This window comes from Notechis scutatus, chromosome 3, assembly GCF_049901735.1.
Source record: "Notechis scutatus isolate UNSWTSFEM ecotype Mainland chromosome 3, rNotScu1.2, whole genome shotgun sequence".
In the NCBI taxonomy this organism is placed as follows: domain Eukaryota; kingdom Metazoa; phylum Chordata; class Lepidosauria; order Squamata; family Elapidae; genus Notechis; species Notechis scutatus.
The window spans coordinates 44,595,662-44,733,426 of NC_142011.1; the positions used below are offsets into that span (position 1 = coordinate 44,595,662).

The 137,765-nt window shown below is 38.9% G+C and overlaps 1 protein-coding gene across 2 annotated transcripts; it reads right to left on the bottom strand.

Moving 5' to 3' along the window:
- Positions 1–23,746: 23,746 nt before the first annotated feature.
- On the bottom strand, positions 23,747–109,224 carry MAPKAPK2 (MAPK activated protein kinase 2). 2 transcript variants are annotated; one of them, XM_026676774.2, is made up of 10 exons: positions 108,564–109,224; positions 44,268–44,407; positions 36,980–37,044; positions 32,833–32,912; positions 31,262–31,388; positions 28,707–28,782; positions 27,254–27,378; positions 26,375–26,460; positions 26,194–26,274; positions 23,747–25,601 (listed from the first exon to the last, which is right to left on the bottom strand). In XM_026676774.2, exons 1-10 carry the CDS (start codon positions 108,846–108,848, stop codon positions 25,458–25,460), a joined length of 1,209 nt encoding a protein of 402 aa, XP_026532559.1. In that variant the 5' UTR covers positions 108,849–109,224; the 3' UTR covers positions 23,747–25,457. The 2 variants fall into 2 exon arrangements, with proteins under 2 accessions (XP_026532559.1, XP_087815749.1); XM_087959623.1 differs by having other exon boundaries at positions 32,833–32,960; positions 108,564–109,220.
- Between the last annotated feature and the right edge of the window lie 28,541 nt (positions 109,225–137,765).

Below are 137,765 nucleotides of genomic sequence, written 5' to 3' on the forward strand. Positions count from 1 at the left end.
GACAACTCATTCAGTGACCAGTCACTTTTATGATGGTGCTAAACAAGTGGTACTTATCACTGATCGCTGAAGTTTCAAGTGTCGCAGCATCCCCATGGCCCCTATGATTGCCATCTGGGTGTTCAATGAACAGCTTGCAATTATGTCACAGAGTCCTATGGTCATGTGATCTTCATTCATGACCTTCTTTGTTGGCTTCCAAGAAGTAAGTCAATGGGGAAGCTGGCAGAAGGTCTTACATGGTAACCACATGACATTGTGCTTAACATTGCAGGATTTGCTTAACCGGAAGTGTGTTCGCTACATGGCGATTTAATATGCTTTACAACCGCATTGCTTAACAATGGAAATTCTAGTCCAAATTTTTGTAATTAACCAAGAACTACCTGTACATAAACTACTTTGGATATAAACTGTGGTGTTACTTTTTCACAAATAGAAATGTTTGTTAATTTAAACTATAGTTCTCTGGATAATACTAAGGAATGTGAAACTGAGGAGATATCTTAAAATAGACCAAAAAGACTCTGTCAGCTCTTACCTCATATGAAAACACAGTTTTGCTGCTTCTTTGATTTTTGAGAGTGCATTGTTTCACTGCTATCATTGAGATCTGCTTTGCAAATTCTTCTATACCTATCCTTATTCGATGAATTTTAAATTCTACTTACAAATTTATTCTCTCAGGCATAAGATATAAGCCATGCATGAACTTAAAATTCATTATGTTAAAATTTAGGATCTCCAGCTAGCTCATGATAAAATTACACATGCAGGTTAGCAGACTTTAATGAATGGATGGTTGTAGAAAAGATTATTCCTCCAATATCAGAACAATAGCTCATCATATATTTTGTGTTTCTGAAGGACCTTGATTGCTGTAATTTGGTAATCAACAGCTTTCTAGCTCTTTTTTTAGGGAAAAAAATCAAAAATATATCCCACATCTTAATGATTCCTTGGTCTTAAATTAGTCGTGTAAACAGATCATTAAACAACGTCTTTTTCCCCCTAAAATAATTATCTATTACCCATGGCTAAAAGGAAATGTGCACATTTTCGCTTATATTCAAAACATTCTGAAGTGATGAATAGAGAGAAATTGCCACAGCTCCTGGCTCCTACTGATAGTACCCTTGATCTTCTATGGTGCAACTGAGAAGAATGAAATTATTTTTTAATATTTTTATTAATATAGATAAAAAAGTTCAAAATCCATATATACAGTGTGCTGTCTAGTTACATTTCTTTGAAGGAATATTCATCATAATAATAGTATTCTCTAATGGTAGTTTCATAATAACAGTGCTTTTCCCTCATAACATTAATACATATTAATGTAACATTAACATTTAGTAATGTTAATCAAAATTAATCACAATTAATAAGTTACAATAAACAACCCTGATAGTGAGATTAATCTTTCTCTTATAAACTTCAAGATTCTAGCTCCTGTTTCTCTTATTCAACCAACAATAGAACAGATCCCATACCTCAGAATATTCAGTGTCTTCCTTTTCTTTAATTCCATATGTTAGTTTATTCAATTCTGCACATTCTAAATTTTTTGTTATTATCTTTGAGATACATTTTTCTTGCTAAATAACCTGTGATCTCTGAAATGGTATATAAACAATGCACACTTTGTATATTATAACATTCGTATCTCAAGTAGATGAATCTTTGATTATTTTTGTCATTTTTAAAAATAAAATTGCATTTCTCTTATTTCTTTGCCTACTGTGGTATTTATCAGCTTCACTACGGGATGTTTCCAGGATAAAATAGAGAAATCAAGAAAGAATTTTTTTTAAATCAATGTTTTAAAAAATTATCGATTTGGGGGATTTAACATACAGGAAAGTTTCAATTTCTTAAAATGTCCTGATAGTAAGAACAATTTGATAGTAAAACCAATGATTAGAAAAATTACTAGATGTGACCCCATAGAAATTATATTTGTCTGGTATACTTTAGATTGGATTTCTACATTAAGCAAAGTATGGGACTACATCAATTGTTCTCAAGCTGACCCAATCATCCCTTTTCCCCAATCTCAAATAATGTCATTGCCCCCACAGAATTTTTAAATCAAAGACTTTGTTGTTTTACGCATTCCAGCAGCAGCCATGTTAAGAAACAGGAGGACAGGAGAGGAGAAAAGACATTATCATAGTACCAGAATGGCAGATAATTGTTGAGTTAATCAATTATAGAAAAGTGCATCTCTCTGTCTGAAAAAGACTAATCTTCTTTTACCATATTTCTAGTGATTTATGATTCATCTCAAAAGAAAACAAACTTCCCTAGAACATTTCACTATTAGGAAGTAGACAGTGCACAGAAATGTTGTGTTTGTTTTTTTGAAAGTTGGGTTATTCTTTCCTTAGTCAACCTCCTTTGTGTTTGAAAAAAACCTACTCATTGATACTGGGGAGCTTTACAATATCCCCGTCTTAAGAGAGATGGCATGATTAAAGTTAACAGGAAAATTGATTATATTGTACACCCTACAATTCATAAAAGAAAGAAAGTCAAAGACCACAATATAGTGTGAGCTTCGGAAGGGAGGATGTAACTGTGACCATGATGATCATAATCAAAATCCAAAATTGCATAACTCAAGGTTTGTGATTGTGAACCATGAATCATTTCATATAATTTGCCAGAGTTTGTGTTATTTATAGGATAAAATCCAGGCCCAAAAGCCACAGCTGAAGCAGACACATTTTTCTCTGAAAATATATGTAGCCTTTTCTGTTATGCTAAATAGACACAAATTTCTAAATTTCCCCAGAAGGAATAAAGACAGTAGTAAGTAATAAGAATCATTTGAGAAAAAGAACACTGCATAAGAATTCATAAACATTTTACATGACCTATTTTTTTCCAGAGTAAAATCATTTTATTTCAACACCATTCATATTTATCTGTGAGAAATTTGATTTTATAAAAGTATCCAAAAATCTTATATATAAAACCAAATTATTCATGGATCTCCTGATTCGGGTTTAGGAACAGACATGCACATTAGCTGTAAGATGGCATGGATTTTCTTTCATCCTGCTGAATTGACCACTGCAAAATATTTTTGTTATTATGAGTAGTAATCTAGCAATGTACTCCTTTTCCCTTCTAGGGAATCCAAAAGAAAAAAAATAGAAAAAATAATGAAAACAATCTTCAGTTTAAAAACTAGGTGATAATAAAACCATCATTAAAATAATATAATAAAATCAGTAAACATATATAGTTAGGTTAGCGGTCCTTAACCTTTCTCCACAGACCAGTGATGTCAGCAGAGATGAGGACAGTGGGGCCATGGAGAGATGGTTTCACACACGCAACCTAGATTGCACACATGCACAAATGAAGCATTGCACGCTTGCCTGCCACTTGTGTGGCCCAGTTTCCAATACACCATGGACCGGTACTAGTTCAGGGGTGTTGTTGTGAATCAATAAAAGTAACTTGGCCCAAATGCAAAGCAGGTTTTGAAAGCCTGCACACCTGATTGGTCCTTAAACAATGAACAAGGATTGGTCCATAACAAGCCCCTGATTGGCCAATATTAGGACACTTCTTATTGGGTTTTAGTTGAACTTGTTGCATATGTTATTGGTTAATAGGGTAGCAGCCAACCCTATAAAAGGGTTACTGCTGCCCATAGCCTTGCTCTGTTCTGTTCTATTTACTGTTATTAAAGAGTTGAAGTCACTGGTCAGATGTCTGGTCTCCATTACTCTCCAAACTTAACACTGGCGACGAAGGTGGGATCCGGAGACCGAAGAGCTGACTGATCTACAGAGCAACCAACAGAGCACGTGGTCGAACACGCACCATCAACGGCAACATGGCCAGCGGTGCCGTACCACCTGCTCCATTCGACCCAGAAACCAAAGACTGGGAGTCGTACATGGATAGGTTCCAGATGTTTCTGGAGACCAACAATTTGAAAGATGCAACAACCGGGAAAAAAAGAGCTATATTTCTAACCCACTGCGGGCCTACCGTGTTTAAAATGGCAAAATCACTTGCCAAGCCAGCCGAAGTAAAAGCGATGGACTGGGACGTCCTCAAGCCTTTACTACGGGCCCACTACGCGCCAACCGTGCCAACCTTAGTCAGAAGACATGAATATTACCAGAGGAACCAGCGGAAAGGCGAGAGCCTTGCCAACTACATCGCAGACCTCCGCAACCTTGGAGGCCTCTGCGGGTTCTCTGACTTAGAAGAAGCCCTCCGTGACCGCCTAGTTCTGGGCCTAGAAGACTGCGCGATCCAGAGTAAAATCATGGCTAAGGGGGACATCAGCCTCACCAATGCCCTTAAAGAAGCCACTGCAGCGGAGGTGACCAAAAAGTCGGCAGCCCGAATGCGTCGCACTAGCGCACCGCCTCGCCAACTCGCCAATGATACCTCGCCTCGCTCAGAGAGACACCCGGTATCGACTCACCACGAACACCTAGAATCCCCGTCAGAAAGCGATGAGGAAGAGGTCAACCGACTCCGAACGGAACGAGACCAGTCCACACAACGCTCACTTCGACCTTGTGCAGGATGTGGAGCGAATCACCCACGATCCAGCTGCAAATTCCTCGACGCACTCTGCCGCGTTTGCGGGAAAAGAGGTCACATCGCAAAGGTTTGCAGAAGCAAACAAAACGCCAAACCCCGACAGGCCGAATACCAGTCTTCAGGATTCTTCGGCACAACCCGAGACAAACTGAATCACCAATGGGGAAGCCACTCCTACAGAAACAAACCGTCCACCACTTCCACCAGGTGGGAAGAGACCTACCAAACAATTACCATAGGCCACGCTACATCCCTTGATGCTGGGAAGATCAGAGTGAAGGTCGCTATCGAAAACAAACCTTGTGTAATGGAGGTGGACTCAGGATCATCCCTCTCGATGGTGTCCTGGAAGACGCTCCAACAGCTCATTCCGACGATTCGCCGCCAAGACCTCAACCCTCAAAGGGTTATACTCAAAGACTACCAGGGTAACCGAATTCCCGTTGTTGGGTCCCGCCGATTCCAGGTCTCTTTCAAGGACCGCACCGTCACACTGCCACTGACTGTCGTGGACCGTGACCGGCCTAGTCTTTTAGGCCTGCAATGGTTCAGACCGCTCGGAATCACTGTAGCCGGAGTCCACCGTGCCGAGAGCAACGATTGGGAGGAAGCCCTAGTGCAAGAATTCCAAGACGTTTTCGTGGACGGACTAGGAAAGTACAAGGGGACCCCGATTTCATTTAACTTGAACCCTGAGGTAGCACCCATCCGCCTTAAGCCGCGTCGGGTACCGTTCGCCCTGAAACCTAAAATCGACGAACAACTCGATAAGCTAATAGCACAGGGCATGCTGGAACCCACCGACCACGCCCGGTGGGAAACCCCAATAGTGACGCCTATCAAGCCTGATGGGTCACTGAGAATTTGCGGAGACTACCGGGCCACCCTAAACCACGCACTTCAGCAAAGTGCATATCCAGTGCCGGTAGTGCAACACCTGCTCCATTCCCTGGGTGGCGGGAAAGTTTTCACTAAATTAGACCTAGCGCAGGCGTATCAACAATTGGCTGTAGATCCGACCACCGCGGAGGCGCAAACTATCGTCACGCATAGGGGCGCATTTAAATGCAACCGGCTCCAGTTCGGGGTAAGCGTTGCACCAGGAATTTTTCAGAGCTTAATGGAAAGGCTGTTACAAGGAATAAGAGGGGTCGTACCGTATTTCGACGATGTACTCATCGCCGCCCCTAAACGAGACATTCTAGAAAAATGACTCCGAGAGGTTTTACAAAGGTTCCAAAACGCAGGCCTCAAAGTTAAAAAAAATAAATGTCAGTTATGTACTGAAAAAGTGGAGTTTTTGGGATACCTCCTGGACAGCCAAGGAATCCATCCCACTGAAGACAAATTAAAGGCAATTAAGAAGGCCCCCACTCCAAGGAACAAGGCAGATCTACAGGCGTTCCTTGGACTTATCAATTTTTATAACGTCTTTTTACCCAATAAAGCAACGGTAGCTGAACCATTACATAGACTCTTAGACAAAAAAGCAATGTGGGTTTGGGGACAACGTGAACAATACGCTTTCCAACAAGTAAAGAAATTGCTAACTTCTGATTCTGTACTTATGCAGTACAACGAGACTCTCCCGCTAACTATTACTTGTGATGCCTCACCTTTTGGGGTTGGAGCAATCCTGGCCCACGTATTACCGAACGGAGCGGAAGCTCCCATCGCGTTTTTTTCGCGAACTTTAGCTAAAGCTGAAAGAAATTATAGTCAGCTGGACAAAGAAGCTTTAGCTATTGTGGCTGCAGTTAAAAGATTTCATGAATATGTGTATGGGCGTGCGTTTACAATAATTACTGATCATAAACCACTGCTGGGGATTATTGCGGGTAATAAACCAACCCCGTATATATTGTCCCCCAGAATGACCCACTGGTCTGAATTCTTGGCGGCGTACAACTACACTTTGCAACACCGCCCGGGGAAATCAATTCTCCGCGCTGATGCATTGAGCAGAACGCCGCTCCCAGAATCGGTTGAAGATCCAGCCCCAACCATCACAACGCTACAAATTGAGGCTCTACACGTACCACCACTGACAGCGAGAGACATTGCCCTCGAAACAAAACGTGATCCGGTTCTGCAACACATCCTACACTGGGTTGAACGTGGTTGGCCAATAGAACAATTATCACCTGAATGGGCGCCTTTCAAAGCCCGCCAAACCGAACTGTTTTCCCAAAAGGGCTGCATCTTGTGGGGCGATAGAGTCGTAATCCCGGGCAAACTGCAACAAACTGTTTTGGCGGTATTGCACGACGGACATCCGGGCATAGTGCGGATGAAAGCACTCGCACGGAGCTACGCCTGGTGGCCGGGAATCGACAAAAGAATCGAGGCCTGGGTCGCTACTTGTCAACGTTGCCAGGACGTCAGCAACGCCCCACCTAAAGCAAGCCCGACCGAATGGGAAACTCCGAGGGACCATGGTCCCGTATTCATATTGACCTTGCGGGGCCTACAAAAGGACACACTTTCCTTATTACTGTCGACGCCTATTCAAATTGGCTTGAGATCCATCGAATGAAAACAACTACAACGGACTCAGTTATCAACAAATTAAACAGGCTATTTGCCACACATGGTTTTCCGGACGTTTTGGTCTCGGATAACGGCCCACAGTTCACAGCATTACCATTTGAACAATATCTTGCTGATTGGGGCATCCGCCATGCGCTAACCTCGCCCGCGCACCCTGCGGCGAACGGACGAGCCGAGCGCATGGTACAGTTTGTAAAAAGACCCTCCACAAAATGGAATTCGGCAACATTGATGAAAAAATCAATAGAATTTTATTGTTGCAGCACATCACGCCCCACAGCGTTACCAACAAAACGCCCACCGAACTTCTCATGGGGCGGAAACTACGATCACACCTCGACCGGCTCCACCCCGCATACGCACCCGAAAAGCCTTTCAGCTCCAGCAGCAAATGCCGGGAATTTAAGGTAGGCGACTTAATCTTTGCCAAAAACTTCTCCGGCGACCCTTTATGGATACCCGCAACCGTCACCCACCTCACAGGGCCTAGATCTTACCGCCTGCTAACAGACGATGGAAGGGTGTGGAAACGCCACATAGACCAACTCCGTTCGAGATTACCACCCAGCACCCAGGGCTCCCCGGGTTCACCAACTGAGGGGGGAGGAAATATCGAGGAAATTGACTTTGATATGACAAATAGCAGGCCAACGGAAACCCTACGGCCCAGCGAAGTACCGGGAATTGAAGCGGTAGGGAGTTGACTGTCCCATGGGACCTTAACATGGGGGAAACCGAACTGCGAAACCCCGAAGAAACACTGATTGGCGGAGACAACCATAGAGGTAGCAGCACGGAATCACCGTGCAGCGAAATGGAACTTAATTGTGATCATCCAAACGCTCCACCGGAACCGGACTTTAGGCCAAACCCGGTGGAGCCACGGAAATCATCCAGACAGACCAAACGGCCTGTCTATCTTGAAGATTTTGTTACAGCTCCCCTCAAACGGAACCCAAGGGGGAGGGGTGTTGTGAATCAATAAAAGTAACTTGACCCAAATGCAAAGCAGGTTTTGAAAGCCTGCACACCTGATTGGTCCTTAAACAATGAACAAGGATTGGTCCATAACAAGCCCCTGATTGGCCAATATTAGGACACTTCTTATTGGGTTTTAGTTGAACTTGTTGCATATGTTATTGGTTAATAGGGTAGCAGCCAACCCTATAAAAGGGTTACTGCTGCCCATAGCCTTGCTCTGTTCTGTTCTATTTACTGTTATTAAAGAGTTGAAGTCACTGGTCAGATGTCTGGTCTCCATTACTCTCCAAACTTAACAGGTGTGTGTGTGTGTGTGTGTGTGTATACACAATATAATTATACACAATATAATTGACATGACTGCTCACTGTGAAGAGAGGAGGACTGTTGGTTTCCTACTAAGTGAGCGAAGCTAATTCAGATAATCTAGAATGCAGAAAAAAACGTACAAACATGTATGATCATGTAACCTGTTTCTAGCCCAGGGGTCTCCAAACTTGGCAACTTTAAGACTTGTGGACTTCAACTTCCAGAATTCCTCAGCCAGCTATGTTCTAGTATTGCAAATTTTTGCCAACAACAGACCCTTTGCTATGGAGTAATTTCGGAGGTTCTATCACCTTCAAGTCTTCAAGACATTTGTGGCTCCCCAAAAGTGTTAGCTGTCCTTCCTAAACTAGTTACTTCGCTGAAATGTTAATGTGGTAGTTAATGTAACAGACATTTGACAGTTGAAAAATTACATAAGGAATAGGCCCTTTTAAAAATTTATTTACTACTATCTGACTTAGCAATGTAATGACAAAGATGTGTGTTTGGACCATGTTCAATATTTTTAATGTAATTTTTGTTTTTGTTTGTGTTTGCTTAATAAAGAAAATGTTTAAAAATTTTTAAAAAAATTGCAGACTTAAAAAAAAACAATTAACTAATTATTATGGCTCCTTTGAATCAGTGTTGACTCTCTGGTGACAAGTCCTTGTAATTTTCTTGGCAAGATTTCAAAAATGGTTTTCCATTGTATCCTTTCAGGGGCTGAGAGAGGTTGACTGGCCCAAGGTCACCCAGCTGGCTTTGTCCCTAAAACGGGACTAGAGCTCACATTCTCCCAGTTTCCAGCCTGATGCCTTAACCATGATACCAGGCAGGATCCCTAATTATCATTAATTTTAATTAAATTATAAAAAATTAGAAACACTTTTAACTGTGCCTTTTTGCAGTTGTACAGCTCATTTCACTTCCCCAAACTGTGCACTCTTATTATATGCGGTTGTCTGGGAAATTGTTGAGATGTAGGGAGAGTTTATGCCTCATTCAACCATATTTCTACCCATTTGTTTGCATTTATTTGCATACTGCAAATATTATTAGGAATTGGCTATCAAATCTCTGCAGTAGCATTACAACTGCATGAAATAAAAATAATAGTACTTCCCTACACCCCCAAGATTTGTTAACAAGTATGTTAAATGAAAAGAAAGCTGGGTGGGTCAGCAGGCTGGCTGGTTTGGAGGTTGTTTGAGGGGATACTTCATTTGTTGGAACTTTGATTGAGTGACCTTTTGAAGAAAAACTATGGAGCAAGGTAACATTCCACTTCTAATTGTCAGAGTGGAACAGTCACAACACTTCACTTTGCTAATACAGTAACAGAATGTCCTGTACATGAACATGGACTTCTGTTAGTAAAATGTAATGGCTGATCAAAATAAGATTACCTTCTACATTTCTGCAAGGTGAAGCTACTCATTTGAATGACAAAGCACTTCCTTGAGATGGATTGCAAGCAGATTACCGAGCTATTCCACCAAGGCTTTGCTCTCATATGCTTTCAACAGCTATGGAAATGTAATTAAATATTTTACTGCTCACTTCAAGTCTCCAAAGTTGCCTATAAGATTCAGGAAGATATGTTTACGGAAGGGAGTACAAAAGGAATCTGGATGAAAAGCAGCAATGTATTTAGATTTATAATAAGCATTTTTAAAAAGTTCTATTCCTCTTTTTTAAGAAAAAGGGAAGGTCTGACTCTGATTTTAGCTGCTGAAAAAGTTTCCTGACAGTTTTGATAAAGCAGTTCTTCAATTTCTACGATATCCTAGAAATAGGATATCTTCCTCTTAATTTTCAAACCGGAAGTTCAATCAAAATTCAGTTGGAATAGACCTTGGAGGTCTTCTAGCCCAATTCCCTGCTCAAGCAGGTAGGGTCAAATTTTATTTCATTGAGGGCCGGATCAGGGTTGTGTTTGGCCTCGGGGGGGGAAGGTCAAGTGGGTGTGGCCAGGGTGGGCATGGCCAGCTCAATGTCTCTCGTGTCGGGGGTATATGTGGTATCCTGAGCGCTCTGCCACACATGGCCCTCCCAAGCTCCATTTTCACTGACAGAGGCACCACAGGCCAGTCCTTCACTGTTTCCAGAGTGGCCTTGCAGGCCAGATCTAAGCACCTCATGGGCCAGATCCAGGCACCCGGCCTTGAGTTTAACACCCCTGCCCTATACCATTTCAGTGGCTGTCCAGTCTCTTCTTAAAAACCTCCAATGATGAAGCACCTGCAACTTCGGAAGGCAAGGTGTTCCACTGGTTAACTGTTCTCACTATTAGGAAATTTCTCCTTCATTCCAGGTTACTTCTCTTCTTGATCACAGCATAGAGGAAGTTAATGGGTGCCGTGAAAACTATACTAGAAAAGCACATTGTGCTTTGACTTTAAACTTTCTTTTCTGCCTCTTTACAAAGCAGAACTCAGGAACAAAATGGTTTATATGAAACATAGAGTCATATGGCTTGAAGGGACCCCAGAGGTCTTCTCAAGGCAGGAGCCTTATATCATCCCAATCAAATTGTTGTCCAGTCTATTTTTGAAACCTCCAGTGATGGAGCACCCAGAAATCCAGGAGGCAAACTATTCCACTGATTAATTGCTCTTCCTGTCAGAAAATTTATCCTTACTTCTAGGTTGAATCTCAGTTTAACAAGCTTCCATCCATTACTTCTTGTCCTTCCCTCAAGTCACCTAAAGAATAAATCAATCCCCTCTTCTTTGTGATAAGCCTTCAAGTACTGGAAAACAGCTATCATGTCACCCTAATCCTTCTCTTCAACTGGTTAGATAGATCTAGCATCCTCAACTATTTGTCATATGATTTTGTTTCCAGGCCCTTTGTTGCTCTTCTCTACACACTTTCCAGGGTCTCAACATCCTTTTGGTGACAGAACTGGATAAACTATTCCAACGGTGGTCTCACATGCAGGATGAAAAGCAGTTCTATCACTTCTCATTTTCTTGATGCTATCCCTCTGTTGATACAGCTTTGTGCTGCACTGTTTTTTATTTTACACTACTGGCTCATGTGTGGTCCACTAAATCACATAGATCCCTTCCACAAGCATTATTACTCTTGAGCCATGTAACGTATATTCTATAACTATTCATTTGGTTTTTCCTGTGCAGGACCTTACTTTCCTCACAACTGAACTGTATATCAAGGTTCCAACTGACAAACCCAACCAAGCCAACAAACTGAGATGATCAGATCTCTAAGCATAACTTTACTGAGTACATCATTTTGGCATGTGTGAAGCAAAACCATCTCTAACTAGTTCCTGTAGTTTTCACCCAAATAATAAGTGAATTCTTTCCTCACCTCCTTCGACCAGGTCCCATTGTCTAATTAAGTGTTCTAATGTCACAATGGCAACTCCTTCAGGGCCTTGCCAAACATCTGTGAGATGACCTTGTTTCCCACAGGATAGTTTCTTATTGTTGTCTGGGCTGGCATTCCAAATGTCTCCCCTCCCCTACATAGTCTGTGGCAGGCTGAAAAATGAAAAGATGGCTGCAACAGCAGGGCACATTTTGAAGTTTGACACTGCATTTTGTTGAAGAGAGGCTGTGAGTTTGATCCTAGGCAGATCTCCTGCTCGAGCAGAGGGTTGGACTGGATGACCTCCAAGATCCCTTCCAACTCTGTTATTCTATGAATCTATGAATAAGACCCAATGTTCAATCTATCAGGATCCTGCTGGTCTTGAGCTTACCTTCCAGAGAATTGAATAGACTGGTGTCATTTGCAAATTTGATGAGTACCCCTTCTATCTCCTCATCCAGATCACTTATGAAGATGTTGACTAGTACTGGACCCATAACTGAACCTTGAGGTACCTCACTACATGCTTCCCTCAATGTACAGAATACAGAATAACAGATTTGGAGATCTTCTAGTCCAACCACCTGCTCAACCATTCTGGACAAATGGCTATCAAATCTCTTCTTGGACTACCCACTGAGTGTTGTTAGTCAGCTAATTGCAAATCCATCTGGTGATGATACTGCCTATCCCACAATGTTCTATCTTACCAAGAAATAATTTGTACTCTGCTTTGTCAAATGCCTAATTAAAGTCCAAGTATACTATGTCCACAGCATTTCACTGATCCACTAATTTAATTACTTCATCAAAAAAAAGGCAATAACATTTGCCTGGCATGATCTGTTTTTTGTTTTAGTTTTTTTTTTTGGCTTCTGGTAATTACATTGTTTGTTTCTAGATGTTCACAAATCATCAGCTTGATTATCTTTTCCAGGATATTTCCAAGTATTGATGCCAAGCTGATTGTCCTGTAATTTCCTGGATCCATTTTTTCCCCTTTTCATAGATTGAAACCATATCAGTTCCTTTCCAGTGCTGTTGACTGCTGATGCTTCACACAGTCTTCCATAATTTGGTGCCTTTCAGATTCACTGAATTATAGTTCCCATAATTACTAATTAACTTTACTATTCTGATTGCAAATTCTGTGGGTTGTTAAGTAGCTTAATTTCTGATTAGTTTGTGGATAAATCCTTTAGTGCTTTCAAGAACATTCCAGTAATCCACCTGGTCCCTTGTCTTTTGCTCCATCTTGCCAAGCTGAACCATTTTTTAAAGCACATAATCTTTTTGCATGTCATGCTCAGGGTATGTTACTATCTTCTTGATGAGGATCATCTCAAAGAAATATTTTTTTTAATTTGATGCAAGACAGCTTGACCGATCTATCTTGTAGTCCATGATATTCTCACTAACCATATCCAAATCTCTAATTTAAAAGTGCCTTTTTAATTCTCCCTCTTTCTTATTGAGTTTTCAATGCTATATATCAGAGGTGTCAAACCATGGGCCAGATGTATCACGCACTGGCCATCCTGGTTTAGTGGAGGGGAAAAAGTCATGATGTGTCACATGACAACAACAAGTTTGATACCCCTGCTGTATATTATCAATACAGTTACAGTACTGGAAATAACATTGCTTTAATGGTTCTGATCTATTGTCATGAAAATAATCTTATCCTTTATTATATTGTCACCCGCTTCCTCTTTAGAATTTACTGCTTAGCTTCATTGTATTTAACTTCTCCATCCTTGTGCTTGAGATATAACAAACCTTTTCTTCACCATAAACTTTATTAAGCATGAAAGTTGGCATTACCCTTATATTTTACTCAATCTACAAACTTATTGTCCTTGGAGCTTCTGAGCATTTCTATCATATCAAGGCAGCCAAGTTTACAATAGTTACAATCCAACAACTATGGAAGGATCTACACATAGCATATAAAGTAAATAAAATAAAATTAAAGTTTGATTTGTTCAGTTCATGAAACAGTTTTGATGTGAAATAATTTGTATTGAAATTGGAGTGTGGGATAATAAAAAGGTACATAACTCAGAATGTATTAACTAGATTTATCTAAATATGTTAGATAAATAGGACATGTGCAAACCACAACCTATTTTTATCTGTGTTCCAAGTTTCAAAACCCTACTGAAAATCTAATTTTTGCACACACACATACACACACACACACACAAAAGCTTCCAGTCAAGATTCAACCTTGCAAATTGGTTTGACCACACAATCTTGATATAGATTATCTTATCAGAAATCATGATGAGAAAGGATGCATTGGTTTATTACTGTGCATTTCTGTATTGTTGCTTTCTTACTCTCCTCCAAGCTCAGAGTCACTGTTTCAACTGAATATAATAACAAAATATAGCTAAAATGATGGACGTTTTTTATGATTGCAGTGCTAGTCATCAAGATTTGTAGTTATTGATGAATTTGGTAGAAGCAATCTTCAGTTGAATGATAAGTAGAAAGTAAAAAATATATTCAAAATACATGCCATGAGAGAAAGTGACTGTCCCAAAATCACCCAGCTATCTTTCATGTCTAAGACAAGACTACAACTCACAGTCTTTGATTCAAGCTTTAACGCTAGATCAAATTGACTCTTATTACATAAATATAAATCCATATCAAATATTTCTCTTTTTCAAGAGCATAAGTAGAATGCTCAGATGGGACCATGAACACAGCAGGAGAGTAAAGGATTGGCCAGTAATGACTGCCAGGGAAATCACCAGGGTCTCTGAGGGATCTACTTCCAGTGTATTATGCAGCACAGCCCCTCCTCATTCCATTTCCAGATTATTTATGGCAATAGTAAGGAGTTCTGTCACACACATTGGTCTATCCAGGTGCCCAGGATGTGCATATACAAATCACTCGTAGGACAAATAGCAAATGCAGTTGCTTATGTTCTTTCTTAGGACTAGAACAATTCTGAATTGTGTGCAGATCTTCCATAACTTTTCTAGGCAAATTATGTTTCCACTCTGGCCATGCATGCCAGCTGTTTTGATGCCAGCTGTTAAGATCAGAGGCCTGGCTAGATCCAGCATTCCTACAGGTGCTCAGGGACACCTAAAAGAAGGCGGAATTGAAAAATAATCAAGATGGCAGGTGATCTCTTTTAATATGCATTCCATATATAAAAGGTGGGGGAAAGATTTACTTATGCAGTCACCCCTGGTTACACTACTGTATATTTATGCCCTTGCTTTCTTTTGCTTGACCAATATTTGCCACCTCACCAACCAGTCACCAGTGGCTGAGCTTCCCCTTCCCTCTTGCTCCACAACCATGTCAAATTAATGAACAGTAAAGAGTGGAAAGCCCTAAATTGCAAAAGTCACCAGTCATAACTTATCTTAGGTGCTATCCAGAATGAATATTTTATTATATATTTTAATTTTTTTTAATCCCATGTTTATTATTTTATAATTATGTTGGCAGGCATACTTAATGCCCCTTCCACCTCCTATTTTCCCAGAACAATAATCCTGTGAGATGAGTTGGGCTGAGAGACAATGAGACTGGCCCAATGTCACCCAGACAGCTTGCATGCCTAAGGCAGGACTAGAACTGTCATTAAAGGTCAAAACAAAGTAGTCCAAAAGGAAGAAATCTGTATTTTGGTCCATAGAAACAGTTAAGTCATGTTCAAATGTTGTGGATACTAACACATCACAAGGCACTTTTTTTCCTGACAAAATAGTGGGTATATGGTTGGCAAACTAAACAAGTCTTAGGAGTTTGAGATAGAATTTTCCATTCCTCTTTGCAGCGAATATTCCAAATCTGTATGCACAAGCATTACAGAGACTGTAGGCAAAAGGGGTAAAAGTATAATCGATTTGCACATTGGTGGTAACATTGCAGGAAATCAACTTAAGTGATTGTATATGATAATTCTAATCTTTATTACCTACATTTACAAATACATACAGGTCTAGAGGAAGCTAGTCACTTGCTTTCAAGCTCATCAGATATGGCCACATAATTGATTTGTGGACATGAGTTAGATTTTTCAAAATTTTGCTTTAGGAATATTTCTTAATACTCACATGTTTGGTAATATTCACTAAATAATCAGTATTACAAATATCTGATTGAAGATGTTATATGAACATTAGACAAGTATTTGCTTTATCTTGAATTAGTTGACATTTATTGGTGTTTTCATTCTTGATTTTATCTATAATAAATAAATATGAAAATATTTTGTATTTAACTGCATGTATTTATTGACATATATATGTAATGATAGTGACTTTTTTTACTAAAAGGAAGCAAATAAAATGTCAAAGGTTCCCATTTTAATGTTTTTAAATTTAATTGGTTTTTTAATGTAATGTGATCCATCCCAAAATGTAATAGATTGGAAATGTATGCAAATTACTGAAATTTACAAATAACGTTCAAACCTTCCACTCCTCAAACTATTTCATCACTCACCAGATATCAACATTTTCAAATAAATCAATGTCCCACAATTTTTAAAAAGGTGGATATTAGTTTGCATAATAAATCAGTGAATTGTAACAAATCATAACAAGGTTCAAAGCTTTAAAATGCCAGCTAACCATAGAATCATAGGCAGGATTCCATAGGCCAAGGCAGGATTTCTTCTGCCATCCTAGACATTCTCCACTGATTAATTGTTCTCACTATCAGGAAATTCTTTCTTAGTTCAAGGTTGAATCTCCCTCTGACAAGCTTCCATCCATTGCTTCTTCTGCTCTCAGGTGCTATGGAGAATAAATCAATTCTTTCTTCCCATGACAGTCCTTAAAATATTGGAAGACAGCTATCATGTCATCGTTAAGCCTTTTTCTTTGTTGGGCTATGCCTATGCATATCTAGTTCATTAATGGGTGGGACTGTATCAAGGAGAGATCCTTAAGGTGAAATTTCCTGACAGAACAATTAATCAGTGGAATAGTTTGTCTCCAGAAGTTGTGGGTGCTCCATCTCTGGAAGTTTTTAAGCAGAGATTGGATAGCCATTTGTTCAGAATGATATAGAGCCTTCTGTTTGAGCAGTGGGGATGACTAGAAAACTTCCAAGGTCCTTTCCAATTCTATTATTCTGTTATTCCTTTAGCTGTTTATCATACAATTTAACCTCCAGATCATCCCAAAGGAAATCTCCATAGATTTTTACCCTCCAGATCCCTTATCATCTTCTTTGCATTCTTTTTTAAATTATTATTATGGTGACCAGAGCTGGATGCAGTATTCCAAATATGGCCTTGCTAGGGCACTACACCTCCCATGATCTTAATGCTGTTCTTCTATTGATGCAGCCTAGGACTTAATTGGCTTTTTTGGCAGCTGCAGCATAATGTTGACTTAAGCAGTGGTCTGCCAGTACACCTAGGCCCCTCTCTCAGAAATGACTATTGAGCCAGGTACTATCTATTCTGTACCTGTGCATTTGGTTTTTTCCTGTCTAAGTGCTGGACCTTACTTTTCTTACCCCTAAACTGCATCTTATTAGATCGAGCTCAATGCTCAGATCTGTCCTTCTGAATCTTGAGTCTGTCTTCCAAAGTCTGAGCAATTCCCCTCAGTTTGGTGTCAAATTTGATGAGTGTTCCTTCAATCCCCTCATTTAAATAATGTATGAAGATGCTGAAGGGCACTGGGCCCAGGACAAAACCTTGAGATACCATAGAATCATATCATAAAAACGAGTCCATTCATGTAGTGATTCAACTTACAACTACAAGTTATAACCAATATTCCAAGCTCAATTGTGGTCATACATTAAGGACTGCCTGCCTATTTTGGATGTTTCTCTTACAGAAAAGTGAGGAATTAATATTAAAATGAATAGATGTAGACCTAGGATCCTCAATATGGTATCCATCATTACATTCTTGGACATCTTCCTTCCAAATTTTCTGAGACTCTTGACTATTTACCTAAGAAGTGGTCATGCCACCACTGTAACCATACTGTGAAGAGGCCAGCCTATGCTCTTGAAGTTCTAAAGCATGGGTGTCAAACTCTTGGCGTCACGTTGCTTCACATGATGTTTCATGATGCCCTTCGCAGAGCTGGGGTGGGCAAGGCCTGTGCATGATGCATCTAACCTGCAGGCCACCAATTTGACATCCCTGTTCTAAAGTATCATTGTCCAAGCAGATTAGTAACACTTCTGAATTCTACCCAAGTATTTCAATTATATGTATTTCATTCCTGATCTGCTATTAGTCAGAGGTAATGCCATGACAATATAATATTTAATTTTACTTCTCGCTGGCAAAAGCCTCAAGATCACATGTTATCCTAGTTTGGAAATCAAAACATAATTTGACCTGAATGAGTCAGCACAATTACATAAATGAATATTATCTAACATCATATATAAACAACAATGGAGAAGTTCACATTTCTCCAGTTACTATTTCTATCTCCTAGTGAACTATATTGTTACAATAGCATGAAATGAAGAGGAAGAGGAGGAACCTTTAGTCACAGCCTCAAGCTGTTTGTATTAGGCTGCTAGGGTTATTTTAATGACAAAACTCCTGCACCTTAATCATTTCATAACAGGTACTAAGTCAGGAGACAATGTTATCCCAAGTGACATTTTTCATGATTGAAAAAAATGTGTAAATGTTGTACATTTTTATATATTATACAGCACTGAGATTAATTATATATCCATTGTGAAGTTACTTCTTTAAATTATAATCAACAGTCTATAATTAAAAGACAAATGTCTTTCTAAAGACATGGTCACTCTAAATACAACATTGGATTTTAAATATTGGGCAATGAGCAAAATATCTAAACTTAGTAAGAGTATAAATGTTGTTTTATAAAATTACAAATTACAAAAAATACAAATAGTGAGTAAGGCAATGGAAGATAGAAGTTTTGAAAAGATGGGAATTCCCTGATAACCTCCAATTTAGCCCAAGTTCCTCCCCTCTGATTTCAATAGTCCTGACCACTCTTGTATGCCTGGGTTTTTTTTGGAAAGCTAGCACAGAAGTCATCTAGTTATCTCACAATAGGTCTTATCTTGTAACTGTGACTCAGATAAGCAGATAATGAAAAGAAAGTGAGGGGGGGAAACAGAAGGGAGTGGGAAAACAGGAAGCTGTATAGGCTTGGGAAATAGAAAGTCGGTTCAGAGTGAAGGTAGGAGAAGAGGCAACAAGAGAAAAGGGGGAAGAGAAAGACCATGGTACACAACTGCAATTCATCTCCACAATTTGTTAATTTCAGTAGTGTTTTAGGTTTGGCTTCCAGCATTTTATTTACAAGATTTGAGATGCTTACAAATTCATTTATGGGCCAAAGAACAGAAGTAATTTGTTGAAATAAGCATATTATTTAATTTCATATTCCAGAGAAGGGCAACCACAACAGCGAGGTGATTGGAAATCATCAATTATGTTTAGCCTGCAAATAGAAGCAGGGGGAATGGGGAGGGGGAATAATGGCAAGTGTAACCATACAACTCAAGCCATCTATTGGGACACCTAAAGCATACTGCTGTTTTGTGGCAGCTATCCTCTGGAATGAAATTCACCCTGAAATACAGATGGCTTCCACCTTAATGACATTTCACATGACCTTAAAGACCTGACTCCTTTCTCAAATTCAGGCCTTGGGAAGTTGGAGTCCCTTACTGGTCTGTTATATATGTTTGGAATTTCTGGACAGATTTATCATCTTGTTTAATTGTTTTCAATTGTTAGTCTATGTGTGTAAGTGTGTGTGTGTGTGTGTGTGTGTGTTATAAGCACCTAATTTGGAGTCAGTGCCTATCCTTGAGAAGAACTCAATAGGTGAATAAAAATGCCAAATTCAGTCCAAATATCAGACTGACTGTGCAACAAACCATAAATAATAAGCATTTCCTTATAGCTGTCAAACAATGGAATATCTTACCCTATAAAATGGTGAGCAATTTGCATTCACGGAGGTCTTTAGGCTAGAAGCCAGGAAACTGTGAGTAAGTCATTTTAGTCATGAAAGCTGGCTGGGTGATATCAAGCTGAAGGGCTTAAATGTATTGATCCTGAACCAAATGCAAACTGAGTCATCAGAATATGTTGTTCCCCCAGTAAATTCTGTCGTTCCCCCATTTGTTTCCCTCAGTAAATTTTGTGGTTTTCATTAATTACTTTAAAACAAGCAGTCCCGACCCTACCAGTTCTATTTGTTCCCATACACACTCACATACACACATGTATGTGAACTGTATGTGTGTGTGTGTGTGTGTGTGCGCGCACGTGCTTTTACACATTCACACACCCCAACTTTCTCACAAAGCCTGATATTCACAAAGGACATTATTTAGACATAAAATTGAATAATCTCCCATTATGTTTCCAAAAACACCTACTTAAGAATTTTATTACACTGAATCTTTTACACTGAGCTCTCTTGCACTTATCACCTCCCACTGATTGACAAAAAAATCATTTCCACAATGAGGCCTTCAAAGAAACGGGTTCTATTTCACATGTGCTATATTGTCACTTCAGAGCAGCGTGTCAAAAAGAAAGGTGTGTTACTCTTTCCAATACAGGATGGCAAACCCAACTGCTCTGACTCATAATTCCCCTTCCAGGAAAAAACATTGTGGCATACAGCTGAAAAATCAAGGTAGGAGCAATATGGTTCTTGTAGACACGACTGAAATCATAAGTACATATTTAGTATCTTCCACCCTGATTGACTTGGTAATTTTTAGGAGTTTTTCTTTAAATTGTAATGGCAAGACAGAATTAAAAAAAATAAAAGCAGTGGATTGCTACAACATGATGAATATATGGTGGATCTGTTGGTAGGGAACACTCAACAATGGGCTAACTGAGGAGACAAGGATTTTGTCTTCTAGCAAATTTCTGTTATGTGATTTGATTAACACACTTTAATAACCATTTGAGAACAAGACAGCCTTTCTCCAATAGCAGTTATTTTGTATTCTCAATAAACTCTTAAATGTGCTCAGTATCCTAAAAAGTTTGCTCACTCTTGCAGTGAAAGAAGTGTATTCATTCTATTGTTTTGTCTATCTAGAAATCTTTCACAAAAATTACGCCCTGTTTCTTTATTATTAAACTCACATATTATTCCTTCAAGTCTTTAGTTTCATTCTCTCTGATCCCCAGATCCCCACTCACCCTCATATTCTGAGGAAAGATTTTGCAAAAGGATATGCCCCATGGAACTGTCATTTAATAAGAAACTTGCAAAATGTATTCAGAATTCCAATCATCCCCAAACAGTTACAAGATTCCCACTTGAAGGGTTTGAGGGGTGGAAACTAGCCATAGTAGTGTTTACATAAGATAAGATAGTAGTGTTTACACAGATTTTGCAAATGCAAACTAGTAGTAAATGAGATAAAGAAGACTAGAGCACTATTTCAATATACATTCATTCCTGTACTCTGCAGTCACTGAGACTCAATTATAGGGCTGAGTAATGCCTAAAGTAATTGCATTTCTTTTTTGTTTAGTTATGGATTTGTATATGTTAAAGTCTGCGTAATTGAATTCCATTCCAACCTGTGGTTATCATCCTTGAGCTCAGCAGTCTCTCTTGCTGTCCATAGGCTTCAATAGGTAAAAGTTGCCAAATAATAGGTAATTTTGGAGAAACTAGGCATAGAAAAATTGTAACTTTCGTTTGTTGTAAGAGTTTCAACAAAAAGGATATATGTGAAGGGAACTAAACATCTGTAAGAACTATAAAAGTGTTTTCTTTTGCTTTGTGTTACTACAGTATTAGGAGCTAGGCATCTTGTTTAAGAATCTTTCATTTCATTGAAAAAATACTCTCTATTACAGATTTTATTTTATTTTTTATTTTAGCTTCCCTTGGGCAGAGTTTGATTCTAAAGTAGAACATATGTACAGAATCCCTACAGCAATATTGCCTTTGTCTTCTGTATAGAAGAATGACATTTTTCCCAATATAATAAAAAATTGAAATGCCTCTTGATAGAAGAGTCCAATCATTCAAAAACAGTCTTACTGGAGAACAGAGAACTAAGCAGGAAAGAGCAAAGCCCACATACATGGCTGATACAAATTAAATCTCATCCAACTGAAAAAAAAAAAATCTCAAAAGCACTGCCAAATTGTTTTTTTAAAAAAATCTCAAAAATGCATTCATTTTAGATTTGTGTGAATGGATCTAGATTTTTAAAATGTTCCTTATATTACCATTGTTCCTAATAATGACTATGTGAAGTTTTGCACACTCGGCAAACTTCCAAAAGTTTACAAGCATCACTGTAGAGGAACAAATGTTTAAAAATGTTCCTATAGTTCTTTGGATCGCATTTTTCTACAAAGCAAGGAAACTACTAAAACATCTTGCATGGCTGAAATAATGAGTATTCTCTGGTTCTCTGAGGTATGCTGAGGTGTTTTTTTCACATCCTTTATTTAACCCAGGCTTCCTAAATGACAATTCATTTCAAATGACAAATTCTTAGTTTGAAACATTGACTCAACAGCAAAGTAGACATGTTGTGTTTCCACCATTGTAATCAGTCCAAGGATTGGTAATCATGTAACTTTAACATAATTTTGTACTCATACAAATCCAACAGTTCAGCTCACACGACTTAATCAAAATGAAAGTTGTCTGGCATCTTCCCATTGTGCTTGTTTCTCACCAATCAAAACCTATTAGCCAGAGACACTGGAAATAAAAATGCTTTGGGTGTGATTGCTTTGGGTGTGATATCTATCACACAGAAACTGCCCAGCCTAATTCAGAAATTAAAAGTTCATTTGAAAAGATCCAACATTCATTCGCTTTCTGAATAGTGATAACTGCAAATTTAAGCAACTGGCTCCATCTAGAGGAAACATTCTTTCAGAAATTAAGGAAACATCCCTCCAGAAATTAAAAAAGCTCATTTGAAAAGGTCCAACATTCATCTGCTTTCTGAGCAGTGATAGCTCTAAATTTAAACAAGTGGCTCCGTCTAGAGGAACTAGAGGAAACGTCTTTCCAGAAATTAAAAGAAACTCATTTGAAAAGGTCCAACATTATTAATTCACTTTCTGAACAGTGATAGCTCCAAATTTAAACAATTGGCTCTGTTTAGAGGAAACATTCAGCCAAAATGAAGAGCTCTTCCTACAGAGAATTGCATTTCCAATATTTTTTCATCATCACGGAGAAAAGATTTGTTGTCCAACTGAATATGCCAATCAAATGTTAAGATTTTGTTACCTCTGTCTCCACCACAATCTAGGATAATCAAGACACTGATTATGGAGATAGGCAAGTAGGAACAAAATTCCTAAATTTGTCTAGACCTAAAACAACTCCCCTCCTTCTTCTATTTGTGTGATCATTAGCCATGACATTTGTTGATAATAGAAGTTATAAGATAACATAACTGGAGGTTTAACATGGTGGAATTTCTATGAAAGACTATAATGGAGTTATGGAAAAGTTATGTTACAAATGACAGCTTTTAGCATCTCCAGTCAACATGGCCGGTGCTGTGGAATGTTGGAGGTTATAATTCAGCAATTTTTTAAAAAAATGTCATTTTGCTCATACATAGACAAGGTTCTGATTGGGTGCATACAGCCACTGTTCAAGCTTTCGTATATAGATCTGTGTATTACTCAGCAGATTGAGGGATTTTATTTTTTGCATCACCAAAGTCAACAATGTCTCTGTTGTTGAAGTAGTACTAAAGTCCTTTGCTATTTCACCCAATGAGAGCCAGATTCTTATCAAGAAGACTCAGAAAAGATGACAGGATTTTCTTCTAAACAAGCATGGCCAGAACTAGAGATATATAAGTGCTGTTCTGGAAACTTTTGTATGCGCAAAAACATGCACATATGTTGATTACAATTAAGCTTCTTTCCATGGATATATAATTCTCATAGCAGAAACTGTCCGGTCAGTCTGGTGAGCAAGGCAACAATTAACACACATAAATACAAAAGCAAACATTGATGTATTAGGTGTCTTTAATCCAAAATGAGGGAAAGCAGGAAAGCAGACCAAATCCTCTTGTTAGCAATAAGACACCAAAACAAACTGAACATTTTTTTTTTTTTACAAATTAAAGTTCCTTACAGTGTCTAAAATGTCACTAAAAACTAAAGTTTTCTTTTCAAATGGAAAGGAAAGCAAGTATGTGTGCTTAAAAAAATACCAATAAAACAAATATGATAAAAAGATATCCATTCATGGGAGGATATATGGGGGTGGGGGACAAAAGTTGACCATCAGGCAAATGAGGCAAATTTGTATATAAAGATTTTCTCCTCCATGAAATAATTGTAAGAATCAGAACAACTCTCAATTATTAAACAAATGTGCCCAAGAAAAAAAAAGATAATCCCAGCTGACGTTTGCAAACCTTGTAGATACATTCCATCTTATTCAAAATAAAATTGTGGCCCTTTGGTTTTCTAAACAGAACTCACACCATAATCATCACATATTTGTGCCACATTGCCAACTACTACCTAGAAAAGTTCAGGTATTCATCCAACAAAAAAGCTAATTTTTGTTGCATTTATCCTTTTACATCATTATGGCAGGGGCAGACTCCATCCTACGTGAATCTGAAGCTACCTAAAGCTTCCATGAGATGCTTATCTCATATGTAAGTAGTCAGTCCCAAGAGTTGTGGGTTCTTAGTAATTTTTTATTCCTGAAAAAAGGGGGCCACCATGAGCAGCTACAAAATGCAACAGTATGAGATCTTTTTAAATGGATTCCGTTTGACACTGAATGAGATGATGGTGGAAACTGGGCAACAAGACATATTTTGGTATACTGCTCCAGGATCAGCTAGTGAAAGAGATCAGTTAACCAGCAAACACCTTCTTTCTGTCATGCCACCTAAATACCCTGAGATCATAATTGACTTCTGAGTGCATCATGGATCCCACCATTATCCCTCAGAAATTCAAGTTAAACTGCAAAAAGTAGGGACTTCCTCCTTCTACTAAACATTCTACTAAAGCATTATATATGATCTGCTAAATCACAAGCAAAGGGGAAATAATCCTGTGCATACCAGTGAGTGACAGAAAGAGAGAAGGCTTCCAGTTTAAGATGGTATCTTACACTGGGACATTTGATTAATTAACTTTTAAGATTACAAACTGAGGTCTTTACAAGTTGCACAAACAACAGAACAGTTCTTGTTAAATGAAGACAAAAAAATCAACAATGCCTTTGTTTCAGATGGCATTTCAATGGCCCAGAAGTTCCTTTGAAACAAACCAAAAGCCTTATCTTTTAACAAAACAAAACAATCAACACCATAATACTTCGCACAGGACTCTGTTGGGATTTCAACTCTACAGTAATTTTAAAAATATATATATATTATTATTAACCCTTATAAGGTTATCACAGAAATTTCAGTGTTTCTGAGGATCAAGGGGAGATTTTACAAATAAAAATCCAATTATCAGAATATTTTTCCTATTGGACCATTAAAAAAATTAAAAATAATAAAAGGGTGTATTTGTACAGCAGCTGTTTCCTGCCTCATCTTAGAAACATGAAGGGCAGCTAGAACTAGTCTGATATAAAGAACTGAATTCCATGTGTTTGATAGGACAGTCTTGTTTCCAATTTCGTTTAAAAATATATAGGTATCATTATTGCTTTCACAACCATCAGCCAGGCTCTATTTAATTCTCAGTGAGGGAGAACTGCAGTTTCAGAAGTGTTTGCTTTCTTCCGCCTTTTCATGAGCAATGGATTAGAGGAGTCTTCAATTTTCTTTATTTTAATCTGTTCATAATCTACCCTCATAGTGGCCAAGGCACTTGTCATCTCCTCCTAAATTGGGGTAGAGAGAAAACAAAATTGCAGGAGATTAGTAACAGAAAAATGAAGCCACATATTTAGAGAAGATGCTGGAGGTCTCATAAAAATAATCAGCATGCATAGATGATAAGGAACACTTCTCCCTAGAGATCCCCCACTCTATCCTTTGCCATTTTCAGTGTTGGCTTTTTAGAATACTATTGCCTCTGTTCCAAATTAAATATCTTCAAATAACTTTTACCTGCCTTTCCCTGCTATATTTTATAGTACCTATATAGCAAGATTAAAAGTTAAAAGTCTGAGGCTCTCAGTGAGCAGCTATCCCTTTTATTTTCTTCCCAGTAATAGCTGGTACCAAACATTTATAAGAAAATAGGGGCCCATTGCAGATTCAGCCTGGATGTCTTTGATCAATCTTTTAGCATTTTTAAAAAAAATTCTAGCATGACAGAGGGAAGGAGGGTATCTTTCATTTTGTACTTTGTCTATGCATACTCTTTATCATTATAGCATGTGTGTGTATGTGTGTGTATGGTGTGTGTGTGTGTGTGTGTGTGTGTGTGTGTGTGTAAAAATATGTGACATATAGAGTGTAGGAATTTACCTTCACATCCTCCCAAAGGTCTTTCTCTTCTTTCAAAACTCTACTAGTATGCAGAGGTGTCTGCGGCACTTGCATTGATTGCTATGGAGAAAAAAGAAAGAGAAAATTAGCTAGTATATTCTCAGATGTTCCTAGATTACACATCAATATTTACTGCTAATAAACAACAACTGAGTCTTACCATTATCCATGGATGATTCATGAACTCTGTTATAGTCATCCGCTGGGTAGGATCTGTTTTCAGCAAATTTCGAATCAATTGTTTAACTGAAAGAAGAAAACACCAGATATATCAATATAATGCGCATTATTTTTTCTCATATATATGACGTGATAATGGTGAGAACAAAATTTGCTCCTTTAGTTCAAGAAATACAGCACTGCAACTTCATCTTCTACTGTTCTCAGGTTGATCTAACTATCTAAGCATATCAGCACATTAAAGCTAGTATAAGCCTATTTCCCCCAACATGGCACCTTCCAGATCTAATGGACTACAACTTCCATTATCTTTTCCAAATTGCTGGCAGAAGATAATGAGAACTACAACCTAACACAGCTGGAAAGACCATGACAGTATATTTTGTCAAAATGTGAAGTGACACTCATTAAAGAATGTCTTGGGAAACATTCAATCTGTTTTGATTTTTTTGCTGTAGTGAGTGCTGAAAATTACAGATACATGAAAAAAGATATTGGGGCCTTTAATGCCTGCTTTCTTAAAAACGCATGCTCCTTATAAACTTTCATTCAAAATGCTTCTAGTAATATGTTCTTCTCCAGTAGATTCTACTAGCAAAAGCTGAAGAGAAATTTACCAACATCTCCTCTTCATTTAGGATTAGGGTATATGAATGAATACAAAACTCACAAAGCAGTTCTCTTGGATCATGGCCAGATTGTGGAATAACTTTAAGTTTTCAAACATTAAAAAGTATACAGTATCCCCTAAGATCCTTTACTTCTTTTCTTATTCAAAGCACAGGTTTGAAACTCATTAAGCCACCTTCCCCCCCCCAAAAAAAAACCCAAAACAATAATTGTTCACAATAACATTTACCTTCTTCTGATACTTCAGACCATTCTGGGTTTGGAAATTCATATTGACCCATTCTGATCCTTTTCTTCATCCCTGGAGAAATTGCCAAACCATGGTTTGAATAAAAAGGAGGGTAGCCACATAGTCTACACAAAATAGAGAGAGAAATTATTTTGCGTTATTTATTTTGCATTAGTCACTTTCAAAGGCAGTCCCATGTAATATCTAACTGTGAGTGTGAATTACTATGGGCCGGTCATTCCTTCCAAGGGTCACTTGCAGCCTGAGTGATAGAGATGAATGCAGAAACAGTGTACAGTGCTCCTTCAATCTGAAGCCTCATAAAGTGTTTGATGATAGAAGTTGTATATACTGAGTTCACATGAAAGAAAAGAGTAAAGTGTCCTCATGACTTCAAAACTACACTCAGAAGGAGGGAGGCAGTGATATTAATCATTAGAGGAGCAGAAATAAGCTTTAATAGCATCCTTCTTCTTAATTTAGTAACCCTGATAAAGAGTAGATATATCTATAGTAAATAGAGTCAAGGGTCCATCAATATTGGCTCATCTAAAAAAAACAGCCAAAACTAGCAGACACCAGGACCTTATCTCTTATTTTTGATCTACTGTTTAGCAAAATTCAGGAGCAATCAACTTCTTTTTATTCTTACTACATTTCTGGCTCTCAAGAAGAAAGTATGAATTATCTTCACTGTTGCTCTCAATTATAGATACTTGACACCTCTGGCCTCAAAGGTGAATTAATTTGTTATACAGTAGTATTGGTAGTCTAGCACTCAAATGAAACGGCAAGGTATTCCTCTTCAGAGCTGGCCAAGAAGTTTATGCTAGCTATTGGTTGCCAAGATACTCAGAAAACCTTTATGGCCCAGTATGGAAATCATAAACTCTACTTCCACTTCCCCCTTCACTTATTTGAAACTGGGGAGAAAAATTGTGTTTGTTTTTTTATCTGAGTGTCTATTTTAGCATTTTCATATATGCACTTTAACTCAAATGCTGACTAGTGAAAAATGTCAACTAATTTGGTACAAAACTGCTTAGAAATTCAAATGTCAAGATCAGCTTTTGGAATAACGCTCATGAACATTGTTGATACCCTTTTACCCATTAATCACTGTTTTCTAGAATGGAAATATAAGCAACAATACCAAGACATGCAATCTTTCCATTCTATCTTATAATTAGGCTTTATCACTATTTCCATTTTGACAGCCTGCTCATTGTCCACCCGACCTGCAAATAAGCTGAGCTTGTAAGCATATTCTGTGCATCACCTTTAGTGCTTACTGATAATTATTTTGAACTGCATAACTGATTTGATATGAACTGCACAACTGATTTTAAAAAGTTGATATACTGAAAGGCCTGTTTATAGGTTCAATAAAATCTAGAACACAGTATAGAGAGCAGAAAATTCAAAGTAATTCCAAGTAAGCCAAGCTACTTACAAAATATACATGATGACACCAAGAGACCACATATCACAGGATTTGTCATATTTCTCTGGGCCTAGTACTTCTGGAGCTAAAGGGGAAAAGAAACGGAGATTTAACTGAATGTGATCTCTATTCTGCTGTGCCTCCAAGCAGTGAGGCAACATTTGTGAAGTAGAGAAGACAGAGAGCAGAAAGATGTATCACAGAAAAGCAGCCAGCATACTGCATGGGTGTTAATTATTTTTTCATCTACAAAACCTGAATGAGCATTCCTGCTTTGGTAGCTTAAAACAGTTCCCTTGTCATGATGAGTAAATTCCTCCTCACAATAGAGAAGAGGAATTAGTTATATCAATATCATGATATTATTAGTCATAATATCAAAGGAGAAGGATGGAGGGTTCTCAAGAGCTTCCTATAGCCAGAAAGCAAGCAAAGAATCTTCAAGGAGAAAGATCTGAGAGTTTTTCACCATCTTACCATAGCTGACGCTAAAGAATAAGAAAGGAATAAGTCAGTCTCTACTTCCTCATGTGAGATGATTTTTTTCCCTTGCCATCCACAGCTCTTAAAACTGGATACAAGCTCCAAACACCCCCTTTTTATTTACTTACATTTGTATTTATTAACCAGTTAGGGATGAAAAAAGCAGGCTCTGGTAGAGACAGTATAGGCCACTGAGCAAGCCAGACAATTAAAATCCAAGAATGTTGCTTGCTTTGAATTATGGGTAAAATGACCACTTAGCCTTTTGAAATAATTGCTAAAAATTACTCTGGGGAAATGGATTATATATAGTCCAAACTGTAGCTGAGATATTTTTGAATCCCTTAAGCAAAGACTTGAGCAACAGAAAATGACTACCTAAGACAGCAATAGACCATCAGCCTGTGTTTTAAGAAGAAAAGAAATATGTTAATTCTGAAGAAAAGACTGACATTATTAGGTAAAAGGCAGCGCTAGAAGAGCAAAAGTATGACATGGCAGGATAATAAAAGACATCTTTTATTTTAACAAGAGTATAGTATTCAGGCTATTACAAAAGAACATAATTGTCTCTTCATTTAGGAACTTATTACCCCTGGCACTGTGCCTGGAAAACCCTTGCTTCAGTATTTGCAATTTGGACACAATTTATCAGCACAAACTATCCCTTCAGTTCCTGTGAAAGAGACTGAGAGTGACTGATAAATACAATTTGAAAGTTTGCCAGCAAAAGATCATTAAAGGTCATTAAAAAAAGATTTAAAAGTTGCATTAAAAGTCATTTTGTAACTGAGTTGGATATCACTCCACACACATTCTTTTAAAATTATCAACAAGATAGTTAAGTTATTTTACATAATTGTATATATAGGCATTGTCTTTTTTCTTTATTTATAGATTTAGAAACTTAATTTTTTTTCTTTATGAAAGCAAGCTTGTTTTAATTGGACATTGCAAAGTAGAATTTCTACATTCTACTCATATTGAGAAGCAAAAATATTAAAACAATTCAATTAGTCTTCCTAGATGGAATAAACTAATTGAAAGCCATCTTCTGGATATGCCAGTAAATGTGGCTTCAATTCTGCACAATTCATGTTGAAAACAAAAATGCAAACATCATAAGCATATTTGTTCACCCAATCAGCTGTCGGAAAAACTAGATGGATTAAATCTATTGATGGATAGTTCTGCCCATTTTTGCAGGAAAAAGGACATATTTGGAATCTCATTCCAAAATTAAGGTGTACCCAGAATAAATAAGTAAGTAGAATGTGGCAATAGTCAGATTTGATTTCATTCTGTTCACATTTACATATGCTGAAATTAAAACTAAAGAGTATTACTTAACTTTTACTAATATTAACACATTCCATGTATTTAATATGTTTATAATGCCCTGACAACTTTTGAAGCACAACTTTCAAGGAATTCAGAGATACTTTGCTGCCACCCAATGGTTGTCTGGAGATTTACAACCCAAATTTAGTAACTAGAAATTACGCATCAGTTCCTATGAAGTGCTGCCTTGCATTCTTGAACATTTGTTCTTGTTCCATCCCAGCTATTTTCAGAACAGAGCAATATGCATGACCTTCACCTGAATTTTACCATCATTGTCTCTCTAAAGATACAGATAGTCCTCAACTTACATCCGTTTATTTAGTTACAATGGGACCAAAAAGTGACTTCTGACAATTTGTCACACTTATGACAGTTGCAGCATCTCTATCGTCACATGGTCAAAATTTGAATGTTTGTCAACTTGCTCATATTTATGACAGTTGCAATGTCCCAGGGTCATGTGATCATGTTTCACGACCTTCTGAGAAGCAAAGTCAATAGGGAAGCCAGTTCACTTAAAAACCATGTTATTAAACAACTCCAGTGATTCACTTAACTGGAAAGAAAAGTTGTAAAATGGGGCAAAACTCACTTAACAACTGTCTTGCTTAGGAACAGAAATTTTGTGCTCGATTGTGGTCTTAAGTCGAGCATTACCTGTAATGGCAGAAGCCTGTAAGACTCAATCTCAAAAAAGCATTGTGTTCACAAATTATTCATGTAGTGATGTTACTTACCCACATAGTATGGTGTGTAGCATGGTGTAGCTAAGGAGTTATGTGTTGTGGTTTCTTTAGCAAAACCAAAGTCTGTGAGTTTTAATACAGCATTAGGCCTTTTTGAGGTATATAGAAGGTTTTCTGGCTACAAGACATAAAAAGATAACGTCCTCAATCAAAAGCTATCTTCTATATCAACTTCTAAAAATTGTTCTAATCATAGAAGATAAAAAAAGAGCCCAGCACATAAAATCATGTAATGCTATTTCCTCTGTAATTTCATTCAAAATAATTCCTACAATTTATTTATACAATAATTTTATAGGCTACCTCATATGCATGACTAACTCTGTGGTTGATTTCAGTTCCTCTAAATCAATCCCTAAATTGTTCTTACTCTGTTTTACAGCTAACATGTTATAAACACAGTAAAAGAGAGTAAGAAAACCTTTAAAAAAACTAGAACATTTATTGCTTGACTTCATTTATATACTGTACACCAGGGGTCCCCAACCACCGGTCCGCGGACCGGTACTGGTCCGTGGAACAAGTCCTACCGGGCCGCTGGTTTGCTGGGCGCCGCCATCTTTTTTTTGATGAAAAAGTGCTTCCGGTGAGCTTTTCCGGGTAGAAAGCTCACCGGAAGCACTTTTTCATCAAAAAAAGATGGCGGCGCCCAGCTAATGCCGGTACCGGGCCGCGCCATAAAAAAGGTTGGGGATACCGGGCCGCGGCATAAGAAAGGTTGGGGATCACTGCTGTACACTCACAGTCTGGAGGCCAGCCCTATTCAGCTGTTAGAAACCACTTAGCTTAAGAAAAATAAGTACAATCAGTAAATGAAAACAGCAAGATTATAAATGAAAAACATACACGGTGGATCAGTGGCTAAGAGGCTGAGCTTGTCGATCAGAAAGGTCGGCAGTTCAGCGGTTCGAATCCCTAGACCACATAATGGAGTAAGCTCCTGTTACTTGTCCCAGCTTCTGCCAACCTAGCAGTTCGAAAGCATGTAAAAATGCAAGTATAAAAATAGGGACCACTTTGGTGGGAAGGTAACAGCATTCCTTGTGCCTTCGGCATTTTAGTCATGCCAGCCACATAACCACGGAGATGTCTTTGGACAGCACTGGCTCTTCAGCTTTGTAACGGAGATGAGCACTGCCCCCCTACAGCCGGAAATGACTAGCACATATGTGCGAGGGGAACTTTTATCTTTTCCTTAGTGCACAATAGCAAGCAAAAATATTGGGAGCAAGCTAAAATAATTCATATGGATATGTTAAAAGGGCTGAAGAAAGGATCTTTTCTGATCCTTCATGAAAAGGAATGTATCCTTCAAAGGTGAATGCTGTATAAACAGAGTATCTCTGATTTAAAAAAGCCCCAACCATGGTTGTAACCTATCTAAACTTAGAACGTTCATCATGCAATCTGCCACTAATTATTCAGTTTAAAACCAAAAAATATCACATAGTTCAAGCATACTGCATTAAGTAAGGCCTCCTTTTGCTTGTGGCGATATAGGTAGTTAAGAAAAAACTTTAGAAATTATCGGTTATATTGCATAGGTCTAAGATAATACATACCTTAACATCCCGGTGTGCAATGTTGATAGAGTGTAAATACTGGATGGCTTCACCAATACTTTTCATTATTTCAGAAGCCTCTGAAGGAGATAGAGAAAAGGGGGAGGAGGAGACCCCCACCTCAGTAACTAAACAGGCAAAAAATTCACATCCCAATTAAAGATCACAAGGACATTGCATTTCTGTATTAGATTAAGATTCAGAGCATAATCAAATGTAGCATGGCTACAATTTGCACACTGTGCATTTATATTACATTTCTCTCTTCCCTTTTATAACATGGTTCTTCTGTCCTCATGTTATAAGGTATTTGTTTCCTAAATGTTGTTCACATCATAGGCTGGGATAGACTGCCTATCCCAGCCTATGGGATTTGACCATGTCAAATTTAAGGGACTGATTGCACTCAAAATACCATTCCATCTTCAATTCTATTTTAGGATACTAACCATGATGTTCAGGCTGATAAAATTACTGTATGTTCAACATCTATCCAGAATCTCAATAATGTAATTTTTTTTTTAAAAAAAAAAATCTGGTTTAAAATTGTTAAGCTGAAAGCTCTTACATCCTATAGATGCAGGTGCAGATCACGTTAAGGGAGACTTTGATGGACATTACTGGAGAAATGGGCTGTTTTTTTTAAAAAAAGTCACTGACACTGCTGTAAAAAGGAGGGCACAATTCGAGACTAATGAAGGACTTTGGTTAATTTGAGGGAAACGGGCAGTTAAGAAATATGAAATATAAATAAATAAATACGGTTTTGTGAGAAAAATGCTGGGAAAGTAATTAGAATGCAGGCAGTCGGTAGGCTAATTCTACTGACTGCCAGAGTTTGATTCTGACCAGCTCATGGTTGACTCAGCCTTCCATCCTTCCTAGGTGGGTAAAATGAGGACCCAGATTGTTGGGGACAATATGCTGACTCTGTAAACCACTCAGGGAGGGCTTTAAAGCACTGTGAAGCACTATATAAGTCTAAGTGCTATTACTATTCATTGACAACACCAGCTTCAAGCAACAGAATGACAATCTTTACCTCAAGCACCAACAAACAGACTTCATCAAATATATTATATAACAGGAAATCTAGATACAGATTATTAAAAAATACCATGAATTACTTATGTAATTATTGATGTAGATAGCTGCCCTAGTAAGATGTGAGCTGGAGAATATACAGGATAATATTAATGTAAGAAGCATGTACTTAACTAACATGAAAATATACCTGAGGAAATGTAAAAATAGACAAGCGATATAATACTGGAAAAAATACTGGAAAGTATTCATAAAATTTCAAAGGATCAAGACAGAAGATTAAAGCCTAAAGCCATAGGAAAAACATAATAGTTGAAAGCAGAACTTTTAACATCAAGCAAGAAAGGCCAAGCAAAAATCCACTTTGTGTGTGTGTGTGTGTGTGTGTGTGTGTGTGTGTGTGTGTGTAATCGCTTAATGGGAAGTATATATACTTAAAGTAGGGTTTTCAAGAGTGATAATACATATGAGAAGCCATAGAGAAAAAGACTACTATAATGAAATGTTTTATGGATGAGAGTATAGAATAACAAAAATGAGCCCCTCCCCAAGGGACATGGGTGGTTAAGAAGTATGAAATATAAATAAATAAGAAATATTTAAGGAGAGAAGAGATATTCAGTACAGTCCCCACCAGAAAACAGACAATGGACTGACAAATACACACACACACAAAAAAAACCAGATGCAAATGAAACCTATAGGAAAAATGAGAGTTAAATTCTATGCCAACAATTGTAGGATAAAATTGTGTGATCTAGAGATTGGGGGAAAAGGGGGGGAGGGGGGAGGAAGGGAGAGAGAGGGGGGGGCAGACAGTCAAATGTCAAATGAAGAGAAAATTCACACAAGGCAGTGGGAAAGATAATGAAAATAAAATTGATAATGAAAAATAAATTGAAGAGATTTCCTTCTTCTTTAATGATACAACCTTTGATTGCCAGATTGTGGAATATATTAAAGCTACCGGGTGGGTCCAAACACCCGATTATTACAATGAATAAAAAGCTGATACAGGAACTGAATCTGAAGAAATAATGTAACTCAGAGTAAAAAGAATATGAAACAAGGGTCTATATTGTCACCATATATTTTTAAGTTCTATGCTTTTGGAAAGGGTAACTGCTGGAATCAAACTGGAAGCTAAAACTCTAACAGTCTAAGATGTGCAGAAAATATTTTGTTAGCAGAAATCTAAAAAGACTAAAAAGACCTCATTATGAAATTAAAAGTGTACAGTGAAAAACAGATTAATGTTAAGTATTTAAAAAAAAATACTGTCAACAGGCATGCTGAATGAACTTACACAGTTGGTGATCAAGAAGTGAAGTAGATAGTTTTATTTTCTTGGACTTAGATAAAGATGGGCAGAGCGCTGGAGAGGTAAAGAGGAGATTAGTGCGATGGAGGAGGGACATAATACAACAGACAAAAACATGAATGATTAGAATATGTCCCTGATAATAAAGATCAGAATAGTTAAAGTAATGCATTTTCCAATGGTAATGGAAAGTTGGGACACTGAAAAAGAACAAGAGAAAAGAAGATAGATTGTGAAATTGGGCAAGTTACAAAAGAGTGTCATGGACAGCAGAAAGAATCAATCAACCAACCTAAAACAGTTACAGACTGACCACTCCTTTGAAAAGGTGATTATTAGTAGTACTATACGGCATTGCTAATTAGCCAGGAGATTACAATGCTAATGTAGATTAGTAGTTTGGCTGCCAATTTGCTAGCCCTGCTTGTGCGCTTCCCAAGGTGCACCATAGAAGGACAAGCTAGCTTCACATCAGAGAGAAAGATGAGATGCAGTGTTCATGGAAGGCCCTCTTCCTCCACAAGATCCACCTCACAAATGGATGTCACAAACAGGAAAGTTCAGAGCAGGCAAGAATCTGACCGCCTGCACAAAGCACAGCTCATTTCCCCACTCAAGTGTTCCTATTTATCTACTTGCTCAGGACATGCTTTCAAACTACTAGGTAGGCAGAAGTTAAGGCAAGTGATGGGATCTCACCCCACCACACAATGCTAGGGCTCGAACCGCTGAGCAAAGACCATCTCCAGTGTCATCAAGCTGCTGAGTCACCATGCCTTCTTTGAAAAGATGATCAGCAAGAAAAAAAGCCTCTTATATTTTAGGCCAGGGGTCTCAAACTCAATTTACCTGGGGGCCGCTAGAGGCAGAGGCTGGGTGAGGCTGGGCCACATAAGGGATTCCACAAAAAACGTTGTTAAAAAAATATCCTCAAATGTCATCAACAGTTAATGATTTCTCCAATACATGAACTGTCCTGAACACATGAATGGAACATTGAATGAAGATCATGAACAGTTCCTCAGAACATGGCTTCTCCAGCTTACTCCTTGCTGCCAGAGACTTGACAACGCTTCCTCTCACATATCTGAGCCACATTTGGCTTGAGAGAGGAGGCACTTGAGACCCTCAGTATGGCTTGAAGATGGTCATCAGTAAGTCTGGACCTGTACTTGGACTTGTTTAAAGTTCAGGGTGGAGAAGAAGCCACGACGAGGAACGGCGGGCGGGACTTCCTTCAGAGGTCCATTCCCCCTGTGGGCCGCACTAATATTATACTTTCATATCATGGTGGGGGCCACAGGATATCATCCTGCGGGCCGCAACTGGCCCGTGGGCCGCGAGTTTGATACCCCTGTTTTAGGCATATCAGACTGGAAAAAACAAGTAGGCTGGCAAGGGAACTAGAAAAAGGGAAAGACTATGGGTAAGATGGACAGACAGGATCAAAGACATTGTGGGAAATTTACTGGAAAAGCTATGGTATTATCTCTGGAGGCAAATTTAAACATCCATCATCCTATCACCAGAATCTGGGCCAGATTCAGCAGCACTCGACTAACTAGCTTGCTACTGATACATTATGAGATCAAGAAAGATAAAGAACACAGTAGATTTAGTGGCCTAAAGTTTATCCAAGCCTATTTGAAATAATTTTTTGGAAACTCCTTGGAAGAATTGGGTTTGAAGTCTTAGGACTTTTTCAATATTCCCCTTGCTAAAGAGTAGCAGAATATGAACATATGTATTAGGCTTGAAGAAATCTATTCTATCCCTTCATACCTCTTTCTGTGAAAGCTTGATCTCCTCTATCTTGAATTCGACTGAAGAGTTCCCCTCCATCCAAGCTGAAATTCATAAACAAATTTAGTTATGATAACAATTGCTGTCTCAACCCAAAACTATGAACACATTTCTATCACCTCTGAACCTCAAATACTCAGATCTTCAGAATATTGTCCCTTTTAAGTAAATTGGCATTGCAGTAGATTGGTTGATTACACTGATGCACAAAACCAGCAATGTCCAACTTGGCAACTTTAAGACTCGTACACTTCAGTTCTCAGAATTTCCCAGCCACAATGTGAAATAGCCACAATGTGAATCATAAAACATACTTTTCAAACTATAGCAGCTGAAATCAGGCATTCCTGCTAAGCAAAATCAAACTATAAAATCTTCTGGTTACATAAGAATGTGAACTCAGTCACTGTCTCAATATTCAGATAATTGTGTTCATTGGCTAAAGAAGAAACAACAGAGTTATATGTAAAGTTAGACTAATATATTAGGTGTGATGCAGTCCACAAACCTCCCACCTCCCACGATAATAAACACGGGGTATTAGAGGGGCACAAGACAATTATTGTCTCAACAGTAAGTATGTTAATTCTCCAAATCAAATCAAAGCATGGAATGGATCAGTAATGCAGCAACTTCAAAGATTAAGATATATAGCCACTGAGAATATATTCCACAACATAATCATTCCTATAACCAAGAAATAGGTTTCTACCCATATTCAAGGCCCCAAGACCAGGCATGGGGCCAGATCATTAAGGACTTGCTTCCTTAAGAAACCTGTCAAGAAAATTGCTTACAGCAGTAAGATCCACCCTGGGATGTAAATTTGCTACTTGGAAAAGCACCTAAGATTTACAACCTCCAAATGAAAGAATGAGAAAGTTGCTCATTTTAAGCAGTTTTCTCTTAAATGTTGCAGCTATTTGGAAGGTCAGATGATCCAGTTACTAAGATAGATAGTGGCCCACAGCATCCGGTGCCACAGGATTCTTGGAAGTAGAAATACTTTTGAAAGGTCAGTGGGAGGGTAGAATTCAGTATACAAGTGTGCTAAGCTGGGGTAGAAGCCTGCACAGTTACATACTCTGATAATGACTTTGCATTCACAAAATTACTACTGGTAGCATAAAGTAATTAGAATGGGAGTTGGTACTTACCTGACATGCCATTTCTCTTCGAGCTGCGAGGAGCATCCAGAAGTAGGGTGGTGCTCACTGGTAGGCTGAGCTTAATTTTGAGGAACGCTCCTCCTCCTCCACGTGGCTCCAGTGTAGCGTTCCCCAGTTTTTGCGAAGACGAGAGGAAAAAGAATTCGTGCTCTCATCCTAACTAGCTAAAGGTTCATTGGCCGAAACAAGACCCCACCAGACGGTGAAAATTTAGGGTGGGGCTGGATGCTCCTTGCAGCTCGAAGAGAAATGGCGTGTCAGGTAAGTACCAACGCCCATTCTCCTTAGAGCTGCTTGGAGCATCCAGAAGTGGGACATACCAAAGCTGGGCCTGTCCTACGGGAGGGGCTCCGTCTGGTCTGAAACCACCTCGGGTTCTCTAAAAACTCTCTGTAGAACCCTTATACTAAAGAAGCCTCAGCTGAGGCAAACATGTCAATTCTATAGTGACTGATAAAGGGTGACAGGGATGCCCACGTCGTCGCCCGGCAGATATCAGTTATTGGTGCCTGAGTGGCCAAAGCTGCCGAAAGCCACTGCACTCCTGGTGGAATGAGCAGTGATACCTCTGGGTTCCTGCAAGGCCTGTGACTGGTATGACCTAGCAATAGCCGCCTTATCCAGCGGCCTATGGTGGACGGAGACACCTTGTGACCTTACGTTTGGGCTGAGAGGAAAGGAAAAAAGCCTTCGACTTCCTGAAGGGCTCTGTGCGCTTGATGTACATTCGCACATCGAGCTTGTACCATTGACTTTCCCTTTCCTGTGATGGCCTGGGACAAAAGTTTGGAAGGATGAGTTCCTGTGCTCTATGGGAAACCAAATTGACTTTGGGTAAAAAGGTGGGATCGGGCCGGAGGACCACCCGATCAGCTTGAAATACGCAAGGTCCTTTCTAATGGATAAGGCTGCGATTTCCGATATCCGACGGGCGGATGCAATAGCTACAAGGAAAAACTACCCTATATGTCAGGGACTGGAGAGTTGACTCCCTTAAGGGTTCAAAGGGGTGTTTAGTGAATGAAGTAAGAACTCTGTTAAGGTCCCAGGTTGGGAACCTATGCACAGTTGGAGGGTGTAAATTAGTGGCTCCTCTAAAAGGCCTGAATACAGGGATGATGGGAAGGGAACCAACACCCTCGCAGGAGTAACCGCTGTTAGAGCTGCTACCTGTCGTTTCATGGTATTAGGGGACAGACCCTTACTGAGTCCCTCCTGAAGGAAGCCTAAAATTTGGACAACAGAAGGAGAACTGGGTTAATTTGGAACTTGTTAAACCATTTACAGAAATGACCCATGTGGCGTTGTAAATTTAAATGGTTGAGGGCCGTCTGGCAACTAGAATGGTATCAAAGACCCTGCTAGAGAACTTTCTCTCTTCAGGCGTTCCCGCTCAACCTCCAGACAGCTAATTGGAGCCATTGAGGATCTGGATGCAGGAGGGGACCTTGAGAAAGTGAGATCCTGTCTGGTGGGATCCTCCAGGGAGGGGCCACTGATAGACTGCGGAGGTCCGCAAACCATGGCCGTCTGGGCCAGTAAGGAATCACGAGGAGTAGCTTTGCTCTCTCGTGTAGCAACTTCTGGATAACCCTGGGCACCAGTGCTAATGGGGGGAATGCATACAGGAGCCCCGTGGGCCAGGGGCAGCATAGCGCGTTGTAATTCTCCACCCCCTGGGAAAGGTATCCTGAGAGGAATCTCGGGAGCTGGGTATTGAGAGGGGAGGCAAATAAGTCTACCACCGGTTGTCCGAATATTCCTGCTGTTTCCTTGAACAGGGATGGGTGGAGGTGCCACTCCGACTGGTCTATGGTGGCACTACTTAACCAATCTGCTTGAGTAATTGATACTCCAGAGATGTGTTCTGCCCTGATGGAGGGGAGATTGTTCTCCGCCCAGCGGCAAAGGCCACCTCTAGGCCACTGCACTACCCCGAATTTGACTGAGTGAAATGAGGCGTAGGCAGAGAATTCTGCAGCGGCCGTGAGCCTAGCGATGTCCTGATGTGCCCTGACATTGGATGAGGGGACATGTTGTTTGAGCTGGCAGAGCTATCGAATCAAGGACCTAGTGAAAAGGGAAGGGCTGTAGCCGATCTGGTTGCCCAGGCATCCAATTGGTGTGCCCGGCGCAAGGCCAGCTCGGCCCGCTTGTCCTCTGGTTTCAGGGCCTCCAGTGAGTCACTCGGGGACGAGAAGGTGACTAGGCCCATGATGGGCTTGTCAACCTCAGGGATAACCAGTAATTTAGAGAATTCTGGGTCCAATTGGAGAACGTCTTATCGTGGCCAGACGGGGCTGGAGGTGCAGCTGCGGGGGCCAGTGTTTTAACGCCAGATAGGAGAAAATGGGTGGGGTAGGGATAACCTCGGCCTCCACCACAGGCTGCTTGAAGATGGAGTCATCTGGACCCTCCGAAGCTGTAGGAGTGGGGTCAGATGGTGACTGCGTGACTAGGCTCGAGATATTCTTGGCCTTGAATAGGAGGGAACCTAAATAAATGTGGTTTGAACAGGCCCACGAAGGAGGACCAATCGGGGGTAAGCCCTTCGTCCTGGGACATCTCCCCTTCCAGAGGGTCTGCCTCTGATAAGGGTCTGTTATACTGCCTGGACCCCAACTCAAGCTCTACATGTTCCCTGAACAGGTCCAGTTCCCCTTCCTCCTCTTCCTCCTCTCTATCTGTAGGGGGGATATCCCTCTGGAAGAGTACCTGACCATGGAGTTGGCCCGCTCTGGGCAAGGACCTTACAGAATGAGCCTCGTGATCAGAAACCACCAGGTAGTGACCAGGCCTGGCTATTTGCTGGAGTCCGGCCGTGATACCTTGGCGGATAGTCAGCTCCATCCAGGATCTTACTCGCTCTGGAACCTCGTCTGTGATTGAGTCCTCTTGACGGAGGCCGGCTGCTGTAGGGGTGAAGGTGGCTTCAGAGGCCCTTCTAGCCGGCGTTCCAGGAATCAGAGCCTGTTGTTCTTGCAAGGGCGAGCTGCGCCTGGATAAGGAGGGAAAAACTAGAGGAGGGGGGGAGCAGAAGGGAATAGAAGGCTGGAGGACCGGAGGCACTGTAAGAGCCTCTTTGGTGTGTGTGTGTGTGTTGTTGTTGTTTTTTAGAGCCTTGTGGTATCTCAAGGCATCTCTTTGGGAGGCTTTGGAGGTCTTCTTAGCCTGTCTGCGCAAGTGATGGGTTTTGGATTTTGCCTTCAAAGAAGGAGCTCTGGAGGTGTTAGCATTTGCCATTTCAGTGAGTAATATGAGTACTGTATGATATATTAGGAATCAAGATTGAGGCGGTTGGCACGCCCATGGGCCGATCTGCGGAAAGACCGGGAGCCCTGATTATTTCACGACCCCCGGTTTTTTTTTTTGGTTTTTATATCTATATCTATATCTATATCTATATCTATATCTATCTATCTATCTATCTATCTATCTATCTATCTATCTATCTATCTATATCTATATCTATATCTATATCTATATCTATATCTATATCTATATCTATATCTATATCTATCTATCTATCTATCTATCTATCTATCTATCTATATATATATATATCTCTATATATATATATATATATATATATATATGAATATATATGTGTGAGAAAATTGAGTCGTAGCACCCTAAAATTGTTCAGAAAGGGTAATAACATAGGTATCTTGCCACGCAAAATTGGCCCCTTGGTCCAATAATAACTGCCTGGTGCCAAAAAGAAAATTAACCAAATTATCCAATCAGCCGGATTTGAACGCCTATGGCCTGAGATAAAGGAGAAACTAGGGCCTGCAGCCTTCAGCCCAGGCGGAACTGGGTGGTTGCTGCTGCTGCTATGAGCCTTCAGCCCAGGCGGAACTGGGTGGTTGCTGCAGCTATTACTGCGCCGCTGAGAAGCTGTGGGATAGCCAACAATTCTCAAATGAAGGATCAAACCCAGTGCTAGCAGGCTAAATGGGTTTGAATGGCTCTGAAACAGGCCTACGGGTCCTGTATCCTCGAGCCGATTACACACACAGCAAGAAAGCGAAAACAAAAAATGGTGTCCGGCCACGAGGAGGCTCTCAAAATGGCGGCCACCAAAAGAACGAGCGATCCTTGAGTCGCTCAGCGGCGAATTTCCCTCCCAGGGGGCAAGCCGAGGCTTTAAAAGCTGAGAGGGGCAGGGAAGGGAAGAACCATCCTTCCCCGCAGAAACGGTGTTCGGTGGGGGGGGGGGAATTAGCAAAACGACTCAAACGCGAAAGGCAATTCAAACCCCAATAAAAAAACGGCGCGAAGATAAGGCAGGGAAGGAAATTTGGACCTTGGGAGGTGGTGCAAAGGCACCTGTGGCCCTCCCGTTTGCCTCCCTCTGGGGGTGCAAAGACGCTTCCCTTGGGGGGGTAAGGGGCCCAAATAAACAGTTGCGCAGGGCTAGAGAAGAGGATAAATCCAACCTGAAAGGAAGCTGATTTAGAGCTGATTGAGAGCTGAGGGAATCCAAAATTCTTGCTTCGGCCAGGAGCTACTAATAGAACAGCCTGTCTCTGCGAGGCTGAGCAAAAAACTGGGGAACGCTACGGTGGAGTCACGTGGAGGAGGAGGAGCGTTCCTCAAAATTAAGCTCAGCCTACCAGTGCAGAGACTGAAGCACCACCCTACTTCTGGATGCTCCGAGCAGCTCTAAGGAGAAATGTATAAGTCATCATTATAGACAGAATTTCTATTATACAATATTAAATAATATTTTTTTCAAGCAAGATTCATCATTCCCCATTCCTCATTTGCTTTAGAGAACAATTTCTGGGGGAAAAATTCCTTTAATTCTCTCTACAAAGTCTCTATATTTCAGTGATGCACTGGTGTTAACCGTTCCATTTGGGTGGAGAGATTTAGAATTTCTTCCAATGCTTAAAAACTGGGCAGAAGCATTTCTCACTAATTACAAAAATTCTCTCTCTCTTCAGCCTATACTCTACTGCACAAAACTGTCTGCCTTCCTGGCTTTGCCTAATGACCAGCATGAAGCTAGGCACAGAGGAAAAGATACAAGGCCCACAATCTGTATGGAGGCATGTAGAATGGAGTTATCCCAAAGATGTTTTTTCAAGAGGCAATTGGACTTCCTTGTTTTTTCTTTGAAGACGTTTCATGTCTCATCTAAGAAGCTTCTTCATCTCTGACTGGATGGTAAGGAATGGAAAGATTTATATTCTTTGCAGACAGCTGGTCATTTGCATTCTTTTAGAGAGTTGTTGAGGCCACTTGGGGGTTTGTCTGTATCCTCAGAGTCACCTGAGTAGTGCAAATGGAGCCTTCTTGGAACTGTCATTCCCCACCATCCAGTCAGAGCTGAAGAAGTTTCTTGGATGAGAAGCGAAACAACTTCAAAGAAAAAGAAGAAAGTCCAGGTGCTTCTTGAAAAAGCACCTTTGGGACGACCATGACCTGGATGATAGACCTGTAGAATGGAGTTAGCAGTTTGCTGCAGCCCACTTGGACAAGTAGAAAATGAAATGAAATGAATCATTCCACATCCTCTTACCCCTGTCTTTCTCTTCTAGGTCTTACTATAGCACCCATTCCCTCTTCCTCTTTTAGCCAGAGAATGCTTATTTGCTTAAATTGCAATATGCTCAAGTTTAAAATAATATGTCCTATTTTCTAAAAAAATCTTACTTTTATATTTAAATTATGACTTAAATTGATTGGATGGTTTACTTTACCTTTGAGTATGAGATGGGACTACCTTTAGAAACTGCCCAGAAAATTCAGCTGATCCAAAAAGCTGCAAAAGTGCTAACATGATCACTTAGCAATGAATATATTATCTGGCCCTTGAAAGATAGAATTTGACTTCTATTATCTTTATGAGCCTGATTCAACAAGTTGACTTTGGTTATATAGCCCTGAGTGGCCAAGGCTAAATAATGTGAAAAACCATATTCTTTCTACCGTGCTATGCCGTTTACAAAACCCTTATCTTACATGCTTTGTTTTGGCATAAGGCAAATGGAATTCAAAAGAAGAACATCTCCACGGAGCGGAAGCGAACTACTATGCTTCTAGATTTCCACTCTCCCCCCCGCCCCCAACCAATAAATGACACTCACCATTCCATAACTATCAGGAGACATTTTCGACTCTGGTAAAGATTTTCATAGACATCCATGATCTTCACAATATGGGAACACTGAGATGCTCTCCAGTGGAGTTCAACTTCCCTTCGAGCTTTTGGACAGTCTTGCAACATCTAGAAAGGACAAAAGGAGAAAGAGGGATTTCTCCCTTAATTTGAGAAGCACACTTTGAGAGCATCTTTGGTCAATACTGATCAGTAACCATAGGATACTGCAGATTAGAATCTCAACTCCTTTACCAATTGGAAACTAGATTTCACATGGTCTACCATAATAACACATTCGTTAAAAATGAATGATTTACTAATTTTACATATCTGCCACTTCCAAGTACTTCCTTTGCACTCCTGGAATAGATGGGGAGATTTTGTTTCCAGTTTGTTCTTTGGTTGGGGGTATTAAGGATTTTAAGGCCCTTTCCTAAATTCACATCCTGAATAGATATTTCTCATTTTGTAGCAAGTTGACACAATCAAAACCTTCAAAATCACTTTAAAGGCTTTATAAAAAGAAACTAAATTGCAAAACATTTTGAGCCCTTTAAAAAGGTCTCAGCTCATGATGTGCCCTCTAGTGGTGGACAATTAGAGAAATGAAGAATCTTGCAACCTCAAAAGATAAACATGTAAATGAAGGGAAGCTTTGTCATTTAGCCATAAGTATAAAACCTCTTTAATTGGCCCAACTGTTCCCATGTAATGTTAATATGGTATCTGGACTACTTGTTTAAAATTAACATTCAGTATTTAAAGGGAAGTGGTGCATAGTTCCAGCTCTGTACATGTTGCTTTTAAAAGTTATCAAATGTATATTAAAAGGGTAGGCTTAAAGTGGAGGAAGTTGGTTGTGTGGGCTTCATAATCTTCCTGCATAAATTTAAATACTGTTTCACTGCTTGTTGCAGGCAATGAAACTTGTACAATTCTCTCACCCCATTTGCTCAGAAATCAAGTATACAAAGCATGAGAAGAATAATCCTGACTAAGCCAATACAATAATCAATAATCAATCTCTCACAAAGCTCTCTAATAAACATGTGCATACTTCAAAAATGATTTGGAAGGATTACTTTAGAAAAACTTTTTCAGGTTTTTAAATGAGCATGTTCCTTGAAGCAATATTATCTTTCTTCATACTTGAGAGAAAAACTGAAAAAGTTGTGTGGGATATTTTAATGAACACTGGAGAGATGTTGTGCTCATACTGACATAAGATCCACAGAACTTCTTTTTGAAGCATGCATTGCCATACATTCACAAATTCCTTCCCAAATATGACACAGAGACAGCAAAAACAAATGATAAAATGATGCAAAACTTTAATGATGCAATAGTCACAGCACAACAATGGGAAGAATTCTGGACCAAATCCATAACATTCACTCCAAGCCTAAACAAAATTGATACATAATGTTTTACTGATAGTATACAACTCCACAACTAATCCCCAAGATAGATAAATCATACAATAATAATGTTGGAAATGTCATGGAGCAGAAGGAACATTTTATCACATGTAGTAGATACATAACCAAATTCAAGCAAGAATGATTCCGATATATAATATATTACACACCAAGCAAATACAAACATTTACAAGGTGGCTTCTAAGGGGGCCTACATATAAACTGGTCAAAGTATTAAAAAGGAACCAAATACTTTTTGAACTTTTTTGAATGACTTTTGATTAGTTTTTTTCCTCTTTTCTAATATGCATAAACAACAAGAAGTAACAATAGAGTGGAGACCCTAGTGTTAAATATTAAGCTTAAGACAGAAACCTTTATTAAGTAACAAAACATTAATGGTTTTTGCAGCTGTTTATCAATGCCATACTAGTTGTGGATATATGATTTAAGCAACCTTATATTAATTAGCATTTTAGAAATCATAATATTGATACATTTTCCCTTATCTTTAAAGGTTTATATTATATAAATTTAACTCAAGGAAATCATGCACACTCTTAGAGAAAGAAAATCACCCCAATCAACAGAAAGGAAATCACCCCAATACAAAGCCAATTGTGCCACCTGGTGGCAAATGTTCATCTATACATTAATTAACTCATATTTTTATATAACTAGCATTCTCCTTTTCAAAATGGTATCGCTGACTAAATACCTTTCCTGAGATTCATTCAGTAATCCTGAGTTTTCATTATTTCTCAAGTCTTGAGCGATCATTAATTTAAAAAGTAATTAAATACGAAAGCTGCCATAAGTCATTTAGGGGTTTAAAAAAGGCTTATTTTAAAAATCCAATTTTCAAAAAAATAAGTATCTTCAAAATTAAAACTTTATCTTGTAGTTTCTATAGAAAAATGATAATGAAAATTCTTGCTGGATCAGACAAAAATATCCCCAGTGTAGCATCCTTTTTCCATGTTGGCCGTCTTACTGGTAAGAGTGGTGGACACAAATGCTGTCATTCCAACTATGTCCTGCTTGAGGTATTTTTCTTGGTCCCAAATCTTTCTATAATGATATGTGAGAATGACTTTGGGGGATGAAAGAAAGAGCTGCAAACTATGCAACCATACTATAAACCAGCAGGAAAAAGGGGCATTTCAGAAGGGACCCTACACCTCATTTTCTGGAAAGTAAAAAATAAAGGAGGGGAGAAATGCTTTCAAATTTGAAAGATTGTCTTACTGTAACCCTACAATAAAGTTGTGGCTAATTTAACTCATGGTTTGGGCTTCTTTTCTGGACTACCTTGCAGTGGCTTCACTTCACACTTTCAGCATCTTTGACTGACATTCAGTTGTTGCTTTGAGAGGAGAATGTTTTCATATCTTATCTTCCTAGCAAAATCATTCTATACACCTGCAGCATATTCTTTGCTGGTCATTCAATCCCTTCCCCAGATTATAACTTTACCTCAAAAAGGGATTCTTCTATCCCCCTGAAATCTTTTAGCTAATTTTTTCATTGGGATTCCTTTGGCCACCATAGAATGCAAATGCACAAAGGCCACAAAGGCCACGTTCCATCTGTGAAAATTTCACTTGAAAGAAATGACCTCTGCCCAAGCTATGATGAGAGTTGTAATCCAATATAAATGAAGGTGGCACTAGATGAGAAAAATTAAAATATTAAATATATTATGACAAAGACCTTTTCAGATTGCTTACAAGAAAGATCCGACTGCTTGATACTAAATCACAGCTTTTCCTTTTTCCTAGGAAATGTTTATTAACCTAGCAAATTTCCACCATTTATCTATGTGCAACTAACAGCTGCCACCTTTGGGAATAAAACATGTTAATTAGTGTAAACTGTGCCTGTTTATACATAGCATTGAGGTGTCTATATTTGAAATTTTTGGGATGTTTGATGGGATCTAAATTAGATGCCAACTATAATTGGAATCTAAATTTGGCCTTTTCCAGTTTTTTAGCAGAAATCAAGGCAGAACACATTCCCCCCTACTCCATCCCCACAGAAAATATAAGCCAATAAACATGCTTGTATTGCTGGCTAAATCTAATGTTTTCCTGGATGATTGTTTTAAGAGGAACTTTCAATCATGTGATAGTTTCTCCTTCAATCATGTGATAGTTTCTCCTTCTGCATGGAATTTGTGTTATATTCAGGCTGGCAGCTATGGTTTAGTGTTGCAATGCTTTCCTGGCAAAGCAAAACTACTATGTTACCTTAGCAAACTACTGCTTTCTAGACTTGGAAATATGTCTCTGGAGTCTAATTTGTTTAATTATATGTATAGTATACATTTTTTTAATTTTGATGTTAACAATAATAACTTCCCTAGCAAAGAACAACAGCTTTACAGAGAAGAGAGAGAAAGAGACAGAAGAGAAAGAGAAAGAAGGCCTTACTCAGGGAAACATGATAGCCAGCATTTGACTTAGCTTCTCAGGTCACACAGTCAAGGCTCAAAATAAATCCTGTCTTTCAAGCAGACAACATCAAAAGAACTGCATAATCTCAAACTTGAAAGATTGGGAGAGTTGGCTTAATATTATAGCAACATTTGTCACATGTCCACATGGAGGGTTAAAAATCTAGTAAAAAGTTCCCCATATTGGGCAAATATTGCCAATTCATCTCCAAGCATGAGAATCAAATACTTCTGGAGGGCATCAGGTTGGGAAATGCTGACCTAATCCATGCTTCTATGATGCTCCATTGAAGTTTACAAAGAAGATATCAGATCAAAATAATCCCCTGGTATTTGTCCCTTTCTTCTAATATTAGAAATATACAAATGTAGTTTCATTTAATGATCTTGCCTGATAGGAAAGGCTTCCAGGGATGAATCGGGTAAAGGAATTTCAAACTTGTTTTGAATGGAATTAAGGGAACAGAAGCTGGCAGGGTGGATTGGATTATAACACTACTCCTGTTGGGAGGCGCCAAAACAGTGAGGGAGAATCTGACCTAAGATAAGAACTTCCACAATCTGTGACATGCTTTGGAAGATCTTCCATACTCTACGTATTTTTATCTTCATATACATCCTACAATTAAAGTTTATTGTAAAAATATTTCTATTGTTTACCTCCTAAATACAGCCATGAATGGTAACACTATTTGTTAAACTTTTTTGCCGCTCAACTTGCCATGGGTCTACTCTAGGTGGCAGTACTAGTTGTACTTTACATACTTTGAAGAAAATGCCCCCAAGGAGGATGTCAAAGATGGTGAAGGTTTTATCCTGTTTTTATTTTAGTTTATTATATTAAATGTAGGAAGGAATTTAAATGATTAAATGCTTCTACATTTTTTGAAGAAAAATATCATTCAGGAAGGTTAGGTTTGTCTAGAACTCTAGAACATGTTCATTTTTTTTTTAAGTATGGAGAATGTTTTTTTGTATGGATGAACATTCAAGACAGCTGTGAGCCCATGATAGTCTGAAATGATAGAGGCCAGAAACACATTTGCTGCCTAAGTAGAAGGAAATTTTTATTGTGTCTTGAACTTTACATTGTAAAACCCCTTGACAGTTGTCTGGCTAAGGTTCAGGAAAGCTTGACATTAGTAGAAAATACTTAAGCCCGGGTGCTAAAGAAGATGAAATTCCCTGATAATATCTCTGACCATGGAAAGAAGCTAAATGTTAATAAGTTTATGTGGCTTCTCACAATGGCTTACAATTCTGAGAATTGCAATTTCAACATACATTTGGAGAACCTGATGAACCTAACAGTGAAAGCCACATAAAAGCCCTAATCACTTATAAACCACTCCCTTCATCCTGCTCATTTACTACTGCAATTTTTATTTTGCAGTAAGTCGAGCTGATGATTTACCAATTATTTAATCAGAGTTAGGCAAATGCAGTCCCAACTCCCAAATCAACCACTCCAACGTTCTTTTAATCCATGGAGCTCCTCCTCCTGAATTACTTCCATTTCAAACATTATTATTTTCTGTTATCAATTTATCCCCACGCCCTTTCTTTTTCTTGGATGAATCAACATTAGTTTGAAATCTGATGCAGATTATCTCCAGTTCAGGACAAAATATAGATACAGAAATTAAAAGGAAATAGCAGACCTCAGAATCGGTCATCTAACCAATAATATGTGAGTGCCTAATAGGTCAGTCAGGCTATCTTTTTTCACTCAGCTCTTCTTTACTGGTTGATATAGCAGCTGTCAGTACAGGCACAGGTGTGTGCATCAAGATTCTCCAAGCGTCCTAGTCCATAATGTAAGAATTTGGGGGAGGGGAGGAGGAGAGATGTCCACAGATAGAACACGTAACATTGCTTTCCTTCAGTGTTAACTCTCAAACATTCAGTTAAAGAAATTGCTTTGCTGAAGGCAAATAAAAGGGCTTCCCTGGCACCACTGATGCCAGACCCACAAGTCAATGACAGTATATGGAAAGAATGTGGCACTTGGCAAGTACAGAATGTCTAGGATCAAGTCAGCTACTAGGGTGATCAAGAGAGGAAATGGAGAACTGTGGCTGAGGCAAGGCACACTCCAGAAGCTTTAAAAATCTCATGCTTATGAAGTCACTTGAATTTCAAAGTTCTTCATGGGCCAAACAAGCAAAAGTCCTGGCTACGAATTACAAAGGGAGGGGAAGAAAAGAAAAAGTCTTCAGAATCAAGAGCATATCAAATAGTCAAAAAAAGCAATATGTAGTGTTATGTTAGCAGGATCACAAAGTCCTATTTAGAAACACAAGATACCCTGCACTGTGATTAAACAACAGTATCATACAATACGAATGTTATATTGTATTTAAAAAGAATGGAATGCACATATTCTTGTAGTATTTTTGAAGCAAACTATTTTGATTTTACGTATCATACAGCACTGCACATAGCTGCACAAGTCACAACTTTGTTAAATATATAATTTTAGATATTTTAATTACTAAATTCACAGCCATTCAAACAACACTGGCATGGAGACTTCTAAATGTCTGATGCCATATTAAAGCATATATATTCTCCAGGTGTTTAATTAGCTGTAGCCATTACATATCGTGTATAGAAGATAAGGTACTATTTTCAGGTTTTTGAGGAATTGTGGTTTTAAGTATTTTATAGCTTTTCTGAAAGCTTTAAAAATTAAATTGTATGTAACTACTTTTAATTTAACTGTAATCAAGTGGGTTAATTATTTTAATTATATTTTTAACTTTGGGATTGCTTTAGAAATGATTATTTCACATTGTAGCTATTATAAATGATTTGAAATCTAAAACAAAGAGAAAAATCTTAAAACATCTGAATTCCACATGAATTTAATATGCAATGAAACATTCCTTATCAGGCATCACACATTAACATCACACATGTAATGGTAAAGGAATAAGTAAATAAATATACTGAAAAATGTGAGGAAATGCAAAAGATGTCTTGATGTTGATAACAATGTATAAAGTTTTGTTTTATGTTTTTTAACATTTGGAAAATTAATAAAAAAATTATTTAAAAAAAAACATCACACATTTTCAGCACATGACTGTATTATGCATTGAGTTGACATTCTGGAGATGCCTCCTTTAGCTTTAAAACCACACATTCTCTACAGCAATTGACACATTTAATTGATTGCATGCTGAGAAAATGCTAGAATTATTGAAAGAATTAAATGCTCTTGTAAAAGAAATTAACCTACTAAAAGAAGGAAGGAAAAGCAGTAATAAGAGGACATTTTATAAATATCTATGCCATATTAAATCAGGGAATGAATTAAATATTTTAGGTGAATAACAACAATAACACAAAATCTAAGAGTTATATATTTACTGTTCCATGTGGTGCTACATCATGGGTGATAACAATTGCCCGCAGATAAGCTGATCTTAACTTCCATAATATGAACTATATTATTTGAGCCAGACAACAACACACCAAAGTACTTTGGCAGCTGTTTTCAGGGTGGGGGTTGATGCTGGTGCCAGTCTTGGTGTTGTTATCAATAACAGTACTATGACTACTATGTTGACAGTGCTTCCTCCTACTGGAAAAAAAACATAGCACAAGTACAGGTGACCTCTGGGCAGAATAGTAGGACACAAATCAAAATGAATAAGCAAGCAAATAAATAAATATGGGTGGCACCATCTATCAGCCCCCTGCTGTCAGACAGGAAACGTGACAAAGTGACTTTATTGTAAGGCTACATTAACAGAATCTTGCAAGATTGAAAGCACAAATCTCCCCGTCTCTTTTTACCATTTGATAAGTAAGGGCCAGATCCTTTCTAAATGTCTTCCTCTGTCCATTATTCAGGTATGGGCTCCCCTCCCCCCAAATTTTCTCCCAAATGTTTGGGATTGTTCCAGAGGTGGTATTCAGCAGGTTCTGACCAGTTCTGGAGAACTGGTAGCAGAAATTTTGAGTTCAGAGAACCGGCAAATTCCACCTCTGACTGGAGATTTTATAGTATCCTTCCTCTGCCATGCCCACCAAGCCACGCCCACAGAACAGGTAGTAAAATAATTTGAATCCCACTACTGGATTGTTCCCTAGGCAGTACCTCTTCCCCTTGCCTCCCATATACCATTATACTGTCCTTGGAAGTTACATTCCCACCCCCCACCAATTGTCATGATTCTGAAGTGTCCATTCAGGAAGATCTTATATGATCAGAACAGAAAGCAGACAAATGCTTACAATCAAGTAAATATATCTATAGGAAGGGAGTAATAGGCAGTGTAATGATTAGTAAACAAAACAGAAGGTTGGAGTCAATTATTCTTAGCTTTCCATTATGATTATAGGTGTCTTAATCATCAACTGTATTTAAAACCCCTTTTAAAAATAATTGCTCTCAGGCAGCCTTGTCTATATGATAAACATTCTGTTCCATCAAAAGAATTCTAAATGCAATACGGAAACAGGAAACACCAACACTATAAAAAGCAAAGGAGTCAGAAGAGGCTAGAGGAAGTTACCGCACACCCTCCCATGAACTGCCTGTGAAATCGGGAGATCCCCAGCCACCACCACCCCACCAAAGTATGCCCTTTTGAGTTTCAAGGCCATGTGACTGGGGGTGGGAATCTACCTCTATTAATAGCAGGCATGCTTAACCTTAATATTTGGCCTTCCAAGCTTTTGGAAATTGGATGAGGAGGTTTCTCAAAGGAGAACTCCTGCTACATACATTGTTTTCTTTCAGAAACTAGTAACCCTATTCAAATTTCAGTCTATTATATCTTTTTTTTATAATGCTCTATATAGGAATGACCTAGGAAGATCTGCAGACTAGGCAATAGCCTGATGAGGCAGCTCAGTCTGCAGGTTGTGGGGAAAGTGTTAGGGATATACACCCTAGCAGAATCTGCACGGCAGTCAGGCAGGCAGGCAAATATGTGAGATAAACGTTTTTGTAGCTTACACTCAGTAAAACAGATACACAGTGCTAGTTAAATAGTTTATTCCAGTAAGATTTATAGCATAGTCAAACAGTCCATATATCATACACTTAGTTCAGTCCCTCCGGGGATTAATCAGTTGCAAAGTCCAGTGTCGTAAAAGAGGTCAGTAAACTTACAAAATCAGTCCAGTAATATATCTCTTCGCAGTTAGAGATATGAAGAAGTCGAACCTCCTTTCTTCTTTCAGCAACAGCAAGAGAAACATGCAGTTAACAATCCATCATCGTCAGCAAGCAATTCAGTAAGCCAGCAATCAATCAGGTTTTCTTGCTCCCTCTTATGGCATTTTTACAGCCGCACCCAAAAATACATGCTTTGGAGTTAAAGTGACACACACATAAACTCACTATCATAGTTTATATATATTATTTTACCCAAACTACGTTAGGTAACCTATGTTATTCCTAACAGAAAGCATGCAAAATGTTTGGAAGAAACCAATGTTGGGATTCAATTTTTTTTACTACCGGTTCTGTGGGCGTGGCTTGGTGGACGTGGCAGGGCAGTCAGAGGTGGTATTTGCCGGTTTTCCAGACTACTCAAAATTTTCGCTATCAGTTCTCCAGAACTGGTCAGAACCTGCTGAATACCACCTCTGGAAGGAACTCTCCCTAGTTTTCCAGAAACTAAAACAGAGAGGAGGGGAGAAATACTTTCAGCCTTACAAGATTCTGTTAATGTAATTTTCTTTTTTTTTATTTATTTATTTATTTATTTTTATAAATAAATTTTATTAAATTTACAATTAAAAACATATCGACATTACATACACAAAAAGAAAAAAACAAAAAAAGAACACTCGGTCTTACAAACTGGAAAGAAAAGAGAAGAAGAGATGTAAAAGAAAGAAAGAAACAAAGGAAGAGAAAGAGAAAAAAAAAAAAAGATGCATTTAAAAACAGACAATATCCTTTTTGACAGTCTACAAGATACAATTCTCCTACCTTAATTTGAATACACACATCTTATCGATATCTATGCTTAAATTACCCATTGTCCATTAAGCAATTTATCTCTGGACTAACCAATTATACCAAGAGTTCCAATTATCGTAAAATGTTGAAGACTCTTTGTTTTTAAGTGCTATAGTTAATTTATCCATTTCTGCACAATCACATATTTTCTGGATGACCATTTGTTCTGTAGGTGCATGGGGTGATTTCCAACACTGGGCAAACGCTAATCTGGCTGCAGTTAGGATATGAATTGTTACATATTTCATCTTTTTGGGTAAATGTTTATCAGAGATCCCTAGTAGGAAGAACTCTGGTTTGTATTCGATTTGTTCTTTGGTTATCTTCTCCAACCATTTTCTGATTTTTGCCAATATTTCTGGGTTTCTTTGCAAGACCACCACATATGAAAGTAGGTTCCTTCTATGCTTTTACATTTCCAGCATTTTGGACTCGTGTTTGGGTTCATTTTTCGCCAACCTCGAAGGGGGCAAGTGCCATCTATAAAACATTTTGTATGTATTTTCTTTATATGCTGCCGATTTTGTAATCTTAATATTTCTGTTCCAAATCTTTTCCCATTCTGATAATGTAATACTTCTTCCGACATTCCTGCTCCAGGCTATCATGTTCCCTTTGACTATCTCTTGTTCTAATTCTACTTCCAGTAAGTATTTATAGAATTTGGATATGTTCTTTTTGTTTGATCCTAGTAAAATTTTATCTAAATACTGCAGTTTGTTATAAATTCCAAAGTCTTTTATATCTTGTTTGTATCTGCTATGGATTTGTATATATAACCACTGATCGATTTTAAATCCCTGTTCCTGTAGTTCTTGTCGAGTTTTTAATTTTCCTTGCGGATCTAATAAACTCCTCTCCATTAATATAAATGGTTTAAATTCAACATCTAAAAGGAAAAGGATATTAACTAAATTAATTAGACAAAACGCCGACATAATATGCCTACAAGAAACACACATTAGGAAAAAGGATGAAAGATATTTAATTTGCCCGAAACTTGGAAAACTTTTTACAGCACCAGCAGACAAACATAAAAAGAAAGGAATTGCAATATTTGTGAAAGATGATGTAAAAGCAGAACTAACCTGGTCGGATCCGGAAGGAAGAACTCTGGTTATACAAATTTGGATTAATCATATTACATTTTTATTGGTAGCAATCTACGCGCCAAATGAAGAACAAGGGAAATTTTTAAAGATCTTCATCAGAGAATAATAGGTTTCGAAAAAAGGAATATCTGCATGATAGGTGACTTCAACTCCATTGCTGATCATCAAAAAGACCATAGTAATGTGAATAAGAACAAGAAAGGGAAAGAGAATTTTCTATGCCCTGTAAGGACATGATGAAAGAATTAAACTTAATAGACTTATGGAGGAAACTAAACCCAGAAGAGAAACAGTTCACATATTATTCAAATCCACACAAAATCTGGACCAGAATAGATATGGCCTGGATGGATGGGGAATTGGCCAATGAAATATAAGAAATTAAAATCCTACCAAATGAATGGGCCGACCACAACCCAATACAACTAATTTGGAGAGATAGGAGAAAAACAAAGAAAAGAGGGACACTAAATACTCAGTTAATAAACGAAGAAGAGTACATTAAGAAGCTGAAAGAGGAATTAAATTATTTTCTAAAAGAAAATAATAATGAAGCAACCACGAAACAAAATATTTGGGATACAATGAAGGCAATTATAAGAGGAACAACAATCTCCTATAATGCCATGAGAAATAAAAGAATACATGCCCAACAAAATAAATTCCAACAACAAATTAAAGAATTAGAAATACAACTTCAAAAATCCCCTAAAAACCAGAGAACACAAAATCAGTTAATAACAATTAAACATAAATTGAACTTACTTGAACAAGATAAAATAGAAATTAACTTGAAAAGGTCCAAACAAAATTATTTTGAGCATGCAAATAAACCAGGAAGATGGCTATCCCATAAACTTAAAAAGTGAAAGAAAAGAGATTGATACACCAACTAATGGATGAGAAAGATGTCTTACAACATGAGATAGAGAAGAAAAAAGATATCATTTACAACTATTTTCAAAGATTATATAAAAAGGAGGAAGTTAATGAAGATAAAATAAGAACTTATTTAGAGGAGACGAATGACTGTTAATGTAATTTTCAATGAAATAGTGTTAGTTCATGTGGGTGTACTTCTTGTCTGGACTACTTTGCAAAGTTGGCATCTTTCAACATATATTAACAGAGAACTTGGATTTATTTTGATCCTTGTGTGGGTTAAGGGTGTAGACATCCATATGAACACTCAGGTGCTTGTAGACATCTCATTTGTGCTAAGGGCCTCCATGCACTATGCAACTTTAAAAAAATATAAGGAAGCAATATTTTATTTAAAAAGGAATGCCCATGGAAAATGGAATATCAGTCTCTAATCTCACCTTTATTCACAAAAATATCTCCAAGTCCTAATAGTTCTCAAGGCATTTTTTGAAAATAAAAAATGTAGATGACTACAGAGGTTTGCTTCAAGTTGTGTTCATCTAACTATGCAAGGGATGAAGATGAAAAGACCACAGCAATAGGTTGTGTGTGTTTGCATGAGTTCACCTCCATTATAGTTACTATTGTGAAAGCAAGCAGAAATCCCATGGTAGTCCAAAGTGGTTCCAACTAGTTCTAAAATTGTTTATTTCTAGAGTAAGAAATGCAAGAATATTTGCCTACTAATAAAAAGATAGATGCAATAGTTCATTAACCAGATTTTTTAATGGAGGGTTGTTTGAATTCTGATATGACCTACAGAGATCTCTTTGATCCCACAGGAAAAATACCTTAGTTGAAATAGAAACACAATGCAAACTGTTTTATTGCAACCAGATTCAGTACAAAGATAGCTTCACAATACCGTCACTAGTTAGCTTGATTTTCAGGGAACTCATTTTCAGAATAAAAGTATATCAAAATAACTAACAGGCTGATTATGTCTTGTTAATCCATTACATAACAACAGTCACCATTACGAGTTTTATTTCTGTACTTCAGGACTTAATGTAATAATGCCAAAGGCCATAGGGCACATTAAGGCTATAAGATTATATGATTTAGTAAATCAATATAAATTGTGAACTACATAATCAAAGATAATACTATTCCTAAAAAAGATTTTAAGCTGAAAAAGAGAAAGGGAAAGGAAACAGAATTGGCTTTTTTTCCTCGAACATCGACAGTTTTAACTGACTTGGAACATTAAGAAGAAGAGATTCAAATAAGAAATTGATACTAATCCACTTTGACATGAATAGGCTATTTCTAGCTGAAATTAAAGTGTCAAAGGGATAAAGATTATTGGATAATTTAAAAACTTTCTTTAAAAAAAGAAAGAAACCAGCAGAGGGAAAAAGGAAAAAAGTGGGTGGAATCTGGAAAATGGACGAGACCACCTGGAACTTAAAAAAAATTGATAGTGGAATTTTAATAAGGCTTGCAAAAGATACGTTGTAGCTGAAACTTTGTTATAAGATAACAAAGGCCCTGGAAAGAGAAAGTGAGAAAAGAAGCAAGAAACAATTTTGGATTATTGGATAATTCCTGGAATTTTGGATGGAGGATCCTAATGAAATAAAATAAAATCAATTGGGGGTTGTTTAAATTTTTTTAAATGGCATCACTCCTTGAAGAGTTAAAAATGAGACTTAAAGAACAAAAAGAAGAAGCACAAGACGGAAGAGGATCTTTTGGCTTCGTATTTCAATTTTTAGAAATGGAGATCTTGAACTATGAAAAACAACAAGAAACGCTGGCAGAACAAGAAGGGCGGGACAACGAAGAAGCCATCTTTAATGACCAAGCAATTTTAAGTGGGGTAAAAAAGGGAAAGGGGGGAAAGGGAATTAAAAACTTAAGCACTGAGGCAACAACCAAAAAAAGAGTAATTTGAAAAGTAATCATAATATCAGGAAGAATCAGAAGGGAGGATTACAGAAGGGAGAATCAGATAGAAAAGGGAATAAAAAGGGGAGGGAGAAGAAGAGAGGGAAGAGGGAAAGGAAAAGAAGCTACAAAAGACAGAAACAAGATATAGAGGTACAGGAAAAATGTACAAGAATTAAAGGTATAAACCTATTTAAAAGACACAGAGAGAATGGTTAAAATTTAACTTAAGGAGAGGATTCTGCAAGGGTGCATGGGATAGCATTGTTATATTAGAAAAAGAAAAGGGTAAGAAAATATGTTAGATGATTAAAGTGATAGAAAAAATGTCTTTTGATGTGTAGTGGAATATTTGTTTGTAAAGAGAACAAGGCTCTCAATTATTTAAAAAGAATGTTTTTTAAAAAACTGAAAAGAAACATGGAAGATTTTTATCAGTTGACAAGATGAACTTGAATAAGAATAATAACTTGACTCCTGTTAATAACTATTGTTTGGTTTTTTATTTAAAGACAGTAATAAGTAAAATATGAAATATAGATTATTAAAGTGAAAGACAACTGATATTACTAGGTAATGTTTGTTAAAAGAAATAGAAATGTAAGATTGTTATTAATATTAATGGCACAGCTGTACTTGAATAGAATAATTATTCTCCGTAGAACTGCTGCGAGCATCCAGAGAGTGGGAGGTGCTTCAGTCCTTCCTTCTCACAGGCTGAGTTATAATTGAAGAACGCTCCTCCTTCCTCCACGTGGCTCCTCCATGCATTCTCCCAGTTTTCACTCAGCCTTCGAGAAAGCAGGCAGCGATCTCTTGTTCCTTGGCCGTTTTTCAGAGTTTTTTTGCTTCTAAGTGTTCAGGTTTGCCTTTATTCCTTTCCTCCTTGTCCCTGCGTTGATAGTGTGCTCTTAAATTTAATTGGTGAGGCGTTTTTTTGCCTGTAGGAAGGGGTTTAAGGGCTCGGAGCTTTACTTCGCCCCCCCCACCCCTCTTCTCTTTCTCTGCATTTCCGAGCGTGCCTTTATCCAGCCGCTTGTCTCCGTGCCTTGATTTATTGCACTATTATCATTCCCCCCCTAGAACGCTTTAGAGGAAGCAACGCTTCCTCTCCCAGCCCTGGCTTTTCGTTGTTCCTGATTGCCTGGTAAGCGAATAGGGCTGGTGCGCCTCTGATTGCCTCGCGTCGTGCCGGGCGGCCATTTTGGAACCGCCTCGTGGCCGGCGCCATTTTGTTTTATTTTAAATAATATTTTTTCCTGGCTGTGTGTAATTTTTGTTTTTGGATTTAAGCTGTGTGGATTGAGGCCCTAAGCGGGACCGTCAGGCCGCGTGGAGCCCCCTTTTTTTTATTGGAGGACACTGTGGTTCCGGCCCTGCTGTCTTTCCTTTAGAGGTTTTTTCTTGTTGGCTTTTTCTGTCTGTATCAATCAGCTTGTTCAGAGGCGCGGGCACGTACTTCCCATTGTGTTGGGAGGCTGCCTAAAGAGGCCTACCTATTATACTTATTTTGCTTCCCTTATTTTTTGGCCTCTGCGTTCATTCGGCTCATTTGGATTTGTATTTAATAAATTTTATTATTATTTTCTCCTTGTGCCTATTTGGCCCTGTCCTTGGGCCCCGCCCTTAAAAAAAAAAAAAAGGAGAAAAGAAATTATTATTATTAGTTATTTTATAATATATTCCAGCAAGCTTTTGTGTAGATATTTTTGGATAGTTTTCTCCTTGTGTTTTTTAGTACTTGGTGTTTTAAAAAACAAATTCAAATAAATAAATAAATAAATAAATAAATAAATAAATAAATAAATAAATAAATAAATAAATAAATAAAAATAAAAAAAAATTTTATTCAAAGGGGGACGTGATCTGATTTGGGAAAACCGGTTTGCGTTTGTAAGCCGAACTCCTAGGCGTGCCAACCGCCATATTTGTTGTAAGGTTTTTTTCCTTGATACCATGGCAGAGAACAATCCAACTGGCTCTTCCCTGAAGGCCAAATCGAAGACGCACTATCTTCGTAAGAGGGACAAGGACTCCTCCAGTGCTTCCCAAAAGGACGCCTTAAGGCGTCACAAAGCTCTGGAAAAGGAGTTCAGTAAACGATCTAAAGAACTGCACACTATAACTACCCCACCTTCTACCTCTGCCCATCCCCCTCCCCTGCCGAGTCGTTCTTCCCCCTCCAGGTGCAGTACATCCACCCGGAGCCGCCAGCCATCCCGTACTCCAGAGGCGACCTTCACGCCAACCGCTGCAGGTCTTCGCCCTGAGGAGCCGCCGTCAACCATCATCCCTGATAGTATCAGGGAATGGATGCAATTTGCTATCCGTCAGGGTATAGCTGATGGAATGCAGCAGCTATCCAGACCTGGTTCTCGAGGGAGGACTTCCGATGTTGAATCTTTATCTGGTCGATCTCTCTCCGGGCAGGCGCCCCAGCAGGGTCAGGTACATTCTCATACGGATGCCCCATCCCCAGGAGGGGAGGAGCCTCAGGAGGTCTCGCAGGAACAGGAGGAAATGGGCTTTGAGGCCCTTCGGGGAGGAGGAAGGCTCTGAGAGGGGTCCTCGCAGTATTCTGATTTCCTTCTCGGGGACCCTATGGAGGGGGAAATGTCAGAGGACGAGGGCATTTCTCCCGAACAACCGACGGTTGTGGGCCTCTTTAAACCCCAGTTATTTAAGTCCTTATTATTTAAGGCTAAGAATAGCTCAGGCCTGGCCTCTCAATCTCCTTCTGATCCACCGCCATCGACTTCGGAGGATCCAGATGACCTCATGTTCAGGCAACCGATTGTGGAAGCAGAAGTTATTCCGGCCCCCCCAATCTTCTCAGACTTGGTTGCGAGGCAGTTGGCCTCGGTGGGTCCTACACCCGCCCCCTCTAGTCAGGATAAGAGGATGTTTAATCTGGACCCAGCATTCTCTTCTATGTTAGACACCCCGGAGGTAGACGATCCAATTGTGAGGCTGACCTCCTCTTCCAACCCTACGGATGCGTTGGAGGCGCTGAAGCCAGAGGACAAGCGGGCGGAGATGGCTCTTCGGCGAGCTCACCAGTCCGATGCCTGGGCCATCAGGTCGGCCACGGCCGCCTCCTTTTTCACCCGTTCCTCCATCAAGTGGCTCAGGCAGCTCAAGCAGCATATCCCCCGACTAATACCAGGGCCCATCAGGATATTGCAAAAATCACAGCAGCGGCGGAGTTCGCGGCTGATGCCACCTTTCATTCGGTTAAGTTCGCTTCACGGGCCATCTCCTCCCATGTTACAGCTAGGAGATTACTTTGGCTTCGGCATTGGCAGGCCGATGTTAAAAATAAATCCAAGTTGGCTTCAGCCCCCTTGGCAGAAGGGAAGCTGTTCGGGCCTGCCCTTGAACCCTTGCTTTTGGAAACTCGAAATAAGAAGAAGTTTCTTCCTTCGCTTTTTCGCAGGCAGGAGTCTAGAGGGTCCCAGCCCTTTCGGAGGGGCTCCTTTCGCCCCCCATACCAGTCGTCATTCTCCCCTAGATTCCAGGGTTCCCCGTCGTTTCGGTCATCCTACCACGACCGAAGTGATACAGGAGACAGGAGCCGAAGAGGAGGCAGCTTTAGGAGACCCTTTAGAGGCTCCGGTCACAGGCCTCCCGCCGCCCAGATAGGGCCTCAGACCTTCTCCCCATAGGCGGTCGTCTCAGGCATTTTGCAGACCTCTGGGAGAGGTCCACTGGATGCCTGGGTGAGGAGTTCCGTGCGTTTTGGACTCGTTCTACAATTCCTCTCCCCCTGAACATTTCAGGATTTCTCCTGTCTCTAGGGATCCTACAAAGCGGGCTCTTATGGATTCCGCCATTAAACATCTGGCTGACATTAGGGCCATCCAACCTGTCCCATCCTCTCAACGAGGAAGAGGTTTTTATTCTCTCTTGTTCTTGGTGCCTAAACATTCAGGGGTTGGAGACCTATTTTAGATCTCAAGCGACTTAATCGCTTTGTCAGGCACCAGAAGTTCAAGATGCAGACTCTACAGTCTATTTTACAGGGTATCAGGGAAGGGGACTGGCTCACGTCAGTTGACCTGTCGGAAGCTTACCTCCATATTCCCATTCATCCCTCATACTCAAAGTATTTGAGATTCTGTTATAATAACCAACATTTCCAGTATGTGGCCCTCCCTTTCGGCCTTGTTTCAGCCCCGAGGTCTTTCACGAAGGTGCTGGCAGCTCTGGCGCCCATCTTAGACAAGTTCCCATCCGCATCCATTGTTACCTCGATGATATCCTTATCGTATCCCCTTCCCGACAGCAGGCCGAGAGGGATACTAGTGTTACCCTTTCAGTGCTACAAGATCACGGGTTTTTAGTGAATTGGGAGAAGAGCCAACTTAGCCCTTCCACCCGCATAGCTCACCTAGGAGCTGTAATTGACTCTGTTAAGTGGTAAGGTCTTCCTCTCCCAGGAGAGGCTTCATAGTATTCATACTGCTATCCGGACTATCAGGCGAACTGGTAAAGCGTCCTTGCTCAGTTTATCCAAGCTTCTGGGGAAACTTGTTTCCTGCATTTCTATTATCCCATGGGCTCGTTTGCATTCCAGATCCTTGCAGTGGTTCCTTCTGCCGTACCAGCGCTCGGGAAGGAGCACATCAAGTCGAGTGGTAAGGATACCTCCAAGGGTTCTCTCATCCCTTCTTTGGTGGACTCGACCTTCTACCAACAGAGGTCATCTATTCAAGGAGCCCCAAAGGGTCACTCTTACGACAGACGCAAGCCTTTCCGGATGGGGGCCCATCTGCAGTCTCTGTCAGCCCAGGGAGTTTGGTCTCCTTCGGAACGACGACACAACATCAACTGGTTGGAGCTTCATGCGGTATACCTAGCCCTGCGAGCTTTCGCTCCTCAGGTGAGAAGGCACCACATTCTGGTCCTTACGGACAACACCACCACCAAAGCCCATATCAACCGTCAGGGAGGCACCCACTCCATCATCCTCATGAGAGAAGCCGAACGACTCTGTCGGTGGGCAGAGACGCATCTTTCCTCCATCAGGGCAGAGCACATTTCCGGGGTCTCCAACGTCCAGGCAGACTGGCTGAGCAGGGCCACGTTGGACCCAGCAGAGTGGCGCCTGCATCCGCGGTTGTTCAGGGAAGCAGCAGACAGGTTCGGGTCTCCTCTGGTAGACCTCTTTGCCTCGCCGCTCAACACGCAGACATCAAGGTTCTTCTCTCGGTTCCCTTCCCACGGGGCAGAGAACCACGACGCCCTGTGTTGCCCGTGGCCTCCCGGCCTCCTGTACGCCTTCCTCCGCTCTCCGCTGATCCCCAGGGTAATTCGGAAGTTGCTGTTCGAGAGGGCGGAGATCCTACTAGTGGCCCCATATTGGCCCAGGAGGCCGTGGTTTGCGGATCTTCACAGTCTATCGGTGGTTCCGCCGTGGAGGATCCCGCTGGACCAGATCTCCCTGTCACAGGGACCTCTGCTTCATCCAGAACCACAGTGGCTGCAGCTAGCCGTCTGGAGGTTGAGCGGAAACGATGATTGAAGAAGGCTTGTCTACCCAGGTCATAGATACCATTCTGGCTGCCAGGAGGCCTTCCACTACTCGAATTTATGATTCAACTTGGAACAGCTTCTGTAAGTGGTGCCGAAAATCCTCTGTCAATCCTCGCTCTCCTTCTATAGCACAAATTCTAGCCTTTTTACAGGATGGCCTAAATGAAGGTCTCTCTCCCAACACGTTGAGAAGACAGGTCGTGGCCCTCTCAACGGTGGTGGCTGGCGGCTCCTTCAGCTCTCTTCCCACCACCCTCGCATTAAGGCCTTTTAAAAGGGGCTTCTAATTTGCGCCCGCCGGTAGTGCATAGATATCCAACATGGGACCTTAACAAAGTTCTCCTGGCCTTGACTAGGCCTCCCTTTGAACCTCTCAGGGAGGTACCACTCCAGTTTCTCACCTTTAAGGTGGTCTTTCTTGTAGCGATCACCTCAGCTAGAAGGATATCTGAAATTGCAGCTCTATCCGTGAGGAAGGACTTGTGCATTTTTCATTCTGATCAAGTTGTCTTCAGACCAGACCCCTCCTTTTTTACCAAAAATCAATTCTGCTTTTCACGGGCGCAGGAGTTGGTCCTACCTAATTTTTGTCCAAAGCCTCTGCATGATAGGGAGAGGCAATGGCACACCCTCGATGTTCGAAGGGCGTTGCGTATTTACATATGTCGCACGCAAACCATCAGATCGGAGTCCCTGTTTTTGTCATTTCAGCCTAAAACGCTGGGTCAAAAGGTACCACCATCCACGGTAGGCCGGTGGATTAGGGCGACCATTTCCAAGGCCTATTCAGTTCAAGCTCTTGCAATCCCCAGTGGGATAACGGCTCATTCCACCAGGAGCGCAGCTACATCAATAGCTTGGGCTACTCAAGCCTCGCTTCTTGACATTTGCCGGGCGGCCACTTGGGCCTCTCCGTCACCTTTCATACGCCACTATAAGATTGACACTTTCGCTTCGGCTGAAGCGTCCTTTGGCAGGCGAGTCCTACAGCAAGTGGTTGGGGATCCTAAGGAGATCCCGATCCAGACGGAGTCCCGCCCGTAGGACAAACATGCTTTGGTATGTCCCACTCTCTGGATGCTCGCAGCAGTTCTACGGAGAATGGGCGTTGGTTCTTACCTGATACGCCTCTTCTCGTGGAACTGCGTGGAGCATCCAGCCCCACCCTTCTTGGTCCGTCTGGTAGGGAATTCTGTTTTTCGGCCAATGATCGTTATTGTATATACTTGAGTTGTTTACTAGTTCAGTTAGAGGATTGTGGTTGTCCTCTCGTCTTCGTGAAACTGGGAGAACGCATGGAGGAGCCACGTGGAGGAAGGAGGAGCGTTCTTCAATTATAACTCAGCCTGTGAGAAGGAAGGACTGAAGCACCTCCCACTCTCTGGATGCTCTACGCAGTTCCACGAGAAGAGGCGTATCAGGTAAGAACCAACGCCCATTCCATTTACTATTGTTATACATGTATTCACAGATATATATACATACATACTTCTTTCTTTTAAGAATTTAGTGTGTATTTTAAGGGAATGTACCAAGCAGAATTCAATTGAAAATAGGTATGTGTTATAAAATAGAGGTTAGAAAATGAATGTTATAACTGTAAAGATGTAATTTAAATTTTTAAATAAGATTTGAAAAAAGATACAAAGGTGTTACACTCCAGTCTTGTAATTACAGGGGAAAATTTGTTTTATGTGAAAAGATAATATGAAATTGTAAACAGGACAGACAAAAGTATAAAAACATTGATTAGAAAGATTTTAAAAATTAGAAAAAGATATGTAATTGAATTAAGAAAGGAATGAGATAATTTAAAGTAAGGCTATAGAAAGTAAAGAAAGGGAAAAGCTATTGAAAAAATTGTGAAAATAGTTATAAGATATGGATTAGAATGTATAAGATAAATATGTATTGAGTTTATGTCTGTATGGAGAAGTGATAACCCGGGGCCACGCTGTTCTCAAAAAAAGATATTTTATTTGTATTTGTATGTTTTGTGAAAACTTAAATAAAACTTTTATTAAAAAAAAAGAAATTCACAGGACATTAGTGGCACTTTTGTGCCACAGAACAAAAAAAAAAACTGCTGCCAGGCTATTAAAGTTCTTATTTCAAATATTACACCCCTGTGCAAATGTATACTGTACCTGAACTTTTTGATCAGATTAATTAGACCATGAGAATGGGTTTTAGTAACTGTATTTGTTTCTTGCATAATTGCATGATTGGTTAGCTTAATACAGAGTAAATTAATGTGGGGGGCGGGGAATCCTAGAACCATAAATACACTGATAAAATTCTTCTCACAGTTAACCAATAGCTCTGAACCTCTTCTCCATCTGTCAGCCATCAAGGCCCCAAGTAATTTTCCTCCCTACTTCCAAATTTCTGTTCTTTAGGAAAGACAAATAGCAAGGGGAAAGTTGTGCTTGAAACTTCTTTCCATTCCTCTAGTAAGAAAGTCAAAGGAAGCCTGTATTGTGTTACTTTCTGCCTTAAAGAGTAAACAATTTAGCTGATTTTTAAGCAGTGGTGATAGTAGAAAAGGCCTAGCAATCAATTAGCCATCTTAACCACATTGTCAGCTACCAGCAGAAAATAAATCAGACAAGCTCAAGGAGTAAACTCCCAAGAGTTCTTCTTAATATTCATTGCAAGTTATTGATGGCCCATCGTTGTCTTTCAATACAAATATTTAAAAACAGCTTCAAAAGTAGATCAATGTTTTGTTGCCAGGCAGCACAAACCATAGAAGGTAGGAATTCAGTTTCAATATAATCTTTCTGTAAAAATCAACAACTGTTTAGCACTGGTTCTGAGGAATTGTTTCGTTTCCATAAAACAAAAACATACAATGCTCCTCGTTTCCTTTCGGGCCACAAGGCTAAGGAACAGCTCCCATCCCAAAATAGGAATGGAATGAAGAATAATCATCAATGGCAATGCTGCATTTGGCATTTTAAAGAATGTGACCTCGGTCCAAAATTCCAGCTACAAGTTTTAAAATTCCAAAGCATATTTTTCAGTCAAATTTTGTTGACAATGGTAGAAAATGAATGGCTCAAAAATGAATGGCTCTTATTTTGAGATTTCAAAAACTGATGGGCTCTGTGGCATTGTGTAAATACATTTCTTAAAAATGGTAGAATAACTATGAACAAGCCACAACTGGTGGTAATGGAGTGTGAGCATAAGAATATTTTTTTAATGCACTAGGTAGTCAATATCCATTAAGTGGTCACTGCTGGAACCTCTGCAGTTAAACCAGTTAAATGTCAAGGCTTTCTTCAAACAAATCCAAGGTAGCTTAATAAAGATCCTCATAAACCTGCTACAATGGAGCTCCCCTTTAATAGCACTGCATGTCCCAGAGTTCTTTGGAGAGAAGAAATCCTGATTAAGCTTACTGATAGGTTTAAACAAGAAATTCACCTATAGCCCTTTTTCCTCTCCCATATTTTATTTGAGTGTTGCATTAACACTTTGAATTAAAACCCAGAAATAATTCTGCATTACTTTGGTTTTAAAGAACTAAGGTTTGAAGGACCCAATTCATTACCTCACTTGATTTCAATAGAACACTTATCTCATAGGCCTCCAGATATAACTAAACTCTTTACAAGATAGCATTCTTGCGTTAGTGATTTTCTTGCCATTCCTCTTCCTATTCTTCGACTCTGATGTCACTGCCACAAGTCAGCCATCTTCTATCATGCCCTTATCAAACCCCAAATATTCTGGTTGCATCAAAACTTTGGCAAAACCAGGTAGGGATGTTCATCAAAAAGTAATAGGGGGAGACAAACCACATCCTTGACAACAAATTAGCCTCAATTTCACAATATTTCATGCTCCGAATCTCTCCTTCCTGAGCCTTTACACTGCTTCCAAAGTCTTCCAAAGTCTATCAGACTCAAAAGCCCCTTAGTAAGAAACAGAAGTGTGTAGGCTAATCAAACTTATTTGCTACTTCCTCATAAAATGATATTGATCATCCTTTCTCCTTTCCTATTTTCTATCTAAAGGGATACTCCCCAGAGGTTTCTCCACTCTTTTGTAGAAACTTCAAACCTCTCAAGGTTATCAGCATTCTTATCCCTGTTCTAAACCATGTGGATGTCTTCTATGGAGGATAAGATAGTTAATGAGGCTGAAAAAACAGCATGTTCATAAATTATTCACATATACAATGCTATATGTATTTTCTAGTGTATCCCTCATTCTAGCCTTTTTGTAATCAATTTGCCTTTTATAGTCTAACAGAGCATTTGTGGTATTGTTTGCTTTATTCCCAGTAAAAGGCTGTAATTTAATTAATGAAGCTACAAAACACATGCCCACACATTTCACAAAAAGCCACTGCATCTCAAAACAAAAAAGATGTTACCATCCAACTGTACATGTCACAAAAACAGCTTCCCTTCATTAGAACAAAATGCTCAGATTGCAGACACAATACGGAATACTTTGCACTGAATATTTGAAAAGTGCTACATTAATGACATTCCCTATGATACTCAATGGAACAGAAAGTTGGACTTTGAAGAAGGATAAGAAGAGTCTTCATGCATTTGAACTTTGCTATTGGAGAAGACTCCTGAGAATACACAAATAAACGGATCATCCAACAAATCAACTCAAGAGTTTTCACTTGACAAGAGTGACAAAGATTAAATTATCCTACCTCAGACACATTATGGAAAGAGTTAACTGTCTGGAGAAGGCTCTATGCTGACAAAAGAGGAAAGAAAGAGAATTACCAGCAGCAAAGTGGATGGATGCAGTGTTCAAAGATCTGAAGGACCAAATGATGGACAGATTGTCACAAAGAAAATGTATCTGATTGCTAACAGTCAACATGACTTAAATCAACCAGTACAAAGACAAATCAATCAGAACACACTATTACAAAAAGTAATGAAACATGCGCTCATAAAATAACATGTAAACTGATCCCAATATGAAAGAGGGTTGAAGTATAGATTGTTTCTCTTGCAGGAAGTCCTCGACTTATAGCCAATTACTTAGTGATTGGTTGAAGTTATGATGGATCTCCAAAAGCTACTTATGACTGGATTCCCCCCATGGTCATGTGATTGCATTTTGGGCTCCTGGCAACCAGCTCATTTTTATAACTGTTTGCAGATCCTGCAGTCATATGAATGCAATCTCCACTGGAACAGTCAACAGTCTATTTCACAGAATCAGAAAAACCTGTTTAGTAGATATAATAATAGCATAAATTTTGATCATTCTTGTTACAGTTGTCAATCTATAAGGTAGACCAGAGTAAGAAACAGGGTCTAAAGTTCTTAGAACAGTAATCCTGAGTTACATTCACAACTGAGTCCAAAATTTCCATTGCTAAGCAAGGCAGTTGTTAAGCAGGTTTTGCCCCATTTTTGCCACAGTATTTAAGTTAATCACTGCAGTTGTTAAGTGAATCATGCGGTCGTTAAGCAAATCTGACTTCCCCCATTGATTTTGCTTGTTGGAATCTGACTGGGAAGCTTATTCTCAGCCTCCATTAGGTACTGGAGGATTACATGCAAGAACAAACGTTACTCACAGGCTTCGTAGCAACTTAAGTTTATTCAAGTATACCAGTCCTGAGCGGCAAGAATGGACAACCCAATCAAAGTTAGCGCTGAGAGTGGGCGTTGGTAAATTTACCTGAGAACGCCCTTTCTATAGATGCTGCTAGAGAGCCCAGGATGGGTTAGACTCCTCCTGATGACATCATCAAGCTTGTATAAAAAGGACTGCCTGTGGGAGTTTCCCCCCAGCTTTGGCGAAGGTACTTCACAGACTGTAGGAAGTGTCTCTGAAAGCCAAACATAATCTTTAACATTAACACATCTTACCATGGTCTGGACGAAATAAGGGAGGGGCTGGGCTCTCTAGCAGCATCTATAGAAAGGGCGTTCTCAGGTAAATTTACCAACGCCCATTCTCCTAAATGCTGCTGCGAGAGCCCAGGATGGGACATACCAAAGCCCGCATGTCCACAGGAGGGTCCTCATCCAGCACTCACTGAAGCAACCGCCTGCCAAAAGCCGCACTCCTCGAGGCATAGGAGTCCAGACAGTAATGTCTGATGAACAGAGATGGGGAGGTCCACGTAGCCACTCTGCAAATCTCCACTAGGGGTGTCTGGGTGGCCCAGGCAGCTGAAGTTGAGGCATTCCTAGCAAAGTGTGCCGTTAGGCCGTGGGGTACTGGAAGGACTCTGGTTAGAAGGCCTGTGCGATGCATGTCATGATCCACCTACTCAAGGTGGGAGGAGAGGCTTTGTTGCCCCCAATGGGAAGGGAAAAGGACACAAACATAGCCTCAGTTTTGCTAAATGTAGAGAGACGTCTGATGTAAATTCAAAGCGCCCTGTTAACATCTAGGGAGTGCCACTTGCGCTCTAAGTCGTGGAATGGAAGGGGACAGAAATCAGGTAACACTATGTTTTGGGATCTGAGAAACCCAGTATTAATCTTAGGTACAAAAGGTAGGGTCCCTCTGATGTGTCGAGCTCAGGATTATGCAGAAAGCCCGGTTGGACCTCTGGAGCCTGACACTTATAAATGGTGGTCACATGACCCCAGGATAGTGCAACTGATATAAGTACATGTCAGTTGCCAAGCTCTTGACTTCTGATCATGTGACTATGGGGATGCTGTAATGGTTCATAAGTGTGAAAATCGGCCATCAGCTACTTTTTCAGTGCCATTGTAACTTTGAATGGTCACGAAATGAATGGTTGTAAGTTAAGAACTACTTGTAACAGAATTCAAAACAGGATGTGTTTTTCCTCCCCTCTTTTTAATCTTCTTGTGAAAAAGGAGGGGAAGACTGATTAATTTTCATGACTGTAATTCTTTGTATGGACTTGGGCCACATTTATCTGCTTATTGTCTGGGTAATGGATCTTCATCCATCTGGCAAGATTGAAAACACCCATCACCTCTGCTGGCTGTGGCTGAAGGTATATTTAGTACAACAAGTTGGAAAAGGCTAAAATAGAAACTGCCGTGAGAATTTTCACTGGTTTAATCAAGGCTCTCCCTATGAGCCATCCAATTGTCTTACAGAAGCAATTTATTGCAGCAATTTTAGTCAAAAAAGGTGACTAAGATTTTAAAGTTCAAGTGACATAATGTGACAAGTCAACATCCTGCAAACTATTTTTTTGTTTTTGTGTATGCACATGCATGCGTGATTTTTGCTTGAAATCTGAAGATCACTCATCTGAAGCTGAAATCTCACGAGACTAAGTAATCTGTGAGGCTTCAACCATTTTTTTAATTGAATGCACATTTACTTTTGGGGTTTCACACTGAGTCCTATATTAAAGTGCAATTTCCTAGAATCAAATGCAAAGCAAGTTAATAAAATATAGGACCCTACATGAGCACATACATGGCACGTAAGAATCATTAGTGACAGACATTCGTCAGCTAAATATTCCAGATTTTCAGGGAAAGGACAAGAGATTAATGCACAATATTAATGGGCTAGAATCACCTTGTAGGGGAGAAGAGTGGCATAAAAAAAATTAACAATATTGAGAAGAGATTTGGTGCACCTGCATCCTGTAACCAGCTATAAATACATACTCCTCAAGGTGTACAAGGATCAGAGGCAATTTGAGGCCCTCAGCCAAGAGGGCATCTGCTGAGTATTTTATTCAAACAGACACAAATGGTCACTCTTCCAGAATGACAGATGTGGCAGCTATTCAGGTCTTTCAGATGGAACAAAAGCTTCCTCCGGAAGGACAAAGGGAGAAAAGTGAGTTGTACTTAAATAGGAGCCACCTGCCAGGGAAGCCCCCTTCATTTAGCAAACCTGCATCCTGGCTTGAAAACAGCCTGTGTAAACAGGAACGTTTCTCTCCAAGCTGTGCTACTGCATTGTAAAACTCTTAGTCATCTTTTATGAAATTTAAAAAAAATCTAAGATCAACATGTAATGCCATTCTCTATCTCTTCAATCTTGTTAAAAGCTGCTATATATCCCAAAAATTAACAAAATCTTGGGACAAGGAAAGACCGAACCTTCTCTGAAGACAGTTTATAATCCATTGTAATGTAAAAGAAATTGATAGTATTGAAAATTATAATGACAAATGACAAGTCTAAGCAATCAACAGCTTTCATTCCTGCAATACTTCTCCATATCTGGGAAATTAAAGCCAAGAAATAAACCAACAATAATGTGAAAAATAGTTCTATAACCAGGGGTGAGATTCAAATTTTTTAACAATCGGTTCTGTGGGCGTGACTTGGGTGGTGGGCGTGGCTTGGTGGTCATGTGACTGGGTGGACATGGCTTGGTGGTCATGTTATTGGCTGGGCATGGCCAACTCAATATCACTCACATCGAGGCACGCATCTCCTCGCCTGGCCTCTCATGACTGTGGGGATGCTGCAACAGTCGTAAGTCTGAAAAATGGTCATAAGTCACTTTTTTCAATGCCATTGTAACTTTGAATGGTCACTCCACACAAGCAAAGTTCCAGCAAAAGAGATGTTCCTGAGACAGGAAGTCTAGTCCTGCCAAAAATGTAATAAGGTTTAACGGAGAGGCAGTTTCTGTAGGCAGAATGTTTCCTTCCTGCCTTCCTTACAGGATTAGGCCAGTAATTTCTTCTAACAACTGGTTCTCCGAACTGCTTAGAATGTAAACAACTGGTTCTAGCAAATAGGTGCGAACTGGTAGAATCCCACCCCTGTCTATAACAATCTATAGTTTAATGAACTGAACTTCATTTCTGCTTTCCAGATAGAGATTCATATATGTTCTTTGCTGAATTATAGAATGTATTTGTACAGTCCTAAGTACACTTAGTTTAAATCTCACTAAAATCATGGAACTAAAATGTTTCTGATTCTGTTCTATGAGAAATGGCCATAGTCCAAAAGCTAGTTTTTGACAGTTGCAGCATCACATATTATATCATATATTGCCTTACATTTACACCTGCTCCATCAAAAATATTAAAAACTGTGGGTATTTCAGCTAAAAATAATTGCTAGAATTTGTTTTCTTCCATATCCACAACATGTGGGAGAAATATCATACACTATTTAATTGTTTTGTGCAACAGGAAATGTTTTAATATCAAGATGCTTTTATACGCTACTGCCCGAGAATATTTATGCCACAATGGAAAAGGTCATGCTTCTGTATCATTTTTAGCAATTGATTTTGTGCTGCGTGACCCACTTTTCCTCTGAGAATTGCTAATAGGCAAACATTGATGTAGTTTCTTTTCCACACTGCAAAATACTATTGCAGTGTTTTAATAAAAGAAAATCCCTAAAATTGCTATGTTAAAATGTTTTAATGAAAAACAAGGCTTTGTTCCAAGACACTGCTCAAATGATTGTGAAGATTTGGGGAAACCTCTCATCCTCTACCACTGAAGAGGCAGCAGAGAGCACAGCTTCACTCAATTTGTGCTGTTTTCAGGTAAAATTATTTCTGAAATTTGAGCTGCGGGTTACAAAATTTCACCTGTTTTAGTCCCTCTCCTCCTCCCCACCCTAATGTTTCGGAAGAAATAAAACAATCTGAGGTGACACCCCACCAATCCAAATTCATTTGGGGGTTTGGGGCTATTTGAAGAACCTTTTGGTTGTTTGGGTTAAACTCCAAAATTTTGAAACCTGCAGCGTGGAGTCAGGCTTTGTCTGAGTCCAATTCACACCTCAAATATGTCCTTGTCCCCTGCACCCTTCTAATATCCAACATTCCCAGAACTAAATTGCTTTTTCTCATACACTTTATTTTTCAATTTTGCTTGTCACTTTTTTTCAAAGTGCAGTAATTTCAACAAGCAAAAATGATGGTTCTCTTCAGTGGTGGGATTCAAATTTTTTCACTACCAGTTCTGTGGGCATGGCTTCGTGGGCGTGGTATGGCTTGTGGGTGTGGCTTTGTGGGTGTGGCAGGAAAAGGATAATGTAAAATCTCCATTCCTGGGGAAAGGTTACTGCAAAATTCCATTCCCTCCCCACCCCACTAACCTGCTTTCCAGCTCCGTTCTCCTGTGCAGGGCAATAAAAGAATCAGCTGGGACTCGGGAGGCAGAGAATAGATGGGGCTGGGCCAGTCAGGGGTGGTATTTGCCGGTTCTCTGAATTACTCAAAATTTCCGCTACCAGATCTCCAGAACTGGTCAGAATCTGCTGAATACCACCTCTGGTTCTCTTAGTGCATCCCTTTTTTATTGCTATGTGAGTGTTTCACAGGCATCTCTTTATCCTTCCTATTCCATTAGTAATAGAAACTCCCTTCCTGCACATTGTAAACAAAAAAGGAGAAGGCCTAGGATGCAAACAAAATGGCAGTTAATAGAATAGAAATAAATATCAAACATGTATTATCAAATCCTGCCAAAGTATGATAAAATAATCCTCCAGTATTTCACAATTTTAAAAAACAACTTCCCAAATCCAAGCTCATGCATATTAATTACAAGTTAATGCTTCTGCACATAGCTGAAAGTACATTGCTATTCTGATCTTCTTACTGGCTACTTTCATTATGAAGAAAATACCTCTCAATTACTTCATGCCATGCTACATGTATGACAAAACTTTAGGGCAGAAACTAAGGTTTTCCTTAGAAGTAAGGATAGGATTTTTATTCTGAATTAAATTTAATATTCATGATTGTTCAATCTAAAATGGAGGGATGAGGTTTGCAACTATTGGTTTCAAATTGTGTACAACTGATTACATGTTAAGCAAATCAATCTAACAAAGGCCCAGATTTATGGTTATGAAATTTTAGCCTATGAGTTTAATAATATATTTGGCAATAATTTATTTTGAGGTATTTCACAATTATGCATTTGATTACAATGAAGTTAAGTGCTTCTCTTTGGATTTTTCTTATTTGCAAATACATTTGTTGCCTTTTTCACCTAGCTAGCAGAGCCTGACAAAACTTATAGTAATTTTTTTAAAAAATCCAATATTTAAAAAAACACGGCAACTTGTCAAATTACAGTCACTCCTCTGTTAAAAACTGCCTAAGTTAGCAATCATTCACAAAATACCTTTTGTGACCAATGTATGCATTTATAACTAAATTTCATACATCTCGTAACAAAGCAAACCAGTGTGAGGGTAACACAGGCATCGATGTATGAGTACTTCCCCTGAGTGAGACAGCAACAATCTGTGATCTTAGAAAAATCCCTCTTCCAACGGCTAAACAACATAAAGTTTGATACTTAAATTTTATCCATAAGGTTGTATTTTTTATTTATTCAGAACTGAGATAAGAGTTATTGCAACCAGGCAGGTCTTTTTAATACAACATCAGAGTCATAATCTACAGTCGGCAAAAAGTGTCTTCCTTCCTTCCTTCCTTCCTTCCTTCCTTCCTTCCTTCCTTCCTTCCTTCCTTCCTCCTGTTTTTTGCATGCCATCCTATCCAAAACCAATCATTTAGTACTTTAAAATTACAAACCCATAATCAATAAACAGGTGTTATTCAGGGGTGGGATACAACAGGGTTAACTACTGGTTCGGGATTTACGAGGTTCGGTGATTTATGATGTGCTTCCCTGCATGCTGCGAGTGCGTGCCTGTAAATCGTCATCAGCATGCTGAATACAGAGAAGCAGCCTTTGAAACAGCCCTCTTTTCCTGCATTTTTAACTGCAGCTGTGCCTCGTTCGGCAGCTGAAGTTGAAAAATCAGGAAATAAAGATCAGGTAAGAGCCCAGGTGGGTGGGTGGGAAAAAACATCAGCAGACATAGAACCGGTTCTATGTCTGCTGCTTTTCGGAGCTACCAGTTCTACAGAGGTGGACAGAACCGGTAGAAACTCACCCCGGTGTTATTTATGTTCAAACAGCTTATATATGTATTTAACTCAGCTTTCTCCAACCTAGTGCCTTCCCAATGTGTAAAATTATAATTCCAAACACATTTTGACTATCAGGTTGAAGAAGACTGATTGAACTAATTAGAATTAATCCCAAAATAGGATAAGGATTTCAATGTTGCATTTCAGCCACATGACCAACTAGCCCTTCTTAATCAAAATTCTAAAATTTTCATTCTCAGACTTAGATGTGTCTACATCAGTGGTGGGTTCCAAAGAGGTTTAACACCAGTTCAGTGGGCGTGGCTTGCTGGGCACGCTTTGCACACGTGCAGAGGCTTTTCTACTCACCTCCTCCAATCCCTGTAGCTTCAACAGCTGACGCGCTGCAATCTGCTGTGCCACGCAAAGCAGCTGCTCTTCAAAAGCAGGGAATAAAGGTCAATATGGGAGCCCAGGCGGTCAGGCGGGCCCAACAGCAGCTCGTCAGAGAAAACCGGTTCAGTCTCAGCCGATTTTGGGCACTACCGGTATGCCAGAACCAGGCCAAACCGGTAGAATAGCACCACTGGTCTATATGTCTTTTAACCCAAATGTTAAATGCTATATATTACAAAAATAAAGAGTACCTAAAATCAAATTAGACATTTAGTGACTATACGAACATAACTTTCTTAGAACAATATGGAAGCTGTTAGCCACTGTTTTCTTCTGAGATGTTTTAATAGATTCTAGGACACAACGTACAACAGTTTTGCAGGATACCAAGTCCGGGAAGGCTGAGGCAATGTTGGATAAAATCAAAAAGGCAGTCACAGCATGAAGTTAGGAGTAGACAGAATAGACAAAAACAAAGCCATTATGACTCAACAATTTTCAGAGAAATGGTACAGGACACTGACAGTAGTAGGAACAAATACATGAGAGTAAATTGATGTCATTACCGAAACGAAGAGATCATTCAAAGAAAGGCAGGGAAATTGAAATGCTGAAAACAACCTGTTATGTCAACTGATTATTTAGTGAACTATAACTGAAAATGGAAACCATGTAACACGTTAAAAGGAACACATGACCTGAACAAAGGAAAATTTGTACCAATATATATTAAAGAAATTTTAGAGGAATATTATTTATTGTTGTTGTTATTTGTGAATTTGAGTTCTGGCCAGATATACATAACTAAGGATACATTCAACTCCTGTTTTGTTATACCTTTCCAATAGATAGAACTGCAGGGAAGAAGTTGGAAAATAAGACAAATTGAGTAAAGTAGAATTGTCCCAGATAAACTGAAGACTGTAAAGCAATCTTTGTTTGCTGCAAAATCCCCGTCCTGGATTTCCCCATATTTTGTCCAAATCATATCATTCCTGTCCCTGTAAGTTTCATTTGGAGGTTGAAAGTATTAGAAAACACAACCCAAGAATTTAGTCATGGCATCTTTGACTGAAATAAAGAAATTTGTACCAAGGATCAAGGAAGACACCTTTTATCTAAAAGGATAATAGAGAATATTATGTATACTTTACATAAAATGAAGAAACAAAAACAGAACAAAAAAGGATCCATGGACTTTTTCAAACATACAAATAAACACTGCTCCATATTCCCTAATAGGGTTAACAGATCATACCGGTTACAATTATAAAGAACCAGGCAGCTTAGCAAAAAGTATGAACCAGGTCACTACGGTTATCTATCTATTTAATTATTTAGAGTGCTTTTATAAATAGTCCTGTTACAATGGCTCCGGAAAGAGTGCTTTACAGCTTATAAAGCACATCTGGTTATCCTACAGCATCATGCTTCTGCCACCATCCCTGCAGTCATGTGGTGCCTGGCAACCAACATTTATGACCAATTGTCAAACACTCCATGGACATGTAATCATTATTTGTAATCTTCTCTGTGGTAGCTTCCCCGGAAAGTCAATGGGAAAGCCAGCAAAGAAGGTTGCAAGCAGAGGGACAGATGGGAACTGGAAACCTTCAACAGGTTGCATGGAGGAGAAAAGAAATCCTTCAGCAAGCTACAGGAATGGAGATGAAATGTTGAAGCTTTTAACTCCATTCCTGCAGCCCCACAAAGAATTTCCATTCTGTATATGAAAGGAAGCAGAAATTCTCCTATCAGGAAATTCTTTCACCCCATCTGCTTAATGACCTGGGAGATTGCTTAAAGACAGAAATCGGGAGTACCAAGATTGCAGATATTGAATGAAGCAATCACGTGGACATCCCATTTAATTATCATTTTGCTCAACAATCAAGATTCTAGTCCCATTTGTGATTGTAAGTCAAGGACTATTTGTAATGTCATTTAATAGTCTGTCAGGCTCCAAAAACCAAGAAGGACACACAGATTTTTTAAAGCAATTTTGTTTATTCTTCCTCACCAATAGACAGAAATCTTTCCAAATGAAAGCCAACTACTTGAACCATCTGGGAACTACCAGAGAGGAGTCATCTTAACTATCTCCCACACAAACTACAGGTAGTCCTTGACTTGTGATTGATCACTTAGAGACTGTTGGAAGTTACAATCAACTTAGGACCCATATTTGAAGTTCTGAGGGTCTAGCCTCCTCCATGGTCACATGACTGGAGTTTGGGCACTGAGCAACATGGCCACATTTATGGCCAACTGCAGTGTTCTGCAGTCATGTGACTATATTTTACATTTATATTTTATCTAGCACTTCCGGTTTTCAGTAAAACTGCCTCTATAGCAGAGGTGTCAAACTCAAGGCCTGTGGGCCGGATCTGGCCTGCAGGGTGCTTAGATGTGGCCCACAGGGCTGCCCTGGAAACAGCGGAAGACCAGCCCACAGTACTTCTACCAGAAAAAAAGGAGCTCGCAGCCCTCCTGAGCTCCGTTTCCGCTGGCAGAGAGTTGCAGGAGGCTGACACAGCCAAAAATGGAGCTAGGGAGTCTGTTTTCTCTGGCAGAGCACTTGGGCCACCACAGGCATCCTGACACAAGTGACACTGAGCTGGCCATGTCCACTCTTGGCCACGTCCCTCATCCCCCTAAGGTCAAACACAACCCTAATGGGGCCCTCAATGAAATTGAATATGACATCCCGGCTCTATAGTGAACCACCGGTTGGTTCACTTAAGGACCGCAGCATTCACTTGATCACCATGATGCCTCTTATTATTATTGTATAGCTCTTGTTAAAATCATAAACAGAATTGGGATCCTATAAATTGATGTTTAAATAAAAATAAAAATAATCCACTAAACACATGATGACATCATCCAGCTACACAATTGACTAGTTCTCGTTTAATCTGCCATTCTTGATAGAGACCTTCAAACTGCCAGGTGTTAAGGGAAGAAAAAAGAATAGAGAAAGTTTTTCATCTACTCAATCTAAAGTCTTCTCTGGCAGAAGAGACATCCTTTGAAGTTAATTTGCTTTTTTTTTTTCCCCCATTCACTGCCCGAAGCTTTGTAGCTAATGAGAAATGTTCATGTCTGCAAGGTAAACATGCTTTCTTCTAGAAATATGACTTTACATTTTGCTATCTAGTTTAAATGGCACATATGCAAGATTGGAAATAATCACTAATCAATGTAATAGGATTAAAAACCAAAATAGGGCTCAGAAACAGATTTGAGTGAAATCTGGTATTAAGACTGATCACAAAAACTCAGAATAGATTTCCTTTTACCAACATAGAACAGATGGGTCTATTCCATTCTGCTTCATTCCGGTTCAATGTAGTTCTGTCCCCAATCCTTTTTTTTTCTTTTTTCAGTTCAGCCACTTTATGTCATTATATCCTTTTTCAATTTGTAAAAATATAAAAGTACATATATTTTTTGTCAAAGTATTTGTTTATCAAATTTATACACCTGCTCATCTCAAAAGAAGTGATTCTGTGTGGCATACAATAGTCAGTGTCCGTGTGATGTTTTAGTTCAATATGCTCTACTCCTAAGAAAGCACTTGCAGGCAAAATGGCTCCATCCACATCAGTTTTGCTATGTTCAAATGTACAAACAATTGCAGAGAAGAGCTTCATTTGGCAGGTTCAGTAGTAATCATCACCAAATTAATTGTTGTTCAATATGAAGTCACACATGCCAAGTAGTTTCTCCACTGCTCAGAGAAGTGGAGAGATTGCACCCAGAAGGGGCAACAGTTACTGCACATATTTAACGAAAGAAAAGGTCTTTGAAATATAACACTTTCAAGGAGATAGAAAAGGGATTGTAAGAATAAACTGGTCCATGAGCCAATCTAGATCCAGAGTTATGCTAGAAGTTCCAATTGCAAAGCAATTAATCAAAGCAAATTAAATATTCAGATCAAATGGACAATTGGCAAAAGGGAACTTACAACTGCTGGCTACCTTTCACACACACTGGAAGCAAAATCCGTATCTTTCACACACTGGAGCAAAGTCTGTATCCTTATCTGACTCAGCAAGCTACCTTGCTGCTCCCATAGCAACCTTTTAAACAAAAAAACAGTTTTACGTATATTACAGTAAAATACATTTTCCATCTGGCTCTTAACAACTGTTTACCTTTCTGTCGTAGATAATAGCAGGGAGATAATTGTTCACTCACTGCCACTATTCGAGGGGATCATGGGCTAGTTTCAAAATCTGAGACTAGCTTCTCGCTAATAAATATCGGAATCACAAACGTTTTGACATATTCTCTTATAAAAGCCATATTGTCACTGCACGGCAAACATGAAAATCTCTAAGATAGAATGGGTAAAAACTCAGCTTCTATGGCATTTTCTGAGTCTTATAATAGTGTGTGCAAATTCATTCAATCCTCATATATGGACTTATCAAGGATGGAAAAAATTAATTTAAGCAACCCATAAGAGAATACAATAAACAAAAAGGAAAATTGGATGTTGAAATAAGAGAACTGGAACAAATAAACTCAAATAAACAATTGATGAAAGAACTGTAGGAAACCAAGCAGAAATTAAGCTTATTAGAAACAAAATATCTGTAGAAGAAAACAAAATTTACTAAACAGAAAAACTTTGAATATGCAAATAAGCCAGGCAAATTTCTAGTCTACCAACTTAGAAAAAAGATAGAAATACAAACAAACCCCCAAAACGTTAACCTTTGACTGTCTACTATTGACCTCACCCCTTTCCTAAAAGGTCTGTACATAAGCACACCAATGTGCCTACCGTCCCTGTCCTATTGTTTCTTTTTATTTTTCTTATATGTATCCATTTCATGTATTCCTAACTATGTTTATACTTATACCTGTTATCTTATAATCGCTTGACAAAAAATAAACAAACAAACAAATAAATAAAACAATATCAGCCAGAAAGAAAGGATTCAAATCCTTTCTTTGAGGATCCTTAAGTTCAGAAATAATAGAAGAATGGCATCTTTTTTTAAAAAAAATTATATACCAAGCAGCGGTTGTATTCTACCGGTTCGGCCTGGTTCTCCTGAACCGGTAGCAGCGATAAGCAGTGGAGACCAAATCGGTTCTCTCCGCCACTCTGCTGTTGGGCCCACCCACCCACCTGGTCTCCCATACTCACTTTTATCTTCTGCTTTTTAAGTGCAGCTGCTTTGCGCGACACAGAAGAGTGCCGCGTGGCAGCTGCTGAAGCGACCAGGGAGAGTGCAGGCTTGCAGGAGGTGAATTGGAACACCTCTGCGCCTCTGCAAACGCCTCTGCATCTGCACAAAGTGTGCATTTGGCATACACGTGCACACAAAGTGTGTGCACATGCACAAAGCATGCCCACCAAGCCACGTCCACCAAACCGGTGTAAAAGTTTCTGAATCCCACCACCGATACCAAGACAAATACTAAAATTGTTGCTTGAATAAATATACTGAAAAATCAGTTATTAAAAAATGTAATGTTCAACACAGGCAAATATTAAGTATACCTATCCAAGAAACAAAAAAAGCAAAAAAAATTAAGATTTTTATTACTTATACAATAGACATTCAACTAAATTTAAGCAAGAATGGCCCCTATACATACATACATACATCACACAACATGACAAATATTACTTGGAAATTATTTTCTAAGGTGGCTTAAATGTCTACAATAAGGCAAATTAGCAAATATACAAAAAAAGGAGAAGTTAAAACTTCTACTGGAGTTTTTCTTTCTTCTTAATTATTTTTGGTATTTTAATTTTGTTAAATATGATATGCTTACCTATTTTTTTCTTTTACCATATACCTTTTGCATATGTATGTTTGTAAATATATACATATATATATGTTTATATACACACATATATGTATATATGTGTGTATATGTGTGTGTCTATGTGTGTGTGTCTATGTGTGTGTGTATTTTTATATGTTAATAAAATGATATATATGTGCTGGTGCGTGTGTGTTATATATGTTAATAAAAGGGGGAGGCAGACAGAGGAAAAAGCACAATCATGCTATAGAGACTTTATTAAGTATTCAGTTCAAGACTTAAACCTGCACTGTAAAAGAACATTTTGAGGTACAGGCAGTCCTTGACGTATGTCCATTAGTTCAGCAACCATTCAGAGTTACAAGAGCAGCAGAAAAAATATTATTTATTTATTTATTTATTTATTTATTTATTTATTTAGTTAGTTAGTTAGTTAGTTAGTTAGTCAAGCACATACAATATAATAGAAATAAGAATAAACATAAGTATAAATACATGAAATGGGTGCTAATAATTGCGGACAATAGGATAGAGACAGTAGGCATTATTGTGCGCTTATGCACGCCCCTTACAGACCTCTTAGGAATGGGGTGAGGTCAATAGAGGTTAGTTTGAGGGTAAAGGAGTGGGGGTTTGAGCAGGTGACAATCAGATAGTGAGTTCCAGACATTGACCATTCTGCTGCTGAAATCGTACTTCCTGCAATCAAATTTGGAGTGGTTTACATTAAGTTTACATCAGTTGTGTGCTCTTGTGGTTGTGGTTAAAGTTGAAATATTCATTAACTGATAAGACATCAAAATGGATCTATGATCCAAAGTTCTGGTCATAAGAAGACCCAGCAGATGCCCAGCTTGCAATTACAACATTGCAGAGAGCTGCTCTCTCGCATGATTGCCATTTGAAGAATTTCCTTCTGGTTCCCCAGAAGAAAAATCAATAGAGAAGCCAGCAGAGAAAGTTGCCAGTTGCTCCTGTCTTTTCTCTTGCCCCAAACATCCTCCATGTAGCTTTTACAAGCCCTTCCAGCCCTTCACCTGGCCTCCCACCATATGGTTTCCCATGGTTCTACAGGAGTTCTCCAGCCTCCCCACTTTTCCCACTCCTTAGCTGGACTCCTGCCTCTTCCTGCTTAACACCTATGCATCTTGGGGTTACGATGGCAACTGGGACTGCCCAGGATTGCTATCACTAAGTGGTATGGTTAGGTGATGTTGTGTTTTATGACTGCATCTCTTAATGTTGACAATCCCAGCCCCAACAACTACCTGTAATCAGCAGCAGTTCTTTTTTCTAATGTTCTACTCTATTTTGGATTTTTTAAAAATCAAATAATTGTATGTTTCTAACACTGATATTCAAAATTGTAATTAATAATGATAGAACATACATTTCCTTTTTCTCTATTTCTGATATTTTAAATTATCTACAAAACAGAATATTAAAAAACTTAATATTGTACAAATATCACTGTGCTGAAAGTATAATACATTAAGATTATAATAATGTAATAAAAATAGAAACTGATGAGAAAGAATATAATTTAAACAATGATAATTCTGGTATCAGTATCTGATTGATATAGTGACAGCCAGTGTTTGCTTACTGAATGCATATTTCCAATATTTTAATCCTGTTTGTTAAGAGATGGAGGGAGGGACACACAATATTTATTGATAAAATAGGGTTGAAGTGAGTAACCACATCTAGTTAATCACAGTTATAATACTGATAAGATTAAAATGCTTGCTTAAAAACCATTTCCAATAGCACAGAGAGTGCAATTACATTGCTCCAAGTCAAGGTACAATCTTTCTCATCAAGAGAAGATAAAGGGTGACGTCCTTTATAAAATATTTTTCCTATTGTTCAGGATTATTGTCTTTAATCTATTTGGGCTTCCACTCATTGTTTACCCGTGTGTGTGTGTGTGTGTGTGTGTGTGTGTATAAAAAACATAAACAGAAGGGTAAACAGTGTGTGTGTGTGTGTGTGTGTGTGTGTGTGTGTATCTTTGGTTATTTGGGTTTTCTCCCGCGTAAAATTGAAAGTAACTTGGTGACGTTTCGACGAAGTCTCATTTTTCATCTTCAGGCTTGTGTCTTCGGCTTTGTACTTCTCAGAGTAGCACAAAGCCGAAGACACAAGCCTGAAGATGACGAATGAGACTTCGTCGAAACGTTGCCAAGTTACTTCCAATTTTACGCGGGAGAAAACCCGAATAACCAAAGATCCACATACAAATACCCGCGAAAACCTCAGAAAATATTTATATTTATATGTATATGTATATGTGTGTGTGTGTGTGTATGTGTGTATGTATATGTGTGTATATGTATGTATATATATATATATACATATATACACACACACACACACACACACACACACATATACATATATATACACACACACACACACACACACACACACACACACATATATGGTATTCAGCTTTGTTCGGGTATTTTCCCACGTCATTATAGTTGTGCTTTTAAAGTTGTAGCAACATTTCAGCAGAATCTCATCTGCCATCATCAGGCTTCTGTATAGTGTTCGTCTGTGAGTCAGACTTTCACAGCCGTTTCTGTTTTAAATTTGGTGCTAGCCTATGCTGTGCCAGAATGGTTTTTTCTTCATCCTGATTGGTTGGGAGTCTTGGTCTGTGTTTATTGGTCTTGGAGTTTGCTGTGTTCTGCTTGATTGGTGTTTCTAATATCTTCTGTCTGTTTTGTGGGGTTTTTTTCTTGATAGGCTGGCAACATTGTGTTCCTGTATTGGAGGCTTTTAGTGCAGCTTGGCTCCGAGTATACGGACGGCTATCATTTATTAGGAAGCTAGGTTTCATCTGGGTGCCTGGTTGGGGTGTGTTTCAGCTGGAGGTATCAGGGGGAGTCTGTTTGTGCCCAGGTGTTTGCCTGGCTTGTGGTGTGGAGAATTTTTTGTTTGAGAGAGCAGGCTTCCAGATAATTGACAGTCTCATGGAGTCATCTCTTCTATTCATGCTTTCAGGTCTTTTTTCAATCTCTATTGAAATCCGTAGAGGGAAGAAAAATATGATTTAAAAGTTACTAGCATTGCCCTTTTTACTTGATAAGGCATAGATCTTGAATTTTGTTCATTTTTGGTTTCATTTCATTTGCGGAGATCTCCTTTAAGACCTACATAGATACGGGGTTACTAGATGTGAAACCTTTGGATCCCATGGTTTAGTGCAGTGGTTCTCAACCTGTGGCCAATGGATCCTGGGGGGGGGCACGATGTCATCATAGGAGGTACACAAAAGCTTGAAGAAATGTTATGATTTAAATCTTGAGTTAAGGGGTCTGTAGCCAATGGTCCGTGGCCACAAAAGGTATTTAAAGGGGATCCATGGTGAAGAAGAGGTTGAGAACCACTGATTTAGTGCATTCTCTCTTCCGTATGTTGTCTGAGTGTGATATTGATATATACGTACACAGCATATATCCAGTACTGTATGTACATATTCTTATGTGATTCTTTTTTCCGTTCATTCTAGGCGTATTAGTTGGCTTCCTGGAACACAGAGTATAAAACATTTGGGTCAAACATACCTTCTGGTCATGCCAAAAATATTTATATTGTAGATAGAGAGCTTGTCAGGCAATCTAAAGAGGCAAGATGATGAAGCAGATTTCCTGACAGGTCTCTTTTATCTGTATTAGCTGCAAGTATGACTAATTCAGAGGAGAGGGGATGTGTACTCGTGATGAGCAATTCATTAGTCGCACAATAGGTTTTTCTCCCCCTCTTACACACATTGTAGCTGATGATGATCCTGCATTTTATCATCTTTGATAACAACATGTCTGGTGTGTGTGTCATTTGTGTTTTTTATATGGTTTAGTTGGGAGCCAAACAAATTAAGTACTCCATTAGATTCATCTGCTTACCTGTAATATCGGAAACTTGATTTTCAAATGTTGTAAAACAACAACAAAAAATCAGAAAAATCAGAAGAATGCTGTTTTTTTAAATTCTTCCATTGGCCACAGGTTGAGAACCACTGCACTAAACCATGGGATCCAAAGGTTTCACATCTAGGTAGGTCTTAAAGGAGATCTCCGCAAATGAAATGAAACTAAAAATGAACAAAATTCAAGATCTATGCCTTATCAAGTAAAGAGGGCAATGCTAGTAACTTTTAAATCATATTTTTCTTCCCTCTACGGATTTCAATATTAAGGCATAATAAGCATTTAAAATGCTAGGATTTCAAAACCAAATGCATCGTTTTTCAGCAAGATCCCCAAGGTCCTCTAAAGGTCAGTTGCTGTCTAGTTTCTTGTATGATTTGAAATATAGTAATCTCACGGGATTGATGATGTCTGCATAGAACTATTAGGTCAGTATAGAGAGATCCTTTTTAAGAATCAGAAAAAGAATGAGAATGCAGGTTAGACTGTATGAATACAGGGACAGTGGTGGGATTCAATTTTTTTACTATCAGTTCTGTGGGCGTGGCTTGGTGGGTGTGGCAGGGGAAGGATACTGTAAAATCTCCAGTCAGAGGTGGTATTTGCCGGTTCTCCGAACTATTCAAAATTTCTGCTACTGGTTCTCCAAAACTGGTCAGAACCTGCTGACTACCACCTCTGTACAGGGAGTACTTTTTCAAAAAGCAGGGTGCTCTGAACACTTGTGTGATAATTTTTAACCGACAAACAAAAGAATAGTTAGTACCAGTTTTACTCTGAGTTATCCATTCACACAGAGACACGCTCTGCTTACCTATTATACCAAACGAGGAATCTGAAGTCCTGTCTTTATACCCCCACCACCACCTCAATTTCAAAATTTTTCCAAATAGTTTGGTGTTTGGAAAACACAGAAGATAACAGTACAAAAAGAAGGGATGCCAAACAGAGTATGGCTATTCATACCCATTTTGGTTTGGACTCTACCCATCACTAGCTCCCATTTCCTTGAAGAAATGTGGGTCTCAGCAGGAAAAAAAACACATCCTCCTGAACAGAAGATTCCTGCTTGGTTTTAAATTGGTACAACTAATTGAAAGGCATTATTGTGTTGTCTCGTCTTACCAAATCACGCCATCCATTCCAGTAAAACACAAAAAATCCACCAAATGTTTTGTGTTCCTTTGTCTTGAAGACTGTTGATTTGCAGAGTATGTAATGCTAACCTAAATGAAAGGCGAAATATCTTGGCCCTGCTACCAAGATATAAATGTCCAAAATCTCCTTAATTATAAAGAAATTTTATTTTTATTCTTTGTGCGTACTCAATTATGTTTAAAAATGAAAAGTTTTAGTTTCATATTACATATGATACTTTTAAGAATTATTGAAAATTCATGTTGTTTTTGATGCATTGATATTATTTTCTGGTTTTTGTAATTTATGAATTGCTAGAAAAGCCTATTTCTGGCAGTTCTGGAAGAAAACAATATTTAAAAAATAAAGATTTTAAAACTGGCAAGATCAAGATTGCCGGTCAAGATTAATCAATTGTTTTGTTTGTTTTGTTCTTAGGCAACCATAAGGCATGTACCAAAGCTACATACAGTAATAGTTACAGAGTGATCACTAAATATCAGCTGTTCCTTCATTTACAATGATAACAAAGACAACAACTTTCAGTGTTTCTCTCTATACTTGAGAATGTAAAGGTAATTGGTATAGATTTATGAAAATATGACTATCTTAATTAAGGCCATTTATCTAGGAACTCCACTAGGATATCCAAACTCTGCTGAAAATATGCTGCAAATTAAAATTCCCATCCTATTACAGAGGGGAAGATGACAAATATACTCTCACTACAATAGGGGTGGAGGTCCATACTGTACCATAGCCATAATATTTAAGACTATTTATAACAAGCTGTTGTCGTTGTCGTTGAATGAATTCAGATATAAACTGAAGAATCCAACAAACCAATTATCATACTCATACCTACTTGCCCTCATTGGCCATTCTGAGCAACTCAGTTTGCTCACCACTTGTCCAAGGCTTGATGACAATCAAGTGTATGAAAGGCAAGACTAGGAATTCTTACAGCAATATATCTCGATGGCTGAACATTGTAGCTACAGTACCACATTTTTACCAATTAGCTGAAGTCATCAAAAGCTTCCTCAAACAATCAAAATCATAATTTGGTTGATAGTCACACTTACCATCATGTTCTTCACCATCCCATATTGTGTATTCTAAAACCAATTTATAGTTAGTTATCCTTACATTTTATTTTGCAATCAGTATTTTAAATCCTTCCGTTTTACAGGAAGTTCTAAAGCACTTAGGACTGCCAGTTTCCATTTATTTATTTACTATTACATTTTATTTGCCACCCATCTGACTTTGAAGCTACCTCAAAACTTTTTTCAAGCAATCACAAGATGATTTTCTGAAAATACCTTTTTAATATTTATTTTTTTAAAAAAATCATACTTCTGTTCCAACCCTTCAAAATAACACACATATATAATACTGTTATTTGATCTAAAATATGTTTATGTGCATATATCATGGTCTGCCCAGCTCCTCCCCAAAATAATTGCCTTGGTATTCTTAATTCTAGTGATACCATGATGCTAACTTAGCAGATTGTTTTGTTCATAAGGTTCACCACTCCATTCTCTGGTTGTTTTGGTAGAGTATTGTTTATGTTTACATTTCTCAACCTACCGTCAATGAAGCCCATTGTATGTAGTGGCCTACTGCAATTTCTGCCAGCCCACCCAGACCAGTGAATATAGGAGATATTTTGAGAACTACTGTGAAGATGTGTGCCATACTGAACTACGGTTTTATTTTTTTTTCAAAATGCTGAAAAGGAAAAGGAGCTTGCAGGATGATATAAAAATTAAGACAGATAAAACATTATCATGGTAAATAATGTTTTAACCAAGATTCTAAATGTTAAAATAGAAGAAAAATCCATCTTAAAACAGAATATAACTTGCATTTTAAATCTCTACTCAAAAATTTCATAGAATTAAAAACAGAGTTGCCTAAAATAAAACCAAGGAGAACCAACCTGAACAACACTTAGAGGAGGCTTCCACAATTGGGACATTGCCTCATATAAGTCAGATGGGGGAGCAGGAGGGGCAATATATCAGTGCCTCCAAAACTGGTTGAAATTCGAGCTTTATTGTTACAACCAAAACATGATTTAATGGTATGAGTTGGGAGAAGGGATGTTTTTCTTAATCATATGTTAAATGAGGGAGTATATCATTACAGCAGTGGTGAATGATTAGCAAAGCTAATGAAGCATTAATGAGCGAGCAGTCAAGAATGTGGTGGTGTCAGCATACATGCCAAGAGAAAGTTCTAAGAATGCCGCTAAAATACAAGATTATTGTCAGCAAAAGCAAGTAGTAAAATGCAACAAACTGTATTTACTGAATCCACATCTCTGCACACCATAAGCATTATAGGCTGAATGCAGATGTAGCTTTCAGAGCCAATGTAAGTTTGTCACATGCAATTACTGTAAAATCCTACTGAATCTAAATCTAAAAATGACTGTTTTTATGCAAAGAGAAGTGTCATTACAATGTGATACAGAAACACCAAAGAGGTCCAAAGAGTGTGATCTATGTCTGTTCATTTTGCTGTTCCTCAAGCATTACTGTGTAAAGAAGAGAACAGAAGGGTCTGATGCCCCTTTTCTATGGATAAAATTTCCTGCATTTCTGTCACTTCCAAATTACTCAATGAGCCTAGCACGCACCAGTGTAACAGAAGCGTTTGCTCAATAAAAAAAAGGAAGAGCCTGAATTTCAAAAGGGAACACTGATGATGGAAAAGCAGTGGACAAAGAGATGCGCCTATCACAGTGGAGGATGGGAGGCAATATTCTAAGGGCACCAGTGTAACAGAAGCGTTTGCTCAATAAAAAAAAGGATCAATAAAAAAGAAAAATGTATATGGACATGCAGTACTCAGAGAAGGGCTAAAAACTAAACTCCCTCAGGCTTTTCACCTGGTATATTTGTAGCTGCTGATTCTGACTTATACAAGAAGTTAGCACCCATGCCTCTCCTAGGAAAATGAAATATTTTAGGATATAGTAAAAAGGCAGAATATTTCCCCTAAAAAGAAAAGTAGAAACTCAAAGAGGCAGAAACCCAACCCCCACCACCACCTTTGCTAATGGACCATTACTCTGGCCTAGGCCAGTCTATTTTACATAACAAAGATCTACTCCAGATAGAGCTATAATAAGAATTGCCCAAAGCCCTTTCATTACATCATCATCCAGCAAGGCTCAACCAAGCCTGGGACTCAGGACAGCCTACAGAGTTGCCTCTGCATGGCCCCATGGGAGACTGACAACCAATCAGAATACAAGCTCAAATTCAAATCCTAACAGGGTATAAAACCCAGGCACTTTCAGCATATCAGCACTTCCATTCTTTTCCTTCATCTTGAAGCATGTGATCGTTCTTTTCACTTTGGAGCTCCAAGCTATGTGGAGCCTTGTCCACCATTAAACCATTTTTCCAAATAGCCTCCATGTTTCCAGTTTCTTTTTCCCTACTTGGAACTGAACCCAGAAGGAGAATTCTTTCAACAGACTCTACTTAAAGTGAATATGGGAATTATTTCCTTCTGAAGCCAGATGAAGTCAGCAACAGACTATTCCTGGCTAAGGATCCCAAGCTGTTTTTCTTTTCCAAATGCAATTAAAATAAGATGCCACCAGTATATTTTTTTTAAAGGGCAATGTTATGTTCCTCAAATAAGTTCCATTTTTTTTAAAAAAAGTATTGGTTATATTTTCCCCCCAAAATCCCTCTCCTATGCTGGCATGTTGAAGAACTATTTACTTCGAAATTAGCCACATTTTATCATTAAATTTTATAAAAGCTGGATTTCCACATTAGTATTCTTGCAGTACTTACAAGCCCAGTAACATTTCTATTCCCTTATCATTACCCATTTTCAAATCTCCTATTGATAAAGAGGCAAATTATCATTGCTGTACAAATTAAAAACATTTTATATACCGTCTTCAATGTGTCATAACTAAAATAAATGTGTCTGCTTGACAAAGTTTGCATCACGTGGTAGAAGCTGACCCTACATTTAGTTCTTCATTCAATGCAGTTTTACAATAGCCAGATTAAGGAAGTAATAGTCATCTACATTCAAAAAGCACCTTCAGAACATGCAGCCAACAACTCTCTAGTGAGAAAATGGCAAAAGCTCCTTTTTTATGTTAGCACATAAAGCATGATGATCCCATTACAAGTACATTCTTCCCTTCCAAGCACACTCCTGAATAATATAGTGTACTGTAAACTTTGGGTCCAAAATCATGCATACCCATCATAACCAGAAGATTGTGTCCTTGTGATGACCTTGAACCTCTTCTAAAACACAATTATTTATGAAACATTGGTTCTCAAGAAGTATGTAATATTTAAAATTATGCATGAAAAACAATTACTGCAACAATTCTACTAACATAGCCTTTTCCAACTTAGTGCCTTCCAAATTCATTGGACTAAAATAGTTATTATTCTTCACAACATGCAGGTTAGTTATTATAGGGATTTTATCAAATATGGCGAGGGGAAGTTAGGGTTAGTGTAAAATAAAAACGCTAAATTATAAATTTTAGTAGTTGTTTTTTCCCCCAAAAGGACTGATATTAGAATACCAACTAAGGAACTGCATTCAAGGTTAGCAGTAGTCCTGATCATGGGGCAGTAGCCTGAAGCCAGGCATCTCATCAAAACTCACTGTTGAAACAAATTGGATCATCTCCACACAAGGCATTCAACCTTCATTCTGTGGCACTGGGGAACATTAAAATGAAAGTGCCTGACACTATCCAAGCTCAATAGATAAACATTGTGGAGAGACAGCATGCAAAAAGGGATTGAAGAGAGGAAATCTACCTTAGTGACAGGGTGACTCTGAAACTGTTCTTGATCGCATACTTTAGTAGAGCTGAATTTCATATTTAACATTTATTTTGCTTTATAGGTTAATAACTTGCTAGCTTTGAACAGGTGAAGATAACTTACTCGGATGGCCACAAGAACTCAGATTTATTAAAATCATTCCCTTTATCAAAATATTGGGATCTATTTGTTTCTAAAATACGCAAACAAGTATGAGGTCACACAAGGATCTCTACATCCATTCAAGAAAAGCTATTGAAGAGAAGCATTTGTTCAGACTCATAGTACTGGATGTTACATCGTTGTCTGAATGGAGTACTCTAAAGCAGCAGAAGCAAAGACATTTTTAAATTATTGAACCGCAAGCACTTTACTGCTAATGAAAACAAGAAATAGTTTGTACTCTACTACAGCCCAAATCTAGGAAAGCCACAAAGGCAACCTCTTTAATGTCCTGTACCAGAATGTGTTGTCCTTCAAAATGAACTTTACTAAATGAATTGGCAATTAGCCCGTCACTCCAAATCATCCAGCAGTCATTCTGATTCTCCTTGTTTCATGTTGAAAGGAAGATATACAGGCTATCCAATATCATATTAGAAGATCCTAAAATAGAATCAAGGCTGGCCCTGACTCAGATTCCACAGCTTCAACAGATCAAAGTACTGCTATGTAATGGAATGAACCAGACAACAGACAAAGCAAGTCCTTCTAAAGGAAATCCAGCTGTATGTTCCTATTGGCATAGCATGTGTATATATTTCCAATGGCTCTACAAAGCCAGTCCAATATTCTGGATTCTTTAAGCATGATTATAAGCAGACATACCATCAGTAAAAGTTGCTGAGTCACAAATTCACTCTAATGATGTCATCTGGATAATTATACAATTGCTAATGTTGGCAAGCATTGCTGAAAAGCCACATGGCTCTAGATTGGCTTCGTCATATGCTTTACTCATCTCCAAAGGCTGGTTTCAATGTCCTGATAACTTCAAGGAGACATCCTAATTTGCTGATTACTGGGAGGCCTATATTCCATGGAAAGTGAATGCCAGCAAAATGTAGCAGACACTGCATTTATGAAACAAATGTTTCCAGTGTTTTATCAGAGAGCAGAATGAGATACAAGTAATCTTCACTTAATGTCTACTCATTCAGCATCCCCTCTCTCACAGGATCATGATTCAGGTGCTTGGCAACTGGCTCACAATTAAGATGGTCACACTGACCAGCAATCACTTGATCACCATTTTCAATCTTCATTGACAGCTTCCACAAAGCAAAGTCAATGAGGAAGTGACCACATGACCATAGGACATTGTGATCATGCAAGAGTTGCCTATTGACAGCAACTGGGGATGCCAGAATTGATGTCATAAGTCAATGTGGTGACATGACATGTCATATTACAATGACATTGGTCAGCAACAGAATTCTTCGTCCCAATTACCATTGGTAAGAGCGAACCAAACATTTGCCACTATATGTTTGGAGAATGTTCTAAATTGAGGTAGAGGTCATCACCCAGTTCCCCACTAACTATTTGCATGAATACTGTACACTTACCCATAAAGAAATCTGCTTCTTTATCAAACAATACAATGAAAGATGTGTCAGAGAGAAAGGGGAGGAGAAGAAGGGAGGGAGGGAGACTGGGACACTGTGTTAGTTTACAGTTGAAGTACACATCAACATGTTGGGGTAAATCAGGGGTGTCAAACTCACAGCATCATGTTGTCATCACTTCATCATGACTTTTTTTCCCTTCACTAAACTGAGGGTGGGGTGGCCAGCATGTGATGCATCCAACCCACAGGCCGTGAGTTTGACATCCCTGGCTAAATTATCTGGAAACTACTTGCCAATTTCAAAAACAAGCTTACCAAACAGCAGAGATATAAATTTTATCAGAATAGATCTTAGAAAGGAACCTAAATGGAGGCATACTACATGTCCACAGTGAAGTTTCCATTCTGCCTTGCACTAAAATCTGATTTAGCAAAAATTGTATGACTACTACAGTTGTTGCTCAGATACAGAATATCTTCCCTACACTTTCGTTACTCATCTTCTCTTAAACATGACTAATCACAATCCATCAACATTCTGGATTTATTCTCCTTGATTGATATTATGTATGTGTGTGAGTTTCTTCAAAAGTAGATCCTTTTAGGAAATGAATCTGGGTGAAGCCTTCAACTGTGCTTTGAACTGGATAATCATAAAGCAGAAAAGGAAAATACTGTTTGAAAAAAAAAAAATCACTGAGCCAGATCTGTTTCATTTAGAAACCAGTCTTAAAAATTACTCATTTCTGTTTGTTGGACACACCAGGAGGTTCTGCACCCTCTTCAGTCTCTTTCATTTTGTCTGCTTTGCATTGATTAGCATGTAATTCTGCATTATGCAATATTGGCAAAACCTAATTACAGTAGCTTTCAAGCAAGTGCAATTCATCCGTTTCATAGATTTTGGTAGATCAAAGCTTACATTTATTGGCAATTGAAACCTATGATTTAGTCAAATATTTCTGAACCTTGACAACTTTAAGATTTGTGGATTTCAACTCCCTGAATTCCACAATAAGCATGTCCCTGAATGTAACAATTATTTTCAACAGTTTAAAATAGATTTGCAGGAAGGGTCTGGGCAGTTATTGTTATTGAATATTTTATTACATTACATTATAGAATGGATAAATGAATTCTTAGAGGAATTATAAGGGAGTTTAGTGAGTCTATTTAATATGACAAAACTCATTTTTAACATAAAGCAATTTCTTTTTCTAGAGAACTGCTTTTACCAGACATCATGAATTTGTCCAGGAGATATTACCCAGGAATGTTTCAATTCTGAGAATAGTGGTTTCTGAGTAATCAGATTTCAAAAGGGTCAAGTGTTGAAAAATAGAAAGAAAAATAAAAAGAAATTCCCCTTTCACCATTGAGAACAAATACTTTATGTGGCTTATTAGTGGAGTACTAGTGCAACAGTACAATAATATGGATACGGTTTAATTATCCTTTATCCTAGACAAACGTATCAACTGTGCTCTTTCTTATGTTTGTGGTTCTGAAATACTTGCTAAGTCTTGTCCTCTATGTATGGGAGAATAATGTGTCACTGAAGTAATAATCACTGGACCTCAATTTTAGACTGTGCTATCACCAAATAAAACACCACGCTTCAAACACAAAAGAAAGACATGCTGAGATCCTTTCAAGCAGATTTCTTTATTGTTCTTCATCTACAGCAGGGATGTCAAACTCACGTTGTAACGGCGGCATCACATGATGTATCAGGACTCCCCCACCTTTGCTAAACCGGGCATGGGCTTGGCTAGCATGTGATGCATCCGGCCCATAGGCAGGGAGTTTGACAGCCCTGATCTACAGGCAGAAATCTTGTCAAAAAAAAAAAGACTAACTTGCACCCTAAAGCATATATTCTGGGAACTATTAGGAAGAAGTCTTCTTCATCCTTCCTCTCACATAAACTATGTAAACTGTAGTGTCTCTTGCTTCTCTGGAATGCCCACCCTCCCTCCTAGGAATCTGGATAATGTTCCATCACATAAAGTAAGACTTTACATTCCAAAGGTTTTTCAAATTACTATCAACACTGGCTTATACTACCTTTCAGGATTTATAACAATCAAAATAACTATTTCATACCCAACATAAATAGGATTAATATAATTACATTAATTAATTAAAAATTATCAACATTAGAACACTGAATTCAATCTTTAGATTACTTATGGATTGGCCATTAGACTGCACTGTACAAAGCAGTACCGGATGAAGCAGTTACAGGACATGATCTGAAATAAAGACTCCCAGAAGCTGACTCCTGGTCTTGGCAACAATCTGGAAGTGATTTCTCACTGCCTGCTCTAGGATTTATTTATTTTTATTTCTCAGTTTAGCATATATTGATCTCATTTTCTGGTGGTCTTCTATCCAAAAACTACCCAGATTCAATTCTGCTTGACTTTTTTCTGAAATCAAATCAGGGCAATTAGCTGCCATAATGCTTAATCACCACTTTCAAGTCCCTGTGTCAACTCATAAAAAATTTTGTATACACGTTTTATAGTTGACAAAAGAAAGAAGGGGGGGAAGTTTCAAAGAGCAGGTGGCAGTGTGGAATCAAAAGTGCATTCCATTCATATTTTCTTCAAAGACTGATTAGATGTCTGAAGCTTCTGCCACCCAAAAATCTAATTGGAGAGCATGATTGATGACTCTTGGCCATGGACGTTTTTTCCTTGGATGATACATCCAGAGGGGTGGGGGGGAAAGCAGGATCAAGGGTGACAGTGAATTATGTATCTCAGAGTTGGCTACGCCCAGGTAAATGCCGGAGTTAGAATGTTACCTTCAAATAAATATGTTTTAGTGTTGGGAGTGTGGCTCAAGGCTCATGATTTAATTGGAGTAACTGCCAGAATCCTGACACCCTGAATCAGTCCCAAATGTGCTAAAACACATCCCCATTATCCTCCTGCCAACATTTACAGTCCAATGTATCTGGAATGCCCCAAACCTAGGAAGATTTCACTTAATTAAATATCTCTGTATATGGCCAAATTACTTCTACTTGTTCTATCCAGCTGATTTTGCATTTTATATGCCAATAGCAATAACTGGATTGGACAGTATTAGTTAAGGCTGATTTATCAACAAAATATTGCTTACCTTTCCTATGAGACATTATCATGTGTTTTGTTGTCATTTATTTTAAACTTACCATGGGTATTTTCATATTTTTCAGTTAACCACTGAAAATTTCCAGATTGTATCAACATACAAATATAAATAACAAATCTATCAAATTATATAGTTGATCCCTTTAAAAAAATGAATAGTTTCAGGTTCTTTCATGATTTCCAATCTGCCCTGTCCTAGAACATTCCAGTTCCTTGCTATCGAAAGCCACTATTCTTCTATCTGCATGCTTATTATTCTATCATCGGATAACTTTCCACTCTTAGATGGTTATGGCAGCATTTGTGTAAGCTTTTCAAATCAAACAGAGAAAGTCAGTAAGTCCTGTGGAGTCACAGCAACTCATTATTGCTGCCTATAAATGCTAAATAATATAAATAAATGATAGATAGATAGATAGATAGATAGATAGATAGATAGATAGATAGACAGACAGACAGACAGACAGACAGACAGACAGACAGACAGTCACTGTGGTGCCAAGGAAGGGAGATCTTACAACAATGCGATAGGCTATCTTTAGAATCCCAGCTGTAGACATGTAGCAAGAGAGTGATTGAAACCCTATCAAGTATAAGTCGGGAGGGGAGGTCACAAGCTATTTTACTCTTTTTCACTAGAAATATTACAGACTGTGTGGAAATTAAAGAATAAACTGGTATATCATTTTTCATTTAGATTGTTTCCCATATCTCCTTTTTTTCCCCATGGAAATCCACTTTTTCCAGATGTTTACAATTATTGATGACAACTTTGAGCCCAATCTTAGGAGAATTAGAGGTGAGATGAATGTAGGCATCTCTACAGTTAACCTTTTGCTTTGTGTTTTTAAGCGTGAACCACGCAAAGTTTAGATTATTAAAGCAACATATAAGTATCCAAAACTAATATATAATTTTTTCAATAGTACTAGGATAAATAATGGTTGGAAACAATGTAAACAGTTTGTAAAATAATTTTCCACATATATGTAACTCATATACTGAATAATGTATTTCAAAATTGGTGGATTGTTAAGAAAAAGATTTGGAAGAAAATGATATGAATTCGTGTGAACCTATGAACCTATGAATTCAATCCCTGCATGATAAGAATTCAAAAGAATCAGACAACAAAGACTGAACTAATCAAATGTTTGATAATCATTTGAGATTCATTATTCTGGATTAGGAATATCCAAAAAGGAATATCTGATCAGAGAAGCTATAAAGGGAATGCTCAAGAGTAAACAAGTGATATTTTATGGCAATGATATCATAGGATTTTTCAAAAACACAGAAATGACATGGTGCTTTACAAGAAAGGTTTACCATTTATTAAAACCCAATGTGAAACCCCCCCCACCCCACCCCAAAAAAGCCATCACTGAATGGCACTTTTTTCTCAGATCAAGAGCACTATTAAAAAAAATTACAAAAAGAACCAAGAGGCCATGGAAAGCAATTCATTTTGCATTGCTTCACAATTTGTTTGTTTGTTCATTCGTTCATTTTCTATAGAAACCCATCTCAGTCAATGATTCTGGGTAGTTTACAATTGAAAAAATATATTAAATATTAAGACACTAAAAACATTTTGAAACAATAAAAACATCCAAAATTAATAGCAGCCGAGGTACTTAATCAGTTAGTAATATAAACAGGAAACAGGGCCCTTAGTAATTAGTTTTCTTCTTCCAAAAATATTGTTCTTCATATTGTTCTGAAATTCTAAACAGCAAAACTTAAATTTCTTCCTTCAATGAATAACAATTAGGAAAGGTAAAAAAAATGCTGGCGTTTCATCAGATAAAGCAAATACAAAGATAAAACAAAATTAAAGATCATTCCAAAATCCAAAATAAGAAGGTTAACAAAAACCCACCAATCAAACTTCAAATTTGAGGAGACATTTGGAGAAATATAGAGAGCATGAGAAGATACTCATGGGCAAATGTTTAATTTTTTATTCTTATCATGCAGGGATTGAATTCATAGGTTCAAAGCAATTTAAAAAAACTGATTCCATATGCAAAGTTCTGCAATATGCTAGCTAGTACATCTTGAATGCTATGCTCCCCAAGGAAAACAGGAGGTAAAAGGCATTATCATAAGAGGTGCAAGAAACATCGAAATCACATTCTCTGGGATCTTTCTCACTGAATGTAATAATCATAATAGGTAAGCATTTGAGAAGCACTGACTTTGTCGTACATATTTTATATGACCTTCTTCTGATTCTCACTAGTGGATGCAAAGAATATTGTGGAAATGATACCGCATTTTCCTTTCAACCTAATAAAATGAAATTGAACCTTTCACTCAAATGGACTATACTATTATTGTATAACTATTTCTTTCATTTGAGACAAATTCCTATATAAATATAAGCGCCATCTCTAGCATAGCGTTAACTTGGAAGATTAGATGATAGAAAAATCTAAGCAGTAAAATCCAATTCTATTACACAGTATGTTCTAACAGGGGAAATAATTAAATCATTACTTTAACTAGAGCAATGGTTCAATTCTGATATGTTCCCAGTCCCAAAATACTATCATTATTTTTTATTTGTATCATTTATTTTACTCTAAAAAAGAAATCTGAGCACCAACTTGGAACAAGTACATGTACTGTGAAAAGGATATAAGGGTCAATAAATCATAAATACATATTGAATTCAAGATTTAAATTGTTTGCTATATAGTATTTTAGGGATAAGCAATATATCAAACAAATGAGACACTGAAATATAACACATATGTTAAATTAAAAAATGAACATTTGTTTTCCATTCCATAATCAACATTGTGAACCATTTATATTCTATGGTTTTTTTAGTCTGTCTATGGAGATTCTCGATCACCCAGACCATGGTTATCTCAAAGGTGTTTTTTGTTTAAAAAAAAAAGGCAGCTGGACTTTCTTATTTTTCATTAAGATGTTTCTTTTCTTATTCAAGAAATGAATTCAGAATTGAAGAATAAGAAAGTCCGGGCAATATGGTGCTTTTTAATGAATGTGCACAAAAATATACTATTAGATCTCCCTGAAGTAAACCATCATGAATCCAAATGGCTTAATTTAAAAACAGCTTGAGCTAACTGCTGTTCTGATCTTCAAGATTAAAAGGATAATCAAAAATAACTGGGTTAAGTACAGCAATGAAAAACCCTGCTCAACTGGACAAATGGAAGTCCCTAAGGGAGCTAATAAGATATACATCACAGGACAGAAAAAAAGTTCAGGCCTATTAAAGTAAATGAAAGGAGAAAGAAAATGGAATTGATAACTGAAGATTTGCATATTAGTAAAGAGCAGATTTTGCTTTTCCAGTTCTACAGCTTTTCCAGTTCTACAAGGATTTGATATGGATATTTTATTTGAGATGTCCACCTGTAGGGATAGAATTTTACTTTTACATACAAATAAATAAAGAAAAATATGAATATGAATATGAACACCTTGTTCAGAAAACCATAGACTTAATAAGGTTTTAAAAACTTACATGAAATACAACATTAACATGCTAAATCATACTGACTGTAAAAAGCAATAAATACTGCCAAAAGAGTTATTTGCTTAAATACTACAATGAGTTAACACAACTTTTACCCCAAGTTCCTAAGAATTTTTTATTTCAAAGAGAAACATGTGGGAATCATCATACATTGGTTCTGGACATCATGTAACCTTTGGCTGTAAATATAAAAAGTAGCCTTTATAGTTGAAGACACTGCTTCCTTAATTCTACAATCTGTGTCACATAGCTCTAGAAACATATCAGCAATGCATAGATCTTGAAGTAGCCAATAGACTCCAGATTTCACACAGTACATATGTATACTTTACCAACTTTATCAGCAAGTTTCTACAGTTTGAGGAAGAAAGGAAACAAAAGAGCCCATTATCTCATTTCCCCATGCACTTGAAACTATATAGCAATAGCACTTAGACTTATATACTGCTTTATAGTGCTTTACAGCCCTCTCTAAGCTGTTTATAGAGTCAGCATATTGCCTCCAACAATTTGGGTCCTCATTTTACTCATATCAGAAGGATGGAAGACTGAGTCAACCACCTGGTGGGATTTGAACTGCCAAATTGTAGGCAGCTGGCTGCAGAAGTAGCTTGCAGTACTGCACTCTAACCACTGCGCCACAGAGGCTCCTGTTTTTAATTTATTAATGTGAACATTTAATATGTTCGCATTAAATTTAAGCTTCCAATAAATATAAGCAATATTTTTGAGGAACTTGATTGGTATTAATACTTTTCATGGACTACATCCCTTACTCAATGCCCATGGAAAGTTAACAGCTTTTTGTCACTTTATATACTTTCTAGAGGAAAAATGTCTGGATGTGAAGCATTATAGAAACATAATATGTTCGCGTACTGTAGTAAACAATAGCCAGCTGACTTTTGTTTTTTTAAAAAAAAGAAAGGTATATGCAACATGTTGTCATCCTGCCAGTTCTACTTCACTTAAAAGGAAGACAGTCCTTCTACCATGATTACTTAAATGCAGCACTTACATGACAGGTACTCTACATTGATAATGATTCATGAGAGGTGTTTTTGAACATTATAATAAAAAAAATGTGCAGCCCCTTACTATAAGTAAAACTTACTGGAGAGAATTGTGCTAGAAATGTATCTATCACTTTATTATTTTAATATTTTTCTTACAATGATATTCTAATTCTGGAATATCACAATTGCCCACTGTGGACTATAATGGACAAAGCAGGGAACAACAAAGTGAGAAACAAATCCAAGTAAGTTTTGACAGTTTTCTTAGTTTCCATTTGCAAAGCTGACGGTTTTTTTTTCCTAAAGTATTACCCATAATACTCATAATGTTCTTTGGAGTCACAATTCATATTTGAGAACCTCTACCTTAACAAAACAAGTCAGATTTTGATTGTACAGTGCAGAAATGAGAATGGAAAAATGTAATTTCCCTTAATGTTTGTCAAATTTTATACAATTCTTCAGGAAATTGTCATTTTTTCCTATCACAGCACATTTCCCCAACTGGGTTTTCCAAATCTCTTCAATTTCAATTCCTTTATAACTTAGTTAGGCAGCTACAGCTGTGAGATTATGGCAACTGAAAAAACCATACTGGAAACAAATTGTATTGAGAAGATAATAAAAATATTTAAAACACTATAGAAAACCTTAGATGAACAGTATTTGTTTCATAACTTAAAACATGAAATTTCAGGGAAAGTTTCAGTTTTAGCTCCTGTCAACAGTTAGTTCCTTCACAACCTTTATGGCATCAACAGAAACACAGCAAATCCTGTTGCAATAATTTCCTGGTATCTGATTTGTTCAGTTCTTTTGTGTTGACACTGCCAAATCACTTCCTTTTGTCATAGACAGGCAGATAATGACTGCATGAAAGCAGTGTACTTCTGTATTCACCTACATGGCCCCTTCATCCATCACCAGTAAAATGAACTTTAAGCATAAAAGGTAAACAAACAGGTTGTTTCAAAGAATAAAACTGCCCTTCAATTTGACCATTTTGAATAACCCGGAAGAGATAACTTATAGCTGTGCTCAAGTTTGAACTAACTTTGATCCATTCAAAAGTTTACTTAAATTCATTCCTCAGGGCAGTAAGAAAAACACTAACAAAGCAATTGTGGAGAGAGGTACCAATGAAATATGAAGTTTAGAAGTAGCAACTGTGAAGATTTTACAAAATAGTTGTCCAATGGAGTATTTGTGGTTGGCATACCATAATGAAATATAAAGCCCAAGTGAAGCCTCACCTTAGGACAACTACGAACACCGAATAGTGATTGTAGGTAGGCAAGCCACTGTCTCTCAATTCTCCACTCCAGCATTAGTGTATAGCTCTAGCTAATATAAACCTTGCTTATTGCCTCATGCAGCAACCATCTGAAGAAAAAATAACTCTGTGACCAAGGTACACATATATGACACACTCTCCCCCCTCATTTCTGTCTTTCTTGTGTCTTCCATTGCAGTCAGTTAGAATGTGTTGCCCTGTGCCTGATCTGGTCCCCCACCCTCCCTTGCAGAATGGAGAGATTGCCTAAATAAGAAGTTACTTAGTAATCAAGTTGCCAGTCCCTATTGTAGTCACTAAAGAAAGAACTTCCTCTAAGAAAAAGAAAGCAGCTTACTTAGAATTATTTGTAAGCATGACTTAAATGTATGCATGGAAATACTCTTGAAGACAATTCAATCATTTTATTATGAACATGGATGTGCCCTTGTTGATAAATTTTAGAAATAAGTAACAATATAGATGAAGCTCTTTGCATATTCCAAACACCATAAAAATGCTAATATTTTTATTTGCCAGTAAAACAGTATAAAGGTGTTAAAGGTAAAATGTCTAGATTGTGTTTGGAAGGATGTAACAATTTCACTGCATTTCTGCTCCCAACTAATTGGCACATTTGGGCACATAACTTGCAAATATACGTCTTATGTTAACACTGGCATTTGGTGCACACATTATGTACATTATGATGTTTATGTATTTACATGTTGGTGCCACCTGATTCCAGTGCAACTATATGAATCATGGAATCACTGCACATGTGATATAATTTATACAGTTTGCATTGTTTGTGCCATATTATGATGCATATGATGTCACATGCCCTCGAGAGACCCATACACATCAAAAAATACTCCCTCAAAAAACACTTCAGTTTTACCAATAAAAGGAACGTCCTGCAATTTACCATTCACACAAAGTGTCTTATTCTTGGGCTACAAATGTCACTTTAATTGGCTCCAACTGATTAAAGAGCCAAAGCTGGATTCCATCCATGCCTATAGCTTTGTAAGTTCCTGATGAATGGACCTTGGGAGACCTTATCTAACCCTTATCTAACCACATACTTGAATGCAAGATGGCCATGGTGACGAAGGGGCAGGATTCCCTTCCGCAGTTATCCGTATTCTTTGGATTATTTCACACACAGGAGTACTGGAAAAATACAATTTAAAGAGTGGAGGCAACTGCCAAATTGATTAATGCTGTGCTGTCAAAGCAGTGGTTGAGCCTACTCATTTACAGCTTAAGAAGGAAAATAAGCATTAGAGTGTGTCAGACATAATAACAGTGATAGATGTGTGTGTTCTCAAGCAAAAGGCAGGAATCTGCCATTCAGCTGGTTGTGAGTATCTGTTACCCTCTCTTTATGGCTTCGACATTTTTACTACAGGCATATTGTGATGGAGGAACCTGGCAGTTCTCTTTATAGAAGAAATGGCCATGTTGGGGTTTTTTTCAGTTAATTTTAAAGCAGATGTTTATAAAAAAAGAGAAGTAAGATTTAATTGCAACAGAAGGGTGACTTCTTGTTTTTTAGCATTGCAATTAACAGGATAGTCTATAGCAGTGATCCCCAACCTTTCTTATGCCGCGGCCCGGTATCCCCAACCTTTTTTATGGCGCGGCCCGGTACCGGCATTAGCTGGGCGCCATCTTTTTTTGATGAAAAAGTGCTTCTGGTGACCTCACGGAAGCACTTTTTCATCAAAAAGATGGCGTGCAGCGGCGCTTCGGTGAGCTTTTCGGGTAGAAAGCCATTTCTACCCGGAAAAGCTCACCAGAAGCGCCGTCGTCATCTTTTGATGAAAAAGTGCTTCCGGTGAGCTTTCTACCGGAAAAGCTCACCGGAAGCACTTTTCATCAAAAAAGATGGCAGCACCCAGCAAACCAGCAGCCCGGTAGGACTTGTTCCACGGACCGGTACCAGTCCGCGGACCGGTGGTTGGGGACCCCTGGTCTATAGCATTCCCAAACAGCTAATGTGTGGGAGCAAATTTATGGCTTAAATACAGACTGTTCTACTCTTCTGAAACAAGCATCCATCTTACCTAAGAACTTAAACTGCATTCCTAAAGCCATTTCAAAACAAGTGAGTTTTTTCCAAAAGGGTTTCTAGAGTTTGGCTTAACAAAATTGAAAACCAAGCTAATGTAGTAAAGCACGGGTGTCAAACTTCACGGCGTCATGTTGCCATCATGTGACATTTTACTACTTTTTCCTTTCCATTCATGCCACCAGCCAACAGTTTGGCAGCCCTGTAAAGAATATATTACTGATAAGTAGGTGCGTAAAGATGAAAGGAATACCTAGAAATCAGAATCATTTTCAGTAAATACCATTCCATGGGTTTCTCAACAGTATATTTATCTCTCTCCTTGTAGACACCCCTATTGAGAAACCCATGGAATGGTGTGTATATATGTATATATGTGTGTGTGTGTGTATATACAGTATATGTGTGTGTGTGCATGTATATGTATATATGTGTGTGTGTGTGTATATACATATACAAATGGCAGGTGCACTGGAAGCCCTGCTATGCATGTGCAACCCATTAAAATGGAGTGAAATTTTAACCACATCATCACAGCCAGCAGCTTGACTTGACGCACACAAACCTGCCAAATGCTCTTCTCCCGAACTGAGGATTTTATCTTTTTAAAAGTTAATATGATCTTGTTTCAAAGTACTTGTTATTATATGAGACTTAATATGAAGGAACATCAATGAATTTTAACTCAATTTTGCATTGACATTTTGCAGTTCAAGTTATGTCAAAATGTTTTTGTCGGTTGATCCTGAAGAAGGATCACAAAGACACATCCAGTAATAGTTAATGATCATTCCAACCAGCACCTCTCTCACTAGTATGTGATAAATGATATTCCACTCAGACACTATTAAACTGACCAAAAAATCAAAGACAACAGATCCAAAAATATGAAAGGAAATGCAGACAGTGTGACAGTCTACTTCCAAGCAGATCCTTACAAACCTTGATATGCATATAAAAATAGTATAAAATTATGGACACCTATCTAAAAGTTGTGAGTTCTTAAAAGTCTCTACTAGAAATCAGTAATGCTGCATAGGAATAATTCAAACCAATAATCAGGAGACTCACAAATATTTAGTTATCTTTCATTCAGTAATACATATTTAATATTCTTGCCTATAAAATAGTTTTGGCTTTACAGAAGAAAATATCATGGCTGTGATACCTACTTCACAAATGCATTAATACACAGTAAATCTATGCAGAAAAATAAGACAGAATGTGAAATGAAATATTTTAATATTGATTGCATTGTATCTGAAATGTTCTTAGCTGCCTAACTATTGTGATCTTGGGCACAAAGCCAGCTGAGTTACTTTGGGCCAGTCACTCTCTCTCAGTCCTAGGAAGAAGGGCAACAAAGGCAAACCACTTCCAAGAAATCTTGCCAAGAGAATTGCAGGGACTTGTCCTGGCAGTTGCCAGGAATCAACACTGATTCAAAGGCACCAAAAAGGGGAGGGGAGGGGGGAAGGAAGGGTTTGTAATACTTCTATCTACACGATACTTCTATCTAATTCTTCAAGGCTTTATCAGTCATCCCTACTTTATTCCGTCAGGCCTCTGTTTACAGAAATAACAATCATTTGCCTTTTAATTTTATTGTGGAGCAGTAACTTCCACAGTTTCACAAAATTGTTTAGCAAGCTAAGATGGGAAGGGCAAGCTGGCCAAAAGGTCATCCAGTTAGTTTCATTGCTGAATGAAGATAAAAATATATGTCCCCCCAACCTTAGTAAGAACAACCATTGCCAGCCTTGTGTTATAAATGATTGACAATAGTTGTGGAGCACCAAACCTCAGGTTCAGTTCACTTATCTTCCAGGTAATTCCTTTTCAACTTTCATTCTCATCTATATAATGTTGGAAGTTAAAACCCACCCCTCTCCTAGGAAAATGAAATATTTTAGGATATACTAAAAAGGCAGAATATTTCCCCTAAAAAGAAAAGTAGAAACTCAAAGAGGCAGAAACCCAACCCCCACCCCTCTGCTAATGGACCATTACTCTGACCTAGGTCAGTCTATTTTACATAACAAAGATCTACTCCAGATAGAGCTATAATAGGAATTGCCCAAAGCCCTTTCATTACATCATCATCCAGCAAGGCTCAACCAAGCCTGGGACTCAAGACAGCCTACAGAGTTGCTCCTGCATGGCCCCATGGGAGACTGACAACCAATCAGAATACAAGCTCAAAGTCAAATTGCAACAGAGGGTATAAAACCAAGGGACTCTCAGCATCTCTGGCCTTCTTTCTTCCCTCAAGGCACATGATCCTGTCTACCATTAAACCATCTTTCCAAGCAGTCACCATGTTTCCAGTGTCTTTCTTCCCCACTTGGAGCTGGACCCAGAAGGATATTTCTTCCAACAATGATATACCTATTTAAACTACCCAAAATATATATGAATTTCACACACAAAAAATACAAACTGAGCATGTTTTCACAAATTACTGTGCTTTGAAATTAATCAGAATGTCAGCATGTTTCTTCAAGAACACCTGAAATTCTTATATAGCACAAATGGAAAAGTGTCGCACGTTGTCAATTTAACTTAAGCCAGGATTTTATACTGATTTTGTATGAAATACCCCTCCAAATGTGTTTAATGCTATGTGCATAAATACCCTCATTTTCACATGCCATTCTAACCAAGGCAGGATTTGTATGCATCTATCTGGAAGTGATAAATGTTCTGGTGTTTAGAAACAATGCAACAGATGGTCCCAAACTTGTTCCTTCCAGATATGCTGGCTTAGCACCTTACAGGATTGCCGTCTTCTAGGAGTTACAGTCTTGACACATCTGGAGAGCATCAATGGGTCCCCTTGAGATTTCTTTTAACGTCCTTACATGAAACTGTCTTCGGAAGCATCTACTTTAGAGGAAGTGGCAGGAAATTCAAGAGCCCTTAAAATCGACTCCCATTGTCCAAATCCCGAAAAAAGCGATCAGTCCAGACAACGTTCAGATGACAGGTTAAGAGTCTCCATTTCCCGCCCCCCAGCCTCATTTGCTTTGTTGTTCTTCTAAGCCCCTCCCTTTTGGGGCATCGATGGTCCAGCAGCCCCAGGAGAATAATACCCGGGCAAAAGTGCTTCCCCCGGCGCTCTTCTCATTCTCATTCTCAAACAAAAAGGTTGCTGGTGAATTTGCTTTCATTCCCCACCACCCCGCCCCCCTCGGCTGAAACCAGGCACTTTTTCAGTCAACGGGACTTTTTTTCCCTGAAAGAAAGGAGGTGGGGGGTGGAAGGAGAAAAACCAGGCCCGGCTGCGCCAGAAAGAGCCGCCACGGCCTGCGGGTCCAAATCTCAAAGGGATTACGTTTCCTAATCAGGCAGGCCAACCTTAGATCCCGCACTGGTTTTCTCAAAGGGCCTCATGGGATTTATCAGCCCCTCAACCAGCAGCTGCTATGCACGCAAAGCTTTCTCCTTTTATTTTTCTCCGATCTACCTCTTGCTCTCTTCTCCCCCCACCCCCACCCCAAAAAGGTAGGGCAATCCCCAGGGTCTCCAACCTTGGCAACTTTAAGCCTGGGAAGGACTTCAACTCCCAGAATTCCAGCCAGCAAAGCTGGCTGGGGAATTCTGGGAGTTGAAGTCCTTCCCAGGCTAAAGTTGCCAAGGTTGGAGACCCCTAATTCTAGACTCCATGACAAACCAACCGAGATTCAAGCAGCTTTTTTTCTCTACGAGTAAAGGAGCGGGGTGGAGGGTCGGGGTGTCCTTCGGCTACTACGTAGGAAAACTGCGTAGGAACTACGTAGGAAGCATGAAATAAGTTACGGGGTCCCGGAGGGGGAGTTCAATGCCAAAGTCCGCCATCCCACGAGTGTCAGACCCCTTTTGCGTGAAAGGCGGCGAGTCTGCGGTTTTGTACTTTGGGACTTCCTCCCTCCTGGGGAATTCCTATCCGATCCAACGCTGAATGGGGAAGTATCGGTTAGAAGGGACAGGAAACCAGATTACATCTTCAAGCAGTCCTTCACCTAAATAGAGGCCGGGCGAGAGAGAGATAGAGAGAAACTTTCCGCTGGTGAATGCACTTAAGTGTGGGACTCCTCCTAAACCACAAAGCACCGCCTCCGATCACACTTTTCGCCGTGCGGGGGTTCAAACCACAACACCACGGCGACCAGCCTTCCCAACACACGTCACGCACTAACACGGAACAACTTTTGTGGTTCGGAATGGACCGATCGAGAACATTCAAGTCCGTTATAGAATCCCCTACAGGAGTGGCCAAAAACACACCCTGAGTGGGGTCCAATGCATCAGAACCGGTCCGATTTATTTCAGCTTAGTGGGGAAGTTCCCATTTACACAGAACTCCCGGTTCCTGCCAAAATACAGTATAAAACCGCCAAGGCGAAGAGCAACCAGAGACGCAGAGAAGAGGCCGTAAATTCAGATCAAATTTGACAAAGCTTACCTTCAAGGCAAATTTGTCCCCAGTTTTCCTGTTTAAGATTTCCAAAACTTTTCCATTAATCCCCAGCCCCAGGACTTGCGTGGTGACCCTGTAATCATCCGTGATGGCGTTTTTCTTTATCGGGAGGACAGACTTCAGGTGGAACTGGGGAAACTGTTGTTGTTGTTGTTGTTGGGCCAGCTGCTGCTGCTGCGGAGGCTGGTGTGGCGGCGGCGGCGGCGGCGGAGCCGGTGGCGGATTGGGGAAAAGTATTTGAGGGTTCTGATTCTGAGAGTTAGACAGCATCGTTCAGTCCGAAGCGGACACAGCCAAACTGCGGGTTCCACCCTGCCCGCCTCGCCCTGCCTCTTCTCCCTCCCGCTTCCTCTCCTTCGTCCCCACGCTCGTAGGAAGTTTGCGCAAAACAGCCGGATCAAAACTCAATTTCTTCCCGCCTCGCTGCTTCTTAAAGGCACGGCTTCTTCTGGGCTATTCCTTTCCTCCGGTTTGAGCATAGAGAGTTGTTCTCTCGGCCTCCCCTGGGTCTCTTCGGAATAAGCCGCCGCTTCTTCGGGTCTGTCCCGATCCCAGCGGCCGGCTCGCTGCCTCTTTCGAGCGCGGAGACAGGAAAAGGAATCGCTACGATGTTTCACTCTTGTTACTTCCCCGGGTCGGCTTCCCTGCGCTGATGTCATAGCCTTGCGTTGACTGGCTGCGCCGTGTTCGGGGGCGGAGCCTAAGGCGGGTGTTCAGGCAGGCAAGCAGGCAGGCGGAGCTAATTCAAAGGTTCGGAAGGGGCGGGTGGCTATGGCTGGCGGTCGAAGTGCCGTTCTGGCTCAATTCGAGAACGTATTTAAAGTGCTGTTCTTTTGGAGATTTTGTTGCAGTATTATCTTTAGTTGTCAGCTTTTCCTACCTGGACATTAGATGGATGTAGACCAGAACGCTGGTCTTGATTTTTTTTTTTAAAGTTTATGGGGAAAATGGATTATTTCATTAACCACTGTGAGACGGAAAGTTTGTAAAGTAACTGAAACTTTTTATTCATGGCCCAGAACTAAGAGCTCTGAAAGTTTGAAGATTTAATATACAATTGGCTTTGACTTATTAGATTACAGTCATATAAAAATCAACACAATAAAGCAACAATAAATGCAAAGTAGAAATCCTGTCCCATAGGTTTCAATTGCCCTGTAGAAAGATTCCTTTTCTATACACTATGAAGGTAGACATAACCCAAAGAGGCATCACAGGGGAGAAAAAAAAACATGTTTTGGGGGATCTTCTCCATACTTTGTGGTACTTGGATATCCCAAGTTTCACCATTTTACTGTACCAGATGGGAAGGTTCTACTTGGAAAGAGGATGATTTTGACAATTAAATATTGTAGATTTGAAACCAGCACCATAAATTGCACTGAACATCAATGCAGTGCCCATAACACAATGTTTATGGTAGTTCTTAAACTCCACCATGTGGACCACAAAATTTGGCATCAATTTCAGCTTCTGAGTAGTCCACAGAAGCAACTCCCATGAAAAGTGCATTGCAATAATCCATACAGGTATTATTGATAAGAATGTGAGCCAGTGCTGGAAAGGCCTCCTTCTCCAAGTAGGACTGCAACTAGAACAACTGAAACTGGGAAAAGAGTCTCCTGCCTATAGCATTGACCTTAGTAGGTATGAGTCCAAGATAACTTCCAAATCCTTCAAGTTTCATCCCATCTAAGCTCTCACAAACTCCAGACACTGCCTCAATATTTCACAACATTTCTACCCTAGCTGTATTGGAGATATTGAGATGAATATCATTTGCAAATTGATGCTTTACCTTGAAACAATCGATTATTTTAATCAGGCAGCACTCTAAAGAAAACTAGCAACCAAACAAGGACAACAAGAATTTCTTTATCATAATTGGACTTTTTACAGAAATGAGTATGTAGCATGTGAGGCCTTGATCTCTAAAGAGTCCTTATTTTTAATGTGTTACTTTATCTCAGTGATAGTTCTTTATTTCTACTGTAGGAATAAAGTAATAAAATTTAAACACATTCCATCCCTTCTTTTTACAGGAATCAGCACTCCTTAGGGGGGGGGGGAAATGAACATTTCACCATGTGCATACAGGCCAGTGTGGGATCAGTGCAAGATGGACAAGTTACAGGAAAAATGGGAAAGATGGTTGCTATTGAAGAATAAAGCCACTGATTTCAGTGATCAGAGCTTTCTATACTAGAAATAATAGCTGAGAAGCCAGAGAACATCATTCTGTCAAGTGCAATGAGCATTTATAAATTTTGCAACAAAAAAGGAAGAAGAAGCTTCAGTAGGCAATTATATGAAAAACCCAGATTGAAGTCAATAATTATACTTCTCTAGTTCTATTAACATTTATATTGTTATCAATATCTTGCAACATCATAAATCCTCTTTGTGCTATAACAGAGCTAGGCAATTAATTTTGCATTGGATACTTATGCAACAATTCTTAGGATCTCTATTCTTATATCCTATAAGTATCAATTGCTTGTGTGGAGATTGGTCAATACTGAGCAAAAAATATACTATAAGTGCATATTTAATATTACAGACCAATCTCTTTATGCTGCATCACCTGTAAAGTCATGGAATCAATTATTAACCAATCCATCATCCTCCACTCAGAAACAAACAACCTACTCTCTAATAAACAATTTGGTTTTAGGAAAAAAACTATCATGTAATCTGCAACTCTTACACTGCAAAAACATATTGACTACACAACTCGATCAGGGCAAAGCAATAAACACAATCTACATAAACTTCTGTAAAGCCTTTGATTCAGTGGTACACGACAAACTACTCCTAAAATCTTTTATTTTATTGGTTTTTAAAACAAACATAAACAAAACATAAAAACATCAAGTCATCTTCCATATATATATATATATACATACAGTGTGCCGGTTGGTTTACAAATTGTTTTGTGCTTCCATTTCGTAGTCTTCAATTACAATTACATTGTATATACTCTCATATTTTCAGTCAAATATTGAATACATTAATATCATTATTAACCAATCATTTGACTATACTTTTATTCATTCATGCTTTATGAAATAATCATATTTTACTTAATTTGTTTTATGACGGTTCATATTATCATCTCAAATTTATCCTATAATCATTTTGTAGATATAATAAAAAAAACATCTTTATATATTCATTATGTTCTAAAAATCTACATATTTCATTACCATTTTTTTTATTGTCTAACCATTGATAGAATAGATCCCAAATTTTATAAAATTGTTTATCATCTTGTTCTCTAATTTCAAATGTCAATCTACTAATTTCAGCACATTCCAATATTATTATTATTTTGTAAATTTTATTTGAGTTTTCACAAAAAGAAAAGAAATACAAATAAAACATCTTTTTTTAAAGCAGCATAATCCCGGGTTACATTTCTTCGTAAAGACGCAAATTCAGGTTCATGCTCATTTTTATATTCTATTCCATATCTTATTACTATTTTACATTTTCTACATAGCTTCTCCCCTCTTTTAATTTTCTCAATTTTATTTTATTTATTTCATCTCAATTCAAATCATTATATTTATATTTTTTGTCTGTCCTGTTTCAATTGTCTATTATCTTTTCTCATTAAACAAAATTTCTCCTGTAGTTACTGATTGGAGTATGACGCCTTTATCATTAATATTAATATTCATTAAAGTCTTAACATTTTTCACGTTACTTTTCAATTAAATATCATACTTCTATGGGAACAATTATAAACTTTCCATAGTTAATTCCCCCCCTTCACTTATATTTTATAAAACATTGACTAACATTAAAATGTTCCCGTTCCTTCCTAATTCAATTTTCTCATTTATTTTATTCACAAACATTTCACTAAATTACACTAACTATTTTGTCCCTCATTCTAATCATATGTTGTTTCCAATTTTCTAAAGTTATTTCTATTACAAATATAACAATACAATCTTATGTACCTTTACAGAATCCCTTTTTCAGTTAGATTTTCACCCATTATCTCTAAATAGTTCCTGTTTCTTTATATCTTGCTCCGGACCTTTGTGACTTCTTTTCCTTTCCTTCTTCCCTCTATTCTTCCCTCTCCCCTTTTTACCCCTTTGTCTCTCTACCTCTATTTCCCTCTTCTGTATTCCCCTTTTCTGTTGCTTTCCAGTATTATACTTATTTTTTGAATTATTTTTCTTTTCTTTGATTGTTTTTTAAGTCTTAAATTCTCCATTCTCTTTCCCCCCTTTCCTTTTTCTTCCCCACATAGAGTTACTTGTTCATTAAAGATGGCTTCTTCTTTGTCCCAGTCTTCTTGTTTTGCAGTCTTTTCTTGTTGTTTCTCATAGTTCCAGATCTCCATTTCTAAGAATTGAAAAATGAAGCCAAAAGAGCCCTTCCCTTCTTGTGCATCTTATTTGTACATTTTAAGTTCCATTTTCAATTCATCCAGAAGTGATGCCATTGTAAAAATTTTAAACAACCACCCAATTAGTTTTAGTCATTCAAATATAATAACCAAAAATCCAAAAGTCACCAAGTAATCCAAATACACGCAAGCTGTTTCTTTTTACTCTTTCTTTTTTTTTCACTTTCTCTTCCTGGGGTTACTATTTAGTTGCAAAGTTTCAGTTAAAATGTATCTTTTAGAAGTCTTATTGAAATTTTACTTTAGATTCTTTTAAAGTCCAGGCAGTCTCCTCTCTCTTCCAGATCCTGCCCTTATTCTTTTTCTCTCCCTTCCTGCTTATAGAAGAAAAAGGTTTTAATGTCCAGAAATCTTTATTGTCCCTTTGGCATTTAGTTATATTTTCAGCTTAATTGCCTATTGATGCCAAAGTGGATTTTTCTGATTTCTTATTTAGGTCTCTTAGTTGTCAATATAAGGAAGGAGAGAGAAGGAAAAAAGCCAAACCTTTCCCCTTTCACTTTCCTTAGCTGCTTCTGATTCTTCTTTGGGAGCGATGTTATTTTTTTTGTAAAATTTAAATTCCAGGGTACCTTAGTTGTTGCTTTTTCAACTTAACCCGGTCAGCCAAAACTTTCACTTCTTATCTTCCTCCTGCACGTTCTTTTCCGGTTGAGTTCTTCTTTGAGGTGGCCATTTCTGACCACCGCTCCTACCGCCTTTGGGAAAGGGAGTAATAGCCAGCTGTGGAGGAAAAATGTGGCTCTCCTCGTCCCTGCTGGCGGTCTCCCCCCTCTTCACCACCTCTACGGGGTGGCTTAGCCACGAAACCAGCCGGCTCAGGGCGCTCCAGCGGCGAGCCCAGACAGAAACCGCGCACGATCACCAAAGCCCTTCAAACCGGAAATCTCCAATATTTTCTTAATGATTTCCTCTTGTGATGGTGTTTTCTCATTTTTCCAGTTTTTAGCAAATACAATCCTAGCCACTGTTAACACATTTACAATCAAGTATTTCAAGTCTTTACTATATATTTCAGGTAAAATTCCCAATAAAAATATCTCTGGTTTCAAATCTATATGCTTTTTTGTCATTTTTTCAACCACGTGTGGATTTTCATCCAATATTTTTTAGCATCAGCACATATCCACCACATATGGTAATATGAGCCAGGTGTCTGATGACATTTCCAACATTTTTTGGATTTATTCTTGAACATTCTTGCTATTCTTGTCGGGGGAAAATGCCACCTGTAAAACATCATATACAAATTTTCTTTATATGCTGTTGACATTGTCATTTTATAATTTTGAGACCACAGTTTTGCCATTTCTCTAAATCAATCCCATATCCAAAATTCTTCCCCAAGCAATCATAGTTTCTTTAACTCATTCTTCTTCTAGTTTAATTTCTAATAGATATCCATACAATTTTTAATCACCTTTTCATCAGTACCTGTCAAAATCTTAACTAAGTCAGTCAGTTTATCATAGAAACCTTCTGTTTTAGAATCTTTATCATACCTTGAATGTATTTCGCATATGAAACCAATTCATCTTTATACCTTGTTCCTCTATTTTTGCATAGATTTAAGTTCACCCTTTTCATTCAATATTTCACCATATCTAACTGTTTGTTCCTTTTTGTATATTATAGGATAAGAAAATGCTTCAATAGTTGATAGCCAGACTGGAATTTTCAAATAACATTGTCTTTTAATCTTCTCCCAATTTAACCACAGAGACTACCGTATATAATGTCTTCTAAAATACCCCAAAAATATTCCGTATATAATGTCTTCTAAAATACCTCCTTTATACTATAAAAAAGCATGCCACCCCAACAACAGATCATGTCCTTCTAATGTCAACAATCTAGTATTTCTTAATGTTATCCATTCCCTAACCCACATCAGATTTGTAGCTTGGTAATACAACTCCCAATTAGGCAAACCAAATCCTCCTCTTATTCTAGCATCCTGCAAAAGTTTGAACTTTATTCTCGCTTTCTTACCTTGCCATATATATTTCAGCACAATTTTATTTAAATCTTCAAAGTAATCTTTTCCAAGCCTAACTGGAATTGTTTGGAACAAATATAAAATTCTGGGTAATATATTCATCTTGATTGTTGATATTCTCCCTATTATTGTAGATTTTCCCATTTCGCCAAATCTAGCACTATCTGCTGCTTAAGTTTGATATAATTATTCTCTTTTAGTGTACTGCATCTTGCTGTCAAATATATCCCCAGTTAAAACTAAAATCTTATGGTATCTCTGGACACCTACATAACTGGATAGAAGCATTCCTGTCAAACAGACAACAAATGGTCAATATTGGGAGCATCCTATCAAATTCTGTACCTGTCAACAGTAGTGTCCCCCAAGGCAGTGTTTTAGGACCAACTCTCTTCATACTCTACATAAATGACCTCTGTGATCATATTAAGAGAAACTGCATTCTCTTCGCTGATGATGTAAAGCTATTCAACACCACAGACAATACTACTACCCTCCAAAAAGACCTTGACTATGTATCAGAATGGTCAATCAAATGGCAACTTCAAATCTCAACAAATAGATGCTCTGTCTTACATATTGGCAGAAAAAATCAGAAAATAAAATACAAGCTAAATAGTCAAGACTTTGTTGAGGATCCAAACTTTGTCAAGGACCTTGGAGTACTCATCTCAAATGATCTAAGTGCTAGAGCCCACTGTAACTACATAGCCAAAAAGGCATTAAGAGTTGTTAATCTAATCCTACGTAGCTTCTTCTCTGGTAATATCACACTACTAACTAGAGCATACAAAACATTTGCTAGTCCTATACTTCAATACAGTTCATCAGTCTGGAACCCATATCATGTATCTGATATTAACACAATTGAAAAAGTCCAGAAATATTTCACAAGAAGTGTTCTCTGCTCCTCTGCTCATTGCAGAATACCTTATTGCAGAATACCAGACTTGAAACTCTAGACCTAGAAAACCTAGAACTACGCTGCCTTTGGTCCGATCTAAATATAGTATATAAAATCATACATTGCAATGTCCTACCTGCAAATGAATAATTCAGCTTCAATCATAACAATACAAGAGCACACAATAGATACAAACTCAAGGTTAACCGGACCAAACTTGATTGCAAAAAATACGACTTCAGCAACAGAGTGGTCAATGTCTGGAATACTCTACCTGACTCTGTGGTTTCTTCCCCAAACCCCAAAAACTTTAACCTTAGACTGTCTACTATTGACCTCACCCCCTTCCTAAGAGGCCTGTAGGGAGCGTGCATAAGCGCACCAATCGTGCCTACCGTCCCTGTCCCGTTGTTGTTGTTTTTCTTATAAGTATCTATCTCATGTATTCAAAACTATATTTATTCTTATACCTGTATCTTGTAAGCGATTGACAAATCAAATAAATACTAAAAGAACTTATTTTCCTAGGAGATAGGAGATTCTCCTGCCTAGGATGCAAGATGTGGAAGGAACTCTTGCAAGTTGTTTTTGGCCTTCATTAGCCTCGTCTCTAAAAAAGCAAGTAACATTTTTTTTGTCAGGCTTTCAATTGCTAATTGAAACACGAAATAGTTTTATTCGTTTTTCAATTTTGCTTTTTGTATTTCACATTGTGTTTATTGTTAACCACTATATTCAAACTGAGAATTTGGATTTAAGTAAATAAGCATAGGATTTTAAAATAAGCTGTTGGGATTTGATTTCCTTCATATAGTATATTCTAATTAATTTAATTCATACCTATGAAGGGAAGAGATGGCTGAATCAGAACAAATCTGTGACTGTGATTTGAATATGTGATGCAGTATGGACAAAAAAAATACTGATATTTGGGGTAGAAAATGTCAACTGTGAGTAAGTGCTATCCTTCTGTTCCCACAAAGGAAACAGAAGATAATTATTAAAATAACAGCAAACCATCTTTATATATTTCTGAAATGCCATTTTCAGTTTTTATTTTATCTGTAGCAAAGGGTGGACTAAAAACTGTATGAATGCCTCATGTTCTCAGTGGTACAAGTAGGAAAATATTGCTAGTTATCCATTTAGCGCAGCCACTACTAACAATGCTGTGCAAAATTGTGTCTGAGTGGTTGCTAATAGGCATGTAGAAGAACATATAATTACGGTACTAGCCATGATCTCTAACTCTGCACAGAAACACAGAAGCAGGAAAATATTCCCTGGGATGTACTAATTGATACCTTTGCTAAGCCACATCAGCCTGGCATGTGCCCTCCACAGATCCAGCCACAAATGTTATATGGTAATACACATACATACATCTTTAGTTCTGTTACAAATAAAAACAACTGCTGATGTTTAAGCACTTGAAGTTGTTCTTTTGGCATCAAATATTTAAACTGAACTAATCGAAAAGTGTCAGGCCTGCTCTGAAATGAATGTCTGAATGTAGCAAGTTGATGGTTGCTTTAAGGAAGTAGAAAGAACTAAATGGATAATAGATAAATAAATAGAATTCTAGTGATTTTTTTTAAAAGTATGTTTATATGCAAATCCATGTTGTGTAAAAATAATAACATGCATATTAATTGCTATTTGCCAACCCTATACAGACAATTGCTATCAATTACTGATATCTGTGTTTTTTTTCAATTGCCCCAAATATTCATTTGTTTTGTTTATAGCATCCTTAGCATCCTCATCCCAAAAATGAAAAAGGATCCCCAACCAAGATGGAATGCAAAAAATTATCTGGAAACAGGAAAATTAATAGTGTATTTACTAACTAGCAAGACTGAAACTCAATTCAAAGAATGCTGGAATGAAAAAATCCATATCTTTAAGGATAGACACAAATCTCTTTTCTTCTACTGATAGACTGACTATTGAAATTTGATGGAGTAGAGAACGTGGCTTCTCTGAAATGCTAATTTTGTCCCAATTTCCACTGTTGCAGCATGCTTCTATTTCTTAGATTGGCTTTTAGTGAACAAAAACAAACAAAAGAAAAAAGGCCTTCCAGATAAACACTTACTTAAAAACATAGAAGTGAAAAAGGAAGACAAAGAAAACAAAAATAGTTTTAAAAGGAAATTGGGGTTTTATGTATACCAGAGCATGTGAAATCTTAAGGAGAAATTGATGGTTTATATTGATGTCAGCTGTCAGCAACCACAAAGATTTTCTCAATCATGATAAATGTTAGCACTGCTTTATATACTGCTTTGGTAAAACCACACTTGGAATACTGTGTCCAGTTTTGGTCACCATCAACATCAAAAGATGTTGAGACTCTAGAAAAAGTACAAAGAGCAACAAAAATGATTAAGGGACTGGAGGCTAAAACAGTTCCATGGGTGTCAAACTCAATTACGTCAAGTGACGTCATATGATGTATCATGATGCTTTTTGCCTTTGTGCAGCTGGGGTGGGCATGACCTGTGCATGCATCTGGCTCGCGGGTCACCAATTGACACCCCTGGAGTGTAACATGGTAGCAGTCTTCCAATATTTGAGGGGCTGCCACAAAGAAGATGGGGTCAGCCTATTCTCCAAAGCACCTGAGGGCAGAACAAGAAGCAATGGATGGAAACTAATCAAGGACAGAATCAACCTAGAACTAAGAAGAAATTCCTGATGGTGAGAACAATTAATCAGTGGAATAGCTTGTTTTCAGAAGTTGTGGCTGTCCCATCACTAGAGGTTTTTAAGAAGAGATTGGACAGCCATTGTGAGAAGCATTGTAGGATCTCCTGCTTGAGCAGGGGTTGGTCTAGAAGACCAAGAAGATCCTTTCCAATTCTGTTATTCTGTCCTGTCATGTCCCTAAACTGATTCTTCAGGTCTTCCAGAAATCACTGTAATTGAGTCTCAACTTTGCTCTTGATCATCCTCTTTCCTTGCACCATTCTCCAGAGAGCTATATAGTCACATATACATATTAAGAATGATAACTTGATCCTGGTTATTTGTGCCTCCAATGAGAACTCTGGGTTGACTGATGATTTATTTGTTTTCATGGCTATCCATAGTATGCTTGGAGTCTTCTCCAGCACCAAATATTTAAAAAGCAGCAATGCTCTTTATAGGCTGGTTTTTCAAACTCCAGTTTTCACCTCCACAGATGGTTACAGGGAAAACTATAACCCTAAGGTAAAAGACAAATATGTTTTAAAAAGCAAGGCAATGTATGAATCGGTATATGAAAATAATACTATAGGAACAAGGATGGGTAGAAAAGTATAAAAAGGAATAATGAATAGTTCCAGTGGAATTTTTTCTACTTTCTCCAGTGCAGAAAAAATGCAACTATATTTTCTTTTATCCTATGATATATATTCATTTATTTGGCCTAATATATCTTGCTCCCTTTATATGCACTGCATAAAGTTGCTTACTTTGAAAGAGAATAGAAATTGTTATTTATATCCATATTTAATATTTTTCCAGACATACATTTGTACAAATGAAAGGAATATTTTAATTATTTATGAAATAGTGGCCAAATGGGAATAAAACTATCTTTAATTGTAAGGTTCTTCAAAACTCTTTTTTGCTGTGATTCAGGTGAAGGGGTTTTCTTTGGGGGAGGGGGGAGAAAAAGCAATCTCCAGAATATTTAAATAACATTAATCCAGAGACAGATCTTTATTTTTTCAACCTTTTGCCACAACTAGCCCAGCAGTTAATAGGAATTCAATCAATGTTTTATGATGTAATCAGCCTTAGGAAAAATGGACAATAAGCCAATTCATTATCAGTTCTCATTTCTTTAGAAAATGTGACCAAAATAAATTACTAATTGATCATTGTAACCAAATAGGGACATATGTATCTACTTGCCTTTCAGTCTCACAGGTACAATCTACATAGGTTACAACCTTCATAATATAATATTAATAGCATGTTATTGCTTACAAATTATCTTTAGTCAATTCTTGGTGACTTGCTAAAATAGAGTTCGCTTCAAAGGAACTTTATGTCACACAAAGAATTGCATTGAGGTATTTAGTTCATATCACAGGTAGACCTTTTTGAGACTCAAGATAATCTGCTGGACTAGATATAAGAGCTTTATATAGTATTTGAGGTTTTCAATGAAAAGATATACGTTATTCTTCAAGTGGCTAGTAAGCTTATAAAAAGAGTTACCAAGTTGGCCTCATTCAAAATCAAAGTGCAACATATTTTAAATAAATTTATTCAGAAGTGACAAGTCTTCTGTCAATAGTCATGTCTAATCCTATACATTCCTCTTTTTGATATCATGTATTATATAAAATTTAGTTTTGTTTAAAAAGTGAATGAGTAAGGAATGGGAGAAGAGATAAGAGACAAAGATTGTTTGACTTTTACCAGCCTTCTAAAATAAGTTCAAGGTGAATTTTTAAGAGTAAATATTATATTTTAGTGTCATGGAAGAATGCTATCACTCTCAGTGAGAGGGAATCTGGTGATTAAAAATTCTTTTTACACCTCTTAAACTCTCTTTAAATTCCTTGTGAGGGTGGAAGAGATCTTAAAACTCAGGGTCATCATCCTTTCTGGTAAATACTTTCCATTTAGAGTGAAAATATTCAAATTCCATGGCTTCAGGAATGTCATTGGGGGATAAAAAAAGAAAAGGTTTATCAGCTAGAGCAAGAAATTCCATCCTCTTCTTTTGAACCAAAGCCAATCAACTGATTAGCAAAGAGACCCTGTGCATTTGTGAACTTTGGGACAAGTCACAATGGAATGAACCAGAGACCAGGATCAGATGGCATATCCTCTATTACAATGCTTTTCTTCCAGTCTTTTCCTTTCACCAAAAGTTTCCTGTTTTCAGCTCCCCACAGTAGATGTATCTTTTTCTCCTGTAAATGTAGAAGGGCAGAACTGGATTCTGTTGCTCATTTTTACCAGGCACTTAACAACTAGATGTTAATTAGTTACACAATTTTACCCACTGGCTGGGTTTGTATAATAACTGTTACTTAGCCAACCTCATTTTAGCTTATCATGTGGTACAAACATACATTATAACATTTATCTAATGGAGTAAATTATATGTAAATGTCTTGTTACTGCTCAATCATAAATCATATGGATATTCAAAATAAGATTAGGGATCATGGCAATCCAAGACTGCAGAGCATACAACCAAATAAGATGTTAATGTTTTTTTTTCATTTTGAAGAAGAAATATTTGTAAGGTTGAAGTGATGAGCTGAAGCTTGCATCAGTAATTGGAAGGCACTGAAGGTGAAGGGCTAAGTAGAATTGCTGGGGGTGAAAAGAAAAGTATTTGAATCTCTGCCCTTTCCATGAGCAGCTGGTTAATCATAGGTATCAGCATTACCTAAAAGAAGGGTGCTGGCAGATAGAAGCTATCACAAGGCTGGCTTTAGGAAGCCAAAGCCATTTACCTGTGAGAGATTTAAAGCTTTTTCTTGTGTTATCCAATCACCACAGTGGCTATATAAATATATAGCAACATGGAAGATAGAAGCACATGTGTGATTGGATGACTAAAAGACACCATAAGTCTTTAATAAGGTTCTGCCAAAGTGGGCATTGCTCTGAACAGGCAAGGAATCGAATAAAATGGCAAGCTGGTAAGCAGCTCAGTAAAGAAACAGCCTGGGTAGCAACTTGGGCATTAATCTAGAACAGAGTTTTTCAACCTTGGCCACTTTGAGATATGAGGACTTCCTTTCCCACAATTCCCTAGCCAGCCATGCTAGGCTAGAAACACTGACTAGAGAGAAGCTGTTAAGACAAAATAAGGTCTATATGGATAACCAACAGAATTTTTTTTTTTCAACAAAGCTGCATCCTCTACTTTTAGTACCATCTTCTGTTGGAGGCTGGAATCCATTAAGGTTGAAAATGCTAAATCATGAATGCTAAATCATGTACATAAATTTTACAGCCATAATATACAACATTTGCCAAACTCTCTTTTTTTTTCTTTGAATAATTCATTGAAGTAATTGATATTTCTCACTGTGTATCACATGTTTTCAATAAATAATCCAATTAATGTTCCTGACATTCACAATCTCTATATAACCACTCTTTGGAAGCTTATCTAAATGTAAGTTGCACATAATTGGCGGGTGCACAGTGAATCCTTTCGTTGTTTCTCTGCTCTTCTGTTGCAGTTCAAGGCCACCTTCCCCTTCTCCAGTTGCTAGTTGACATTTAGAGAGGGGAAAAAGCAGCTAAAGAAGCTTGTGCAGCAATAGCAGAAGAGAGAGAGAGAGAGAGAGAGAAAGGGTAAAACAACAACACACACCTCCTTGTCCTGCTTTTCTGCTACATATTACTCCTTCCAAAATTCCATTGACTTAAAGAAACAGATGAGTATATATGTCCATGCACTGTAATTTTACCCACAATCTTTTTATCATTATTGTTGTTATTACAGCTGCACCCATTTCCAAAGAATGATGTCAAACCTTTGGATCTTACACAAGCACAGCTCTCTCTGTTATTCCTGAAAACAACCTGACCTTTTTCAAGCTTTCATATGAGCCTAAATAAAGAGCATCAAGGAGTCCATTTAATAAAAGTTAACAGAACTTTTAAAGCACTAGTATTTTTTTTCAAGATTGCTCAATAGACTGAAAAAAATGATGCTGCTTTCATAAATAGCAGAGGGGCCCTCTGCTCATTCAGAGTCTAGAATATTGTTTTGAAATCACTTCAAAAGACTACCTGGTCCAAATTGTAAGATGTTATGATTGTATCTTCCTTCAGAGAAGCTCAGAGCAGAAGAACAATTTTCATGATAAAAACTTCAATAAAGCAATGAAACTGAATGTAATAAATAAAATGATAATAAAAGTAGAGCAGGGGTGGGATTCTACCTGTTCCATCCGGCTCTGTAGAACCAGTAGCTCTGAACAGCAGCAGACATAGAACCGGTTCTATGTCTGCTGTTCTTTTGACCCACCCACCTACCTGGGCTCTTACCTGACCTTTGTTTCCTGCTTTTTCAACCTCAGCTGCAGTGCAAGGCACAGCTGTAATTGAAAAAGCAGGAAAAAAGTGCTTTTTCAAACGCTGCTTCTCTGCACACAGGGCTGCTCAGCTCTCCAGGCAGCAAGCTGATGATGATTTACAGGCATGTGCAGCGTGCAGGGAAGCACATCATAAATCACTGAACTGATAGTTAACCCTGTCGGATCCCACCCCTGAAGTAGAGCATTAGAATAAAAATAATTTCAAAAGACAGCATAGGATTGGGGTAGTTATTACTTTGCAAACATCCAAGTTATGCGACATATTAAATCCTATTAACTTTGTATATCATTTGATTACCACTAATTCAGTGCAAGAGTTCATACATTGCATAAAGCTGTTGGGTAATTTGGTTTGTTCTGATGTAGTATTTTGCATTAATCCAGTTCTCTTGGTTTCTAAAAGCTGGGTTTAAGGATGAAGAATAAGTGAGTCTATGAATCATTCCATAAATTATAGTTAAATGAAGCTGGTATGTATGGATTCAGTCCCAAAGTTTCTCTATCATCTCAGATATGGGAAAAGCGCAAATGAAGTGCAGTGCTGATAACACAAGTCCTTGGGAAAGATGCTTTTAATCAGGCAAGTTGGTGAAAGAATTACTTTATGTTGTCTTCTCTCCCAGGAATTCTAAGCATGCGTATGTGTGAGAGGGAGGGAGAGAACACCAAGACATTGCTTAATCATGATTCAATCACAATTGGCTTCCTTTACTACAGGGGTCCCCAACCACCGGGCCGCGGACCGGTACCGGTCCGTGGAACATTTCCTACCGGGCCGCCAGTTTGCTGGGTGCCACCATCTTGTTTGACGAGAAAGTGCTTCCGGGTGAGCTTTTCCGGTTGGAAAGCGGCGTTTGGGTGCTGAAAGAATCCTTGCGCCTTAGTTTCATCGAAGGGGGGGGCGGCTTCGAACGAAACTAAGGCGCGAGGATTCTTTCAGCACCCAAGGCAAGGCGAGCCGAGCGACCGTCCCGAAGCCGTCCCGAAGCGAAGCCCATCGACAAAGGTACAAAGGAGTTGAAGGTGGCGGGGAGAAGCGGGGGACGGCTGGCTGGCCGGTCGCTCGCCTCGCCTTGCCTTGTCATGCGTGCTGATGCCGGTACCGGGCCACGGATCATTTTGTGATGCCGATACCGGGCCGTGGCACAAAAAAGGTTGGGGGCCACTGCTTTACTATATCATTAAATCAAAACCCATAGTTTAGAAACCATAGTTTAGTGTTCATGGTACTAAATAGATTCATAGTGCCACCCACTCATATGGAGTCTCCTTAAAGAGAGTGGTAAGCTTTGCAAGCCCAGAAAGGCTGCCCACCCTATCATAAATATATTATTAGCATTCAAGTTCCATTTAGAGAGGCACATCAACTTCAACAAAACAGCCCAGAGATTTTAACTTTATTGACTGCTGCATTATTCAGAGTTTAGCTGCCCCTCATTAGTATCATATGGCTTTGTTGTATATCTTACTTTCTATGATAATAATAGAACAATAATGATATACATAATTATAATGCTGTCTTCTTTATTCTTCACTCTTTTTTCATACTACATCAGACTCCCTACCCTTCTAAGAATGATGATTGGGTCACAATTCTTTTAAGCATTGTTTTTTTAAAAAAATCATAATTTGTAGTTGGGCATTTTTTCTAATTTTTATCAAGTTTATCGATATAGTTGTTTACTGCCTAAAGGGTACCTCCACTTCAGTATTTTACAAAACCTGGCTAGGGATTGGTTAGGGATCTGATGAATCTTATATTTTTGCTTGTTTTAGGGAGCTGAGTCAATGTACTGTAGTTGTGACCCTATTTGGTTTACTGGAAGTGGCTACAAAGCTAGCATTTTCCTCTGTTTGGCTGTGGTTTTGCATACTTAGTAAGCAGACTGTTTTTCCATTAGCAGAAGCTCTTGTCTCACCCTGAATGATCTGCCATACTCTCCACGCTTCATAGATCCTGTGTCTTGTTCCCAGAGTTTATCTTTTCTTATATGTTTAAAATTTACCTCCTCTCCCATCCAGCTGCCATAGCAACATGCAATTATGGTCATAGTTATTAGAAAAAGCACCTGATGACAAAATTACCTACATGCTAATAGCATTTTGGAGTCACAACTCTTTGGGGCTTTTAAGTGAAAGTTGGCAAGCCTTAGGGAGTATTTCAGTGTGCTTTGATTTTCATATTTTACTGTTTAATAATCAATCTTTCATTTCAAAGCTTGCTTTCATAAAAAGTTTTTGCAGCCCATAAGATTCACAAACACAGGTGTTAAAATCATGGATATTGATGGCATTAACAATCTATTGCATTTCTTTTTGAATGGAGGGGTAATACGTATTGTAGGTTTAGGATCACTGTACATTCTGTACACTGTATTAATTAGCTGCATTGATTGTCTATAGAGTTCCATGCATGTTATCTGTATTTCATGTCTCCTTAAGTGAATAGGACAATGGGCCAGATTCACACTGCTTTCTGATAAATGCTTAAGTGTTTTAATGTTTTGGTGACAAGAACTATGATAGTTGGTACTATCTTCATTATTTTCTTATAATGAGAAGGCTTGATTCATTTAATCTGGTTGTAAATTTGACTTTTCCCACTGTTGTCCAAAGCAAGATTTGCAGGGAAATGTCTACTACATAAAAAAAGAAAAGTCGTTCTGATTTCAGTTAATAAGCTTGAATCTACTTTAGCCCTTTATTTCAGATGTCTCTAATGTCACAAGTGAAAATATTGATGAGTTAATAACTGTACTGACCAAAAACCCCTGGTCTCTGTCAAGTGTTTATCTGTAATCAATGCCCCTGAAGAGAAGAAACATGAACAACAGAGCAAGCAGGTTGTGTGTCAAAGAAAGGCCAAGAGGTGAGAATGAATTCTGGAAGGAACAAAGCACACCCCAAAGGCAGCAAATTAGCTGGCTCAGCCATGTGTAACTGTGAATAAAGAAAAAAGAAAAAAAATGAGCCTCAGAATTGGACTTCAAAGATAAGAGACAATTAATCAGACCCCATTTATCTATAAGCAACTTGGCATCTGCTTGGAATCATTTGAAAAACTGAAGAGAAAAAGAGAATTGGAAGGTGATTTTTTTGCTTTTATAAGGTGAAGATAGAATATTGAATAAATCCGAATTCATGAAGAGCACTGAAGAAAATTAAATAATATGAAAATCTACACGTTAGGGCAGTGTTCTTCGCAAAGCTAGATGGGGAATTCTGGGAGTTGAAGTCCATACTTCTTAAAGTTGCCAAGGTTGAGAAACACTGTGTTGGAGTAACTCTTGGTTACAACAAATATGAAAAGGAGAGGGAAGAACAGTAATTAATGCTCTCCCTGATGTCTTCCTACTTCATTCTATCTCTGTGATGTGGAATAAGAACATGCAGTTGCATCTCTCCCTTTGTTATGCATGGTAGAACAAGCACCCCAGAGATCCCCAAGCCTTATTGCTCACTGGAGGACTTCTTTCTCTGAAATAATGGAATCAGGCATCTGGCCTCATTTATGAACACTGCAGAACAGAATATGCAATATAATATAAATATGTAACACATATGTTTATTAGTAAGCCCAGTTGCCTGATTCCATTATTTCAGAGAAAGAAATCCTCCAGTGAGCAATAAGGATTGGGGATCTCTGCGGTGTCTGCATAGCTTGTTCTACCATGCATAACAAAGGGAGAGATGCAACTGCATGTTCTTATTCCACAACACAGAGATAGAATGAAGTAGGAAGACATCAGGGAGAGCATTAATTACTGTTCTTCCCTCTCCTTTTCATATTTGTTGTAACCAAGACGGCATAAAACCACATCATATGTGGCATCCCCTCCACGGAAGCAGAGCTCACTGCTATCCTTAACCATGTAAATTCTTATGGCATTTATCTTTTTTCCCCCCAAATTGCAACTTTGTGTAATTGGCTTCCCCTCTTGGACTAATTATACTGCCTCTGGAAAACATTTATTGTTCAGCCTATTAGCAGAATATATTTTTAAACTTTATACTATATGAAATATCATTTAGAAATTTAAGAAAATTTAAATCTAAGGAAATACAACAGAACACAGATGTGCACAATGTTCTATGCATGAACCAGTCCATGCAGTTGATAGATGCATGAACTGAAAACTGTGTTTTGGATACTTTGCCCCATAAACTGAGTAAACAGGGTATTTTAGGGGGTACAGACTAAAATGTAATAATTCCAGCCAAAAATTATTTGGAAAGATAGTGGAGAAAGCCAAAATAGCCAAGTCATGATAGCTAGGGTAACCAAAGGCTTATTCCATGCTGGAAGTTACTGATTAAATACAGGGAGGGGGCGACATGCACCATTCAAGCCTTACCTGGGATTCCCTCAGACTTTCTTTAATGTCAAATGCACAACAACCAACAACCAAAACATTCTTGGTTTTGTTTCTGCTAAACTACAGTGACCCAAAATAGTTTGATTGAATTTCTATTACCTAATGATTTTGTTCCAACTTTGAAACATGATGTGTGTGTATCTTTATACACACAAATATATATGCATGTAGAAAATTGTGTGTGTGTGTGTGTATACTGTATACACATACATACACACACACCATTTCCTGCACATCTTTAACAATGCTCAAGTTTCATTAGAAATTCTTTATATGAGATGTGCTCTCAGTACAATGTAGTAGTTAAGAGAGAAGTTCACAATCTTAAAACAAAATAAATTATTGTATGGAGAGAAATTTCTAGACAGTATAAATGCTTCATGGCCAATGAATCACTCACATTATACATGTCAAAGGTATCAGATACAGAAGTTATATCCAGGAGTGGGATTCAAATTTTTTAACAACCAGTTCTGTAGGTGTGGCTGGGTGGGCATGGCCATGTGACTGGGTGGGTGTGGCTTCTTTTTTTGCAGCAAACACCCCCCCCCCCCATGTTTTTGCCTTCCCGGCCTCAGGGAAGCCTCCTGGCGTATTTGCTCCCAGGAAGCTTTCCTAGGGTCCAGGAAGGCAAAAAACAGCAAAAAAAAAACAACAAAAAAAAAACACCATGCTCCATTTTTGGGCCTTCTGGGCCTCAGGGAAGCCTCCTGGGAGGCATATTGGCAAAAAATGGAGCCGGGGGGGGCATGCAGCACCTCCCCATGCTCTGTTTTTGGGCTTTCTGGGCCTCAGGGAAGCCTCCTGGGCAAAGCAGTAAGACAGCAAGGGGGATTCTGGCACAGCTGATCATTGGAACAGCTGATCATCAGGAGGGGGGAAAAAGAAATACCTTAAGGAGTGACTGGGCAGGGGAGAATGCAGTCAGCGATGTTGGGCATGCATGCGATGTCACGCATGTGCAATAAGTACTGACTGGGTGGGAAGGGGAGGGCGGAGAGGGGCAGGGCCAGCCAGGGGCACGATTTGCCGGTTCTCCGAACTGCACAAAATCATAAAAACCAGTTCTATAGAACCTGTGTGAACCTGTTCTCAGTCACCAGAAAGCATTACATGTACATTACAAAACTTTTCCAGGAATTCAGTGTCTTCTGTCTTGAAAATTATGAAATCTGGAGAACAGGGAGAGTTTGCAAGAATGTATTAGTAAGGCTAATCTGGGATGCAGAAATCCATGTGAGTGTCTTCAAGAAAGCTAACATTTTTGCTGCTATGAATGATCATCCAGATCTTTACAGCCAAGATATCAATGTTGACATTTAGTGGATAAATAGATTTTCTCTCTGACACAGCCCAGAAATGGTAGCCTTAATTTCTGTTACCAAGGTCTTTTCCTTACTTGTTCCAAACTAACATATAAACTTGCCCCATTCTTCTTTTTATTCTGTTGAAATTCTTTAGCTGCTCCAGTTTTAAAGCAATGTTCTATCATTCAAGCTGACAGTAACCCATTTCAAAGTACAACAGTCACTGTTGGCCACTTCAGACTGGTATAAACATATTTTGCCCCTGCCTGCTGTTCTTCCTCCCTCCCTGCATTTGTTGCCCCCCACAATACCAGGAAGCTTTATGTAGCCCACTATTTACTTCACTTTATTGTCATTGCACCTTGTACAATGAAATCAAACACCATCTTCAGTGCACATCATGACCATGAAAATAAACACAAACACACATCCTTCACCCTCCACACATTGAACCAAATAACCCCGACACCTCACCAACACTGCACTATACAGCAGAATTCAAAAGAGCTACTGCCCTGGGATAGAAGCTGTTTTTCAGTCTATTTGTCCTTGTTTTTATTATTCTGTACCGTAATAGTTTAAAAAAGGTAATAGTTTAAAAAAGGGGTTCCCAGGATGAGATGAATCTTTGAGAATGTTTTGAACTTTCTTAAGGCAGTGGGAGCAATAAAGCTCTTCCAAAGAGGGGAAAGGGAAACCAATGATCTTCTGGGCAATGATGTTAACCTCCTGGAGTGCTTTCCTATTTGCCACTGTGAAATTGGCAAACTATACAGAGGTGCAGTAAGTTAAAATGTTCTCTATGGCGCAGCAGGAAAAGGTTACTAACAATTTTTCATTCAGTTGTTGTTTTCTGAGAAGTTTCAGGTAGTATAATCTCTGCTGGACCCTTTTGACCAATGCTGCAGTGTGAGCACCCCGGGTCAGGTCCTCTTTTTTAGGGTAACACCCAGAAACTTAAAACTGGCCACTTGCTCCACTCAGTCTCCATTGATAAGCAAGGGCTGGATGTCTGATCTGCTCCTTCTATAGTCCACTATAAGCGCCTTGGTCTTATTGGTGTGGAGGACCAAGTTATTGTCTCCACACCACGAAAGCAAACGGTTCACCTCATCTTGGTAGGCAGACTCATCCCGCCCAGAGATAAGTCCCACCACTGTTGTATCATCTGCAAATTTAGCAATAGTATTATTGGCGTGAGTGGGAACGCAGTCATGCACATAAAGAGTATCGAGTAAGGGACTCAATACACAACCTTGTGGTGTACCAGTGTTAAGAATAAGGGCTGAAGAGGTATGATTACCTAATCTGACCCTCTGTGAGTGGCCAGGCAGGAAAGCCACAATCCAAAGGCAGATTGAATTAGAAAGCCCAAGGTCCAGAAGTTTAGACACTAGTCTGTGTGGAAGAATTGTGTTAAACGTACAACTAAAATCCACAAAAAGCATCCTCACATTGGTTTCCGGTTTGTCGGCTTCGCGAGCGGCAGGGATTTGTGAAGCTGCGCAATCCCTGCCGCGCTAGCCGTTTTGGGGCTCCGACCCAGACGGGTGCAGAGCTAGGCTGCCCTGCAGGGGCAGCTGAAGGTAGGGGATCCGGAGAAGGGTTTGGGGGTGTTGCAGACCCCCTCCCGGCCGGCAGAACCCCCTTTTCCCAGGGCGGTGCAGCGGCGGTCTGTAATGGCCGCCACAAAGAAGCTGGCAGCCGGGTAAGAATGCACAGGAGGAAGTGGAGAAAGTGCTTGAGAGGAGAAAGTCTTTCTTGGTTCCTAGGACTCTAAGACATATTTAACAAAATTCCTGAAAAGTATGACTTTCTGAATGATACCTTCGAGAAAGAGGAAAAAAGCGGCAGTTTAATGGTGCTGAAAGGATAGCTTACCCTCTTTTTTTACGGAATAAAAAGTGAACATTAAGAAACCTATTTTTTTTAGGTGAAAACTGGCTCTAAGCGGTGAGTGGGAAAAGAGAGGACTTAAAAAAAAAATTTGTATGCTAAGACTTTGTTGGAGGAGATGCCTTAAGGATTGAAAGACTAAAATATATTGTAATAAGACTTTAAGAAACAGATTTGGACTTTCCTTTTCTTTAATTGATACTACCCCAGGAGGAGAGAGTGGGAACTCTGTCTTGGTTTGGACTGACTGAGAACTTTGGGATTGTCTTATTTTTCCTTTGGAATATTTTGGCTGTTGTAAGAGAAAAGAAAAGAAAAGATTTATAATGGCTTCTTCTATCGAGGAACTGAGAAAAGACTATGAGCAAGCAAAACAAAATGGTAAAGCTGGTTTGAAAGAAGCCTTCCTTTTTTTTTAGAAATGGCGCTTATTAATTATCAACAAACATTGCAACAGATGAAGACAGCAGAAGAAGAACAAAGAAAGGAAGCCATCTTTAATAAATCTCAGAACTCGACCAAGAGGGAAGGAAGAGGAAAAAGAAGAGAAATAAAGGACTTAAGATTTAAAAAAACATTTAAGAAAGGGAAAAACAAGGTGCAAAATCAATATAAGGATGGTAAACAAAAGGGAAGAGGAATGCGACAGAGAAGGGAAGCCAGTAAGGCAGAGGCTAGAAGAAGGGGGGCTAGAAGGGGAGCTAGAAAGGTTTGTTGGGGGAAGAAAGAAAGAGAAAAGGTGGAGAAAAGTTACAAAGTTTTGAAATTAAATGAGAAAAAAGAAATTTTTTTAGGGATAAAGGATAAGTATAATTTCTTCAAAGAGATTTTGCAAGGTACATAAGATGACATTGTAGTATTGTATCAGAAATAGAAAATTTAAATGGTTTGAGAGTTGATAAAAGATTAAAATGTTGGAATGTTAATAATGATTGGTTTGAAAATATAATATGAGGGGAGATTTAGAATATTAAACTTTAATTAAAGAGTTTATTAAGATTATGGTATTGATGTTATTATAAAACTTTCATTATAGTATTTTGTTTTTAATATTTAAATCTATTGCTTAACTAGGTATTTAATTGTTTTAGATGTATTATTCAGTTAGAATGTACCAAGCAAAATCGGATTGGGTATTTTAAAGATTAATTTGATTAATTTAGTGGGGAGATAGAAAGGCATCATACTCTGATTAGTGATTTCAGGAGAAATTTCTTTCTTTTTAAAAGGAATGAGACAAAGGTATAATAGAGAATGGACAAAAGATATAAATATAATGACTCAAATTAAGATGATTAATTAAGATAGAATCAAGAAGAGTGAAATATGTGGAGAAGTTAATATAGAAGACTTAGAATGGTAAATAAAATAAGTAATGATATGTAAGATGAGCCTGAATATAATTGAAGTCCATGAAAAGAGAGATACCTGGGTCCAAGTTACTTTCAAAAAGATCTTTTATATGTTTTGTGTGTTGTGTGATTATGTTGTTTTTTTGGGGGGGAAATTAATAAAACCTTGTAGAAATATAGAATGAGAATAATGGTAACTAAGTCAGAAAGAAGTAGATGAAATAATAATAATAAAATTGAATAAGAGTGAAGAGAAATAAAGGGAAATTGGATAAGAGGTTTTTGTATGTTTATATGGAAATGGTTTAAAATAGAATTATAGTTTACCTGACTTGTTAAATTTATAATGGAAAAAGGTTTAAACATGTAATGGAAAATGATGACTTGTGTGTTTTGAAAATTAATAAAACTTGTTTAAAAAAAAAAAAGCATCCTCACATAGCTCCCCCTCCCCCCCTGCCGTTCTAGATGAGTCAGAGCAATGTGAAGAGTGATTAGAAATTGGGGGACAATACAGATACCTGGCTGTGACTGAGAGAGCACAATAAGTTGTGACAACAACCTCAAGGAAGTGGAGGAAGAGCCACTGCCAAGGCAACAATTCAGTAAGAGCATTATGAATCCAAAGGAAGAATGGAATTTGATACTTGACCTTCCCTAATTCTTTTTGGGATAAAGGAGGGTGGAGGCACATTCAGAGTTGCAAGATTTTGTTTTTGCAACCCTATTTTAAAAGTTTTCTATTCATGACTTTGGTGTTCAAGTCTGGTCTACCTCAAAGGGTTGACAGAAAGCCAGCTTTCCCCTTCTGTTACACTGCTCCCCCAGCCCCTCTATCAACTGATTAACAACTCGGATTTGTCAGCAGCTTCCGTGAACTTTCCTAACTACAAAGTCAAGAAGCAGTGCTAAACCCACTGTCAAAAGAAACTCTGCGAAGAGCAAGTCATCGCTGGGGGAACTGTGCTGTGAAGCAAGGGCTATTATATCTGACTGGGAAAATATGAGAAGACACTAAACAGCAGCAAAGAATTTGAGGTTTTAGCCCAGCAACTTCTATTTCTTCCTGATGAAAATGAAACAAAAGCAGCTTATCTGTGTGTGTGTTGGAGACAGGAAGCTGTCAAGGAGGAGAGAGAGCACTTCAAAAGGGACTGCAAACATTTTGTGAATGAGTGTGTGTGCATGCTTTAGTGCAGAAACTGGAAAGAAACACATTGCCTTATTTTTTACAATTGAAAAATGGATCCGTGTTTTCTCTCCTTCTCTTTGTGGCTGGAAAAGCCTAGCTGGAGAAGGAAGTTTGCTTTATTCCTTGGTCTAGCCCACTGGTAGTAAAAAGGAGACTGAAAATGTTAAGTTTGGAGAATAAGGAGACCAGACATCTGACCAGTGACTTCAACTCTTTAATAATAACAGGAATCAGAATGGAACAGAGCAATACTATGGGCAGCAGTAACCCTTTTATAGGGTTAGCTGCTGCCTTATTAACCAATGAAAATGTGCAACAGGTTCCAACTACTGACCAATAAGGACAGTCCCAAAAGTGGCCAATCAGGGACTGGTTCTGGCCCAATCCCAAGTTGTTGTACAAGGACCAATCAAGTGTGCAGGTTTTCAACCCCTAATTTGCATTTAGGTTATTCACTTTTATTGATTCACAACACCCCTCCCCCTTGGGTTCCGTTTGAGGGGAGCTGTGATAAAATCCTCAAGATAGGCAGGCCGTTTGGTCTTCCTGGATGATTTCCGAGGCTCCACCGGGTTTTGTCCAATGTCCGGTTCCGGTGGAGCATTTGGATGACCATTGTTAAGTTCTATTTCGCTGCACGGCGATTCTGTGCTGCATTCACTGTGGTTGTCTCTGCTGCTGCGTGTTTCTTCGGGGTTTTGCAGTTCGTTTTCCCCCGTATTAAAGTTCCCTGAAAACATCAACTCCCTCCCCACTTCACGTCCCGGTGCTTCGCTGGGCTGTAGGGCTCCCGTTGACCTGCTATTAGTTGTATCAAAGTCAATTCCCTCGATACTCCCTCCCCCTTGAGTTGTTGAACCGGGGAAGTCATGGCCGCTGGGTGGTAATCTCGATCGGAGTTGGTCTATGTGGCGTTTCCACACCCTCCCATCGTCTGTTAGCAGGCGGTAAGATCTAGGCCCGGTGAGGTGGGTAACGGTTGCGGGTATCCATAACGGGTCGCCGGAAAAGTTTTTTGGCAAAAATTAAATCGCCTACCTTAAATTCCCGGCATTTGCTGCTGGAGCCGACAGGTTTTTCTGGTGTGAAAGCGGGGTGGAGCCGGTCAAGGTGCGATCGTATTTTCTGCCCCATAAGAAGTTCAGCGGGTGTTTTGTTGGTCACGCTGTGGGGCGTGATGTGCTGCAATAAGAGGATTCGATTGATTTTCTCGTCGATGTTGCCAAATTCCATTTTATGCAGGGTCTTTTTCACAAATTGTACCATGCGTTCTGCACGTCCATTCGCCGCAGGGTGCGCGGGCGAGGTCAGCGCATGGCGGATGCCCTGATCAGCCAGATATTGTTCAAAGGGCAATGCAGTGAACTGCGGGCCGTTGTCCGAGACCAACACGTCCGGAAACCCGTGCATGGCAAATAGTCTGTTTAATTTATTAATAATTGAGTCGGTAGTAGTTGTGTGCATTCGATGAATCTCGAGCCAGTTGGAATAGGCGTCGACAGTAATCAGGAAAGTGTGACCTTTGGTAGGCCCCGCAAAGTCAATATGAATACGGGACCACGGTCCCCTCAGTGTTCCCATTCGGTTGGGCTTGCTTTCGGTGGGGCGTTGCTGGCGTCCTGACAGCGTTAGCACGTAGCGACCCAGGCCTCGATTCTTTTGTCGATTCCCGGCCACCAAGCGTAGCTGCGTGCGAGTGATTTCATCCGCACAATGCCCGGATGTCCCTCATGCAATACCGCCAGCACAGTCTGTTGCAATTTGGCAGGGATTACGACTCGATTGCCCCACAAGATACAGCCTTTTTGGGAAAACAGCTCGGTTTGGCGGGCTTTGAAGGCGCCCATTCAGGTGCAATTTGGTCCGTCGGCCACCCCGTTCAACCCAGCGTAGTATGTGTTGCAGGACTGGGTCACGTTTCGTTTCAAAAGCAATGTCTCTAGCCGTCAAGGGTGGTGCCTGTAGAGTTTCAATCTGTAGTGTTGAGAGGGTTGGGGCTGGATCCACAACAGCGTCTGGGAGCGGTGTTCTGCTCAATGCATCGGCGTGGAGAATCGATTTCCCCGGGCGGTGCTGCAAAGTGTAGTTGTAGGCTGCCAGGAATTCAGACCAACGGGTCATTCTGGGGGACAATATATACGGGGTTGGTTTATTACCCGCAATGATCCCCAGTAGCGGTTTATGATCAGTGATTATTGTAAATGCACGGCCATAAACATATTCGTGAAATCTTTTAACTGCAGCAACAATAGCTAAAGCTTCTTTGTCCAGCTGACTATAATTTCGTTCAGCTTTAGCTAAGGTTCGCGAAAAAAACGCGATGGGGACTTCTGCTCCGTTTGGTAACACGTGGGCCAGAATTGCCCCAACCCCAAAAGGTGATGCATCACACGTGATAGTGAGCGGCAGAGTCTCGTTGTACTGCATAAGTACTGAATCAGAAGTTAGCAATTTCTTTACTTGTTGGAAAGCATGTTGTTCCCGTTGTCCCCAAACCCACGTTGCTTTTTTGTCTAATAGTCTATGCAATGGTTCAGCTACTGTTGCTTTGTGGGGTAAAAACACATTATAGAAATTGATAAGTCCAAGGAACGCCTGTAGGTCTGCCTTGTTCCTAGGAGTGGGTGCCTTTTTAATTGCTTGTAATTTGTCTTGGTGGGATGAATTCCTTGGCTGTCCAGGAGGTATCCCAAAAATTCTACTTTTTCGGTACATAAGTGGCATTTATCTTTTTTTACTCTGAGGCCTGCATTTTGGAATCTTCGTAAAACCTCTCTGAGTCGTTTTTCTAAGATGTCTTTGTTAGGTGCGGCGATGAGTACATCGTCGAAATATGGGACAACACCTTTTATCCTTGTAACAACCTTTCCATTAAGCTCTGGAAGATTCCAGGGGCGCTTACTCGAGTGGAGCCGGTTGCATTTAAATGCGCCCCTATGTGTTACGATCGTTTGCGCCTCGGCTGTGGTTGGGTCTACAGGCAATTGTTGATACGCCTGGGCTAAATCTAGTTTGGCGAAAACTTTCCGCCGCCCAGAGAATGGAGTAAGTGTTGCACTACAGGTACTGGATAAGCACTTTGCTGCAGTGCGTGGTTTAATGTGGCCCGGTAGTCTCCGCAAATTCTTAGGGACCCATCAGGCTTGATAGGCGTTACTATTGGGGTTTCCCAACGGGCGTGGTCGGTGGGTTCCAGTACGCCCTGCGCTATCAGCTTATCGAGTTGTTCGTCGATTTTAGGCTTTAAGGCGAACGGCACCCGGCGGCTTAAGGCGGATGGGTGCTATTTCAGGGTTCAAGTTAAACGAGATTGGGGTCCCCTTATACTTGCCTAGTCCATTCGCGAAAACGTCTTGGAATTCTTGCATGAGTGCTTCCTCCCAATCGACGCTTTCGGCCTTGTGGACTCGGCTACAGTGATTCCGGCGGCCTGAACCATTGCAGGCCTAGAAGACTAGGCCTGTCTCGATCCACGACAGTCAGTGGTAGTGCGACGGTGCGGTCCTTGAATGAGACCTGGAATCTGCGGGACCCAACGACAGGAATTCGGTTGCCCTGATAGTCTTTGAGTATAACCCTCTGAGGGTTAAGGTCTTGGCGGCGAATCGTTGGAAGGAGCTGTTGGAGCGTTTTCCACAACACCATAGAGAGGGAAGATCCCGAGTCTACCTCCATCACGCAAGGTTTGTTTTCGATGGCGACCTTTACTCGGATTTTCCGGCATCAAGGGATGTAGCGTGGCCTATGGTGATTGTTTGGTGGGTCTCTTCCTGCCTGGTTTCCTCACGCCTGGTGGAAGTGGTGGACGGCTTGTTTCTGTAGGAGTGGTTCACTTTTTCTCGGTGTGTGCCGAAGAATCCGGAAGACTGGAATTCGGCCTGTCGGGGTTTGGAGTTCTGTTTGCTTCTGCAAACCTTTGCGATGTGACCGCGTCTCCCGCAATGGCGGCAAAGTGCGTCAAGGAATTTGCAGCCGGATCGTGGGTGATTTGCTCCACAGCCGCCACACGGTCGAAATGAGTGTTGTGAGGACTGCTCTCTCTCCGTTCGAAGTCGGTTGACCTCTTCCTCATCGCTGTCGGACGGGGACTCTAGGTCTTTGTGGTGAGTTGATACCGGGTGTCTCTCTGAGCGAGGCGAGGTATCAGTGGTGAGTTTACGTAGCGGTGCGTTGTTGCGGCGCATTTGGGCTGCTGACTTCTTTGTCGCCTCTGCTGCCGAGGCTTCTTTAAGGGCATCGGTGAGGCTGATGTCCCCCTTAGCCATAATTTTGCTCTGGATAGCGCCGTCTTCTAGGCCCAGAACCAGGCGGTCCCGGAGGGCTTCTTCCAAGTCGGCGAACCCGCAGAGGCCTCCTAGGTTCCGGAGGTCCGCGATGTAATTGGCAAGGCTTTCACCCTTCCGTTGGTCCCTCTGGTAATATTCGTGTCTTCTTACTAGGGTTGAGTACGGAGGCGCGTAGTGAGCCCGTAGTAACGGCTCGAGGACGTCCCAGTCCATTTCTTTTACCTCTGCTGGCTTGGCAAGCGACTTTGCCATTTTAAACACGGTTGGCCCACAATGCGTTAGAAAGATAGCTCTTTTTTTGCCGGTTGTTGCATCTTTCAAATTGTTAGTTTCCAGAAACATCTGGAACCAATCCATGTAGGCATCCCAGTCTTCG

Coding starts and splice junctions, on each gene's coding strand:
- MAPKAPK2 (XM_087959623.1), bottom strand. CDS start 108,848: ATGCTGTCTAACTCTCAGAATCAGAACCCTCAAATACTTTTCCCCAAT. Junction 27,379..28,706: donor GGTGTCATCATGTATATTTT/GTAAGTAGCTTG, acceptor TATTTTGTGTAG/ACTATGTGGCTACCCTCCTT. Junction 25,602..26,193: donor ACCTTTGGGAGGATGTGAAG/GTAAATTCCTAC, acceptor ACCCCAATTTAG/GAGGAGATGACAAGTGCCTT.